This window comes from Athene noctua, chromosome 20 (genome assembly GCF_965140245.1).
Source record: "Athene noctua chromosome 20, bAthNoc1.hap1.1, whole genome shotgun sequence".
Classification (NCBI taxonomy): Eukaryota; Metazoa; Chordata; class Aves; order Strigiformes; family Strigidae; genus Athene; species Athene noctua.
The window spans coordinates 579,925-719,795 of record NC_134056.1 but is presented as its reverse complement, the minus strand read 5'-3'; the positions used below and the strand labels follow the sequence as shown (position 1 = coordinate 719,795).

The window sequence follows — 139,871 nt, the reverse complement described above, 5'->3', positions numbered from 1 at the left end:
TTTCATCTGTTGATTTTACGCTCTCAAGAGTGAGGCACCAGTTCCCTGCACACATGTAAGACGTGGGGTTTGATGCCGCCAGAAATAGCCAAGTTGTTTTCCCATGAAGGAACACAAGAAAACTAAAGGACTTATCACAGAAAAGAAAAAACTTTAACGTTGTTACCCAAATAGGGGCACGAGTTCCCCGGCATCCCTGTTAATGCAAATTCCCCCGCTGAAGTCTGTAAGTGTGGTTTGTGTGAGCAGTCTCACCTGAGCAGAGCCACTTCTCCGCTCGTGCAAAGCGGAGCCCGTGTCTGGCCAGAGCCAAAGGCTGGGACCATCCGCACCGGGGGACCGTCCCCCGGGGGCAGAGGCCCCGAATGCTCACCAAGGCTAGAGCGAACACATCGACATGCAGGATCATATCGAGGGGGTTGCAGTTTTCAGAAGACAAGGTGCAAAAGTTGATGTGAATGTCGGGGAGAGATGGGCAGGTTCAGAGCTTCAAACCCTCCCACCAGCATCCCCACACAATTCCCCCTCCACATCACTGTCCTCGCAAATCTCATTTATTGCCATCATTGTGAAAAACAAAATATTTTTGTAGTGTAAATGGAAGCAAATATTTGAAGTCACATGGTGCTTTCTTTGCATTAATTAGCAATTTACTGAACAAATATTGCTGTGTAAACCAACAATCAGTATCTTGTAATTAAAAGCCTGTTCATGTTTATCTGTAATCTTTCCCTGAAGATAAAACCCTCTGAAAACCAGTCTACAGATGTTTCCAAAATGGAAAAAAATGTCAATGTAAAGAAACGCATTGAAATAAGTAAAACATTGTCATCTACGTGACAGAATATCCTAAGCCCCTGCTCGCCGTTGCAGCCTTTGTCCGCGCGGGGATGCGGCGGGGGCAGGTCACGGCTCTCGGGCGGGTCCAAGGCCCAGGCGGGTCTGTGCTGGGTGACTATCGCAGCTCCTCGGCTGGGCGCGGGGCCAGCCCCCCCGGGAACCCCGGCCTGGAGGAGCCAGCCCTCGGCTCGCTCCCGCGGCCCCTGGGTCCCCCCACAGCCCGACGCGGACACGAGCTCTGCTCGTGCAGGAAAACCCCCAAACGTTCGCAGATACACCCGTGCCCGTCCACATAGACAGGCAGCTGCATCTGCCGTTTTCAAAGGGTTAACTTCAGGAGATACCTTCTACATTTCCACAATTTCTCCCCAGTGGAAAAAATTCCTGATCTTCATTAATATTTAAAAATGAAAGCACTGAGGATTCTCAGTAGAATACGAGACACAAGGACAAATTACTCTCTGGGGTAACCATTGAACTCCACCGAGCTACACCAAAGATACGATTCCCCAGTTCCTTCTGCTGATTAAAAGTGAGAGTAAAGACCAGGCTTACGGGCCCATCCCCAACATTTTCCTCCCGCAGACCCCGCAGTGAGGGGAGCCGTTTGCTCACAGGTACTGCCGCGGGGTTCGGACAGGACAGCCCCCGAGCTGCCCCGGCCTCTCGCCCGCGCCCGGACAGTCATGGGGGACTTGCTCTCCTGTTGGGAAGTCAAAGCCAGCCTTTAGCTGGAGGACCTGGGAACAGGCTCCTGCTCGTCCCCTTCCCGATACCCGTCTCTGCAGGCGGGGAACAGCCAGAGAAAGCCCCGCTGAGGGCTGCTGACAGGCACACGCGAATGAGAAACCCAGCACTTCTCAGTGTTGGTAACAAATGCTTCCTAAATATTTATAAATATAATCTATCCTTTTTATATACTAACACTTAAACACCTTACAGCTTTCCCATGAATTCAGGTGCCTGCACCATAGCCCTTAGAGGGGATTTCTCTGCCTTTCCCGGGGTACCAGCCGTGGGTTCACAGCAACCTCCACCCGCAGGGACAAAGGCTCCAGGGGCTCTGTCCCACCCGCAAGAAACATCAGGGGATTGTTCTCTCCAGCTCTTACGCACTAAAAGAGTGGCATAAAGATAGAAGTTGTCTGCCTTAACTTCTAAAACACTTTCCAAAGGCACAGTGTAACGGCGCAGTTATCTGGGTTCAGGAGTCACTTTGTTCCTGGGCAGAGGGAGCGTGCTCCGGCCCCTGCTTGTGCGATTAGAGAAATCCCTTCTGTAAAGTGGTTTCACGTTATTTCCAAACGTGGGATCTCCATCCCGGCACTCGGGTATCCATAACACGTTGCTTCCTCACAGGGTACTCAACGTTCTACCTGTTAACGTTTTGCAGAGTCAAACCATAAAATCCTCGTATTCTGTAGGAGTCGTACAACAATCAAAAATTGAGCCCAGGCCCATTTTGCGTTTGACCCATCGCCTGTTGCCAAAGCCTGCAGAGATCTTTAGCCTCTAGATTTCCCACGGTCAAACAAAATAAGGTCTGAGTGGCATTAAATATCACTTTCGCATTACACACATTTTTCGTTCATATAGAGTGTCATAAGTGGATAAAAAACCTGATCTTCTGGGTACCTAAAGCACAAAACAGCTTCTACTGAAGGGACCTTTAGGGATAAGAGGCTGGTGCGCTGTTAAAGATTAAAACCCAGCCGTCTGCTTTTATGTTTGAGAGTCCTTCGCAGCTCCCTGGTGACATCACGTTCATCTCACTGTATTTGAAAAATGCATTTAAATGTCAAAACTAAAGTACCCAAACAATGGCTCCTTAGCACACTAACTGTTAACACATTGCTGAGCCAAACGTCTTCCCCAAGACATATGGGACTGCCTCTGTCCATAAAACACACCACAAGTAACACAAAGTCCCAGAGGAAATAAATACTCTCTGCTGTACTCTGACCTGGTTTTTCCTCCCCAAACACACTTGAAGACGTGTTTCACTGCAGGAGTGGACATCGATTTCAAATGCCTCCCTGCAGCTCCGCGCCGTCTCGGGGCTGAGGGGATGCTCCCGGGTGCAGCTCCCGGGGTGCACTCGTGGAAGGGTCTGGGCTGATCCCACTGCTGAGCCCCGCAGCTTTTTAACTCAGATGAGGAAAACAAAGGTTTGTGATAGCCAAATCCTGCAGCCACCCACCCCGAGAGCGTTTCCAGACCAACTACAGAGCAGTGGTGCGTGCCCGCTCCTGCCTGGGTTTAAGCCACAACAGCTCGTTCTCCTCCCAGGCCTGGCTGGGCGCAGCATCCCCCCGCCTGGACAAAGCCCCGAGCAACCCCCTCCGCCCCCGTGGCTCAGAGGAGAGATCCCCAAAGCCCTTCCAACCCCAGCTAACCACAAGATCTCTCCCTACCACGCAGGTTGTTCTGGTGTCGGAGGGGTTAACCTGGTTCAGTTCCGTGCTCTGCTCTCAGCCGGGACACCAGGACCAGAGCCCCTTCCTGAGCTGGGGCGGTTGTTGCTGTCAGGCAAAGACTTTAGTATCGCCCAGAAGCGACACCCTGTTCCTGAACCACCCAACGCCACCACGTCTGACAGACAGAAGGGCTGTTCAGCCCCTTCCACCGGCAGCCCAGGAGCGAGCCCCTGAGCCGGGCTTGGCGGGCACGGCCCCGTGAGTGCCCCGGGTATACGGTTACTGCCAAGGCCGCACGCTGGGTGTGTTCCATCCCGATTGAAATAAAACTGTTCAGATCAATGAACTCAGTAATTTACTTCAGACCGACCTAATCAGAGCAAGGAAAAAGAGAGGCAACTTTGCAAAATGTAAATGAACCTGAAGCCAGAGATACCAGTAATGGGAATCCAATGGCAGCCTGTGTAAGAGCAGCACAGCCATTAGCTGCCCTTAATTCCAGCTGCTTGGAATAGGGGATGGGTGGGAGGTGAGAGAACGCCAGGCTCCCTCCTCTAGCCCTGCGGAGCTGTGAAAGCAGGATGCTCAGCCTGGGGGTTAAGCGCAGCTCTGCCCCGTCCCCAGGGGTTACCGGACACTGCACACCCCGCACACGGGGGACTGACCTGATGGGGTTTTTCTCCTCCCCGGATGCGTTCTAACACCTCAAAGCACAGAGCAAAACTGAGCAAGACCGTCCTCAACCCTCACCGGGAAAGAGAAGCTACCTGCCACAGGGGGTTATTAAACAGGAACCCACTTGCCCAGCAGATTTGGGCCGATTAAGCTTAGCCCTGAGTGGTGCAAACGCTATTTTTCTGGCAGAGCAGAGCCTTCCCCCGGAGCAGGGCTGACCCCCGGGCAGGTCCGCACAAAGGCCAAGAGGGCAGCAGCAGCCCGACACCAGGGAAAGCTCTCACATGGTGGGCAGACCCGGCCCCGCCGGAGCCCCAGGGCGGGCAGGGGGCTGCGAGAGCGGCAGCGGAAGGAACAGAAGCCCCATTTGCGCAGGGAAGCCCCGTTTTCCTTGGGCAATGGGGAAATGAAGGCAGGGTACGCTCGTGTCACAGCGCTGGGGCTGCTGAGGGAGCACTGGCTCTTTTTCAGAGAAGAGCAGTTAGGTCTTCATAATGGACTGCAAGTTTCTAGAATAATTTAATTTTTTCCTACTGTTACGATGCCAGAATTTCAATCAGACAAAACCGTATAATGGATTTCTTTTTCTGGGCATGTTACATAAATTGCATATTCAAGTACTATAAAATATTTGTAACAGACAGGTACTTTTCTAAATTGGGTCTGACAGTAAGCGATAGTGACTGGAATATTTATGTGACGGCACCTATGTAACGAGGCAAAATGCAGGGTGTGGGACTATGAACATGCCAACAGGAATCCCACACACTTCCAGCTTTTCTCCCCGCTGCACCGAGATCCCTGACCAAGGGAGGCCGTAACCTTTGTCACCAGGCAGCTGTGGCAAAGCCCAGAGCCCTACAGCAGAAATTTGGACCGATTCTCCCTTCTCCCTCCTCTCTGCTAAGTCTCATTAAAGCCTCGTTGAATCTTGGAGCTTCTGCATATGGAAACAACTTCCTCAAGACATTTTGGCAAAGCATAAAAAAACTGGCCACGACCAGGGAGGCAGGCCAGGGGCTGAGCTCTGCTCAAGGGCTGCTCTTGGGTGCGGTGGTTTTTTGGGTTTTTTTGGTTTTTTCTTGCCTTTAGGTGGCCTCACAGCAGGGATACCAGGGAATACCCCTTCCCTGCTCTGGGCATCCTCAGAGTTTGGAAACAGTCGCCAAGCACCCCAGCTCCACCAGACAACTTTGTACGGTGACAACAGCAGTTGGTCTGACTTGCTGCTCCCACCCATCACATCCCACAGCCCAGGCTGGTCCTGAACAACACAACCTCCACGTAAAGACCAGTTTTTCTCCTCCATGAGAAGGCGGACTCTGTCCTGAGTCCCTCAGTACCGGGGGGGCCGGCTCTGCCACGGTGGGTCGCTCCCCAGCTCGGGGTGGCTGGAAGGATGCTCCTCGTGCAGGGCAGCTGCCCCCAGGCCTTGCCCAAGGATTTGTGCCACTGCCAGAGCCTCCCCGAGACTAAACACTCATTTCAGTAACATTTTCTTGACAACCACAGTTGGTGGGTCTGTATTTAGCCTTTTTACAATTAAAATATTGTATTGATACAAATAGGCTCTGGCAGCCGCTTCAAGAGGTTTTTAATTGAATGATTATTGTATTAAATAACTGTTTTTAATGGAGCATGAACTTGCTTAAATGATGACTGTGGAGCTATTGAGGGCTCAGTTTCACAGGTATTTTCAGCTTTTCACAAATAAATATTTATGTCTTGCCAGCAGAAGGATTTTCTGGCTGGCCACTGCCAGGTGCAGGCAGACACTCCCAGGAACAGGGAGCACGGCCCTGGGCGAGCTCTGGAGCTGTGGCCGGTGGCTCCTCAGGCTGGTTTGGGACCCCCAGCCCTGCCCCAGAGGGTCCGAAGCCAAACCTGTCGCTTTGCTCCGGGTCTCGCCGACTCTCCACAGAGGCATCGCAGCAGGACTACAGCACACGCTCCTTGGCATAAAACCAGCTTTCAGAGGACAAATCCTTCCTCTGGGGAGTTCTTTTGCAGTGAAACCTGCCCACAAGACCAAGATGGTTACGGGTACAGAGGACCCTTTCCAGGGGAGGGCCACAACCTCTCCCACAGCAGGAGACGTGCCCGTCACTAAACCTCCTTGGTACTGACACCTCGTCTATCTATAGCTCACGTCAAGTCGTATTACGCATGAACAGCAGAAGCAAACATGCATATGAACCCTCTGGAAAAGGCTTGCGCAGTTCTTCAGCATGAGCAGGATTAATCACAGATAATAATTACCATACCAAGAGATAATACTTCCAGCAGATCAGCCTTGCCTCCCAGCTCCCGGGCAAATGGGAGCTACCGACACCAGGGGAAACCGCCACCGCGCTGCACCCTAGCATGACGCCCCCCTGTTTATTAAACCATCACTCACAATAAATCCAGATTTCGTGACTGGTCAGATCAGAGAAATGGCACCAGGCCAGCAAGCCCCCAGCCCTACACAACGCTCAGCGTCCCCTTAACCTTCTGCTCCCACTGACACCAGCACCTTTGCAGCTGCCTGTGCCCACCGAGGCCTCTGAGCAAGGGCCCATTTTGTCTGCGGAGCATTAAAACCCACAAAATGCAGCCAAATTCTCCTTGGGAGGCAGTAACGGGACCTGCAGGACGCCTTCAACCAGCAGTGCAGTATATCACACCAGCACGTTTTGGATGAGCCATGAAATTCCCGGCAGCAAATCTCACAGCAGCGCAGGGCGAGGGGCTCCATCACCCCGGGTTCACCAGAGACGGCCACCACCAGCCTCCTCTTTTGCATGCCAAGGGAGCCTTGCTTAATTACTCTCCCAGCTTATGCAGCCGCATGACAGCAACGTGCACTATTGGTTTATTGCCTCCATTAAGGCTCCAATAACTTAACAACAGATCAATAAGCCATTATCACCCTCAGCCTTGAAAATCCAGTCACCCCCAAATCCACCCAGCTCTGATAAGTTCACGGTTTCTCATCACTAAAGAGCCAAGGCAATTTGTTAAAAGAGCCTGTGCTGTCAAAACGCCCCTTCCTGCGGCAAGGGGGGAAGGGGCTCCCTCCCTCCCTCATCCTGCCCCCGCCAGCACCCCCCACCTCCCCACTGCCGCCGTCCTCGCCCATCACACCCCAGCCCTGTCCCCCACCCTCCCCTGACTGCTACAAGGTAAAAATCAATATTACTACTTTAGCTTTTAAACACCTGTACGGCTCGCCTTTTAAGAGAGAATTTGCAATTTGAAGTGCTAACAATTTACTTTGCTAAAAAATTAATTCAGCAATTTTCCATAAATTATATGCAGCTCAATAATAAAAATACCATTTCTACATTTGGATGCTTTCCATTACTGCTCCTGTTCATCTTCAGAATAAAATAGCTTTTCAGAAACAGTGCTATCTAAAAGTATTTTCTGAAAAGTGATATTGAATTGATACATTAGAGGAGAAAGTTGGGCTCCTTTTGTAAGTCATACATTTCATAACAGTCTTAAAGAAAGTTGTCTCTGAATGCGGTAATTTAGTCCTGAAAAAAGTGACAAACAAATAATTCCAACTAAACTAGAGAAAGAAAAGAAGTGACTTTTAATTATACAATCTTTTTTGATGAATTTATTTCTGACAGTTTTATAGGCTGACAAGAGAAAGTATTTTATATGCAAAAAACATTATTCACTCTCAGCTGTTAAAGCATAAAAATTGTCAAATGATTTTAATACAGTTTTAAGTTTAATGTTTATTGTCAGAAAAAAGTCCGCAGCAATTACCAGATCACATGGCCCTTATTTCTTTGTTTCTGACAGCAAAAACAATAAAATATGTTTTTGCCCAAACCTTTTACTGTACAGATTTATGAGGTTTAAAAGACAGCTGTTTTTCTCATTTTGCCTTTAAGGAACTAAACTTCCAGCCATTTTCCAGCAGGAGTGAATCGCCCCTCTCCATCTGAGCAAGTAATTATACACAGCTCCGCATCCACCGCGGGCCGGGGCTGGGGCTCCCGTACAATTAAGTAACTCCCCCCGGAGGTGTCCAGACTGGAGCAGTCACTTGGTGAAAGAACAGCAGTTTTACCTCCTGCAGGCAGCCCCACTTTTTTTTCCCCCCCAAAACCGTGTTCAATAGAATAAGACAATTTAATTCACAGCAATTTTCCTGTCCCGAGTCCGCTGGAAGTTCAGATCTTTTTTTCAAGGAGATCGAGGACAACATTAAAAGCTGTAACTTCTCTCATTTGCCGGCGGTGAGATTCTCTTGCATTTGACGGGCTTTGAAAGATGATCTCTGCGGCTTACTGCCTGTATCTCTGGGATTCAAATGAGAGGCAAACTCGCATACTCGTATGTGGGACTTGGGAAGCAGCTCCATTTGTCCTCATCCGGAGCACTGTCAGAGCGCCGGCAGGTCACAGCTCTGCCGGGACGGCCAGAGGTGCTGGCGAGAGGGACCCCGAGCCCAGGCACCGCCACACGCCCTCCCCGCGCCCCGCCAGTCCCCCGAGGCTCGCTTGAGCTTGCCTATAGGAAACCTCTGCCCAAAAGGGCATATTATGGTCTGTGAAGGCTGTGAAATGGTACATAACTAATGATTTTTAATATCAGAATAATGAAACCAAGCTGAGAAATATTAATCTTTTAAAAAATGTAAAGAACCAGGGCTCTGTTTCCATGGCAAACCACATCCTGCACATTATCTATCAAATGGGGATTACGGTGGCATGGTAAATAGAAGGGGTAAATACAGGAGAAAGGCATTGCTTTTCTGTCTGCAGAAATAAGCCGTGCTGCCAGTATAAAAGCACAACGGCATTTTCTAGAGCAGATAGAAGCCTCGAAGCAGCCAGGATTCTGTCCACCCATCCCTGCCCCTTGGCTGGCCAAGCAGAACCTCCCGCCCCGAGACCCGCGAACCCCCTGGTCAGTGCAGGGCCCAGCATCACTCCGCAACAGGGACGCTTTCTATCAGCGGCACAGGCACCCGCTTTACATCAGAGCTGCTCATGTCCTCATACCCTCACTAGCCAAGCAAAAAGCCCTCCAAACTTCCAGGAGTTTGCAAACCCCTGCTATAAATAGACCCCTAATAGGAGGCTGTAATAGGATACAATTTATTTCCAGATCTGATGGGCTGACCTTCATCATCACTCGAGGCTCTACTTGTCATGAATTATGGGCAATTCACTCACTAGTGGAAATAAATTGTATTACCAGCACTCAGTATTGTGTCCTCCGCACGAGGCACACAGATGGGCAGCAGCCCCTCGCTGGGGACCCGCTGCCCACCACACTGGTGTGAGACCTCCCTCGGGGAGCCTCTCACCTCCCTGGGCTGGGCAGAAACAGCCACTTTTGTAAGTAATTTCCGGACGTGCTGTGCGAGCGTCCCAAGCTGCAGCTGCCAGGGCAGGCGTCCATCTCGCCAGCCAAGGGCCAGCCCGAGGCATCGCTGCCCTGCACGCGGCCGGACACAGCATTCCAGCTTCGGAGGGAACTGCAGGAGACAGGGAGCAGGTGGAGCAATGCGAGTCCTTCTCCTGCTCATCCTCCCACCGAGCCCGGCTGCTACTAGAGCAGCGCCAGCCGCCCAGCCCCCTGCCTCGCTCCACCCCACCGCCAGCGCCCTCCACACAGGTAACGAGATCAGGAATCAGGAGAAGAGAGGTCCTAGTGTTAATCAAGTGCAATTAAGAGCAATGCAAACAAAAACACTCAATACCAAACAGAGCTATATCAGTGTTAAAAGCGGAGGCTGGCATGGGAAGCTCCACCGGCCCCAGGTGCCAGCACCCTCCTGCCAGCCTGTCCCTCCTAACCCCCGCCTTGCACCTCAGCATCTGCTTGTGTTGTCACACCCTGGTTCATGGAGGAAAAACAGAGGCACAGAGCACTCCTGAGAACCTGGACACTGTCACACCGTCTGTCCCAGGCCCTGCAGGGCTCCCTGACCCCCCTCCATCTGAAGGAGCTAACACAAGTTTGGCCCCTTGCACAGGCACAGTGGTGGCAGCGGTGTCAGGGAAGCCCAGAGGCATTCAGGCTTGCAGCTAAGCTCGAGTAAGTAAGCCTCTGCCACACTGCCCTGGGATGGGAGAGCCATCGTCACCCCCCCGGGTCCCAGAGCTGACGCCCCGGCGAGGGGCTGCCCGCGCGCGGTGTGGCACCCGGCCCCTCCGCGGGCTGTCAGGCAGGCCGGGAGTTATTGCCAAGTTCTGTATTTATAATGTGCTCGCCCATGCATACACAATAAAGGATTTCTCGAGCTGTGCAGTGATGAGCTCCTGTGTAGCTCAGATTAGAGATGAGCCCGTGGTTAGTATTACGCAAGGAACACACTCAAGCAGGAATTCATTATTTCATAGTAGAAAATGCATACCTGGAATTCTCCTTAAAAAATGAGAAGGCATCTCAGGCTTGCTAAAAAAACAGCAATTCCCCCCTTCCCTGTGAACATTCCCAGTCTCTTTTTCCCAGCACAGCCTCACCCCTGCCTGCAGGAGCTCCAATGGTCAGCCCGCACCACAAAAATTCATTAAAGGCAACAGCCTGTATCACAGTTTATCAACAATTCATCAAGGCCCAGTCCAACAAGTGGCCAAACACAAGATAAATTATAATCCACAGCATCGAAGAATAAGCCATCCACTAGCACCGGAGGCCCTGCCGGGGGCAGGGAGCCCAGCGGAGCTGCCCCCCGAGACCCTTCCTGCAGCAGCCCCTCTTCCACGGGCACAGGAGAGCATCCCATCTCCTGCAGCCTCCCAGCATTAAGAACATTTGAACTCTGAAGGCTTCAACAACCATGCCTCGGCTTCCCCATGCCAATTTGTTATTGAGCTGGCAGCTTTCGAACTGGCTGAGAGGAACGTGCAGTTGCGTTCCCCCTCAGACGCACACAGGTGAGCTCACAGGTGTCCCTGCCCTCCCCAGGCAGAGAATTTAATCGCTGCTACCCCAAGGCCAGTCCCTTTTCTGGGTCTGAAGTTACTGCTGGGAACAGAGACCCCGAGCAGCACCTCAGCACTCCCCAGCTACCCCAGTTTGCTCATGAATAATCAATTGACAGAAGCATCTTCTGCTTCTCCTGATACAGAGACAGACCGTCTTCGGGAGTCTGTGGTTCAGAGTTTCACCCTCCAGCCCCATCAGGGCTTCTCTGCTCCTTGAGTCAAGCCAGCTAGTGCTCAGATGACTGATGGGCTCCAGCTCCTAAAGCCTAGGTAGTAAATCAAGAATTAGCCTACCCAGAGTCTAAAAGGGAAAGGATTTATTAAAAGTCAAGCAGCAGGAAAAGCAAGTTTTGTTCTATAGCTTGGTCTCCACACACTGCAAGGGGTGGCAGGACTGTAGCAGTGAGACTGAACACTCCCTGCAAACAGACACAACAAGACTGAGTTCTCTTCTTTCAACACAAGTATTCCTTATTTCACCTGAGAGCTGCTCCAGACACAGAGCTCAAAAAACACCACCTACATTTGCCTTTTATACAGATTTTTTTTTCTACAGTCTAGTTCAAGCTTACATAGAAACCAAACTCTAGATTAACCAAGCTTTGTCAATTTTCAGGAAATTAGCTAAGCTTTTTCCACACAGCCCAGAGAGCAACAGTGAAAAAACATCACGTATAAACATGACACAGCTATTATAACCCCCCAAACCAAGACAGAGGTACAGCCCCAGCAGATGTTGCTGTTCTCCTGCATGCTGTACCAGCACGGAGCAGGCTCCAGCTCCTCCTGCCCCCAGGCACCCCAGGAAAAGCAAAGCCTTGGGAGCCCCTATTTAAGGGCAGGCTGGGCCCCTCCGCCCCCACCTGGGCTGGGCCCTCTGAGATAAGAGCCCCAGGACACACCGGGGATGCTGCTCAGTGTCTCTTGCCATCAGCTGGGGGCTCCTGCTTGGTGTGTGCGGCCCTGGAGGAAGGTAGGCTGGAAAGGAGATTTTTAAACGTTTTGGGTTCCTGTTGTGTTTTCTTAACTATGAAGTTTTCTGGGTGTGGAGGTGGCGCTATGAAGCAGGTACAGATGCTTCTGATGAATGGATGTTTAAACAGCAAATGACACTAAAGGCTCCATGCTTTTTCTGCCCAGCCGCTGTCTGATGTGTCGTTCGCCTTGTCCTGGGGCAGCGTAGCCGGGAACACCTCGTGTCTCCCCCCAGGTACAGCCTTGCAGAGTGTGCAGGTACCTGTGCAACAGGGGTACCTGGTGTACCCCACCAAGGGGGGTTCTGTGAGTCCCCAGCTCCCCTCTGGCCCCTGAGCCCTGCCCCAGGGGAGGTGTGGGGAGCCCTTCGTGGGGCTGGCTCTGCCCTCCCCTCAGGGGCATGGGGGTCTCTGATCTCCTTTTGCTGGAATGACCCCGGAGCTTTCTCTGCCAGCGGGTGACTGGCCTTGGGACATGCCAGTCGCTGTCTAGAACAAAAGGCCGCTCATGAGGGGTGGCCTGTGGGAGCCCGGTGGCAAAGCAAGAGGTTCTGAGAAACCCTCTGTGCCCGCCCCACAGTCAAGGGGGGGCACACGAGCGCTGCGGGCAGGTGCATTTTTTTTCTGTGTAGAAGGTGTTTTGTGTTTTCCTTGTAACTGGAGCTCCTCTGCAACTGCTGCCCCTGTTCCCACTCCATAGGTGTGTGCCTCAGGCCCTTCTTGCAAAGATCTCCCTTTGTCTGAAATAATTCAATTCTAAATGGAGTAAAAAGGGCTGTTTATTTTTAACGATAGATGATTATTGTTCATATGACAAAAATGTGTCACTCTTCTTAATTATTTTTGCAGAAAGCTTCTTACCCAGTATGTGTTTTCAAACAGTAAGATACTACAAGGGTATTTTTCCTGTTTTCCTAGCTGCAGATGCATAGCGAATCCTAATTAAAACCTTTAAGTCTTATTCCATTTACAAGAAGGAGTGTATCATTTTTCTTTTAGCTTTTTTTAATACAGGGTCTCAGTGCCCATTACAAAAATTCCAATGCATCTTTGAAGTTAGCAGCTAATTATATTTCTCCAAGTTATATATCTGGAGTTCTAGATGGGGGAAAGGCAATTACTTTTTTTCTCATTTAGCATAACAATCTCTGAAGCTTTATTGGAGCTCCAGTGAGTCATGCTATAGATCAGAGCCCAGGCTGGAAAGAGGAGGAATTTGGGGGGAAGGCAGGATGCTTGCTCAGCTCTTCCAGGCTCCATCCCTTGTTAGTATGCTGTCCCCACCAGGACACTCTCTAATTGTTTGTTGAATGACCGCAGTGCTTTTTGCCTCAATAACTTTGCTTGGTAGGTCATTCAACACATTCATTATGGGGCACCTGCTAGCACTGCTGTAGCGAAGGGTCTGTCAGCATTTTACAGGAGTTTATAACTTGGCTGTAAATGTTAGTGTGGAGCTGAAAATTGTTGCATGATTTCTCCCAGGCAGAAACCGGCTGGTTCAGCCCATTTGTTACGGTGTCACTTTGCCCAGGTGCTGTCGGTAGCACTGCAGAGAGCAGAGCTCCTCTGCAGCGTGGGGAGCCCTGTCCTGGTGCTGGCACCCCCCGAGCCCCTCTGCCCGCTGCGGGGGTGCCAGGCTGGGCCTTGCTCTGTGCTCTGCAGGGACAAAGTCACCCTGGGTGGCTGCGGCCCTTGGGCTGCTGGTGGGCAGCGGTGCCCTGTCCCGGCCCAGCAGAGCCAGGGAGGACGAGCTCGGGGAAACCGTGTGGCTGCAAAACCCCCTGCAGCGGCTCGCAGTGCTGGGGCGCGGGTCTGCGAACCCCCCAGGATGGGCAGTGGTGAGGGCTGGGGAGCCGCGTCCTGGTGAGCCCCTGGCCACACAAGCCTTGGCCTCTGTCAAGTCTGACCTTCATCAAACTTCAGTTTAACACTCCTCACATACATTTTTTTAAAAGATCTATTACACTTGGAGCATCTTGCCTCTTCCCCTTTCACAAAAGTGAGCCTAAACGTCGCCAGGAATGGGTCTGAAATTTGTGCGTCAGCCCAGAGACACTCATATTTGGGCAGGTTGTGGTACCCTGATGGTCATGGCGTGGTAAGTAGTTTTGTAGGTTTTCTTCTCATCAAGACTGCACTTGTGATAATGTGAAGAAAAAAAAAAGAAAATAAATTCTCTAGCACATGTTAGATCGGGGGGAGAGACTGAAGCCAGTTCCCAGCTGGTTTACAGCTCAGCCCCATATTTTTGCCCCTAGGACGAGTAACTAAGGAGACAGGTCCCTTTGCACTAACCCGCACCAGGAGACAGCACGCTTACCCTCTCTGCCAGCTGATTTATTCCTCTACTTCTGTGTGTGTTTTATTGTTGGGGCTGTCCCAGACCACTGACTGTTTTTCCAGGCTTGTCTGTGACACTGAGTGCCGCACGCTGACACCAGGGATGAGTTCCCAGAAGCGTTTTTTGGAAGCAAAGGGATGGAAGGAGCCCAGAATTGGTCCAGACAGCTCTGTTGGCATCGGGATCTCTTTATGGTTTGGCTCCCTGCGAACTGAAGAAATGCTGGTGGCTTCAGGAACAAGACCAGGGCCCCCAGCTCCCCGCTGCCCCCCGGTTGCTGCGTGGCTATGCTGGTGGCACCCATGGCACTTTAGCCCCCCCCTGCTGTGGGTGCAGGACTGGGCGGCTGCTGGGAGCTCCCTGCCCTGGGCTGCTGTGCCGTGGGGCTGGAAGTGCTCCTGGGGCCCCTCTCCTGCCTCGTGTGCTCAGCCCAGAGCGTGCGGGGATGGGCACCCATCACCCTCTGACACCCTGTGTCAGGCAGAGTCTCCTGTGATCACCGAGCTCCGCTCTAGAAAATGAGCCCAGGGCAGCCCCTTCCCCGCTGCCCCCCCGGCCCCGTGGGCGATGGAGCGGCTGCGGCCGCTGCGCCGGAGCTGTCAGCGCGTGCAGGGCCACGGCACGGAGACGCTTCGCTGCTGGGGAACCTGCGAGAAATTAAATTCTCCACTTGGCTGGTCCGGGTGACTTGGCTTTGCTCTGCCGACTTGTTCCTTCATTATTTTTTTGGCCGATAACTGACTGCAAGCTTGTCTTGTCTGTTTAATACCAGCACAGCGGCTCCAGGAGAGGCACAGCCTTGTCAGTCTCGGCGAGAGCGCGCTGTATTACTCTCCCCACTTCATTTACTTTGTGGACAGGAGGGGAAAAGCCTCAAGGCGCTGCCGCGCCTGGCAGTCGGGATGTTGGGTTTCTCTGCAGGTGGGGCCCAGCCCCCCCAGCGCGGCGTGCGGGCAGACCTGCGCACGGCTCCTGTCCAGGGCAGGCCCGAGCTTGGACGGGTCCAGGCAAGCTGAGGACAGTAATTATTAAGATTAATCTTCCACTCACACCTCTCGGAGCATGCCAAGGAGCTCTCCAGGCAGCCTCGCAGCCAGGTTTGTGATGGACTTGGCCGCTCCCGCTCTCCTGCGCGGCAGCACCTGCGGCTGTGGGTTGCCGGCGGGGGGTGGGCGCAGGGGCTGGCCGGTGCCGCGTCCCCCACCCCGCGGCGGGTGATGCGCCTGGGATGCTCGCTCGGCCCCCCCAGGGGCTGTGCCAGGGTGCCCACGCGATGGTTTGGTTTGCCAGCTGCGTCTTCAGCATCGCTCCCTGTGCCAGAGACACGGCTCTGCCCTCGGCGCAGCCTTGGACGGCGGCCAGGCGGGCTGCGCCGGGCTCGCTGGCAGGCTTGTCTGAAGCAGTTCTGTGGTGTCGGGGCCCAGCTGGCACCCGAAACCTTGCCACACTTGGCTTTGTTCTTCTGCAGCACGACTCCATTGCGTGGGCCAGCCTTGCCCTCGCAGCACCCCGACATGCTGCAGCCCCTCCTGCCCAGCGCTCGGGGGCACCGAGTTTAAGGACCCTGAGTAAACTGGGGGGGTCGGGGCAGCACCCCTGGCAGCAGCATTAATGACCCGGCGCTCTGTGCGGCTGCGGGTCCCCATCTTACGTGGGCCACTGCTGCTCTGTCACCCGGCGAGTGCTGCCCTTGGGGCTGTATGTTCTCTCCGGGCAGAAGCGATGTCATTTCTCGGGTACCACCTCCCTGTATGTGTCTGGTGTGTTTCGGAGACTGTGAGGGTCCAGAAGCTGATCTGCTGTGGGGTTGGGGCTGCAGACCTGGCAGCTCTTGTCCAGGTATTTTTGCAGCAGGGAGTGAAGGGGGGTCGGTTTGGGCTTTGCCTGGAAAACAGGCTGCCTGTACTCTGCCACAGAGCTGCTGCACTCGGGTCCTTGGAGCAAGCCTTAGCGAATATAGTAAGTTTTTGTTTAATTAAGAGCAAGCAGGGAATTTAAAGACTGGGTTTTCTCCATCCTGTGATAAATTAACCTCCTCCTCACTCTGGACGACAGGCAAATGCTCCAGATCAATGGTCTTGCTGATGCTTGGCCTCTCCTCCTTTGGTGGGAGAAAGGAACAAAGTGTGTCAGCCCCTGCCCCAGCTGCTGCCTCTGGGGCAGCGAGTGGAGAGACTGTGGGTAATGATGATGAATGGCATGATTAATGCTGAAACTTGGGCCTAAAGCTGGAATTTTAGACCCTGTTCACAGAACAGTCTGGCTCCTGCTGTACTATTTGGTGGCACTTAGCCAAAAGCACTGGGGTGCTCTGGGTGAACCCCCGAGGGACAGACACCCCGACACACGCTGGCATTCCAGGGGTCCGAGGGCTCTTGTTCCCACGTCCAGCCCGGTTCAGAGCTGCTCCCCCGGGGGGGCTGTGGCTGTGCTGAGGAGTGCCAGCATCCTGCAGGGGCACCCCTGGGTGGAATGTCCTGGAGCAGGGACCACTGGGTGGTGGCTTTGGTCCCTCTGGGGTTCCCGGGCAGCCTGCCCTCAGCGGCCAGCTCGCAGGGCCCTGGCCCGGGGGCTCATTAACCAGGGGACAGCGTGTGGTGCCTTTGTGTGATGCTGTTCAGGGCAGCTCCTGCTCCGCAGGGACGGCTTGTGGTGTTCCTGCTGGCCACGGGAGGGTCGCTCATTTTATTTTGCGCTAGCACTAATCATCAAGAGCAGTATTAGCTGAACCGCGCCCAGCAAAGCACTGCTTTGGAACGGTGTGTAGTAATGACAGTCGGAAAGCATTGATTTGAGCCTGGGGAGCTGGCACGGCTGTGCTGCTCCAGCGAGAGCCCACGGCCGGGCCAGCAGCACCGGGCTGGGTGTGGGATGCTCTCCTGCCCCCAGCCACACGCCCAGGACACCCCCAAGCCCAGTGAGCCCCAGGTTCTGCTCTCCGCTACAACCCAGATCCTCTGGGTGCATCAGGCTGTTTGAATGCGGTTGTGCTTCAGCAAAGTCTGCTCCTGGCAGGTGCCCTGACTCGCCAGCGGTAGCTTGAGACCTGAGTGTCCCTGGGAGGGGGCCTGGCCCGGGGCTCTGGGGGTGGCTCGGTCGCCCCTCGGGCACGAGCACCCGTGCTGGCCCGGGAGCCAGCAGCCTCAGAGGCCTCTCCCCGGGCTGCGGGGTCTCTGCCCTCCCGACCTGGCCAGGCAGGCTGCAGGGGTCTGTGTCTCTTTCAGGTGTAAAACCTGTTCTGAAGGTTGGTATCTGCTAAAACCCACTGTAACTCAGCGTGTACCGTCACACAGCGATTCCCCTCCGCGTCCCATCGCTCAGGAAAGAGGATAATGGAAAATAAGTCCCTGACTCTTAAATTTTTGAGCATTTAAAGCAAATTAGTAGATTTATAAATTTTTCAGAAATCACTAGATAGATGTAACACCCGCAGCTCTGCCTGAACAATGCTGGTCCTTATCTGTAGTTTTTGCTTTTCTAAACTCCTTTTTTAAATGTATTTTTATACAGCAGTGTTGACCTTTTCCACCAGCCCCTGTGGAGCGAGGTTGTATCTTGTGTAAAAGTCATATCAAATGGGCCACAAAAAATCACTCTTGCCTGATTAAAATGAATAGTCTAGACGACGTGTGCATTTTCCTTCTGTGTCGTTAGCTTTGTGTGAGAGCTTGCAGCAGTCAGGGCTTTTATGGGAGAAATACAGCTACAGGTACTGCTGGCTGCCTTAACAGATACTAATTACAATCCTTGTAAGGATTGATTTGCAAAGAAAATTTCTATTGCCTCAAGGACAAACGTTTGTGCAAATCATATTATTGTGTATGGAGAAATTGGTAACACTTTATGAAATAGTTCATTTATAAATACTTTACTATTTATTAAATTAAATGGTATTATAACAATCCTTTTGCTAAGTTAAAATATAGTAAGCGTTCCGGTTTTGCGTTATTTCTGTTCTATAAAGCAGGCTGTTGGAGCCTGCTTGCTGTCACCTGTTAAGACCGTTCTCGGTGTGTTTTTGTGACGTGCTGTGTCCTGGCCGCGCTGGGGGGTATCAGGGCAGCTCGCTTCAGCACCTCCTCTCCCCTTTCTTGATTCGGACCTAAAATTCTAGAATAGAATAATTTTGAAGTTGCCTGTTCTCTGGAGCGTGGCGTTTGGCGAATAACACCAGCCGTGTCCGTAACTCTGTTTGGCTTCTTTAAGCGAAGGTGGCACGTGCCCAGGCCCCGCCGGGAGCCGGGCCGAGCGCTGCGGGGACCCAGCGTGCCCAGGCTGACCAGCTCCATTCCTGCTCTGAGAAGTTGACCTTGCCTTCTAAAATTCTTATCCGCTCTGGCAAACAAGCGGACAAGACACCTTTACCGAGCTAGAAATTTCTCTTGAATGTACCCTCTGTAATTTATGTTCCCTCTCACTTCACTGCCTGCAGCAAAACCCATTAATGGTGGCAGTTTGTGACACAACTGAAGGCTTCTCTAATGGGCAGCTCTCCCGCAATTCCACCGCGCTCTGGCTTCAGAGGAATTTGCTGGCGTCGTGGTGCTCGGCTTCTCCCCCTCCGTTTCCCAGGCTCCAGAGACTAATCCTTCCTTCGGCTGGTTTTGCTGCTGCTATGGCAATATTTTCTCCCCCATCGTGGTAATCATGCAATGGTCTCTGAGAACAGCGGGAGAAGCGGTGCCTGTTAGATGCATAAAAGGTAAGATGAACTACATGTCATAAAACTTTTAAAAGTTCCTTTTTTGTGTTTGTGCGGGGGTTATTTTATATGGCTTTTGATATGAAGCTAAAATTGCACATCAAAAAGGATAATGCATCTTTAAGCTGTTACAATGACTTCTAAATTTTTCATTTAATGTCAGTGAGGAAAAAACCCCCTCAGTTGGCTGAGTTACGTTGGTGAGATGGCTGTTTCATTCCATAAAGTGTCTGCAGTGGATTTGAACAGTAGGAAATCCAAGGGTGATAAATAGCTATTTCTAAGTAAATTTCATGCAATTGCCCTTTGGTTAAAGTCTTTCCTCTCAGCACTTTCCTGTGCACATAGCCCAACTAATAATATTCAGGAGCAAGTGCTTTCCAGTGTGACAACTGATTGCACTTTGAAGCAGTAAATGGCTGATTTCATAATTGGTATAATTTTTCACAAGTACCTGAATGTCATATACAGAAAGAATAAGCAACCTGGACTTAATACGGGAGCTTTTTCAATTCTCCTAAAAATCAATAATGTATTAAACCCCTCTAACTGATTAAAATAATGTGAACCCTGAGTAGGTTTTGTGAGGAAGGCAGGTTTCTTCAAGGGTGGCAGATTTATGGCAAAAGGGTTAATACATGGGGAGAATGGGGATACGTTACAGATGGAGTCCGTTTTCCTAATTAAACTTTTATCAAGATTTTCCTGGTTTCAATTGTTTCACTTAGTGCGATGGAAAAGAGCATTTCCTTCAGTGTTCAGGGCGGCCCTTGCAGCGCGGTGCCGGGAGCGCTGTCCTCGCAGCAAAGATTGCGATTATAAGAAGGAATATGGTATCTGCTCCAAAAATCGCGACCTGGCTCCGGATCGCTCCGCCCTGCGGCGGGAGGAGGCGCGGGGCAGTTTCTGAGGCGAGTTTTGCGGGTGCCAGTGCACCCTCCAGATGGACGGAGCCCCAGCCTGAGGGTGCGGGACGGGCTCCGGGCTGGGGCGGGGGCTGCCCCAGGGGTTATCTGGGAGAGCAGGGGGCAACTTTTTGCCCAGGGGCCTCTTTGTAGAGAAAAGTTCAATTAGTGTGGCAGTGGCGTGAGTGGTGTTAATGGGGGTGCAAAAGAAAGAGCCTCTCTGCTGGGAGATAGGTGGATATTGTGGAAAAATGTTTGAAAAATCTATTGAGAAAATATTTGTGAAGGTGAAGCAGGAGCACAGCGGGGAGGAGCGTGCAGAGGGCGGGTGAGGGGTGCAGCACCCAAAGGTGCCACAGCACCCGCTGGCCCTCGCTGGCACCGCTGCCTGTGGCCGGTACCTGGGGGGTCGGAGCAGTGGGGTGCCCGTAAATGCCACAGAAGGGAAAATGGGGAAAAATAGATCGCTCTTGTTAAAGCCTGGGCAAGCTGCTAAATCCTAGGGTGCCGCATCAGCCCCTGGTGGTGGGGGCACAGGTGGCACCGTGTCCCCTCTCCCCGGGGGACCCGTGTCCCCACTTGTCCCCACGCCGGGCAGCCGGGTGGGAGCACAGGGCGCTGTCAGACCCGTCCCAGCGTCCCCGCTCCTCCCCGGGAGGGGCTCTCTCCTTCCGGGGGGCACACGCAGGCGAATTGAGGGAGCTGTTTAAACTTCACTCCTCAGGATCAAGATCAGACATCTTAAGCTCTGTATTATTCACGTTTGTCTATTGTTTCTAACTCATTTCCTATTTTCCAGCTGAGGGACTCTGCCAGAAGCACTCTTTGCCAGAGATTAAAACAATTTAGGAAGCAGACACCCAATTCCTTTCTTTGGATAGTAGGCAAATTGGGTATCTGTGAGACGCAAGCAAATTTTATTATCAACAGATAGTTTGCTACTTAACTACCCTTAAGAATCCCCCAGTATTTACAGGTTACTATTAGCTGTCCTGAGCCAAAAGGAAAACAAGGTGTGTGCCCCGCGGAGATCCTCTGGCTGCTGGCGGGACCCCCGGCAGGGTGGGGGGCGGGTATGTAACCGGAGCGAAGATGCTGGAGAACAACCAGAGCCGAGGCAGGAGGAAGAGCCCGAGGTGCTCCCATGTGTGGGTGCTGTGCTCCCCACGCTGGGGACCGGACCTGGGCAGCTCCAGCCCCGTGTCTGTGCCACGGGGGCCGGCGGGGCCGGTGTTTGTGTCAGGGCTTGGCCTCTGCCCCCGCGGGGATGGGGACGGGCAGACCCGGGGCCTTCGTGGCGGTGGCGTGGGCCGCTGCCGGTTTTAGGCTGCAGCCGGTGCTGCCGTTACCAGATACCAACTATTAAAACGCGGCCAGGACCGGGGAGAAAGCGGAGAGAAGTGAAATGGCGGAGGCGGCTGCGAGGCCTCCGTGGTAGCTCTGCCCGGCCCTGTCCCGCTCCGAGCCTGCGGCGTCGCGCTGCTGCTCCGCAGTTTGTGCTCTGCGCGTCCCCTCCGGTGTCTAATGAGGCCAAGGGACATGTGAAATAGCGTTTATGTCATTAGCCATGGCTCTCATTGATTTGTATCAAAATAGCTGTTTTAAATGTAATTACCACTAATTTGTGAAAATGCGCCATTAGGTATGTAAATTCATTGGCTAATGGATGCACGGGGTGGATCACAGGGAGTGGGGTGACGCGGGATAACGAAATCGGACCTGTTTCTCAGCTTGCTGAGCAGGGTCCCAGGGCTGGGCTTTGGCACCTGGACGTGCCGGGGGTCTCCCAGGTGCCTTTGCCCCGGCCCTTGACGCCGGGCGTGGGCCCGGGACACCCTGACCTTCTCCCCGCGCAGGTGCACGTCCCGTGTCTCCCAGCGTCAGGGGTGGTGTGGGAAGTTCTGCGGGAGTCCAGGAAGACAAAGGGGGATGGCTCTTAAAATTATAGATGGATCAAAAAAAAATCATGGAATCATTCATCAGGATTGCTGTAGTTCTTGACCACATAGTCAATGATTTATTTAATCTTAATATATTCCACAAAGAGTCCCCATATTTCCATAAATATGTCATATCTACCTAATACATAGTAATGAACCTGCTCCAAGGGTAAATAAATAAGATCTAAGCTCAGCAAGCCAATGTTTATCAAAGGGAGATATACAGATATTGAGTCCTTTAAAGTACCATTCTTCACAGCAATCACAACCGAGTTAGGCAATTTATAACGTGTCAAGTCAATTAGAAATCCCAGGGGGCTTGGAGCGCGGAGGGGGCGGCTCCGGCGAGGCGGGCGCTGGGTCTGGGGTCTGGGGGGGTGTTGGTGTGAGCACCGCGGGCGCTGCCGCTCCTCCAGCACGCGGAGCCGCGGGGGGACCCGCTCCGAGCGCGCCGGTGCTTTATAACGGGAACTTTTAAGTTTCATCCATCGGATTTCTTAATTTTGGCTTTGAGAATTGTTTTTCGAGGGGAAAAATTGAAGTGGCTTCAAACTGAAAATTTGACCTGGACTGTTTTAATTTTTATTCCATTATTTTGTGGAATACATGGAGCAGTGCCTAACATAATGTAATACACTAGTCTAAATATTTGTATACAAATACATTGAAAACACATAAAAATACAGTTGCAAGGGGAAATAACTATTTGTCATAGGTTGCACCTTTTTAATCTTATTTTCTAGAGCAAAGTATTTCCTGTCTGTTGTAATTAGTTTGACAAAGTCAATAATAATAGAATATTCTGATTATGTCAATATGACACGTAATATTATGCACTGCTCCTACTACTATGCATATTATGACATGACTTGACATGATATGACAGGTCACATTATGCGCTACTACTGATGTCATAAAATAATGTAAAAGTAATGAAAACAAATTTTGAAATGAAAAAATTTTAAATGAATTCATTACTTTTTCCTAAGAGAAATTCCTAGTCAAATCTTTTTCCTTTCTATTTTAAGAAAGTTTGTTTCATTTTTGCCCAGAAGGTGAATGGTGTCCGAAGAGTTAATGTTTCCCACGGGGATGGAGCTCTGGGGTTTGACCAGCTCACCCGTGGTCCCCGGGTGTCTCCGGGTGTCCGTGACCCTGGCACACGGCGGCACGTGTCCCACCTTGGCGTGCGATGCCCACGGGCGTGTGTGGGACAGCGGCTGCAGCGGCCGTTCTGAGCAGGAAAAGGTCGGTCCCGCTAGTCCCCACGCAGCACATGTGAAAAACACCCCGTGTGTTAAAAGCACAATGAAAGAAAACACAAACTTTTTTTGCTTTATAAATTAAAGCGTCTCCTTGTTTCCCTCACAGGGGCGTTGGAGAAGGGGGTGCGGGGTACCCGGCTCTTCGGGGACCTTTGCCCAGCACCTCCCGGCTCTGCTGCCGCCTGCTCCGGGCATTCACAGGGGTGGTGGGTGACTCCACTTTTTCCCCCAAGTGAAATATTTTATTCTTCATCCTCTGCTTTGCTGCCTGCTCGTTGCCTTGCTCACCCACAATACAGTCAGGTTGTGTGTTGGCTTTTCAGACTTCTCGGGAAGAGCATGTGGAGAGCACAGGGAGCCCTGGAGAGCAGGGACGTGTCCTGGCAGACGAGGCGGCGCGGGGGATGAGATGCTGGCTGACACCAGGCTGGCTCCTGTTTTACTTGTGAGCTTCTCACACAAAGCGTACAGCACACGGATCCCGGTTTATATTCATTTTTACAGGGATACAGTGACAATTCTCGCTTTCCAGAGACACAAAACAATCTGGAAAACAGGTTGCTGGTGAGCTGGATGCTTATAAACCTGAGTGTGTTGTGCTGGTGTCTGATGTGGCCGCAAAGGTGCGGATTCCCTGCTCAAATCATGAAGAAAAATGGCACTTGCTGGCAAGCAGGTAGGAGCTTCAGTGGCCGGGAGAGAAAAGTAAGAATCAAACATGGGCACCAGGGACCGTAGACTGTGCTCAATGTTCTCCTGCCTGTGAACCAGCCAGATAACACAACGGCTGGCATTCGGATTCATTTTTAATGAAATACTTTTTGCAACAATCCTACAGCAGCCCCAAATGGTGGCAGATAAGAGGACTGCCAGGTGGAAGATCTCCTCCTGCCTCGGCTGCTCCGTGAGCCCCTCGGCCAGCGGAGGCCCCGCTGACGGCGGCGCGGCGACGGGGCGGTGGGCAGGGAGCCTGGCAGGAGGGGGCCGGGGCTGGCGGCCGCGGGGGACCAGTGTCGGGGCTGGTGCAGTGTGAGGATAAGGGTGACAAAGGGAGGAAGGGGGGAGCCCCTGGCCCTGTGGGTGCCGGAGGGCAGGGAGGGGCCCTCGGCAGCCCCCACGCCCCTCACCCGCTGCGGTCCCGTGCCCAGGCTGGCACCCGCGGGGTTGGCGCGGAGGCTGGGAGGGTGCTTTTGCCAGGTTGCCTTAAAAACGAGAGCACCCCCGCCCCAGGTTTGGCTGCTGCCTGCCCCGGGGTGGCCAAGGGAGGTGTCCGTAGGGCTCTCCAGGCAGGGTGGGCCCTGTAGCCCACTGGCCACTTCTGTCCCGGCGTGGCCGTGCTCCAGTCTGGCACTGGCTCGTTCAGGCACTGGATGCTCCTGGCCCGGGCTGCAGTGCTGCCAGCTGTGCCGCGCTTCCCATCCTGCCTCTTCCTGGGGGCTGGCACCTCGGCCTCCCTCCTGGCCTCCCTCCTAGCCCCCCAAATCCCCCCCCTCCTCGTGTGGTGTGGAGGAGCCACAGCAGCCCCCTCCCCGTGGCGATGCCGCCCGTGCTTTGCCGGCCGAGGGCTCAGACCCAGGCCGGGGTCTCTCCCCCCGCCCTGGATTTCCAGCCCGCGTGGGACCTGCTGCCCAAAGCCTCCCTGCCAGGGCACGTGCCTGCGGGTGGCTGCCAGCCCCGGGGGGGCTCGTGGCCGGGCAGTTTGTCCTTGCAGCATCGCGCCTTGCTGGGGGCTCTGTCCCTCGCGTGTGGGACAGGCAGCGCCGTGACAGCTCCTCCCAGGCACCCGAGACCCTGGTGATGGAGAAAGGTCATTCAGGGACCTCCGCGTTGCCGTCTTCAAATGGAAATGTCATTTTTTATTATTTAGTGCTGATGGAGTGCCCTGAATAAAGGCAGCTGATGGCTGGGAGGGCTTCGGCTCAGCCCGCCCCAGCCTCTGCTCTCAGCCCTTTCCCGCGCACGCCGTGGCACGAGGCCCCTCCGAGCTGCCCTCTCGCCCCTCAGCGGCTGCGGGGCTGCTGCCCGCTCTCCTCCTGCCAGGGGCTGATGCTGGGGGGCTGCCTGCGCCTGCCCGTGGTCCCTGGGCCCCCCCAGGAGCCTGTGGCTGGGTGGACCCCCAAGAGCTGTTTGAGAGAGGCTCCTTGGAGCCCTTCAACCTCCCCCCGGGGGTCTGGGGGGACCCCACCGGCCTTGGGAGCACGGGGCTGGCTCTCAGCTGTATTCCCAGGGTGCCACCTGCCCCCCCAGCCCGCGCCAGCACCAGGCCCTGCGCCGGGCGTGGAGACGCAGCCCCAGAGTGGGAGTTATCTCGTGCTACGGCCTCGCGTTGGAGGGCTGCTTCCATCTCCATGAAAGCAAATGAAAGGGGTTTGATCCAAATTACATTTCCTCTCGTAGGCTGGAGTATGACGGCACATTAAAGCCTATAATATTCCACTGCTGCTCTTTTGCATGATTTTTTAATTAAAAAACTATGGAGTAAACAAACATTCTGCTCTGGAGTAGCCCTGCAGAGACCCATCGGTAGGCACATTTACATCCCTGCACTTTTTCAAGAAAGTTTATATCTTAACAAAAAAAAAATATTAATAATATCACCCACCCAAACAGTTAGTATTGGATAAAAGTTTGAAGTGAAAGGCAGCTGGCAACCTTCTCCAGCCCATGAAATGATATTAACATTTTATTATTCTAAGGTGAGCTTTTTGAAACGGAATTTTAAATGTTACCCTGCTGTTCCAGAACACAAAAACCTTTAATTTTATGCAAATGAACAGCGAGGAGCTGAGCGCTTAATGTAAACGAACACTTTCTTTGTAGGAGAGGTTGGAAGAGGAAAAAAAAAAAAATTCCCAGGGATTCTTTAATTGCTGTCTGAAATTATGTAAATCCCACCGCTAGGCAGAACGCAATTATCCCGTGCCCCTCTCTGCCAGCATTGCTAATGTCTAACAAAATATCGGTGGGTGACATTTAGTCGAGGTAATGCAAATGAGAATTAATTTTTTTCCAAGACAAAGGGCAGCTAAAAGATCACCTCATTCATAGGCAGCGGAGGGGGGGCAGAGCCAGAGGGCTCTGCCGGGGGGGCGGCGCCGGAGGGAGCCCAGGGCACGGCAAAGTTGGGCTTGCGGCACTCGGGGACAGCTGGGCCCAGGCCAGAGCCTATAAGTGCTGCTTTATCTTTTCATTTTGTAAAGGAACGCAGCCCGGGGAGGTGGGGGCAGGTTGTTTGTTTGTTTTTCTGTTTAATTCATGGTCATTCTGACATGGGAGCAGGGTGGGAAATGTGATTGAAACCCCGTAATGGCTCTGCCTGGTGTTGGGTAAAGGCGGCTTGTGATTTATCACCTACTTGTGCTGATAACTAGCAATAATTCTATTAAATATTCAGAGTGAGGATCTTGCAACACAATTATCAAACGGGATTTGTTAGTGCAGAAATGCTTCATGGGCACAAAAAGGTGCTGCAGGTGCAGGGAAGGGGCTGCTTTGCAAAGGGCTTCCCTTGCCCCTGCGCTGACAAAGGTTGGGGTTACCTCCACGCTTGGAGGGGGGGGGGGCGGTTCCCATTTTTGTAGAATAAATCAGGGAAGTCGTACAGAAATTTTTGTGGTTTTTTTCATTTTTATTGTTTTACTTTTGCTTCTCGCATTTCTCAGCAACCTTTGCTTCCAAGGCTGCGTCTAAGAGCTTGTGACTCTGCTTACCTTTTAAAAGAGAAAAGGAAACCCCAGTGGGAGCTGGTGCAAGGCAGGGGCAGGTCTGTGTGAAGAGTGATGAAGGATATGGATGCTCAGAATGCTCTGGATCAGGGTAAGAAGTGCTCGTGGAATTATCCTTTGAAATGTACACTCTGCAGGGAGGCCCGGGGGATCATCCTTGCTGGAGGAGATGGGCTGAGTTGCACCATCTGCTTGGGATTTAGGACAGGCAGAGCTGTGAAAATATGAATTAAAAATACAGAGTAGCAGGAAATAGTTTCCTCTTGCCCTGCCTTGTTGAAATTATACCAAACAAACCGGGATGGCGGGTGCCGCCTGCGTGCCGGGGCGTTCCCTGTGACCGCGCTGGGTCGCTGGTGGCCAGCGGGGACCCCCGGACCCCCAGACTGGCTCCAGCCCCACCTGAGCGCGGCTGCTCTGGCAAAGCTCAGACACGTCCCCATGCGTTGTGTTGGGGACTCACCGCATCAGCTGTCCCTCGTCTGCAGGACCCTGCTGCCGTACAGACAGAGGCTGTCCTTGTCCTCCTAAAATTTATAATCTTTATAATCTAAGATTTAGACTCTTCAAAGCTTTATGCCTGTCTTTAACCTGTAGCACATGCATAGTCTCAATGGGATTTCTCATCTGCTAAGAGTTAAGCACATACATAAATCTTTGCAGGCTGGGGGCCTGAGGCATTCCCCCGCGCACATGCACACGCATTCCTGCGCACACGCGTAATGGGATGGCGGCCGTGCCAGCGCGGGGAGGCACGCCGGGGCCTCGACGGTCGAGCCAACCTCCTGAGCATGGCTCGAGCGGTTTGGATGCCGGGGGGGGTGTTGAACTTCTGACACTACCTTTAGCAAATTCCCTCCCTGTGTCTGCGTCTCCGGGAGGCAGGAGGGGGCTGTCAGCAGCAGTGATCGTGCCGGGGTGAGCGGGAGCAGTCATGCACAGTCGCAGGCAGCATTTGGGTCAGAGTGGGAACAGAAAATAGCTCAGGAAAGCGCTGGCGTGGCAGGTACTTGGCACGAGACGGGAAGCGTGTCGAAGGCTGCCCGCGTGGTGAGTCTCGCCCCCCCCTCCCTCCCCCCGGCAGCGCACAGGACCCGGGGCCGCTCCGCGCCCGCGCTCCAGCCCGACTGGTCTCGTGCAGCCTCCGCGGCTCGGACGCCGCTGCGAAGGTTTGTTACCGGGTTCCACCGCATCACCTTCATTTTCACCAACGCATGGTCCGGCGTGATCCAGAGTCAAACTGACGTTAAGAAACCGGGGCAGATTTTTCACGGAATGGCAGAAGTGATAAAATGCCGTGCTGGCTGCAGCGCGTCCGTCCGACAGACGGTGTTTGTGGGGAGTTTCTCCAGCTGTTTGCATTTAGCAGCACAGGGTTTGCAGGGGTCTGGTCGATGAGATTTCACTGCATGAATCTCCAAGCTTTAATTTCCATGCAGTAGTTTCTGCCATCAAATGACAAAAAAAAAGAAAGAATGCACCTTTTAAATCATCCCTGTGAAACCCTTTTTTTAGCCCCCGTGTTGTTTTAAGTCCGGTGATAAGACCTTCCATGAAATTACTCTTCCCACTTCGTATCCAGTGTTCACAATGTGAAGGGATGAGGCCTCTTTAATTTGGGGTTAGAAAATCCAGGCGACGTCATCAGGTGAGAAGCAGCATTTCATAAATGTCTCGTGTCCTGCAGCGCTCGCTTTATTAAGGACGAAACTGCATTTGTTTCCCTAAAACACCACCTGCCCGCTGCCCGGAGTCGCGGCGGCAGGCAGCAGGCGCGCACGGGGCTGGGCCGGGCTCGCCGCTGCGCCCGCGGTGGCTCAGGTCAACTGCTATTTGTCAAAGGCAGCCGTGGCCGTGGCCCCGGGCAAAGTGCTGATCACAGCACAGCACCCTCTGAACTGACCCGGGCATTTAGCCTTTTCTGAGAAATATTTACAGAAAGGTCAGCAAATGCGTTGTGACAAGACGCTCGCACATCCCTAACCCGCTCCTTTCTCCCTCCCGACCTCGGCCCACGTGCCTGGTGCGGAGCAAACCGGGACTGGAGGTCCCTCACGCCAACGCTTCTTCCCTCCCGTGGCAGAGCCGTTGCTGCGAGCCCCTGCGCCCGGGCGGGGAGGTCTGTCCTGACCCCATCTGTTTCCAGAGGATGCTTTTGCATCAGCCCAAGGATTTTGCTCGTGCCCCCACGACGTCAGGGTTGTGCCGCGTGAAGCACGTGCTCTCCTTGTCCTGCCCGAAGCCATCCTCGTCCCCGCTCCACCACCACATCCCAGAGCCAAGATTTGGGACCTGTGGTTGAACAGGAGCGAAGGGGACCCTGTTACTGCACAACGCTGGCGAGGAGGAGGATGCTGCAGCGGGCTTAGGCGCGGGACGGCTCCGTGCGCTGCGCCGCGGCAGCACCAGCTGCCTGTTCCCGATGGCACCAGATCCCCGGCGCTCTGGAGCCGCCTGCGCTTCCCCATCCCCTCGGCCGTGATTTTTCTGCTGGGCTGCCCACGGCTGTGCCCAGGCAGCCTCAGGTCCTGGGCATTTGCTGACCCGTCTGCTGGCTGCGTCTCCCCTTCCCCATCCCACCGGCAGCAGCCAGTTACTGCCTGTGGTGAGGCAGACAGACAGACAGACAGACAGAGCAGCAGCAGCAGCAGCCACTCACTCCGAACAAATTCACCAGCTAAAAAGTTCCTTGCAAGAAAATAGAGCAGTGAGGGGCACATGGTCCTGTGGAAGAAACAGGCTTAGCATCCCTGAGCCCTCCGTGCCCTAGAATGGCCCGGGGTTTCTAAGCAGATCAGAGTAAAAACCTCCTGTAGCTGGGTAATTCTGCCTCCTTCCGATAAGCCGGTAACCCCATTAATAGAGAGTCTGGCATGGAGGGAGCTGTGCTGGGAACGCGCCGCACCTCAACATGCACAGCAGATTAAAAAGGACTTAATCACAGTGCAGCCACAAAGTGCACTACACGGCATTATTCCTCTGAAATAAAATTTTATATACAGCCTATCTGAGAGCAGCACAAAATAAATACTTTTAAAATCTATGATTACTGTAGGTTTGGTGTTTTTTTTTTTTAATTTTATATTGGTGGCTGAGTTCTGCTCTTGCTCCAAAGGATTAGAGGGATAATTCCATTACAATTTAGTAACAAGATTAAAAGAGCCAGTTATCCATTTATGGGGGTCTATGGAAACGAGCAGTGGCTTCTGGAGGTCTCAGGCTCTGGGTAGGTGTATCACTCACATCAGGCACATCCAAATCGGGTTAAGGCACAGGCAGGACATGCTCGAGGTGAAAAGGTCTCTGGGGCCACGGGGCCTGGCTTTACCGTGAGAAGCGCCGGGGGTTTGGAGGGTGACAGAGTGCACGTGGGGACATGGCGGGTGTGAGCGGTCACGGGCTGGAGGAGGAAGGGGCAGAAGGGGTGCTCCAGAAACAGAACCCCTCAAGCAGCTCCCCCAGGACTGGAGCACCAGTGCCACAAACGCCGGTGCCGAGGAACCGTCTCACAGCTCCACTGACACCAGGGTCGCCAGGGCAGGAGGAGCCCCGGCGCCCGCCCCGCGCGGGCCCCGAAGGGAGAAGGGAGCGCGGCACCGGGGTGGCTGTGGCCGAGGTTCACGATCAGCCGGAGCCCTGGGGAGTGCCGAGACTGGTACGCCAGGGTCTGGGCATCTCTCCTACCTGCGCAGCTGGAACGTGTGACAGTTTCCATGGCAAATTTAGTGTCCTCCTTTCTGGAAACAAATTCCTAAATTCTTGGGCAGGTTTTTTTTTCCAGGTTTTCCGTGATTTTCTGCATTAATAAAGCCTTGGCTGTTCAGGACAGGAAGGCTGTGGGTCGGCAGTGGGAACCCCTGATGAGTTGTGCAGGACACGCGGGTTGTTCTCTCCTTCCCCCCACCTCGCACAGGTAACCAGGACACAGCGTTATAATAACGCATCTGAGTGTCAGCTTCACACCGATGATCCGTTATGAGGATATCTGAGGTTAAAAATCACTTTTCAGGACCATTCCTAAATTTCACTTGCAAAGACAGTGGCTGAAAATGACCACAGCAGAAGATGCAAACACAGGTAATTTGGAGGAAGGGAGCCGTGAGCCGTTCTAATGAGTGCACGTGGGAGGGCGTTTGCAGCGCGGCCCCAGCGCTGCCCCCGACGCCCTCGCAGAAACCCGACGTGCCTGGCACGTACACGCCTGGAACCGGCACCAAACGCCCAGGGTTAGAAACCAGCCATCGCTGGCATTGTTCTGTGTTTCCTCTATGCTGATTAACTGATTAATTGATATTTAATTGATTGCACTGTCAGAGCAGGACTTTAGCATGTGCTGATTGTCTCGCTGCCTGTTACTAACAAGTCTGAAGAGCGTTTAGTGTAAATCCGCAGGAACCGTGTGTCCAAAAGGTGCCGAATCCGCTTTGGTGGCAACAAAGAGCTGCGCCGACGGAGCACGGTCAGTGAGCGATACCGTCACTCGCACGCAGAAAGGTCTCTCTCCTTGATTTTAAAATAATGTTTGGAGAAATTGAAATGCGGCTGGTTAGCTGGGGTAAGAGGCGCTCAGCCCGCCTGCCCCGCGGTGTGCTGCCCTCCGCTCGAGCGCCCCTTTGAAGCGTTTGAGCCATTTCTGCCCCGGCCGGGCCGGCTGGCGCGTTATCGAGCGCTGGCATCGCCGGGGGGCCGGTGCTGGCCCAGGGTCTGTCCCGGCGCCGTGCCCAGGCCGGGGCGGGCAGGGGCCTGCGGGGCGACCCCGGCCCTGGGGAAAGGCCCCGGGCGTGTGACGCTGCCAGCGGCCGCTCCAAAGGCCTCTCGCTCAGTTGCAGCCTGTAGCAATCTGTCCTTTTCTCCTCAAACCGACCCTTTACGGGCTTGTTCTTGTGAAATTTATGCGTTGTTGGGTGAAACGTTAGGAAACGCTACACCAGGAACGTGGGCTGCTTTCCCCGGCCTGAGCCGGGGCCCGTGCCGAGCGCTGGCTGCTGGGCCGCGGCTGCCGCTGGCCCTCCCTCCCCGCGGCCGGGCCGGGGCCGCTTCACCCCCTCCGGCCGGGGCCGCGGGACTCGCCTGTCGGGCCGGAGCTGGGCAGGTGCCGAGCACAGCGCCCGGTGCCTGCGGGGGAACCTCGCTGCGGGCCGCGGGGCGGCTCGGGCCGCCTGGGCCCCGGGCGCTCCGCGGGCAGTCGCGGCGCCGCCTCGCCGGGTTCGCTTAACGGCCGCTCGAGTCCCCGGCCCGGAGGTCTGAGGAAGGAGCAGCCGCAGGAACGGATGATTTTTCCCATGCGACGTGACAGGGGGGCTGCGGGGGCTCCCAAACGCCATTTCGCGTCCCTCGGGGCGATCCCTGGTGCCGCGGCCGGTCCCGCGGGAGGGGCCGGGCCTGGGCGCGTTTGCAGCCGCCGAGCGCCGAACCAATGCTACCCCCTGGTGACCGCAGCGCGCTGCTCCGCGCCGCTCCGCGCTGCTCCGCGCCCCCCCGCGCTGCTCCGCGCCCCCCCGCGCCCCCTCCCGCGCTCCCCCGCGCCCCCCCGTGCAGCGGCGGGTGAGTCGCCAGGACGCGCCGCCCGGTCGTCCCCCGGGCTCTCAGCGGTGGCCCCCGCGCTGCCCCCCGCAGCCGACCGGGGGGGACCGGGCTGGCACCCCCCGCCCCACCGGGCGGACAGGGGGTCGCCTCTGGGGTCCCCCGGGGTGCGGGGAGCCGGGGGGGGCACCCTGCAAACGTGGGGAGCGGAGGGGGGGTGCAGGCAAGGCCGGGCAGGGGCTACTCAGCCCGAGGGCGGGCAGGGGGGGTCCCAGGGGTGCCACGAGCCCCCCCCCCATCTCCCCCAGCCTGGGCACCCCCACAAACGTGCCTGGGAACTTCTGGCTGGAGTTAACGGGACTCGGAGGCGCCAATCCCGCACCCTGGTCCGGCATCCCCCTGTCTCCGCGTCAGGCTGCTCGCTCTCTGCATCTTGTTAATGAAAAGCATGGATGTAATTTCAATTAAAGATAATTACATATTTAAACTTAACATTAAATTCTGCACTAAAACAAAATTACACGGAATCTCAGTGTGCAGCCGTGCTGCCAGGCGCGGGAGGGGAGCGGAGGGCGCTGCTGTCGCGGGGCGAGCGGAGCCCCCGCACGCGGCTCCCGCCGCCTCCCCGGCCCTGCGGCAAGCGGGGTCTCGCCTCGCCCGAGGTGGTTCCTCTCGCTCGGTTTTGCCGGGCAGGGCCCCGCAGCCGCTCGGCCGTGACCGTCACTGGCGGCAGAATGACCCCCGGGAGCGAGGGGCTGCGTCCGCCCCGTCCCGAGCGGTCTGAGTCTCTCGGCCTCCTCCCCGAGAGACGCCGCAGGGGGATAAACTCTGCCGGGCACCCGGGCCCGGGGTCCCGAGTCGGGCTGGGGAAGTGTTTCTGCTTAGCGGTGAAAAACACAGTTCCTGGACTACTGAAATTTTTTGTGAAATCTGACAAATTTGTTGGCCTCGAAAGCAGTTTTCTGAAAAACGGAAACTTTTTTGATTATTCTTTACAATTCCCCTGCAAATCCCAAACACAACATTTCATTCTTCCAAAAGCAAATGCTTTTATTTTCTATCCCCAAACACACTGAAAATTACTGGTTTGAGATGGCATAAATTGCTTATTACTTTCCTCACTCCCAGCAAATTTTAAAAACCCAGTTATTTGCCCAAGTCAGTGCCTGGGTTCAAGCTCGGCGCAGGACTGGGCCTGGTTACACCCCAGGCGTGCGGTTTGTCCCCCCGCAGCCCGCGGGGCTTGGGAAGCGCAGCGAGACCTTCAGGGGGAGGGGACGATGCTCTCGTGCTGGTGGCTCAGCTTGGAGGCCATGCAGGGATTTTTTTTTTTTTCCCTAAATTTATATATTTCCTAAAAATAGATGGCCAGAGGCTGAGTGGGTTTGAGCCACATGAATTCAGACCCGCTTGCAGCCGTGCTGCTGAGGCCCGGGGGCAGAGCGCGGCCCGGCAGGTCTCTGCCTGGCTGAGGATGAGGTGTGGGTGACAGCCGGAGCGGGGACAACCCCCCCTTCCCGCCGAGAGCTTTCGCAGGGGGAAGCAGAGGGGAAGCAGAGGGCATCTGAGTCCCTGTCCCCCCGGCAGGTGTGTGCACGAGTTGGTCACCGTGCCCTGCTGTGGCAAACCAAAGTGTGGCACCATCAAACCTCTTCAGAGAGAGGCTTTTGTTTAATAAAACATGAAAATTACTCATTGTGTGGTTTAATTTGATAGGAAATTCACGCTGCTCCTGTAATAATTATTATCATTATTGATTATTGCAGTGTGGCTGAGCAGCTGCAGCCAAGGCCAGAGCCCCACAGTGCATGTCCTGCCAGGGGACAGACCTCGCCTCACGGACACGCTTCCTACACGTCTGAACCTCAGCTGGACACAAACGCAGCGTCGGAATCGCGGGTCTGTGCGGTGCAATGGTCAGGGCTGCCAGCAGACTTCATAACTGCGCCAGGCAGCGCAGTCTGAGGATGAGAAGATCAAGACATCAGCTGAGCAGACGGGGCACATGTGAAAGTGAGCTGTGTCACACTGGTGGTGCTGTCATTAAGCTTCAGTGTGAACATCACCTGCAGAGCCCTTTGCTCCTCTTCTTGGGCCGCAGCTGGTTTCCAGCCCGAGAAAGTGTCTGTGCCTCGGCGGGAAGGGCCGATTTGCCACTGGGAGGGAGGGAACTGCCAGGCCCTGCTTGTTCCCTGGGTGGACGTGGCGAGCAGCCGCGCGGAGGGGCAGCACCGTGGGCACCGCGCATGGCGCAGCCGCCGCACCCCAGCACCAGGGTTTCTCCTCCTCCGTTAAATGATCGCAGTTATCAAGCACTGACAAGTGGCATTAAAATTTATTAGCCAGCATAAAGTTTTATTTAAAGGATGGCTAGAGATTTAGTGGGCTCTGCGAGTCCTTACTCAGGCTGGCTGTGTCACCTTTAATAACTGCCTGTGGGGTGTGCAGGACGGGGGGGCAGCCCTGGCACCCCGGCTCCTGCTCCCCATCCCGGGTGGTTCCCCCCACTGCCCCCACGGCCCCACGTCCTGCCGCTGCCAGCCCGGCCGCGCGGACCCTGCCGGTGGCGTGCGCCCGGCGTTGGTGAGGGAGCTCCTCCGGCAACGCTTCCATTAATCACTTTGGCAATCGTGAAATACACTACATGCGTACTGGAGTTTAAATCCCAGACTCACTAATGGTTTACTACCCACTAAATCCCCCTTCATGTTATTTAACTTTTAAACCCAAGGAATATTCCAAATCAAAGAGGCTCTGTGTCACGCTTAGTCCATCTCAAAGAGCCTGGAATTAACATCCCTTCATGGCTCGACAGTGCCTGCCGCACGGAGCCACTGCTTGCTCCTTATTAATATTTATGATGAGGAGAGAAAGTTGCATAAATCTTGGTTGATACTTAATTAAACCCCACTTCTTTTGATTTCTTCTCTTTCAGCTTCACTTAGTGCGGACTGTACGGCCATTAGATGCTCATCCCGCGAGGAGCAGCCTGGCACAGCCGGTGGCACCCACAGGGCTCAGCGGGATTCAGCGTCTGCGGCCCCCCAGCTCGTACCCCGGCCCCCCCGCGCCACCGGCTGGCATTTGCTGCCCCGGCCGGGCCGCTGTGGCCGCAGCTCGGGGACCAGAGAGGCCCCACGGGCCAACAGGAGCCTCGGCTGGCAGCGCACACGGCAGCTCCAGCCCCTTTGCTCTGGTTTATCTGCGCCTCGTGTCTGATCTCGAGCGCGATTCATAAGAAAACAGTTAACGTGCGGCTGACATATCTTTGATACGACGATCATACCGAGGAAGCAGCTTGACCCCCGCAGGCTCCCGCGAACGGCGGGATTGACACTTCACATTGACTTTGCTTCAGGCTTATCAACAAATCTCAGCCAATTTTATTAAAGAGCCGCGTGTGGTGTGTGGGACGCGCCAGGCTCAGACAACTTCATCGAGCAGCGGCTCAGAAACCAGGCGAGGGCTTGGCTCGTTCGCTTCTCGACCGTGGTTTCATTTTGCTGGAGGATTTAACTTTGCAGAAGCTCCTCGCGGGTCCCAGTGAGGGCTGGAAAGCAGGAAACACCCGCAGAGTTCCTGGGCCCTTTGATGGAGAGAAGGGGGCGCGCAGGCGGGGGCTGGCCGGGGTAGGGGGTGCAGGGGGTGAGGGGTGGCTGCTGCAGCCGCCGCGCTCCCCCCGGCAGCACCCGGCCGGGAAATCACCGCGGAGGCAACTGCTCCCACGACCGCCAACGGGCCCAGGAGCCGTGGGGCCAGCAAACCCTGCGCCCAGGGCCAGCGGCGAGCGCTGGCAGCGGGCAGGGACGCCCCGGCGGCCCCGAGGGCCACGGCCCCGCACCCCCGGGCTGCCGGACAAGGGGCTCTGGCCTGCGCGGAGCCGTGACGCCCGTCCTGAGTGAGAACCCCGGGAAACGCCGGGTTCTAAAATTCCACCAAAACCCAAAACCCAGCTGGACCCGCCTGGGCGGGTCATGTGGGCAGCACCGACTTTTCTAAGCTGGTTTACTTGTTTCAGGCTCTGTTTTTTAGCTAAGTTTAATGTGTGTGTCATATTTTTAGCACCAAAAGAGGGCTGGGGCAGGGTCCCACAGGACGAGAATCAGGGCAGCCAGCAGGCAGCAGGATCCACAGCTCTGAGGCATCATTTGGTAATTATGTCTCTTTTTACTCATGCAAATTTTATCAATATTATTTATATATTCAAAGCCATTTATAAATAATATATACATTTATGCTAAGGTAATTGCCTCAACTAGATTATTTGTCCCAGTTTTTATTGTCTATCCAGATGTTGAATATTAAAAGTATGTTTTCTTGTGCGCATTAGTAGTTCCGAGCGGGCTGTCTCGTCACGGGAGCAGCACTCCCGCAGCGACAGGTTTGGTGGGAGGGGGAGAAGGTGGAGGATGGTTTTGGCCAGGGCAGGGAGAGAGGAAGGACGGGGAGCAGGGAGGGGGCTGGCGGCGAGGCCGCTTCGCCCCGGGGCTGCAGCTGCCCCCAGCCCCCTCTGCAGGGCAGCAGCCCCTGTGTGAGTCCCACTGGCAGGGACCGGGCTTTGGGAGGGACTCGGGGAACCGGTCCCAGTATCACCCGCATCCCATCCCACCTCCCACCTCTTCACTTACCAAAACTTGACATCGCAATGAAAAAAGATTAGGAGCATTGACAGGCCTGCAAAGGTGACAGCTACAAAGAAATATGGAGCAATCACGTTGTCAGAGTGCCTATTAGGAACCTAAAAAACCTCAGCTCTCCTGCACAAGCAAAACTGATTTATTGCGCAGTACAGTTCATGAACTCATCAGTGGTTTTGCATGGAGAAGAGATGGATTTTCTTTCAGATGTTTATGGTGTGAGTAGACTGTCCTGAAAGTTATTGTTTGATTTTATAAATCAGTAGTGCTTGCTAGGGCGAGCTATGAACAGAGCTGGCTCTCCAGCCAGAACACCGCCCAAACGCACCCCGAGGCCTCAGGAAGCGCATTTTTAGGGTCCCGTTTCTCGGGCACTCCCAGCACGGCCCAGCTGAGCGGAGGAGAGCTCGCACGTGGCCGGGCTGTGTCCGGCGACGGTGCCAGCAGCCCGTCGGGGACAGGGTCCTGCTCCTGCCTCCCAGCCAGCCAGAGCCTGCGGCCCTTCCCGAGCGGCTTCCAGGCCACGGCGCAGGCTCCCCCCGCACTCCCGGGGCACGGGGCCGCCTCTCCCGGCCGGCACTGGCACCGCGAGCGGCGGCTCTGGAGGCCACGGCACGCAGCTGCCTGGTCCTGGGTGCTGGGTGCTGGGTGCTGTGGGCTCCTGACCGCGCTGGTGCAAGACAGGGTTTAAAGCATTCCCGACAGCCCTGTGCTTGTGTTGAACATGTAAATGTTTCCTCTCCTGCACAGGATTACGCCTCGGATGCCCTGGGAACAGCTGTGGTTTATGTAGATTTTAAAGGTGAACTTTCATGCTCAGTGAAATTTTAAAAGCAGCTGATTTACACACGAATCCATTTCTCCGCCGGTGTCTATGTAGCTGTTTCTCTTCCTTAATGGTTTGTGACTGAAGAGCCGGGCTGTAAACAAATGTGCGGAGCAGCGCTGCCTGCGCAGCCGAGACCACCCTGTGGGCAGAGCCTGTGGGCAGAGCGGGCAGAGAGTGCGGGCAGAGCGGGCAGAGCCCGCGGGCAGAGTGGGGATCGGGCTGGGGCCAGCTGCCGGCCGTAGGGCACAGCCACGCAGGGAGCGGGCCGGCGTTGGGGCACGCTGGCAGAGGTGGGGGCCACTGGGCCATCGGCACCGTCCCAGCAGGGAGGAGCGTTTCTTCCTCATCCTCGGTGGCCGGCACAGGGCTGCAGGCGCTGGGACATCCCGCTCTCCCGCCGGCCGGGGGGACACCCCGGTACCCCGCCTGCACCACCCCGTGACTCGCCCATCCGCACAGCCGCTGGCCTAGGGGATCCACGGGCCGGCGCTGCCGTTTAATGCTCTTTATAGCAAACGGTCTGTTAGAATCCACGTCTGCCCCGAGCTGCTCCGCTCCCTCAAGGCCTCCTTCTCCCAGGGCACTGGCCTCGGGCGCGGCGGGAGGTGACCTCGGGCACACGTGCCCTCACCGGGACCCGGCCACGTGCCCTGCGAGAGCCCTGCCTCGAGCCCAGCACGCCGAAGCGTGGGCAGGAGCGGGCACCCACGTGCCCTGCGTGGAAACCGCTGCCCGCTCCTGCCCCGCTCCTGCCTCACTCCCCAGCCCTGGGCCCTGGCACTGGCCCACGGGGCTCCCACGAGCCCCCGCCAGAGCTGCGGCTGCGGGCGAGCGGTGCCCGGAGAGCCCCGGCCCCGCGGGAGCCCCCAGGCCCCGTGCCAGCACCCGCTGGGGCAGCGCCGCCGGCTCAGCCCGTCCACCGGCCCCGGCAACCCCCGTTTAAAGCTGAGCACAGCGCACACGTCCCCACGCCCTCTCCAGCCCTGACCCTTTAAAGACACTCTCCCTTTTTCCTTTAAAAACACAAACTTTAAATGGCTCTGAATAAAATAAAAGAGAATAACTGAACTGTGAAGGGTGATGATTGTATTTCTTTCACTTGTAAGAGAGACCTTTATAACTCTCTTGGGAGGAAAAAAACAATAATGGTCCTTCATGGATGAAGTGCTCTAAATATGGTGTATATTTTTTAAAATACCAGTTCTACAGTTATTGAAACAAATTATTGTTAAATGCATTTACAGCATAATAACTGTGCTAATTTGCTGATAAAAAGCATCCAGCGTTAAACCCCCCATACATTATTTTGTCATTAGCATTTGTTAGCTCCTCGTAGGTATTTTCAGACAGAAGGCTTTGTTCTGTATTTAGCACACGGGCCCGCGCTCCTCGCTCTCCCCTCCCGGTGGGAATTGCTTGTGCGCAGAACTGCGGCTTTTTTTTAAAACTTCATGTTTAAAAACGGAAAATTTATTTCATTTCATTAATGGGCGAGGGAGGAAGGGAGGGAAGGAGGGAGGAGGGTGCGTGATTTAGCGAGCGTGTGTCACGTGCGGTGTCAGACCAGCCAGGCCCAGGGGCGAGCGCGGCCCCGAGGCGGCCCCCAGGGGCGCGGGCGATGCTGAGCCCCCCCGTGGGAGTGGGCCACGGACCCACCGGGACTGCCTGGCCCGTGGCCTGCTGCGAGCCACACGCGGGAGCATCGTGCCAGGGTGGGGCTGGGGGGGGCCCGGGCAGCTCCCACCCGCCAAGGCCAAGGCCACCAGGGCTGCTACGGGCACTGCAGGCCCCTGGGCACCTGCCAGTGGCGACGGTGGGGTGGGTGACGGCACAGCCTGGACCCGCTGGGGATGGGACGGGGCTCTGGGCACGGCTGTGGCCAGCGGAGAGCTCGGGGCGGGGACGGGCAGGGGCGGGCAGGGCTGCCGGTCCCTGAGCAGCCCAGCCGCAGCCCCAGACCACAGTGGGGGGCTCTGTCCCACGGCCCGGTGCCCCCCATCCCCGGGGGGTGAGCGGGGCCCGCACTGGTGGGTGTGGGCCGGAGGGGTGGGCAGGGGATGGGGCGGCGGGCACGAGATGGGGGGTGCACAGGGGATGGGGCGGTGGGAGCAGCTTGGGGCGGTGGGAGGGGGGGGCGTGGGCAGGGGGGTGCTGGCAGGGGAGGGTGGGTGGGCAGGGGGTCGGTGGGCACATCCCGGCCTGGGAGCGCGGGCAGCCGCCGCCAGCGGTCGGGGGTTTCTAGAGCCACCGTTGCCATAGCAACCCCGCTCCGATCATATCATCACCAGGAAAAAAGCAGCTTTATTATCAACACAGATCTTCCCAAATTAACCCTCGCGCGCCCGCTTGGCTCCAGCCTGGCGCTCGCCCAGGCGAGCACCGCCGGCCAGCTCGTGCCCTGCTCCACTCGCCGAGGCCGGCAGCGGGGCAGAGCGACGCGGTTCCACCTTCTCCTGCCGCCCCGGGAGAGCAGGAGCGTCCCGAGGGTCCTTTCCAATCCTAAATGTTTATTGTTGTCCACGCGAGCATCAAAACTTTATGTCACCCGTTGAGCCAGCGTCGACCAAAGCCCCGGCGGTGTGAGCGCGGTGCTGGGGGAGCCGCCGGGGTGACGCGTGGACCGGGTGGAGGGAGGGTCGGGGAGCTCGGGCTCCTGACTCCGTTTAAAACAGGAGATATATATTTCCCCCCTGAAATATTACTGCTAATTCTCCATACGGATGTTCCCTGACCCTTCCTGCGGCCTGCAGATGCAGCCGTAACAGATAAATAACGCTAATGAGCAGCGAGGGGGGAGCCGGGCCGGGGCAGGGACGCGGAGGAGCCCACGGAGGCGTTTGGAAGGGACCGGGGACGGGGCCCTCCCGGCACCCGCCCCACGTGCCCTGGGGGGGACACCCCGCTCCCGCCTCAGACACGGCCCCGGCCCTCCCAGATAACGGATGGGCTGCGGATTGAAGGCCTTGGACAAATCAATTAAGATAGCTACTGTATATTGATTAATACCCGTAGCTATAAAAATATAATTGATTATCTGAAGAAGAGCAGAGGTAATGCACAGAACAGACAGAAAACCTGTCCGAAGAGTGATCAATACTTACATTCAGGAAACTCACCCAGGAGTATAATTGGACAAAGCAGAGTTTGGGCCAAACGGAGCATGGGGAAAATAATTTTGCTAACAACAAGCCATTAGGAAGCTCGCAGGACTGGCCGCCATCTATCCCGGGGTGAGTTTACAGCCGCACTAGCTGCGGTAACATTTTTTTTATTTTCATTCCTTATGCTGAAGGATGCAAAATGTTGTTTTCTCTGACCAAACCAAACGGTCCGGCTGGACCGAGCCCCCTCCCACTCGGGACAGCCCCAGGACTCCCCCAAGGACACACCAGCCCTGGGACGTTTCCCAGCTGTGTCTGAGTCTTGCCAACGTTTCGCTTCCCAGGGATGCTCTGACCCGGCCCGGCCCGGCCGGGCGGTTTGTTCCTCTCTCCTCATCCACAGGGAAGCACACACAGACCCGGCCCTCCGGCCCCGTGCCCGGGCCAGGCGCTGCCCTCTGGGCTGAGCTGGGGAGTCTGTGCACGGGGGCAGCTGGGGACACCCCCTGCGCCGGCCCGAGCCCCGCAGCCAAAGTCGGGTCCCACGGCCGCAGTGCTGGCAAACCTGCTGAATTCCCATTCCCGGGGAGAAGGGGAGCACGTTCGCGGGGTGTTTGCTGCCCACACCGGGGGCCAGGCCCGCTCCTGCCGCACGGAGAGCAGGGCGATTAGCAAGACACGCAGCGAGATTACAAAATGCAATGAAATACTTAAAATCTGCCCTCCAGACTAAAGTAAATCAGACATGACTTTGACAAGGTGAAACCAAAGTGATGAAACCAATCCATTGTGCTTGGGGAATCGATCTCCCCGGCAGGGAGTAGAGAGGCCATCGATTCACAGCCTCAGCAGTCAGGAATGTCAAGCTGCCTGATCTAAATTTCTATATGCATCACTCCAGATTAAATGATGGAGGAGCACGCCGTGTGCAGGCATCCACCTGCCCGGCCTCGCCGGGAGGCACAAACCCGCCGGCTGCAGGACACCTCCGGGGGGGACGCGATGCCGGCGCCATTCCCGGCGCCCGCTCGGCTCTTCGAGGAGCTCCCCGGCGCAGACCCCAAACACCACACGGCGAGGGGCGGGGGGCTGCGGGCGGGGGGTGCCGCGGTGGGGGGGGGTGGCTGCAGGGACCCCGACCGTCAGCACCTGCCCGAGCACGGGGGAGGGCACCTGCGTTACAGTCTTGCTGCGAAACCCGGTGTAGTAATTAAGATTTCATTCTTTAATATTAAATATTTATCTGGAAACACGATCTCCAGCTGTGAGGAGCCTGGGCCTGCGTCAGCACGAGGGGAACTCGGGCAGAGACCCGTCCCCAGACCGGGACGGGGGTCCAGCCCCTCCACGCGTGACACTGCACTGGGGGGGCCAACGCCATCGGCTGCTTTGTCACCGTTGGACTCGTCAAGGCCATTAGTTTTGTCAGTGTGAGAATAAAGAGCTGTCTCTGGGGAGAGATGGAAAAACTCGATCCGGCTCCCAGCAGCCCTGAGGGGGTTGTGTTTTACCATTTCTTTATGACTTACCAGCTGGAACACGAGCAGGCTTAGCCGTCGCGAGTGGCAGGAGCATTTTCTGCTTCCAGCTCCCACGGGGAGCCTGTGACAGAACATCAGGGACCGGCGCAGGAAGCTGAGAAGCCGGGGAACAGATTGAGGGAGGGAGGGAAGGTGGCGGTGTTCTGTCCTGACAAATCAAAACACTTCTGGGGGTGCCTGGCCCATGCCACCCCCTCCCACCCTCCGGGCAGGGGCTGCGCCAGGCCCCGGCACGCTGGGACGGGCACCACAGAAAAGGACAATTTCTTGAGAAAGGCCCATCTGCTCGCTGCCACGGCCGTGCTCAGCAGGGTTAACCAGTCCCGGGTACGGGCTGCTGAACTGGTCTTGGACCATCCCAGTAAGGGGTGGCAAACTGGTCCCAGTGCCCAGTTGGGATGGCTGCTTTCATGTAAGAGATGCAAACCTGTATGCAGATAAATCCCCATCTCTGGACTTATACAAACCCCAGAACTCATCAGAATAAATATGGTTTCCCTCAACTTTTTTTCATCCACTGAAGGTGTAAATTGCTCTTTTTCAAGTTATGTCTCATGACGTATTTAACCATTTCAGAATAATAACTCAGCAGTAATAGAGACGATGAGCTAATACACACTAGTAATTAAAAGGGGCTGTGACCTCTGTCCCTGCTGATAACAGAGCTGCAGCCATCGCCAGACTTCCTCCAAGTCCCCAAACAACCTTTTCTTTATTTCTGTCAGTTTTGCTGCTTTAACACACAGACATGACCCATCTCTGAAAACATCTGTACGTGAAGAGTCGCCCAGCCCCGACCAGTCGCCGTGTCCCGGGATGGTGCCGTCGCGGTTCAGGGACTTTCCCCCGGGCTGAGTGGGGGGAGCCAGCCCGTCCCGGGGGCTCTGTGGGAGTGACTGGAGAATTTTGTGCCCAGGGAACTCCCTTTTTGGGCCCTTTCCCTGCGAAAAGCCAGGGTGAAATGGGATGGTCAGGAGCCTGCAGCTGCCTGAAAGGGGCTGGAAAGCCGCTCACGGAGTCTGCAGCCCTTGGAGGGGAAACTGCATGTGATGGACGGGGAAAGCAGGCTGGTATCAGTCAAATAATCCCTCTCATTAGTCTTCTGTAAAGCAGGAGATAAGGCAGTGAAAGGGACAGCTGCTCCCTGGCTGTGCGGTGGGTGGGGGTTCCCTGCAGCAGATCTGTCAGTGCCAGAGGACTTTCCCACGGGAGGGGACCCCGCGACAGGCACAGGTAGGGCTCCGTGGCCCTGCCCGCGCCCTGGGGTGCTGCCCCAGCTGCCCCGACAAGCACCGAGAGCCCAGGGACACCGACAGGCCCCTCTGCCCCGGGACACCGGGGAGCCCTGCTCGCCCCACGGAGAGGCTGGGGGTACCCGGAGGGAGCTTGGGGTCCGGCCCCACGCCCAGCACCGGCCCTGGCTCCTGCTCCTGAGCTCACGACGTCCAGCGGCTCCTCCACTGACAGGCGGGAGGGTCCATGTCAGCCCCGCGCCAGCGCCCGGCACCACCCGGCGAGCCCTGCCGAGCCCACGGGCCACCCCGGCCACCACCGGGCGAGAGGGAACAGAAGCCACAGGTCGCGCTTCTGTCAAGCAGGTGTTTTGTGCGTTGTTTCCAGTCTGGAATGTGTGAAGATCTTGCTTAAAAGCGCTTTTAAAGAGACACCGTGACGCCAGGGTCGGCGCTTGCAGCATGGAGACATGGCTCCCGCGGCACCGCACACACGGCGCGTCCTGGCGAGGCCTCCGGCCTCCGGCCGCCCTCAAAATGGCAGCGGGAGGACGTTCCCCGCTCGTCTGCAGCCGCCTGCAGAAGTCGCGCGCAGCAGCGTCTGCCAGCAGAGCACAAAGGGAAGTCACGAGCACGGCGTGAGAACCCAGGCGAACAGCGTTAGTACAGCTCCGGAAAAAAACGTCAGGCTTTATAGTTAGAGAGTTACCAGTTTGATAAGAGCTTCCTAATTATTTGCTTCTTTTTCACCTCACAAAATCCACTTGCAGTAATTTATAGCGGTTCTGAATGAAACCTACACCGGCAAACACACCTGAAAAAAGGGAATAATCTCGGTATGTGGTAACTGTTCGTGCAAAATAATCCGTCACTGCCGATGTTTGGCATTCGTGTACATCTTTGTCAACAGTATTTTAGTAATGTTCTGTCTTCTGTACATATTATTATGTTTGCAATCATGAGATGCAAACACCACCCAGCACCCACACCAACTTCAGCTTCCTACTCTCTCACATCACAAGATTTTTGTACTACATGAAAGCTAGTTTCAAAATTTCATGTTTGTAGTTACAGATTAAATAATATTAAACAGTATTACACTTGAAAGATTTGTTTCCAAGTAGCGAATAGATTCCCCATATTATTCTTTACTGTAAGTAGTTGTTGTTATATCTTATTCATCTGGAAAATAATTTCAAACAGCCATGAAAATAGCGGATTTCTCTCTGTTAAAATGATAGTCAGAGCCTGGGCCGCTGACATATAGTAACATGATTCACTTGGACAGTTACTGACTGCACATCCAATTCATTTCTTCTCTAGAGCACCAAGTTATTATCTGAAATGCACAAGGTGTCTGGGGGTAACATATGATCAGCCAGGGACGCTTTTGACGGCTTGAAGAGCAATCAATAAAAATTGTCTCCAGCAGTTTTGTAGAGTATGGAAGTTGGTGGTGAAATGAAGTGATGGAGATTAACTAGTGGAAGTCAATGCCCTGGTGCTGTGAACCCTGTTTTTTAATTAAAGATCCAAAGCTGCTTTTCACTTGAATGGGGTTTCCCCCCCGACCCCCCATACGGAATCGGGTGCCGGTGGTGACTCCCCCCGCCCCGCCTGTGCCCCAGGTAGGAGCCGCCGCCGCCCCGGGCGCCCGTGCCCTGGCTCCTGCGGAGCGTTGGCACCGCCCGCGGGGCTCAGCCCTGCGCGGCCCCGACCCCGCCGCGGGCAGCCACAGCCCCTCGCTCTTTGGGAACGCGTCTGAGGGACAATCTCAGCGGTCGTATTGACCAAATTAGCATTCTGGCTCCCAGCTCCACAACCCAGCACTGACAGCTGTTAGTTCACCCACGACAAAAAGCACCTGCAAGCTACTAGTTTATATGACAATCATTTACTTTAGGTCTCGGTGTTTCTGAGTCTGGGGGTACTCTCGCTGAGGTTAACGCAAGCTTTTCAATTAACGTTAATAGTGTGGGACTGGGCTCTGCTCTCCTCGCAAGGAATGACGTCGGGTCTGTGAGCGAGCATGTTGTGCGAAGGCTGCTGGTTCTTTATTGCTTCTCTGCACGGCAAGGGGGGGTTGTGCCGCTGAAGCGGGCGGTGGCCACGTCAGCAGGGGCACCTGTCTGCTCCCGGCGAGCCAGGGCCAGCCCCACGCTGCCAGCCCTCCGGGAATCCATTTGCCACTTTAGCATTTCTTAGTGGACTGCTTTTTAAAACACTCTCTTAATTTTCTTCCATTAAACACAGTACAAAGCTATGTGAGTTTGATGGTGACACAGTAATAAACACTTAAGGACTTGTTTACAAAGAAATAGTTATTGTTTGCTAAATAGTTTTAATGGAAAACAGCAAAGCTCCCTGCTGGGGTTTCGTACAGGGCTGCCACGGATGCAGGGTGGGCAGGCCCGAAGCCGCATGCTCTTTGCGTCTCATGTACCAATTACTTAAGTGCAGGAAAGGTTTTTGTAACAGCTCCAGCGCCCAAACATCAGATGATTGCCTGCTTTAAAGCAAATCTTTCCTCCCATCTATTCTAGTGTCTTTCCTACCAGTGCCACGTTTGATATCTGGGGTTCTGTGGATGGCATCTTCCACGCTCGCCTGGTGAGGCCGTGCTGCATCTGCACGTGGCTCCTGCAAGACGCTGCTTTAACCGATCCCTCCCCAGCGGGGCGAGGACGAGATCGTCTCCGGGAGAGGCCCCGAGCTCGGGCCCCCCCAGCCGTGCCTGGCCCGGCTCCGGCAGCAGGCGCCAGCCCGGCAGCTGCCCGTCCTCAGCAGAGCCACGGGCCAGCCGGTCCCTGCTGCCCGATTCGGGGGCAAAATAAAGCAGGGGATGGGCTCCTGGTCCCCAGGGCCGGGGTGGGGGTGACCCCCAGCCTGAGCTGCTGCCGGCTGTGCCCGGCGCTGGGCTGCCTGCTCCTGGTGCCTGCCCACCTGTCAGCACAGTGCCACGGCGTATTATCCCCGGATAATTGCTGGGGATTTGGGCCACTGCAGAGTCCAGCCCTTCGGGTCCAGGGGTTGGTCCAGCAGAGACGTTTACAGACCCTGGGAAAAGCAGATGGCAGAAGAGAAAAGGTAAATTGTGGAGGCAAACCAGGCAGACCGGGTCGGTGTGCCACTCCTCTCACACCAAAACCCTAACGGGGATGAAAAAGTCATCGAGAACCGGGCTGAAGGAAAACTCCATGGTCCCAGTGACAAGGGAACGGCAGCATGGGCTGCCCCTGAGCACCGTGAAACTCGTGGGACCGTTCTTCACCACTGAGCCTGTCCCCTGAGTGCACTGCCCTGCACACTGCCCCGGGGCCAGAGCACCCTCAGCTTCAGGCCGGAGAGACCAGGGGCATCAGCAGCCAAACACCCTCCGTCCCGAGCGCAGCGTCCCGGCTCGCGGCTTCCCCGGAGCCCCGCTCGAAGGCCGGGGCTCGCCCTGCGCCGGGGCTGCCCAGCCCTGGCTTCCCCTCTCCAGCAGCCTCGGAGGAAAGGTGGAAAAGGCATAAAATCGCAATTACAAGAAACAGTTTTAGCCATCAGGCCGGTGTAAACACGCCGAGGGCCACGCGCAGCCAGCAGCAGCCCCCGCACCGGCCGGATCCCAGCTGCGAGTGCCCGGGCGGGAGGGAGGGAGAGCGGGAGCTGCGGGCCTGGGCCGCCGGCTGCTGGCCCTGCCCGAGGATTTGAGGCCCCGGAGCCGCGGCCAGCCCGGGAAGGGCCGGCGGGTGGCGAGGGGACGCGCAGCCCCTGGGTGCCGCAGCCCAGCCCCGGTCCCAGCACCCGGCAGCGTGAAGCCCCCGCTCACGTGCTCGCTGCGATCCTCCAGTACGGGCTGGCGCCACGGCGTGAACTATACCGCTTGGTTTAATAAGAAATGTATAAAAATAATAAAAATGGAAACTCATGGATATTATTTGTCAAGTGTGTGCCTAGCAACTCCCTGTTATTTCACATATCGTTCTAGTGGGAACATAAGTAAAACACATTAGCAGTAATTTAAAGTTGCTATGTGCATTGATTATTTATACCCTTACATAAAACCCCAGTCTCTCTGTGCAGCACACCAGCCTTGATAAACTGTGTATGTTAAATCACAATCTCCGTATATGTGGACAGAATCTCCAGGCGAATATTGTAGGTTTTTTTAATATATATAGAGAGAGATAGATCCACTCTTTGGTAGTGACTTGTTTGGTTCAAGTGCGTCTCTAAATCACACTATACATATAAATAATAAATAAGGGAGGCTCATATCCTTAATATTATTCTCATGTCTTATTAAACTAATATTTCAAAAAACTTTTATTTTTCCTTTAGTTGCAGGTCACTGCTAAAGTTAAAAAAAAAAAATTACAATCCAGCTCTGATGCTTCACAGGAAGAATGCAAGAGTCCCTGGTAAAGCACAGGCATGAATGATTATTCTAATTGCCTGGAGATGCCTTCTGAGAGATGGAATAATTAAGCGGTGAGATGATTGAGACCTTCAGCACCTTTGTCTGTGTTCCCCCTCAGGCCCCCCCTCCCAGGCACTGAGAAGAAAAGGACCATTTTCTGAAAGCATGTTTTATTTTTCACTTCATCACTATGAACATTTTATTTGATTTCTTGCCATGAAAATCTTTCACCGCATCTGGGCGATTTCTTACGGCCCTTTGTGCGTCGCTTTGCTTCCGGAGGAGGAGGAGGAGGAGGAAGAGGAGGAGGAGGAGGAGGAGGAGGAGGAGGAGGAGGAGGAGGAGGAGAGCAGCGCCGCTGGTGAGGCTTCGGAATGCGGGCAGAGCCGGGATGACTAACGGGCAGGCGAGCGTTCTGCTGGCGCCTCTGGGAAAGAGCCGGCCTGCACGGCCGCACACGCCTGTTCACACGTGTGCATCGCGGTGTGGGACTGGGCTGCCCGCCCGCACGCGCAGACCCCTGCCCCGCGCAGACCCTGCCCTCACTCCCACAAACCCTGAGCACCGGCGGCGCCCCGGGGCCGGCGGCTGGCGGCGTGGCAGCACACGACGGCGTTCCCGGGCTGCGGGCACCGCGCCGTGGCCTTTCGGCACCCAACCGCGGGTTCTCGCTCGCTGAGCGGCGCAGCCCCGCGCTGTGTGTGTGCGCGGCACCACGGCCTGGCCACGATGGCAACGCTGGGGAGAGCCGACGGCGTCCCGAGGAGAAGGGAACAGCAAATCTCCAGGCCGCCGTTTTCAAAGAGCCCGCGGGGCCGCACGTGTGCACGGGGCCGTCGCCGTGCCGGGGAACCGCTGGAAGCGCCTCGGGCCGTCGGGCAGGGCACAGCGCGCCAGGAGGAGCGGAAGCACCTGCAGCGCTCCGACGGGGATTTCTTGGCTCCGCGAGGCAGCAGCTGTGCTCAGCTGCGGGGCCGAGCTGGTGGCGGCCACGGTGGTTGTTTGGGAGGTGACGCCTGAGCCTGCCCGCGGGGATGGGCACGGCTCCGCCAGTCAAACCAGGAGTAAACATAATGCATCAAAATTTACTGGGAATTAACATCCCAAACATCTGCGGGAGCAGGGGCTGGTTTGGCAGGTGACTGTCACCGGGGGATCCCGCGGCGGGGGAGCCTGGCGTGGCCGTGGGCGAGTCGGGTCTGGGGCTTGGCAGGTCCTGCGCCGGCCACAAACCCCAGCGCCCACAGGGTGCTGGCTTCCATCTGTTTGCGCCTGTGGCCCGGCCAGGTCTGCAGGGAACGGTGAAACCCGCTGTTAAGCCAAGTGAATATATTTAGACAAAATCTCACAGCGTTGGGGCTCCAGAGCAGGCGCGGACAGTGTCATTCTCTCTGCAGGCGCCTGCTGATGCTTCAGCACGTCCCGTCCGGGAGAGCCACCACTGATGGGGATGAGACGGGCACTGGGTGACACCTCGGCCCCGTGGTGTGAGGGGCGAGGGGCGAGGGTGGCTCCCAGCACTCATCCCGCCACCGAGTGCTGGGGGCCCCTGGCTGGGCCGCTGCCGTCGGTAACTGCCAGCTGGGCAGAAGCAAGATGTTTCGTAGGAACGTGTTGCCTTTGACAAAAATTTGTTTCGGAAGGAAAATTGGGGATTTTTTTTTCCTGATAAGGTCAAAACATTCAGCCTCAACCTTTTCAGAGCAGAACATTTCAATTCAGCCTGATGTTTCGTTTCAATTTTCAAATTTAAAATTCAATTTAAAAATGTAAACAAAAGAAATATTTTTAATTAAATGTTTACATTTTCCTGAAGCAAGTAATTTCTGTTGACCTGAAATTAGACTTTCCACAGAACTTTGTTCCATGGAAGATTCCGGAATGGTTTCACCTCTTCCTGCGCAGGACCCGGCTCCTCGCCCAGCCCAGCTTTAGCTGCTCTCTCGGCCAGCGAGCTCTGCCTTTCCCTTTGGCTCTGGTTTATTGCCGGGTGAAAGGGACTCCTCTTTCCCATGGGGGTTGCTATTTTTACTGTAATGTAAGTAACAAAATTTCTGATAACCTTGTTGAGGGACGTATGAGCCCCCGTGAGAATGGCACTCGAGTGCCAGGAGCAGAGGCAGGCGCAGCCCTGGACGGTGCCCGTGGGCATTAGCACAACCTTTCCAAGGGAGGTTTGGTTGCTCCCGTGCCCCTGCTGTCGCTGCTTTCCCTAGAGCCGGGCACGGTGACGGCTCCGCCGCGGGAAGCAGCGGCGCAGCTCGGCGCAGGGACCCGGGGCCAGGAGCCGTCGCCGTGAGGGGGGAGGACGCTCGGCGGGGCTGCCACGTCGCGTCCGCGCAGGCGCTGGGCTGCTCACGGGGCCCGTTCTGCAGCGACGGGCGGTGCTGTTGTCTGGTAACACCTGGAATCGCTGGGCTCGGCGCTATACGGTGCCTCTGGGGACTCATCCCGGCGCTGGGTGGGCATGGCCGGGGCGCGGGTCTGTGTCCCCAGGCAGAGGCGCGTGCGGCCGCCCCGCTCCTCGCCGCCCCAGGCTGCCTGCGCTGCTCACCACCATTCCATGTGAAAATCTCTATCCGATACGGAACCTTCAGAACTCTCCATTAAATCTGGAAGTTTCTATACTTAGCAGACAGAGCCGATACTGATGTTCCAAACGTGAAAAGCATTAACCCCGTCAGTGCTGCTGTGCTGCAGCTGGACTGTGGAGCCGCGGGCCCGGCCAGCTCGGCTCCTCCTTGTCCCGCACAGCGCCGTGGTCCCAATTCACCAAAAAACGCTCCTGTCGGGGCCGGACCAGCACCCTTCAGGCTGGCGAGGAGAAGGAGCCCGAGGACACGGCTCGAATGCCTCTGACACAAGTCAAGAGCAGCGAGGGTGGGGGGGGGGACCGGGGTGTGATCCCCAGGCGGTGCCGGGACCCCCAGCTCGGCCTGCAGCCTCAGCGCAGAGCCTGCCGCAACGTCACCGGTTTACGTATGGGAAGCATCTTATAATTTTGTTCTAGATAATAACAAGTTGCTTCCCTGGTTGGGATCCCCAAGGTTGTAGGAGTCACCTCTGTGAGTCTTCTGCGGGGTTTCACACCCCCAACTCTGGGCGGACGCTGCCCAGAGCCCCTCTCTGGGGAGCGAGGTGCGAGCGGGGGGCTCGGGGCTCCAGCGGGCTCAGTCCTGAGCTCGGGCTCACCCGTCCCAGCACAGGCGCCTCCTCCCAGGGTCGTCGCTGGCTCGAGCGGGAGGGGAATCGCAGGTTTGAAGCGTCCGGCGCTGCCGCTGCTCTGGCTGCGGGTGCCGGGCTCCCCGGGTGTTGTCCCCCTCCCTCAGCTGGCGCGGCTGTCGGCGCCGTGACACGAGAACAATACTTTATGTAAATAACTTCCAAGCGGAGTTACTCATTATTAATGCAGACAGTTCTGAAGGCGAACGCAAACAGCATTTGGCAGCAAGAACTTTTAATGAGAATGTCATTAAGGAATTCAGATGGCGAACCACAAAGTGATTCCTGGTGCACCCGGCTGACTTCTCTGCCTTCCCGTTTCTTTCCTGTCCACTAAACATAAAAATGTCATTTGTTTTTATAACCCCAGAATCCAGGCTTTCTCTCTCTCCTTTTATTAACCAATTTATTAGCAGGACAAGAGCAGCCAGCTGGAGTTGGAGGGCAGTGCCCTGTGAACCCTTTTTTTGCAATCTCCCTAATTATTTATTGCTATCAGACATCAGCATTTCTATAAATTAAACCTTCTCTTCCCAAAGCTGCCCCGTGGGTTTAAATCAATACCGCGCATCTCACATAATACACGATTATTAATAAGCGACGGTTTGAGATCATTCTGCATAGCATTACTCCTTGGTCTGGCGTGTCCTAAAACGAGGGGGAGTGGGAGGAGGCAGAGCAAGCCCCAGCGGGGGGGGACGTGCGGCTGCCCACGGCCTAAAACCGAAGGAAAACCCGGGATTTGAAATGGTCAGGGAAGAGCAGTTCTGGTCTATGGAACGTACCGGCACTTTGAAATGCATTTTCCTCTCAAATTGGAACAAAACTCGAATATTCACCACAGAATAGGAAAAAAAAAAACATCCCCAAAACTTAATTTAGAAGCATCTCGGCTGCCTTCTTGATAATATCGGATTGTTTCATTATGTATCAAAATATATTATGAAATACACCATGCTATATATTATAATGCTAAATATTTAATGTTATATGCAATTTTAAGCAAAAGTAATTTAAGTAAGAACAGTGAATGTATTTATTTTTAATATTTTACCTTATCAAATCAAACTTTTCAACCAAATATAAAAAGGAAAAAAAAAAATGTTTAATCTTTCTCCCATCAAAGGTGTCATCAAAACTGACATCCCCGCCAGTATTTCCATTTCAATGAAAACGCTTTCCTTGATGGAAAACTGCTCTCCTTCGCAAACCAGACCAGAACGGTGCGAGGTTGGTGCTCTGCGCGCGGCGGCGCGGCGGTGCCCGCGGGCCCAGGCCAGGCTGGGGACGGGGCAGGGTGTTTCACCAGAACTGCCCCGCGTTCCTGCCCCGGGGCAGAGCAGCCTCTGCCCGCCGGGACCCGCGGGCGGGCGGGATGGGGGATCCCGGGGCCGCAGGGACCCGCGCGTCCTCCTGCTTCGCTGCTTTTCCATTTCATCCTTCACACATAAACACGAAGATCACCCTGGGCTGGCTCCCACCAGGCCGTGGCTCGACGCTGGCCACGAGGGGGGTTTCTCCTGCGCAGGGGTGACCCGAACGCGCACGGCTCGTGTCACCGTTGCCATTTGCTGCCGGTTGAGGCTTTCCCGGGCGCAGGGGCCCCGGCTCCCCCCGCCCCGCCGTGAACCCCTCAGGGTTTTGCGTTGTCGGTCCCCTCGTTACCCGAGACCCAGACCCGAGGGGTTTCAGCACCTCGTGCGGACGAGCTCTGGGAAACGGGAACCCCCCCCAAGGGGCCGTGGCTGCGGGCGGCCCCCCCGCATCTCCCCGAAACTACGGACACGTCGCCGGGCGGGTTTTCACCGGGCCGGCCGCGGGGTGCGGTGAACTCTCCCCGGTCCGGAGGAGCCCGACCCTCTGCCCCGCGTCTCCCCGCGCGGGGGGTTCCCTCCCCGCGGGCTAACGGGGGTCCCCATCGCTCCAGCCCGTTCGTTTGCCCGAACTCGGAGGTTTCTGCTCAGGGCGGGGCCTGGGGGTCCCGGGGGGGCCGGGGGGGCCGGGGGGTCCCGGGGATCGGACCCCGCAGCACCGGCCCCGCGGCGGCCCCCGACAGCGCCACCTGGTGGACGGTGCCCGCCACGCGCGGCGCGGGGACACGCGGGACACGGGGGGTCATGGGGGACACGCGGGACACGGGGGGACACGGGGGATATGGAGGACATGGGGGACATGGGGGGACACGAGGGGACACGGGGGGTCCTGGGGGACACGGGGGACACGGGGGGACACGGGGGATATGGAGGACATGGGGGGACACAGGACACACATCCCCAGCAGCACAGCACATGGGGGGCACGGAGGGACACGGGGGGTCACGGGGGGACACACGGGGGACATGGGCTGTGTATCGCCAGCAGCACAGGGCACACGGGGCCTGGGCCGTGCGTGGGACACTGGCCCCACGGACACGCTGCGCAGCAGCAATTCTGGATTTTCCTCCTTCTCCCACCTTCCGCCTCCCCCCGCGCCCCCCCGCTCTGCTCGGGCACGTCAGCGGGTCCTTCCAGCGGGGAGCTGAAGGTGCTGCCCACCCATCACTCCAGCTCCTGCCAGCGCTTCGCTGCGACCCCCCCGCAAATCCCACCCGCCGCGGGATGAGAACGGGCAGAAAAACGCCGGCTTGGACCAGGCGGAGGTTCTGGCCCTGGGAGGGTTCACGGCTTGAGGACATCTGCGGGGCTGGCACAAACACGGCGCGCGGAGAGGAAAGGAGCCTCCGCGGCTCTGCCACCAGAGTTGTTCTCTCCGCACGACGCGCGGCACGATCACTGTTTGGGAACAGCCCTGCATTCAGAGAGCAGTCAGAAAAAAACAACTTTTTCTTGTTAAAAATAATTATATCTTGTCAAGCATGGTGGCATCTGCAAAATATCTGTTAATCTAAATTATATGATACTTAAAGAGCAGAACAGGAAGCTGCACTGATGGTATTTCTTTTTTCCTCACGCTTTTAGAAATGGAGTGAATGTGTTCATACAGTCTGTGCGCTGCTCAGGAAGGAGCTGCAGGAGCTAGGGGGGCTGTGGGGGCTGTGGGGGCTGTGGGGGCTATGGGAGCCAAACTGACCTGGAGGGGGGTACCAGCCCCCCTCCCCCTGTGACACCTCTCCAAGCTCAAAGCATCGCCCTAAAAAAGCCGCCTCTGTCCCAAGAGCTCTGGGGGCTGAGCCCCCGCTGCCAGCTTGGGGGGTGCAGGGGGAACCCCAACAGGTACCGCAGGGAAGTGCCCGGCCCCGCCGCCCGCAACCCCCCGGGCCTGCGGAGCTGCCCGGGCTGGCGGGGCTGCGCTTGGTCGTCCCGACTCAGGACTCTGGGTGTGGATCTCTTGATTTTCGCAGACCAGGTAAGTTGGGCAGCGGCAAAGCGTACCCAACCTCCTTTCTGCCGCGCAGCAAACGCTGTTCCCTGCCTGGGACGTCTGGGCACGGCGTCTGCTGGCGAGTGTCTAAATGTCAGCGAGGGCTCCAGACGCGGGGGGAATCCTTCGGGCAGCCGGAGCTCTCTGCCCTTCTGCTCCTGCGGGCTGGGGAGAGCCCCTGTCCCCGGGACGTCGGGGTGCCCGGCGCATAAAGGCTCCGGGGACAGCAGGAATGGGTGAAAATTCATGAGTCCTGAGGAGCCTGCGCACCCGTGCCAGGGAAGCAGGAGCTGGGAAGGGCTGAACAGAGGAATGTGGTGACAAGCAGATTAAAAACACAAAGGTGCCCAAGCCACGTGCGAGGAGCATCCCGCAGCCCGTCACCAGCCATGCGGCAGCACGAGGAGCCCTGGCACGTCCACCTGCCTCCTGGTACCTCCGCTCGCTGGCCCCAGGGGAAGAGCCAGCCCCGCCGGTGAGCAGCGCCCGCAGCCACCGCCCTCCCAGGGCTGGTTTCACACGCCACGGTGCTCAAAAGCCTCCCCCGGTCCGAGGGACGCGCGAGCATTCCCCAAAGTGTTGTGCCTGGATGTGGCCGATCCTGACACACGAGTGGGCTGAGGCGCCTGGGCTGGAGTCGGAGAGCGGCGTGGGCAGGGGGAGCGGGGCTTTGCCTCTGGCACGATGCTCATTATCAAAACCTGCGAGACATTTGTTGGCTCGTTAGGGCTGGCGCGAGGCGTGGGGCTGCGGTGCTCCGCGTGCGGCGGCACCGAGCTGGGGGCACTGGTCCGCTCCCGGTGCTCCCAGTGCAGCAGCCCGGAGGTGAGCTTGCTCTCCCCCTTTGCACCCACCAAGGAGCAGAAAGCAGAGCCAGCTGCTCCCTCCTTCTCGCCGGAGAGGTCTGAGGGCGGGCGGGAGCCGGGGCCATCCTTGAGGTCGCGCTCCAGGAGCGTGAGGCACTGCAGAGCCCGCGGAGAGCCCTCCCCTCAAAGACCTCGCTCTCACCAGTTCTCCGCCGTCCTCTTCAGGGTCTGTGTGCAGCCGTGGGGCGGCCGCTCCCGCAGCGTGGGCCGAGGTGCGGCCACGCCAAGGGGCGCAGCAGCCAAACCCGAGGCTCGGTGCAGCTGCCCGGGATAAAGGCGCCCGTGGCCGGGGAGTCCCGGAGCACCTGCAGATTCCTCAGCGGCGCTCGGCTGTCACAGAGCAATGTCAGCGGGCGCCAGGAGCCTCCCCTCGTGCCGGGGAGGGCCGGGTCTCTGCCGTGGCACCGGCAGCCGGGTGAAGCCCGTTGGACCGTCCAGGCAGGACGTGGGAAGGGCCCGACGTTGGCAGCACAGGGAGGGGGGTCCGTGGGACGGACACAAGGCCCCAGCCCCATCAAACACCCCCGAGGGCGTTAGTGCCGCCCGCGTGCGGCTGCCCGAGGTGGGAAAAAACAGGTCCCCAAGGGACCGGCACCGACGTTTCGGCTTCGCCCGTGGCCAGGCCGTGCCGGTGGCAGCGTGGGGCCGGGCTGAGCTCCGCGAGGAGCCGCCGGCAGCGCTGGCTGAGCCCGGCCACGACCGGCGGGACGGCGCTGAGTGACAGCAAACACCGGCGCCGCACCGCGAGGCAGCGCGGGCTGTGACAAACACTCACTAGAAAATAATAAAGTGGCAAAATAATTCTGCATCGGACACACTTACCAGAGCATAAAGAGTCTGAAAAGGAGACAACATCTTGTATCATCTATCTTCCTTAAATACCCAAGCTGTGACAAAGTGGAAAGCAAAATTATGATGAATGATCGGACATATTTAGTCTGTACCTGTGCTCTTTAACTAGGCCTGGTGAAATGGGTGCTAATGAAAAGCAGAACACCTACCAAAAAGAGGAGATTTCATTGAAAACAAGTCTTTATTACAAATTGGCACTTCGTTTTCATAAAGTGCATAATGAAGGTGCATATTGTGACATAAATTAAAACAGGCAAGTGATGGGTCAGCACTGCAAAACATTACACAAAGACAAATCACCAGTGAGCCCTCGACAATGGCTGTATCTCATTTACAATTTTTCGAGTACATTTTCAGATTGTGAGGGAACACGGCTAGGTTTTGTTCATAAACGGCATGCCATCATTTATTTTACTGCCTCATTTGAATATGATGAATACTGTAGCCCTTTATTTGTTCACAACAACCAAATAATTGTAGATCCGTGGGTTTCTGGGCAATTAATCACATTTTTTTCCTCCAACAATCCACTATAAACATGACATTGAACAATAAAGTACATTAACCTCTGCTTTGCACAAAAACTTTGCTTATTTAAACACCACAAGGGTATCGGCTCCCGTTCCCCTTCCGGATGGATCCCGATGTGCCGCCGCGCTCTCCTGGGCCGCAGCGGAGGGGTGAGCATCCCCGTCCCCGTGCCACAGCCCTGACGTGCCGCCTCCTGCCATCCCCGAGCGATGCTGGAAACCCAACAGCCCCCCCGGCTCGGCGGGGCTGGCGCAGAGCCGGGCACCACGGCGGCTCCCGACGATGCTCCAGGCACCGGCTGGTTTCTGAACGGCGTCCCACGGGATCCCACGGTCACCGGCCAGCAGCCGATGGCTCCCAGCGGCGTGGTGGCCGAGCTGCCGCGTCCTCCCGGCAGTGGCGAACCCGACCCGGGTGCCCGGTCCCGGGTGACGCCCGTGTGCTCCCGCGGGAGCGGCTCTGGCAGCGCCTCTGGGGCGCGGGGATCGTGCGGGGATCGCGCGGGGCCCTGCGGCGGCTGTGAGGGAGGCGCCTCCCTCGGGTCGTGCGCTGGTTGCGGGCAGGATCATTTCAGCGAATTTCCCGACTCCAAAGAAGTTGGCAAAAAGGTCTGTCAGTGATTCAGACATCCTCTTTTAAAAAAAAAAAAAGATCCCCGATTTTCCTGAACTGAGGAAATGAGGCTTTTCATCCCACAGCCCTGGCTCAGCTGGCTCAGGGGCGAGCCCGGGTCGCCCTACCCCGTGGCCAGTGAGTCCCACCCGCGGATGGTCCAGTGGGGCCACTTCCACCGCGACTGCTGCCGGGTGGGGGGTCCCACGGCCGTGTCCGTACGTCCAGGTGTCCGCCCCGTCCTGCTGGACTTCAGCGGCCCCCCAGCAGTGGCGCGAGGGGCTCAGGGCGAGGGGGGCTGCCTGGCACCCACTCACCCCACCGTGCTAAACTGGAACATATTTTTCTTCTATGTTGCCGTTATTTTTAACATTTTGAAAAATCCTTTTTGTGGTTTGTGGTTTTTTTAATCTACCACTTGGGGTAGAGCCTGTCTGGAAAAAAATGGGAGTGCAGCCACTGTTAAGCCATGAAAAGCAGCGACTGGACCGTTATCTAACACTGTTGTAAGGTTACTATTTATCTAGAGCAACTGAAGTTGGCACTCACATCTGGCGCCTGGTACTTAGTGCAATTATTTATGATTTCCACCAAGATTTAAAAGCTCATCGCCGGCCTTGTAATGCAGTAACTGATTGCACTGCTAATGTAATTAAGAAAAGATTATGATGTCCACGTGGCACACCAGATGGTGGCATTCATAGCAATCGGCACACACAACTGGCAGACAACTGCACAAGGGCAGCGAGGCACAGGCAGCTGGAGCCTCGGTTCGCACCCCCGCTCGCCGGCGAGGGAAGGGCTCACTCCGCTGCGCACACGGCCGGCGGCCGCCCCCCCCGGGTGTGGGTGTGGGTGCAGACGCCCTGCGGGGCGTTTTCAGGGGTGAACGGGGCAGCCCAAGGGCAAGGGGGGGTTCTCTCTGGGTGGGCGCGTGCGGCCCCCGCTGATGTGTGCCCCCCCTTGCACCAGCCCCCCCTCCTTACACCCCGAGGTTGGGTCGGAGCAGTCTCCAGTTTGAGGCTCATCGTCGCTTCCATCAAAGGTGTCTCCCGGGAAATGGCGACTCAGGTCCCCGTGGGGCTGGGGGGGGGTGACCCCCACCTTTGCTGGAGCGAGTGTGGGCAGCGTCGTGATGCCGCCGCTGGCCAGGGACCAGCGTGCACCAGGCCGTGGAGGCCCATCCCTGCCCTGGCCGTGCCGCGGAGCCCTTAAAGAGAATTAAAATTAAATCTCCACGGGGTCAGCGCTGGGCGCAGTTCTGCCTGCAGGAGGAGGAACTTTGGTCCCGTGACCCCAGCGCTAACTCCTGCGCTAACTGGGACTGGCCCAGCTCCCCGCTGCTGCCGCAGGTCCGGGATGGACCCAGAGTTTCTCCGGCCCCAACACCCAGGCGGCAGGAAGGGCGGCTGCAGCCCGGGCTCTACGAGTTTGAAACCTGCTCACCCGTTTTGTCGGGGGTTTAGGGAAAATTGTGCTTCTACCTAAACGGGAGGTTTCTGGCTGCTGGTGGGAGTCAGGTCGCTGAGGGAGATGCACGCCTACGTGTTCTGGGGGTGAAGGTCCACCCCGGGAAGCCCCCGCCCGCGGAGCCGGAGGCCGGGAGGCCGGGAGGTGATGCGGGTGCTCCTCAGGACAGGCAGAGGGCTGGGGCCCGGCACCCCGGGGACAGAGGCTCCTCTCCCACCGTCGAGCCGAATTTAACCCCTGCAGAAGGACGGTCGTGCTGCTCCGGGAGCCGGCCCTGGGCAGGGGCACCTCCCTTGCCCGGGTTTGGCATTCCCCGGGAGCGGGAGAGGCTGGTCCTGACCCTGCTGGAGCCATTATTCAGGATTAATGCCCCTTTGCTTGTTGCACCTTCTGTTGCGGAAATAATGCTGCAGCTCTGACTTGCTTCCAGCAGGGCGATGGAGAGAGCAGAGTTAACGTTGTGTCGGAGCAGAGAGGAGAGAGGAGCGTTTTTTCTTGGAAGCAGTAATGTATGCAAGGAGCTTGTGTCACCTACAGCCCATCCAACATCGTGCGTCGCCTTCCTTGCTATTGCGTGTGAATTTAATAAAGTGGCTGTGACTCACTCGCTCTCGGTAGTGGAGCTGACATAAGTAAATACGCAGGCTGTAACCTTGCTGGAGATTTTATACCATCTGTATTTACAACATGAATATTTCAGCAAATTTGACATTTCAGAGACTTCTGTCTTCCAGGTTTAGTGACGACCAGTATGTGGGTCAGGAGTGCTGCAGGTTCACAAGCAGCATCCTGTCAATAATTTAATGCTCGGAGTGCTAAGCAGCGCTAGCAGGACGCAGCCGGCACTGCAGGGTTTGTTGGCTCATTGAGCCGACACAGCTCTGAAGCAACATAAAAACAGTTTTTGATCTCTCGCTGCTGGCCTCTGCCTGAAAAGCATAAAGCAGGAGGCAACCCTGTGGCAGCCATTCTGCTAATGTCACTGTAATATGGATGCTGTTTTACTGTCACTTCCAAGATGAAAATGGCAATAAGACGGGGCAGGGTAGGACGAGGCGATTCTCAGCCCTTTCCCTGCTGCCCAGGTACGCAGCGGCCGGGGGGGGCGGCTCGCCCGGCGCCGGGACGTGCTGCGTGGGGGCTGTGGCCACGCGAGCGCTGTGCCCGGGCACCCCGGGGGCTTCCCGAGGTTTTGTCTCCTGTTAATCTGAGCGGGTTTTCCAGACGGAGGGTCGGAGCCTCCGGTCACTGGGGAGGGCAGGCAGGGTGCCCTGAGCACGGCTGTAATTGGGGTGGAGTGGGCTGTCAGGGCAGCACCCCACGGCCTCTGGCTGAGAACGGGCACAGCTCATCACACCCGTGAGGAGGGAGATGTCTGCACTTCTGGGAAGCTCCAGCCAGAGCCTGGGCACTAATTGCCCAAAGGGGCCTGCCCAGCCCCACCTGGGCCCCCCACGGCCCTGTCCATGGGCCCAGGAGCCCATTTAAGCCCATTTAAGCCCATTTAAGCCCGGATTCCCGCCCCGGCTCTGGGCTGCGGGTCGGCTCCCGGCTTGGCCTCAGACCCGTCCCACCCCGCGGAGCTGCCGGGTGGCCAGGACGGGGGGTGACTGTGACCGTGGCCATCGCCAGCCCTGCTCACCCCGCTCCGCTGCCTCGAGGGGCTCCCGGGGGGGTCCCAGCCCCACCACACGCGTGTGCACCCGCTCGCCCGAGCGCTGCCGCAGCCGGGGCTCTGCCGCTGCCCCGGCGCCGAGGGACCCGCTCCCCGCCCGGCCGAGCCCTGGGCTGGCCCGCGGCTGAGGCTGGTGCCCCCACTCCTGCTCTTGGAGGGCGGGGTACAGCTGCCGCAGAAATGGAACCGCCAGGAGATTAAATACGAGACAAGTTGCTGTAGTAAATCCCCCAGTTACCCAGGACACGGCTGGATCTTGTCCTGCAACAAGATCTTTGGCAGGAAAAGAAGAAACTCTGAACAGGCCTTCCTGTTAAACTCAGGTGAGATTTTTTGGTTGTTTTTTTTTTTTCTCTCTCTTATAAAACGCTGTTCTTAAAATATTTACATTGAAAAAATGCACCACTTTCCATATGAAAGCTACTCTTGGCACAAGCATCCTCTCAGCTAGAAAGGAGCTGGAAGAGCCCTTCTCTTTCTAATGTCAGCTCGTTATCGCGTTGTTGAGGTTTATTGTACACCCTGAAAGCAAAGCCCCTCTGGCTCTGCCTTGAGCCTCCCTTTGCTCAGTGAGAAATGGATGATTTTGGCGGGGGGGGGGGGGGGCGCATCCCACGTCAGAAGTGTCTGCGCTCTCTCCCCGGGACGCGCTTTGAGGGAACCGCAGGCCTGTAGTTGTGGAACAAAAAACCCTTCAAACTTACGTACGAGTAAACTCAAAGCTGGAAAGAAAATAAAATGAAATGTCAAATTATGTATTCAAAGAATGGCTTCTCATTAGGGATGCTGGGTGATCTCTAGATTCCCCCATCACACCGTACCCATCCTCTTGTACTTCCCAGCGACGCAGAAATCTTTCTGAGGGAACTGGTTGATGCGCTTCGTTTTGGTTTTATCTCCCTCCTTGTAAGGATTGTTACGTGTGTTTTCCTGGCGGGATCCTACAGACGTGATGTTTCGAGTCTGGGTAGCGCTGGGAGGACACGAAGCAGGCGCTGAGCGCGCAGCCCCTTCCCTGCCATCGCTGCTCTGCCCGCGGTCGCGCCACGGTGGGACTCGGAGCCGCTCGGCAGAGCCGCAGCTTCTGCCTCAACCTCTGGCCGTGGCAGGTTTTGGTTTTTCGATGGAGACCCCATTTCTGAGCTTGTACCCCCACTTCTGCTCCCAGGCCGCGGCCGCATCACTCACCTGGCCGGATCCTGCCCTCCGCCCAGGGTGCCGGGGCGCCCTTGGGGCGGTGACCTTGTGTTTGGGGACACCCAGGCCACGCTGGGGAGGGTCTTGCTGTTCCCGCCGGCTCTTCATTAAGGATATTTGGATTGCAATTTTTCTGGTCTCCCGGCGATACTGTAATTGTCCAGTTACGACCGACTTTGGCATCGTTATCCGCACTGAGTCCTGTCAGACGGATGAGAAACTCGCCGGGGTGCTAATATGCACAAGCTGCAGTAGCCAAGGAGCCAAGCGGCAGCGTCTAATGCTGCCAGCTGGCCTGGGAATTGCGACGGGGGGAGCCAACGTGCTCTTGCAAGAGGGGACGGGGCCCTCGGCGTTCCCCTGTGCCCCCGCGCTCCTGCACGCACGGCAGTGGGGGGGCGGCTTGGGGCCGGGACAGGGATGTTATTTCTCTGGCTGCAGAGCTTAGCCAGTACGTGAATTATTTCTTTTGGTTTTAGAGGCACGAAGGGTGCCGGCTGTGGCCCTGCTTTGGGGGGTTTGAAGACCAGAGCTGTGCTTTGGGGGTCCCACATGGCTGAACGGAGAAGGGGCTGCACCGAAGGAGAAGTCTGCAGAGCAGCTGAACCATGCGTGACCTCCCAGCGCTGCCAAACGGTCCCCTCTTACCCCCCCCGCTGGCCCCCCTCCGCACCGCCCGGTCACCTGAACGCCCCGTGGAACCAGCGTGTTCCCGGGCAGCAGCTTCGCAGCCTGAGCGTGGGTTGTCCCCGCACGTACCCGCAGGAGCCTCCTGCTCGGTCGGGCTCCCCGCAGGCACCGGGGTGTGGGCCCGGGCAGCGCTGGGGGGACGGGGCCCACCCGTGCGAGACAGCAAGGCAAGCACTAGTGTTTCATCAGAGGAGGTCTGCAAAGAAAACATTATTTCCTCAAATGTGTTCATCCTTCAAAATTATTCAAGCAAAGGTTTCCATCTCACTGTGGCTATTATTCATAATCTGAGAGTCTGGATGTGCGGCTCTCCTTGGTAATTAAGCCACATGGAGGTTTTCCTGCCCTCCGTTTGGGTGGAACAGCAGCGGCACCTCGGTCCTGGGGTGTCTCTGCGGAACAAACCGGGCTGGCCCCGGCTGCAGGGCCCCGAAACGGGGCTCGTGAGCCCAGGGCTCGTGAGCCCGGGGCTCAGCCTTGTGCCGTTAAGGGGTGCCAGCGCCCCGCACACCTCGGGCCAGCGGCTCCCCGTGACCCAGGGGTGCTTTGGGCCCTGGTTCCCTGGTTGTGGCCGGGGGCTGGTGCAGGTCCCTCCTGCTGGGCCATCTCCTCTGCTGAGCAATGCTGGAACCTCTTTGGGGGGGGTTGGATGCCCGCCCCGGCCAGAGCAGTCGCCGTCGGCACAAGCGGCAGTGGTGCGAGGAGCTGTTCTGTGCCTCACAACCGAAATGGGGGCGGTGGTGCAGGTGTGAGCGTTTGCCTGCACAGCACCAGGGCTGTCTGGTGACTGAGACAGGAAAGTAAACAGGAGATAAATCAAGAAATGGTGTCTTTGCCAGAGGGGATCCCTGAAACAATGGTTCGGAGCAATTTTCTGCCAAGGCTGTGTCAGTAACGTTCCAGGCATTGCTGACCGGCCCCTGTGAGTGCGACGCTCCTGGCAGTGACCACACTCGCCAGCAGAGACTTTCCTAAACGTGTGTGTGGTGGGACGGAGCGGGTCGGCCGCCGGCCCGCGCTGGATCCCCTGCGAGGTCCTGGAAACGCGCTGGCAGGCGCCAGCAGGACGCTGGCCTGTGCATGGGGGTTGAGCGCCTCCCCTGCCCCGCAGAAAATGTGCTTTGGGGTGCCCGATGACCACCCCCATTCAGGAGAGGAGTCGGAGCGGTGCCTGGTGCCCACCAGGCCCTGAGCCCGCTGCGGGGAGGGCACAGCCGCGTGTGCCCCGCGGGGACTCGCCACTGCCTGGCCACCACGAGCCACCACGCAGGTCGGTCCTTGGGGGCTGCCATCGAGCCACCCACCCCGCAGCCACTCCTCTGCTTCGGGACCTGGTTACACGTGCTTCCGAGCAAACGCTGGGTTTTGGTGCTTTGCTGACCTGGGGCTAAGCAGGAGCGGACGGCACCCAATACAGCATTTTCCTTCAGAACGTGGGCTCCTGCGTGAGCCGTGGCATCTCCTCGGGGCTCGGCGATGGCTGTGGCAGGAGGTGCAGCACAAACATGAGGGACTGAGGACAGGAGCCAGCTGCCCCCCCGCCCCATTTCTGTTCTGCTGGAGGCCCAAGGTGATGCTCCTGCCCCCAGGGCACCTTGTTGGCAGGGTAGGACAGGAGGCAGAACAGAGACGGGGCTGAGGACACCCCGGCCAGGCAGCAGGGCTCTTCACTCTGCGGGCTGATATCCCGGCTGGACGAGGCCTCTCTGGAGCGGGCCGGCTCCCATCCCTGCCCCGGGCAATCCCAGCTCCCCCGGTCCCCCAGCCTGGGCTCCTCACCCCGGGGTGCAGCCAGCACCAGCCCTCGGCAGGAGGGGGACGGGCGGGCAGGGACCGGCCTGTGGGGGGGCTCTGGGAGCGGTGCGGGGGCCTCTGCGTGGGGTTTGCCGCTGCTGGGAAATTTATGAACGATTCATAAACGTGTTTTACAGACAGCTGTTAGTATGTGCTGAGCAATACTCATTCTGTCAAGGAAAACTAGTTACAGGGTTATAACCAGGCCACTTAAATATTATGATCCATAATATATAAATAGTGGGCCAAGTGCTGCTGCGTTGTGCCACGCAGGGCCCTGAGCACGCTGCAGTCCTGCGCCGGCTGAAGGTGTCGGCGGGCCCTGTGCTCACACAGAGACCTGACGCTTCTAAAAGCCTCGTTCTGCCCGTCGCGGGGTCACGCAGCACATGGGCTAACGAACCTGCCGGCCGGGCCGGTGCCGCGGCTGCGGTGGGAGGGGGGTGAGGCGTGGGGTGGGCAGCAGACGGGCAGCTGTGCTGCCACTTGAGACTGGCACGTGTCGCCCCACGGCCCCGGTGAGGCCGTGTGCCAGCCCACTCCTCAGCTTAACGTCCGAAACCGTGTCTTTTAATCTTGGCTCAAGTCACACACGTCTCCGTGGTGCCATGGCCAGACCAGACTGGAAGGGGCAGAAGAAGGTGTTGGTGCTGCCGTGGCACAGAACCCGAGCACAGCCCGGAGGCGAGCGAGGGCCGTTGGGCTTTCAGCAAAGTGTGTGCCCGTCCGCGGCGTGCCCGGCCCAGCCGGCGCGGGGCTGCGCTTGGGCTGCCGGGGGTAGTGCACACCGAGGTGCCTGAGACAGCCTGCCAAAAACAGGGCTGCAGGAGTAAAATAGTGAGCTGCTTTCCCTGCAGGAAATACCACACAGCCTTGTTGAACAAGAACAAAAGATTAAACTCGAAAGTGAAATGAAATGCAGAAATGCTGTGAAACCTGGTGGGTGGTCTGGGGGTTTCTGACTACACCGAGCTCCTGAAATATGCCCTCATCTCTTCTCGGGATCATGTCACTACCTGCAGTGCTTTGGGATCTCTTCATTAAAAAGCAACCCCCACGCATCCGGGTAGAAAGCAGGTGTCTACTGCAGAGCTTGACAGTCTTAAAAAACCTTCGAGTGGCTCCTTCGCTTTAGTGAAGACCTTGCCACTATTGTAAAGGTGGAGGTTTAGCTCCATCTTCTGCTGGGGCAGGGCCCTGCCACACCTTTCCCACTTACAGAGGTGCCTGAATCACGGAGCTCTGTGGAGCCTCTCGTTCCTTTTAGAATAATGAAGATTTAATACAGAAATATAGGAGGGAAGTTGGGGCTGCAAAGAGACATTTTGGTGCGTTATGTTACAGGCAGCAGGTTAGACCTACCTCCAAGAAACCTTAAAACCAGGCAGCAGCTCAGCCTTGACCTGCAGCAGTTCCAGCACAAAATTAAACTCTGGGCTGATTTTTCTCTAAAGGCAGGCATGGAGAAAATGGTACGTGCAGCAGTATTTCACTGCTACACTAAATGTGGCTGGAGAGAGATGAATTCCTGCCGCATAAAGGATTTTAAGCAAACCAGGGCTTGAGTTTATAGTCAGGATGAGGATGCAGGATGCTTTACAGTTTGTCATAGTGTTTCCCTCTGCAAACTGGGATCATTTTTGGTGGTGAAGCCTGACCAGCGCTTGCCCGGAGTTCCTGCTGCCCTCGGGAGCAGCGTGTGACGCAGAGCTGGGCCCGTGCCCCCACCAGTAACGCGCAGCGCTGCCGTCCCCATCCTGGCACCACTCAGCACCCACCGCCGACGGCGCTGCGGTCAGCACAGGTTTTGCTTATAATAAATGAGGACTCTCTGTATTTTGCCTGTTCTCTGCTGGAAGCGTAGAAACCTGTGCCGGGCTGCTCTTCTGCGGCGTTGTTGGGGAATGGGCAGATTTTACCGTTACAATATGCTCGAAATGTAGAGGGTGGTGGGGCTTGACTGCAATCCCTTATCTCGGTCCAGCCTCTCACCTCGGAGCAGATTTCGCTGCTCCCCCGAGGTGCTCCGGGGCTGCAGACACCACGACGTGGGCTCTGCCCCCCTGCGTGGGCACCCACAGCCCGTCCCTGCCGGCGGGGCCCGCGGGGAGCGCGGCCGGCGAGAAGGGGTGAGCTCGCAGGCCGCAGCACTGGCCTCCCCCGACGGCGGCCGCGGGAGCAGCTCCCCGGGCCCTTCGGCACCGCGGCGGAGGCGGCTGCGAGGTGCGAAGCTTTGTGTCCCCGGCGTCGGGCGCCAGCCGTCGCCGCCCTCCCAGCAAAGCCGCGCTGCTGCGGCCGGGCGGAGGGAGCGCGGGGGGAGCGGGTCCTGCCCCGCTCACGCACCTGGCGCACGTTTGCTGGCAACAGCGTCCCGGGGATGCCAGGTCTGGCGTCCGTCCTCTCAAGGATGAGCGTGCCGGGTTTGTTCAGCCGGGGCTCCAGCGCCGCAGCCCAGGCTGCCTGAAATTCCTCCTGTTCAGCGTCCTGCAAACAAGACACTGGTGCGAACTGGGCAGCGGGTACATGACTGCAGAACTCGTGAGAACAGACACGCTCTGAATAAACAGGAGTAGATAAACGCATTTTAAAAAAAGATTTATGTAAAATATTCAGAGGAAAACATTATACTTGCAAATACTTATGCTTTTGAGTAACTTTACACTGGTAGATTAACCAACTCCAGTATTGTTATTCACGTACCTAATACCAAGCGTTCAAGCATTTGCTGATTCAGAGCCTGTGCTCAGGCCGGTGAAGGAGCACAGCGGTGCCTCTCCCGACGCGGGCCCGGGGCTTCACGGCCCCCCCGAGCTCGCCCCGCGCTGCGCCCCGCTGCCGCAGCGCCGCGCTCCTCCGAGGGCAACACCGAGGCAGCAGCTAAACCCCGCTGGAAAGTGGCTGTCTCTCTGGAAAAAACGTTATTGCAGATCATGCCACAGACATGTTGGGATATATGTTTGCAGTGAATCTTAGAATATTTTGTGGATGCTAAGCAGCAATTAGAGTCTTCCTTTGGAATCAATTCATTTCCTACTGCCGCGGTAGCAGGGAGGATCTTATTGAAACTCTAGGATTTTTAATATTATTACACTAAAGACTCTCTCAGTATCAGCATCTCCATGGGGGAGCATTAGCACACTGTAATGTGTAACAACTTCTCCAGTTCAGGAAATCTTGTTGTATTTGTAATAGGGCATTTGGGGCATATATTATGTATGGGACATATATTTCTCATTTCCACCAGGCATCATCTTTCCTTCTCTCTAAATTACCCTCCAAATAAAAAAAAAAAAAATGCATTGTATTCCTTATCGCTCAAAATATATATATTTTTTTAATCTTTGGACCCAGAAGCCACTACCAGCCACCAGGGCTGTGCGCAGCAGAAGCCACAAAGCCTTGGTCCGACAGTGAGGGAGCAGAGCCGTGGTTAAGAATACCCAGTTATTACTGTGGTTCAGCAAGCACCAGCCCAAAATGTGTTACTGGAAAGAAGCACTGGCCAGGACGGGAGGAGGTTTGGTCCCAGGCCAGGGCTGCGTCCAGGAGGAAGCGGGACACCAGGATTCTGCTGTCGCAGAACATGTTGTTTGCTTTACAGACAGGAAGACAAAAACGCTAATGTGTATGTTGCTTTCCAGACAAGCCTCTCAAACACTACCCAAGGAAAGCTCATAGTGTTTCTCTTGGTGATAAGTCTGAGCACACCGGGACGAAGAGCAAGGACCTGGAACAACCCTGAGGATCGAGCCTGAGAACTCCGCTGGTCCCCGGCTGCACCCAGCTCCGCAGGCACCGCAGCAACTACAGCCCAGGCGCAGCTGGGGGAAACTCTGGGCCAGCTGAGCTCCTGCCTGCCTCAGCGAGAGCCAGAGGGGTGCAAAAATAGCCTGGAGACACCCAGGGAAGGAAAGAGAAGGGCTGTTTGCTCAACCACTCCTGCTCAGTTCAGCCCGGCTAAAGGCATGTACGTAAACAGGGGCCGAATAGGATGGAAGAAGCAAAGTTATCTAGGTGGGAAAGGAACAGGCTGAACAGAGCTCCTCAAAAGATGACCCAATCTGAGAAAAAGAAAATGAGAGAAGGGAAAAAACCTGGAAATAGGGGTGTAGTTCAAGGCAGACTATCAGACAAGAGATCACCCTGTAACAACGGAGAGGGAGCCTCCAACCCTTCCGATGGTACCTCACTTTGTCAGGGCAAAAGAGGACAAGTGGGGGAAATCTGGGTGCTATTGTCTGCATAAGATCTTTCTCGTAAGTCACAGAGGCCACAATTCCAGCACAAAGGAAACTGTGGCTCTGAGCAGGCAGCACATCATGGAAAGTACTTAGAGGAAACCAGCTCTGGAAAGGGCCCGGGGGATCCTGCCTGTCCCTGCCCCGAGGGAGCGACCGAGTCATGTCTGATAAGCGCTTTCAGGAGGGCTTTCCACTTGACCAGTGATAAGAACTCTGCAGGCTGTGTCTCACTCCTTGCTATTGTTAAGTTTTTCACAGTCCCCTTGCAGAGTCTCTCGCTGCACTCCACACCCATCACTTCTCTCACAGAGGGTGGGAGAACAGGTTACTGCCCTCCTCTATAACTCACCTACAAATTAACATGTTTTCCTCCCTCCTTTATTTCATTCTTCACCGTGGGGTTTTTTCGTTTTCTGTAGATGAGCAGCTCTGACCCTTTCAGTCTGGCAGCCGCTGATGTTAGCCCCTACCCCGGGCTTGCCGCTCCCTGGAGGATCGCGCCCGCCTTCCTTGAGGTGAGGAGCTCGAAACCAAACGCAGGACAGCTGCAGGGTTTGTCCGTGTGATTATGCTACGGGCCCTGCTGCTGTTCCTGGTTAATGCTGTGATTTGCATCACCTGCTGATTTAGTAAGTGTGGTCTCGGTTCTGTCGCTGGCACTTTGGGCAGAACCAGGCCTCGGCCCAGGGGGTCTCCCCTGCTGCCAGCGGGGCTCTGAGGGCGCCGGTGACCCCGCCAGCCTGGCAAACCCCGGTACCCGCCGGGTCTGGTTCCCGGGCCGTGACAAGAGAGCGTCAGACACCTGACTGAGGTCAGGGCAGCTCCCAGAGCTGCTCATCCCCGAGCCCAGGCGCTGGCTCTCGAGAAGAAGAGCCCAAGCTTGGTTTGCGGCCGTTTGCCCGTCGTCAGGCCGCGGCAGCTGCTGCCTCTGCGGGACGCGGTGCGTTCCAGCCGGGCTGTGCTTACGTTGCCCAAATCGCATTTTTCGGCCCTTTTTGCGCCTCCCGAGGGCTCCCGGACCGCAGAGCTCGGGGCTGGGGCAGACCCCAGCCGTGGCGGTGGTCAGCAGAAGAACCGCGGGGTTTTTCTCTCCAAAGTTTAAATTTCCGTGGCGTGGGGCGGGTTGGCCTCCGCGCCCCGAGGCCGGGACCGGCGGGGGGGGGGGGGGGGGGGGGGGTATCGGCGGGGCCGCTCCCGGCGATGCGGGGCCGGGGGGTCGCGGCGCCCCGGGGCGCGCCCGCCCTGGGTGGGCCGGGGCCGGGACAAGGGCCGGGGCGGCGCCGGGCCCCGCGGCGGGAGGCAGCGCTGGGTGAGCGTCCCGGGGGCCGGGGCGCGGTGCGGGGGCCGGGGCGGGCTCTGGGCCCTGCGCGGGTGGGCGCGGAGCGGCGGCGGCGGGAGGAGCCCGGGCTGCGCCGAGCTGCGCCGCTGCGGCCCCCGGCCCCGCCGCTCCCCCGGGGCCGGCTCAGCGCGCCCCGGCCGGGCCAGGCTCCGGGCCGCGGCCTGCCCGCCGCCCCGCGCCGCTCCCCGCCCCGCTCCGCTCCGCCCGAGCCCGCAGGCCGCTCCCCCGCTCCTCCCGCCGGGCCGCGCCGCGCCGGGCGATGAGGAGCTGCTTCTGCCTGCGACGGGGGAGCCGCGACTCGCCGCCCGCCTCACGGGCAACAGTTAAGTGTCCCCGGACCCGCCGCGGGCCCCGGGCCCGGCCCTCGGGGCTCGCACGGCCGGGGCGCCGCGGGCAGGCCGGGACCCCCCCCCCCCCCCCTCCGCCGCAGCTCGGAGCGGCCCCGGGGAGCGGCCCCGGCCCCCCGCCCCCGCCGGGACAGAGCCCTCCCGGGGCCGGAGCGCGGGGCTGGCGGCGGCGGCGCGGCCGGGGGTCGGGCCGGGGCTGCCGGGGCCGCGCGTCGTGGGGAGGCCGCGGCTCCGCAGCGCGGCCGGGTCCGGAGCGCCGGGCCGGGTCCCCAGGGCCGGGTCCCCAGGGCCGGGCCCCGAGCTCGCTCGGTCGCGTTCCCCGCTCCGGCCGGTCGCCAGCTCCCCCCTGGCCTCCCAGTCTGACCAGTGGGCTCAGCTGGGGCTGGCGGTCGGTCCCGGACCAGCTCCTGCGCCCAGCGGCGGGGGAAAGCCCTGGTGACCTTGACCTGTGCTGGACTTTACTGCAGCCTGTGTTAGTGACTGGTTAGAGGGCAATAACAAAAAGACCGGTGCTCCGCCTGGCCTCGGTCGCAGGTGTTTACCGCCGGCGTTCGCCTGCTGCCCGTTTTTCTCGGCCCTCCTCGGGTTTCTGCCTCTCTGGAGGTGACAGCGCGGGCTCTCCCTGCGGGACTGGCTGGAGCGGTGGTACTGAGCTGCCTGTGTTTTGTGCGCTCGCCTCTTGTGTTACCGAGCCTTGTGGGCTTCCTCTGGGCTTTCTGGAGAGGTTCTCAAAGATCCACCGAACTTCGGTGTTTTCTGAGCTGGGGCACTCACAGCTGGGTCACGGTAACACAAGCGGAGTCCCTCAGCTGAGAGGAGACAGCCTGGGCTTTGGCTGCTCACCGGGTCGGGTTAAGATACTTGGGTTTCTCCATCTTGAGTTTTTTGTTAACCGAGTGAGAACGTGCCGGCGTACGCCTTAGCGTGTGGCAGGTTGGCAGAGTCATCCCTGGCATTTTTACCTGAGGTAGCCTTACCCACTGGATTTTCTCAGCATACTGGGACAAAGGCTTTGCTTGAGCTTCCAGAGGTGTGAAATAAAACACACGCTTCAGTCCTGTAGCCCATGCTGCTCTGACAAAGTGAATCCCAGGCTCAAGGGTTCTTGTAGCCCACAGGAATTTGTTCATACATGTGCCAAGATAGAAATAGCTGAATTGAATGTCATTTTAATTTTGCTTCCCCGGTGCAAGGTCATCTGTGTATGGAAACCTATTTTGGTTTGAAATCGGATCCTCTTGACAAACGTGTGTCCATAGTTAGAAGTGCTGTGAAGCACTATGAGATCTCGGTTTTGCTCATTCTGTGACTTAAGTTCCTGTTTCCATCCAGTTCAGTCACAAACTGCAGAGATTTTGCAGCTGGTACGGGGCAGCTGTCTCGAAGGCAGGAGCCTGGTGCAGGGGCGATTCCAGACGTGCCTTCGTTTAGGGCGAAATGTGAAACTGAAATTCAGTCTGCACGCAATGGAGGCCCCCAGGGCCCTGACCCCATGTCCTGCCACGGTCTCCTGTTTTTCTCAGTGAAACTATGTCCTATTCCATGAACAGAAATAGAAAATTGGCCGGGGCTGCGTCCTGTTCCCGGATGCGGTGGGAGGACGGGGCGTGCGGAGGAGTATGTCAGTGCAGCTTCCAAGCCCCCGTTGTGCCAGTGGTACCCACTGCCCTTTCAGAACGATGGAGCGATGACCCGACCGTGCGAGCAAGGGCTTTAGCACCACGTCTGATTTGGTTTGTTGGGATTATTTCACGGAGGATGCAGAAATTCAGTGAGGTAGCTAATAATTTTTTTCTAGTTTTGCCTCAGCTCATACTTTTCTGCCTGTGGGAAAGAGCCAAGTCAGTGTCAAAGTGCAGGGCTTGTAGTTGAGGTTGAAACAATAAGACCATTCTCTCTCCACGTCCCTTGCTGTTTAACTTCCAAACTTCACCTGCTTTTCTGGCAGTGTGATGCTTCTGTAGCAAACACATCGTCAGGCCTGAGCTGATCATGTAACCGCCAGCTCTTGAGCAGGCCTAACTTGTTAAAAAGGAAGACCAAGAATGCCCTAGAAACTCACAGTAATATATTCATGTCTGAAAACATACTCCTCTGCTGTCACCTCGGAATATTCGAAACGGACGGTGAAGCCAGTGGGAAAGCAGGCCTGGGATGAGCTCACATAAGCAGAGATGAGCTGGTGAGAAAATGGGGGAGAGTGAAAAGGATGTGCAAAGAGAATCTTGGAGGTGCTGGGAGGCGTGCGTGCCTGCGGGCATGGGCTGCAAGGCAGGAGGAGAGGAGGAGGATGAAGCAGGGCCCTGGCTGCGGCAGAGCCCCTGAAGGCCTCCCCGGCGGCTGGGCGCTGGCACCCCGCCCTGCCAGCTGTGCCAGAGCCCACGCTGCATCTCGTCCTGCAGCTGCCGGGGGGCTGCCGGGGGCCGGTGCCGGCAGCATGCTCGGTGACTTTCCCCGGTGGAGGCACATCCTCTCCCCGCTGGCTTTGTCCGAGCCACTCCTGGTGTTTTGAAGCTTCTTCCTGCCCCAGCGCTCGCATCTGGCTTCCCGCGCTGCTGGGGGCTGGCTGCGGCCCTGCGTTGAGAACGCCCTCCGGGGAGCATGCTCCCAACAGGGGGAAAAATGTTCTTCTAATTGTTTTGGGCTGTTCCCGGAATAGCCCTGGAGTGGCGGAGGCCCTGGCAGAGCTCGGCCAACGCAGCTTAGCGCTGGAAGGTGGAAGGTTTGAGTTCTCGGCCGCCATGGTGTTAGGCCGGTGTATAGGTCAGAACTTGTGTTGTTTAAAGCGAACTTCATTAAAATAGCAAGCTGTCTAATAGGAGTACTCACAGAATCCTGCTCCTTAATTTAATCTGTTCTTCCACTGTTTGTTTTTTAGTTTTAAGTTCAAAGGTGTGACAGAAACCAAACTTTGCAGGCGCCCTGGGGGAGAAGTGCCACGTAACTAATCGTCTGTATGATGGCCCAGCCAGAGACTCCCCTCTGACCTGGGCAGAGTTCACAAAAACATTTGTCCAAGCATGCAGCCCAGTTGCTGCCGCTCCGCGCCGCTTCCAGGCGCGTCCTCGATGCCACGGGCGCCGCGGGAAGCTGCCGTGCGCGGCAGAGCCTGGCTGTGCCGCGGTGGCCGTGCGCGAGCCCAGCGCCTTCGGGCAGACCCGGAGGGTCGGTTCCTGGGCTGAGGCTTTGCCCGCCGGGCGCGGGGTGCCAGAGTCTCTGGGCGCGGGGAGCTCGGCCCGGCCCTCGCGTGTTCGGGTGCCTCTGCGGGCCCTGCGCTGGTGCCGCCTCGCGTCGCTGCGGCTTCCGCCTCCCGCCCTCTCCAGGCGGAAGCCCTGCTCTCTGCTCAGCCGCCGCCATAGAGGGGCTTTGTGTCAGCCGGCACAAAGTGAGGATTGATGCCGCTTCCCCTCCCCCTGCCGTGCCGAGCGGGACCGCAGACGGCTCCGACAAAGGTCCCCTTCTCCCTCCCGCCGGGGACGGGGTGCTGCCCCGCTGAGGGTTCTCCCCGGAGGCACCGCGCACGGGCAGAGGCACCCGCCCCCCTCCTGCAGTGGCACTGGGGACCCCCAGGGCCCCGTCCTCAGCCTCTCCCAGGCCACCCTGCTGCTGCTCGGGGTCCTGCCGGGGCAGCTGGGCCTCCCCGCAGCGTGGTGAGCCGGGGCTGGGGCAGCCTTCAGCAGCAGGTCCCGGCCCTGCCGTTGCCGCTGCGAAGAGTGCCGGGGGCTCCCTGCCCGCCTGGGCTCTCCCAGGGCCTGAGGGGGGGCACAGCCCCTCCGCTCCCCCCTCAACGTGAGGTGTCGGTGCCATCCCAGCTGCCCCTGCTCCCCTCTGCCAATGTGGAGCAAGTGGAGCTTTGTCGGGGCGGGTTTGGTGGAGGCCGGGATGCGGTGGGGGAGCAGATCTGCCATGCTGGAACCTGCCGTGCGGTGTTCTTAGCGTGCCGAGGAATCCTGTCACTTGCCTGGATTTCAGTTCGGAATGGCCTAAGAGGAGCTCATATCAGCATTCATTATCTATCTCCCAGCCCCTCCCGATGCGTAATAACAAGTCATCACGTTATTGAGAGTGACTTGGAAAAGTTTCAGAAAACGTGCCTCTGTATGAAGAGCAGATTGTGAGTTCTTTGTTGAATTCAGGCTAGGTTTGCTCGGCACGGCGCGTTCTCGGCAGCGGGTTCTGCATTATTTGCGAGGCATCTGGATGAGCCGGCGGAGCCGCGCAGGCAGCGGCGCGGGGTTTGTCTGGGCTGCGCCTCGCAGCAGGGACCTCGGCTCCTCGGCCGCCCTGAGCACGGGGAGCCCGTCGGGAGGGGAGGGTGAGCCCCCACGGCTCGGGGTGCGCCTGTCGCCGTGCTCGGGGGATGAAACTGTGTGGGGAGCAAAGCAGCTCCGCTCCGCTCTGCGTGTGCTGGGTCTCGTGCGGGGCCGGAGCGGAGTGCTCTCCTGGGTGTGGTTCCTCAGCGATAGTGTTTTCACCATTCCTGGTCTCTCGCTCCTGTCGTGTTGGACTCCCCAGGTGGTCTGGCTGTTCGTGTGACATTATTATTATTTACATAGGGCCCAGACTTGCTCTTTTTTATTGCCCGCAGCACGATGTTTGTTCAGACTGGGCATTGTGAAGTGTAAACCCAGGTCCCACTTGGCACCAGCACTCACCTCTGCCTTTTCTAGAAGCAGTAAGTAACCAGCTGTCTACACTGGCCTAGAAATGCTGGGGTTTAATTGCTCTGAGGAGGGAACTCAATTAGGTAGCTCTGGTTCACGGCTTGTCTGGCTGCGCAGCAGTGACGCTTGTTTACACAAAGCACTGCCCTTTTATCTCGGGGTGCGTGGGGGGTGGTTTCCTGGGGCATTCCTGCCTGAAAGCCAGAGAAGACTTGCCCTGACTGGCAGCCTCTGCAGGAGACCACATGCTGAGGCAGTGGCACCTTTCCCCCTCCTCCTCCTCCTCAGCGAGTTGTTTCAGCAGCTCGCTTGTCTTCTCCTGCTTCCTGCAACAGCATCTCTCCAAAACTGGTTGGTCTTACCCGCTTCTGTCCCACTTAGCGTATCTCCCTCCCCTGAACTACTCGGTGATGTCTCCTCTTTCTCTTGGAAGATGCTCGGGCCTCCTCAAGGCCTCTGTCTGCTTTGCATCAGACCATCCCGTGCCGCTTCCTCTGTGTTCCCTGGTGTTGAGGCGCTCTGCAGCAAGCGTGGTTTTGCATACAACGCCAGATACATCTGTGCTGCTACATGAAAATGGTCTGGCTCAGGAGGGTGCCAGGGGGCTGAGGACTCGCGGGGGAACCCCCGGCGTGTCTGACACCTGTAGTGGAGGGGGAACCTCCCACTGAAGCCATTAAGCAGCAAGAAATCTGCTTCTAAAATGGCAGAGCAGCTTCAGCCTGCCTGGCTCGGGGTGAAATTTGCTCTCTGTTTGGGAGGGAAGGGAACGAGCTTTGGTTTTCCCATCGTTGCTAGAGGGAGACCAGCCCATGCTAACTATCCTGGAAACAACAAAATTAATCTCAGAAGAGACTTCTGGCCCAAATTCCAAACCTATTGGGCATTGCGCAAACGTACCCTCTTATCAAAAGCAAATGAAAGTGCAGAAGGTGTGTCTGGCCTATTCCCGTGTTTAACTTGGCAGTCTGTGGTGTGTCAGCACAGGCTCTGTGGCATGCATGCAGGCTCTGGGTGTTCTGTCTCCTGCCGGGGTGTGCTGCCCTGCAGCCCTTTAATTCTGCTCCTTCCTTTCAGGATCAGTCCATCATGCCTGAGGTGCGAGACCTCTCCGATGCCCTGCCCGACCTGCCGATGGATCCCATCACGGGCGTTGGTGTGGTCGCGTCCCGGAACCGAGCACCCACTGGTTATGATGTTGTAAGTAGAGCTGTTTCAGCCACCGTTGCTAACGCTTTAGTTCTGCACTAATGAGCCTTTACTTTGCTGGGAACAGCATCTTTTTCAGAGAGGGCTCGCCTTCAGATGTGTGCCTTAAGAAGTAATTTGATATCCAGCTGCCCACCTCTCAGCCCACAGCACTTAGCGCTTTCCCTCAGTGGAGGTTTGGGGGTGCAGTCGTGCTCCTTCATCTGTGCCACTCCAGAGGAGCATAATTACCTGGAGGAGGGGTTTTCAGAACAGCTGGCCACTGTGGCATGCAAATTTAATAATCCTCGTAACATTCATCCTGAAGGAGTCCTAAGTATTGCACAAATTATATCTCTGCATAAATGGATCCCGCATCAGCTGTTTAATCCCACATATCGGCACTGCACAATGATGATGAGAAGCGCCAGAATGGGAAGCGAGGAGTTTTGCATCCAGCTGAAATTGCAGTCAGGATTCTGATGGACGGAATGCAGACCTCTAACCTGAGCTTTGGCAGGAGGCTGGGCAGCAGGAGCAGGCAGCTGGGTACAGCAGAGATGAGAATGTGAATGGTTAAAGGGAGGTCACTGCTTAACAGCTGCTTGTTCCTTGCATTAGTTGCTGCGTGACCTTTTTCTCTCCATAGATTAGTGTCCCAAATGCTGAAATATCATAAAATACTGACCTTGCAGAGCTCTGTGTGGAAAGATTGGGCCCCTAGTCCGTCTGCTCACCCCTGTGTCCTGCTCCAGCTGTGCTACATCACACCTTGGGTTTCCAGTCACACAGCTTGAGTGGTTGGGAGTGGAAACCAGTCGGCCTGGGGCTTTGCTCACACCTTTTCAGCTCTGGATCGTTGCGTACCCTGTCCGGTGTGAGAAGGAAGAAGATGGATCGGGCTGAAGTAAGGGCACGAGGGAGGGAGCTGTGAAAAGGCTCCTTGAAGGCCTGGAAGGTTTTTGCATTTGTTGCGTTTTTCTGAGTGCTCATTACCTGTGTGAGCCAGGCTGTGTAATTAGCTGCTTGCCCTGATAAAGGAGCACGGGACAATGTGAGAGTTGTGATAACAGAATTGCATTCTGCCTAAATGACTGGGCAGAGAGAGCGCTCACCCCAGATAGCCTGGCTGTGGTTTAATAGGGAGCTCTGGCGCTAACACAGTTTAAACTAAAGAAGATAAAAGAGTCTTCCTGTGGCTTAATCCAATTACGGGGGTGTTGTAATAATGCTTGTGAATGTGGGTCGCTCTCTCCTGGGGGGCACAGAGAGGAGGCTGCCTTTCCTCTGGTTCTTCTGCCTTCCTCTCCGTTCCCGAGGAGCTCTCCTCTGACCCGGGCCCTGGGGAAGCACCTGCTGTCGCCTGACCCCGAGCGCGGCTTCCCCACGCTCCTCCTCCTGGACGGCAGGCCAGCGGGCTGGCTCTGCGCCGGGACGCTGCGAGCCGCGGCCGCCGCCCTCCCCTCGGCACGTCCTGGTGCCCGAGCCCGCGGCACGTGGCGCCCAGGGCCGTGGTTTCCGTGCCCGGGGAAGCGGCTCCTCGGCGCCAGCCGGGGCTCTGGAGCAGCGAGTGCTGCGGGGTCGTCGCTTCCCACCACCCCTCTGGAGCCCAGCCCGTCCCCGACAGCACGAAGCCGAGCGTGCGGCGGGAGCTGCTCGGCGCCGCGGGGAGCGTCGTGTCCCGAGGCGGGGGCAGGCGCGGGCTGGGCCCCCTCGCGCGGGGCCTCTGCAGACACGCGGCTCCCTGACGAGACGCCGACGCTCGGGTGTCGCTTCCGGGCGCGCGGCCTCGGTGAAGGCAGCTGTGAGCTCCGTCCTAGGAGCTGTGCCCTAAAGCCCTAGTAGAGGTGCAGGATGCACCTGGGAAACAGGAACCCCTCTCGTCCTCTGGGAAGCGTTAGCGCCGGTTTATCTCGGATTGTTGTTGTAGTCCCCTTAGGTGCCTGATCACTTCGCCTTTTGCTACAGCCCTGCAGCATTCAGTTCCACAGGTGGATTCAGAGTTGCGCGGGAAAGTATTTCCTCTTACTAGTGGTGAATTTGACATCAGGTAGTTTCACTGGGTTTGGGTTTTGTGATGCAGTACCCAGTTCTCTCTTTGAGACAGCTGTGTTAGTTATAGGCTTTACCCAGTTTCCCTTTCGTTCATTCTCCAGTAAACAACCATCACCGTGTTTGTCTTTTTCCCTTTGCTCCTCTTTAAAAGAAGCAAAGGCAGGGCTGCTTCCAGCCCGGGAGGCAGTGAAATGCCCAGGGGATGTCCCGGGATGGCTCCCAGGCTCATGTGGAGCCCTGGGGTTCAGTGTGCTGCCCGGCTGGAGGTGATGCTGTGGCTGAGCCCAGGGTCCCAGACCTGGGGGAGTCTCAGCAAATGGGTCAGAGATCTTTTTCTCTCTTTTTTTTTTTAATTACTCAGAAATCTCATTGCCTTTGTGTCTGCTTGAAAACCAGCTCCTGACGCTTGTGATGACTAGCCAGGTCTTTTAACAGCTGAAACACCAAAGACTTGATTTTGCCAAAATGAACAGTGTGTCTGAATTTAGATTCCTGAAAATCTGCCCAAACTGGCAGGACTGAGTGCATGGGTGGGGAGGGCAGGGAGGAGAGGTGGGAGGCAGGGCGCCCGGGGCAGGAGAGGTGTGGCTCCTGGGTTCCTTGCTGCAGGCTGAGCGCCAGCTCCGAGGTGGGGTTTGCTCTGGGCCAGAGCCCCAGCATGCTGCTCGCCCCGGGCCAGCCCTGCAGGGCAGGCGGCGGGGGGGCCCCTTGCCAGAGGGGCAGGGGGTAGGTCACCCTGTGCTCGGAGGGGTGGGCTGGGGGCACCGTCCTTACCGGGTGTCACTGTGCCAGGTCCATCTGTTCGCAGCACGTGCCTGAGGAGTGCCTTGCACCGGCTCCACCAGGAGCTGGGCCGTTCCCTGTGCCCGGGGGTGGACTAGATGATCTTCAAGGTCTTTTCCAGCCCGGATGGTTGTGTGGGTGCCCGATGCTGGGAGCCGTGTCCTCGGTGCCGCGCGCTCCTCGCCCCTGAGCCAGGCGGGGGGCTGGGTGAGCTGGGCCTCGGCCCCTTCCCGTGCTGCCGCGCCGAGGGCACGCTGCCGGGGCTCTGCTCCCAGCGGGGCTGGGGACCCTCCTGGGGACCCTCCTCCTCTGCGGCAGCCCAACCCCTGAGGCAAGAAGTTTCCTGTTTGTGTTGCTCTGTTTTCTTTCCCCGTGAGTTTTCTGACAAGTTGATGCACGCTTACCTTCTCCAGGCTTGGAAAAAGTCTTCCAGCAGGGTGCGCGGAGGCAGAGCGCTCAGGGCGAATCGCTGGGGATGTCACCTGCGACTGTTGTGTTTCAGCTGAAACAGGAAAATGGTTTTGACGGCGTTTCCAGGGGGCCCCAGGGCCGGCGAGTTCTTACCCCCAGCTGCTTTCGGCTCCACTGCTCGTGTCCTCCTGCGAGGCTCCACAGGTGGCTTCGTGCTGGTGCTGCCAGGGTGGGAGCGTCGGAGGGGCCCGAGCGGCTGCTCGGCGGGGGCCCTGTCCCCGAGGGCCGGGCTGGGCGCTGCTGGCTCCGGGGAGCCGAGGAGTCGGGTGCTGCCACGCGCCGCCCGGGCCAGGCCGTCGGGAAGGGGAGCGCGGGGCCAGCCTGGGGTGCTGTGCCTGCCCGCGGAACCAGCTGGTCCCCCAGCTAGATACTGGGTGGGTTAGAGTGGCAGGGTGCTCCCTGAAAGGGGGGTGGTGCGGGTTGGAGGTTTTGGGGGTTTTTCATTAGGCCAGAGGATAACAGTGCCGGGCCCCCTTGCTCCGGGGGGGTGCAGTGCCAGCACGGGGGCCCCTGGGATGTCTCGGCCAGCTGTGATGTAGCGGTGCCCTGGGCAGTGCGTCGTACAGGAGGTGGTACCAGCTGAAGCCACGTGCTTTCACCTCCAGAGTTATTTGGTATTGTCATAAATAACGTAAAATTCCTGAAGTGTTCAGAGGTTGGGTAAAAAGTGTGTTTGACAGCAACTCATGTAGCACCAGTTTTACAATTGCAGACTGGGTCTGTTGCTGCCTGGTGAGTTTTCAGGATCTTTAGTGTGGGAACAAGGGAAAAAAAAACAAGAAAAACTGAAATACAGATCTCGAACCATATTTATTAACAAAGTGGTTAAATGGGGTTGTAGTCCCTCAAACTGTTTCTAACAAGGGCTGGAGTTCAGGCCAAGTGTCTCTACATGCCAACGGCTTTTCTAAGCAGTTTGTTTTCTGAGTATCTTTTCACCAGGACTGACTCGCAGGGGAGGGATGCAGGTGGATTTTTATATATTCCTAAACCAGCACTTTAGGGAAGAGTTGAATTTGAGGAATAATAAAGGAACAAAAAATCCCACCGAAATCCCGTTTTAAAATTTTAAAATGATGCGTGTTCCTTTGCAGAAGCCTGACTGCAAAAGCTGCGTGTGTCGTACGAGGCCTCGAGCTGAGCAGGGGCTGCTGAGAGCAGGCAGGGCACTTCGCTCCCTTCGCGGATCAGACGATGAACTCGCGTTTCCCTGTGCGCTTTGGGTAACCGGAGGGTCCTGCCAACTCATCTCTTCTCCCTGTGCCCTGCTCGCTCTGCTCGGCAGAGCCGGGGTGCGAGCACTGACAGTGAATGTCGGCTCTTTGTGATCAGGCTGCTCTGGGCCGGGGTCTTGCTCAGTTCCCTAAGATCAGACTTGGAGGAGCTGCGGTGTTTGTCCCCGCCCGAGGCGCCGGGCGGAAGCTCAACTCTGCTTCTGCGTAGTGCAGCCCGCGCTGGAGTCTCCTGTTGGGAGCCGGCGGGCGGGCGCGGGCCTGGTGGGGTGGTCTCCTTCGCGCCGGCCTTCTCCTCGTGCCTCCCCTCTCGGTCGATGACGGAGCCTTTGGGAGCAGGGCGTGCGGCTGCCTCGTGCCCACTCCTCGAATCAGCTCGGCGCTGAGGCCTTCTCCTGCCGTGCTGTCCTGGTTTCGGCTGGGATGGAGTAATTTTTTCTTCTCGGTAGCTAGAGGAGTTCAAACCAGGCCTCTTCCTTCTCCCGCAGGCCTGTGTCCCGCCGGCGGAGGGCCCGGCTCTGCTCCGTGCCCGGTGGGCGCTGCCGAGGGGCTGGGTGGGGGTCACGCTGGGGAGGGACGTCCGCGGGGCGTCCTCGCAGGCAGCACCGCTCCAAAGGCCACGAGGGGCTGGGGCTTCCCCGCCTGCTGGACGCAGCTTTTTGGCCTGGGAGCTGGAATTCCTTGACGGCTTTTCTGTAAAAATAATACTGCGGTTGGGCAGTTTGGGGTTTGTTTACACGGAGCCCTCCTCACGGCCTGCCCTTGCGTGGAGGCTGGTAATGAGACGCGATGTGCTGACTTTTCCAAACTGTTGTTTGGAGACTGTAACCGAAGTTGCTGTTTCCTCATTAGAATGGCCTTTGTCAGAGCATCTTTAATCAACAGGCCCCCTAGAGACGGCATTTTTAGAACTCCTTTTTATACCTCCTCTTGGAAGTTCTCTGCACTGCACCTCGTGAAGAAACTAATGAGATGCTGTGAGAGTTCGGGCTACTGTTAATTAGAAGAGGTCTGAGGAAGAAGTACTGCACATACATTAACTTTATCTTGGCTCACATGTCTCCGCTCTCCCTCTGTCTCTTCTTTCCAGGTTGCACAAACAGCAGATGGCTTGGACGCTGACCTCTGGAAAGATGGCTTATTTAAATCCAAGGTCACACGATACCTGTGCTTCACGAGAGCCTTTTCAAAAGAAAATGTAAGTCCATTTGCTGAGTGTCTGCATGATTTGCATCTGTACCTGATATGCTCTCACCCATAAGATGATTCATTTTATAGAGCCAATTATAATTCAGGCAGGCATTTCACTGAGTTTGTGTGAGTCAGGAGGCAAATTGCAGCAACTGGATATTTGCATTTTGTCTGTGTTCTTCATGAAAAGAAAGCACCGGCAAAATTTGCAAGAAAAGCAGCAGAAAAAGGAATGCTTGCGTTTCAGCAACCCCTTCACGCCAGCTGTAGCAATGGGTGCTGCATGGTCGTGATCCTGACGAATTTCTGTCTCTAATTACCCAGAGAAGCAAATGCTGCAGGCAGTGCTGGTGAAGGCAGTGTTGGTTTCTGGATCCCAGGGCATCACAGATACTTTCTTGCTGGATTAGCATTTCATTCTTGGATGTTTTTGGTGCTGATTTTTGAAAATTTGCCCACACGGTGCATGTACTACTATATTCTCCTAATATTCTAGCGTGGCTATGAAGCATAAGTTAATCTCTGATTAATGGCGGTTGTCTGCCCACACCTTCCGTGGAGGAGGGCGGACCACGTGCAGTGAGAGCCTGGTGCCTTCTCCTGTGGTTTTGGTTGAGGCTAGTGTGAAAACTTCCTCCTTTCTGGAGGAACTATTTAATTCTACAATGAATGCACTCCATCTAGTGGGTAATCCTGCTTTTGGTCGTGTTTTGGATATTCGCAGTGTCTCGGTTGTCAGGGTATGGAGATACCATTTTGTACTCGTGCTTTCACCAACGACGGGAACAGAAAAGCGGCTGCGACTTCCGAGCCTGATCGTGGGTCCTGACAGGAAGGCCGGGGGCTGCCAATTCCCAGCATTTGACCTTTATGCCATCCGCTTCCCTGCCTGCCTCTAGATTAAAATAAAGCTCCAGAGCTAGGGGAAATATTGCTTCCTGGGATGGATGGGCAGTAATTGTGCTTTTCATCCTGCAGTACCTGCAGTAGCAGGAATAATAGCCCCAGAATAGGCAGGGAGGGTATTTAACAGAAAGATCTGTGACGATTTGAGTACTAAGTTTATCTGTGGCTACCTTAAATGTGAGGTTGTCAGAAATAACTACAGGATAGCAGCAACTGCTGGCTACCAGAGACAGGGTAAATACCCTCAGTCAGTGCCTTTGGGCTTTTGGCAGGAATCCTCTGCTCGTGTGGTTTGGGGGCACGTTCCTCGTGTCGATGGGGAGCGAATGACAGGGAGCGTGGGGGCGCCGCCGGTCCCGGCCGCACGGGGCTGGGCCAGGCGCTGCGGGGCGAGTCGCTGCCGGTTGCCTCGAGCCCCGTGTCGGCGCCGTGAGACCCGGGGTGGTTCTGGGGAGCTCCTGGGCAGCCCCCAGCAGCGCTGCCGACGTTTGGGCGCTGGCGGGGGGCTGGTGCCGCTGTGGCTCGTGGCCCAGCAGGACCTTTCCCTCCCCAGCCGTGCCGGGCCGATGTGCTGCCCAGTGGGGACCTCGAGGGTGAAAAGGCCTTGGCCCTGCCCGGTGGCAGTGACCTAGAGCTCTGCTCTGGGACCAGGAGGCTCCTCTCACCTCGACCTTGATCTGTTCCTCTGCTTTGGGTTGGAAGTTTTACTGCTCAGGGCTTTTTTTAACAAAACACTGAAGAACGTGTTGTAGTTAGCAGAGTCGATGCCCCTCGGATACCTGGTTTATAACGGAGGCAGTCTGTAGTGTCTCTTTAGCAGAATCGTCATTCTCAACAGCTCACAGCGTTTGACAGGTTGTGAGGACACGGCTGGCGTTTGAGTGTTGCGGTGAGGAGCCCCCGCGTGGTGCATCTCACGGACGGGGGGCGTTGTGCCCTTTTCTCCGCTGTACGTGGCAGAGCATCAGTGCTGTCCCCGCGTTCAGCAGGTGACGAACTTACGGGGGCATCTCTCCCCCTTGCCTGCTGCCGATGGAGGAACGATCGTTGGTCCAGCTGAAAGCTGCGCACTGATGTAACACAGCCAGACAGTTTGGATAAATAAAACATGAAAGGTGAATCAGCAGTGACCACTGCACCTACCATTTCCCGTGCCAGGAGCACGTTGACTGATACGCTGGGGCTCCGCAGCATCCAGCGTGGCTCGCTCTGAGACGCCCTGGCCCAAGCGGGGACGGGGCGGGGGGGCTGCGGGGGGGAAGGACGTGTGCGGTGGGGCAGGCCTGAGGCGCGGCGGCCCTCCTGCCCGGGCGCTGGGGAAACACACAACCTCCCCAAAATGAGCTCAGACCTGATCTCCCCTCATTTCAGAGGCTGCAGATTTAAATATGTTTTTAAATAGTTCAGGGTAGTAATCAGGGAGTAGAGGTTTTCCTGAAATACTCTGCCAGATAAAAACTAAAGGAGGTACTTAGCAACCAGTAACAGTAAAACACACTGACATGGTTTGATGGCTTAGGATGAAATTTTAATTGTTCTGTATTGCATTTCTGTTTATAAGGCTGTGCAGTAACTAAAATGTGCTTTTCTTCCATACGTGAATCCAGATTATTGGCAGCAATGCTGGCTTTAACGAGAACTGCAAAGAAAATCTGGTCTCTAAACAATTGTGGAGGCTGTCATTCTGAATTGTGTTTTGAGCTCTTCAAGCCTTGATTAATAGGACGAGGCATCAGTTCAGAATTCGTATGGACTCCAAGTGAAGTTCTTCGTTCCAAATGGCCTGCTCTTCTGGAGCGTGCCTACGTTTGGAGCTAGAACCGTGTCTATTCAGTACTAATTAGCTAATGCATGTAATAACTTTGGCTGTGTCTGCAGGAACCATCTTCCCATAATGCTTTCTGCTGTTACTGGCATGGAAATGTCGTGCTGCTGTTGTAGAGTGTCTGAGAACTAGGTGACCTGCTTAGTCGATGAGTTAGGAGAGGTAACATTTTGAACTGCTATTTCCAGAGGGAAGAGTTTGGTTGTGCTTTGGAGGATCCAGAAGTACAGCAGCGGGTGAGCTGTGAGAATCTGTAATGCTGAAAGTTGTCCAGTATCTCCTAGACAATCATTATGTAGCTCCTGTGGAGGGGACAGTTGTGAGCGTTGGCTTGGTATCTCCTTTCTGTTTTTTGAAGTTGGTGGTCAGATGCAGTGACAAGGCATCTTGGGGTGCAGCAGGTGAGGAGAGCTGGGTTTGAATCTGGTGACACCGTCGTAGCCAACTGTTTCTTTTCTCTCTCCAAAGAGTCATTTAGGCAACGTCTTGGTGGATATGAAGCTCATTGACATCAAGGACACTTTACCTGTGGGCTTCATCCCCATCCAGGAGACCATCGACACACGTGAGTTGGGGGCTGAGCCTCAGCCCCAGCCTTGGCTGTGGTGCCTGGGGGGGGGGGGGAGCCCCGGCCCGAGGGGCACACTGAGCCCCGCGGCTCTCGGGGTTACCTGTGCACACTGGGGGCAGCTCCTGCAGTGAAGCGGCCCTCGGTTTTCCTGTACTCTTCAGGGTTTTTGATCAGCTGCCTGACAGTCACCAGCTCACCTGCTGGAGCGGCACCGCGCCGGGCCAGGAATAGTTTATCCCTTCATCTTGCAGGGGTGGACTAGGCGGAGGGGAGCAGAGCTGCTGTGCTGAGGGCTGTTCCCAAAGGGCGGCTGCGGAAGGGCCCGTGCTCGTGGCGCTGGGCTCGCACACGCCCGGTTCTCGCCTCCCGCCATGAACGGGCCCCGGCCGCGTGCGGCGGGCGGTGCTGGGTGGGGGTGCGCTGGCCCGTGCTGGGAGAAGGCACGAGGGGATGCCCGGGGAAGGCACCATCCTGGTTTCCACAAGGCAGAAATAGCTTTGCTGCAGCGCTGAAGCCAGCAGGTCCCACGTGGTGTGTTGGCGTCCCACGAGACTCGTGGCGGCGGCAGCTGGGGCCGCGTCGGGGCGCAGCAGGCGGCTCCGCCTGGGGCGGGGGAACGCGCCGTCACTCGGCGGTGGTGGGATCCAGCCTCGCCGGGAGGGAAGGGACCTCCGTGAGCCTGCTCTGCAGGGAATCCCTCCGCTGGGCCTGCAGCAGGTGGGGATGGCTTTTCAGTTGCTACCGACCTGGTTCTGATTTGAACCCGTGACTGAGAAGCGAAGGGCTCTGCAGCCCGTTTCCCTTCCCCTGGGTCACCCCCGTTCCCTGGACAGTCCCAGGGCACGTGCGGCCCCTGGGAGCACTGGGCACTGGCCCCGTGCTGCTGCCATTTTTGTGAAAGTCCTGGTGAACAGGAGTCCGTAACTAATGTAAAATGCTTTGTATTGCAACCCATACAGTCTTTAAAGCAGAGGCACTGTCTGTATTAATGAAGTGGTGCATGTCCCTGCCTCCGGTAGCATGAATGAACACATTTCGATTGACTGTTTATAATCTGTTTACTTAAAATTAACTCTGGTTAAGCATGTGCCGTTAATGAATCCAGCTCCTAAACCAAGCTTGCTACAGACTGCAGACTCTGGCCAAGTGTGGAAGAGACCAAAGGCAAACAGTCAGCTTCGTGCTTACTGTGAAAGTCAGCTAAGAGGCACTGATTTTGCTCAGAGTTAAACGTGTGGTCACGCATGTTGCTGTGCTCTAAGTGGCAGCTGATGTGCAGTAAATATAATGAAATATAGTGCTCCTTACTGGTTCTGAGAAAATGTTCAGATGTGGAAGCCTTAAACCCTGGGCTCCTAAAATCAGTTTTAGGCACTTCAAATAAAAGCCCTGGTTTGCTAAACAGAAGACTAGACTTCAGGGATACAGGTATTTAGCATCCTGCGAAGCAGCGCTGCAGCTGCACAGATGCTGTCTTGTGACACACCTCGCACTCTCTGCGCGTTTATTGGCGCTGGTGCGACAGCAGATTCCAGCGGCCGGGATGGATTGCTTTCTCCAAGGTGCGCATTACGGAACAGGAGGAGCCTGTAGAGACAGGGCTGCTTGCCATCTGTTGAAGCCAGAGCATATTTTTAAGCTGGAGGATATTTATTCATGTTAAACTGAAGCTTTTTTATTTTGCAGGCACTTGTCTGTAGTTTTTCCCCAGCTTTTCATTCAGGGTCCTCACTTTAGATTTTCAGTTTATCGGTAGATCTGTCACAGCTTTCAAGCGCCCACGTTCACAACCAGAGAGCTCACCTTGGCGACCCCGAGGCTCCCGCGGGCCCCTGGGGGTGAGGAGAGCGGGGTGCTGAGCGCTGTGGAGGGGTGGGTCGTGGGGCCGGGCTGTGTGCGCGTCCGTGGGCTCGTTGCACCCCTGGGCCGTAGCTCCGGGAGGCGCCGCGGGTAACGTGGAAGGAGCACAACTGCTGTGACACAGCAGGAAGGGGCCAGCAGCAGGTTCCTCCGCCCGCTGAACACACGTCGGTGCGTAACAGTTGCCCCGTAGGAGGTCCCAGCAATTACTGCTTTATAAATCTGGTTTATCCCCACGAAGATACCGGGGCAAACGCGGTGGGAGTATCGTTTCGGTGTTCCCTCACTGAGTCAGGAGAGGTCCCGAGCGCTGGGGATGCCTGAGGCTTGGGCAGAGGCTCTTGCTGCCAGCCCCCGTGCGTGACAATCTGCTTTTCTGCCGCTCCTCCGCGCGCTTTGGTTGGCTCTTTGGAAGCACTTGGCAGAATAAATTGACGGGTTGTGTCAGCAGCTTCCAGGCATGTTCCTGGAGGCGATGCTTGTGGGAGGAATGTTTAGATGTGACCGGCCGGCCGGCGAGGCAAACGTTACCTTGGAAGGAGAAAGCCAAGGTGAGAAGTACGCAGCAGTGGGAGAATCCCCTGCCGCTTGCTGTGGTGCAGAGCTCTGTGGCACACGTGGTGCCTTATCCTCTCTGCAGAGGGGAGGGGGTGTTGGTTTATCAGGGTGCCTAACAACAGCTCTCAGGCAGCGTACAGAGAGCTCCTAGAGTCACTGAATGGCACGGCACTGTCTGGTTTGCTGACATATATCTGTTCTTTGGCTCCAGTTCCTGCCATAATTATCTGCCTAATATCTGGAGAGACAATAAATAACATTTATACCTTAATCTTGCATAAAAACCACCCTGTGTTCTGGTTCTGGGTTGTTTCTGCAGAAGAAGTAGCTTTCAGAAAGAAGAGGCTGTGCATTAAATTCATCCCTCGCGATTCCACGGAGGCAGCGATCTGCGATATCCGAATCCTGGGCAGATCTAAACAGGCCCCTCCTCAGTACACGTTCATAGGGTGAGTACCCCTGGCTCCGGGACCTGTCCTCAGAAACCCACTCGGGCCGAGGCCAAGCACCCTCTTTTCCTGTAATTACTAAGTAGTAATTTGTAAGAGCTGAAGCTTGTCCTTAGAAGAGCCTACCTAAGAACAGGCCTTACTGAGCTTGATGTAGGAATTAGCTAACCCTCTTTTTTTCCCATTAGACTGGTTCTCACTCACTGAGGTGTTTGTGAAACCCTGATCCTTGCGCACCTGCGCAGCATTTGCTTGTGGCTTTAATGTCTCTGTGTCCTCACGCAGGGAGCTGAACAGCATGGGCATTTGGTACCGCATGGGCAGAGTTCCACGCAACCACGAACCTTCCCAGCCTGCGACTCCTCCTTCCCAAGTACCATCCTCCACACCAGCTCCTAACCTGCCAAGGTACGTTTTCTGCTTTCCAGCCCCTCCTGCTGGATGCTGCCTTGCAAACCTTCCCTGGCAGAATCAAGACCAGGGTGTCACATCGGTGAGAGCGTTACGTGGCACGATGCGATAACGAGGGAATGGGTTATATCTGCCTACTGGAAATTCAAAAAGTCAGAAGAAAGAAAAAGCCCCCAGAGGAAGGGAAACTGCAAACTACAACTTATCTTTGCTTTAAACTGTGCGGGACGTTTAGTTTCAAACAAGTACAGGTGTGTCACCCCTGGGCCGTGGGCCAGAAGTGTAGCCAGGCTGATGGGCCTCCTCGACCCAGGGGAGGCAGAAGCATTCATACAGATTTCAGTGCACAGGGAGGCAAGTTCTGCTCCTTCCCCAGAATCGGTCTGCTCGTGGTTTGAGGTACTGCCCCCGTTTTTTCTCTTCTTGGACCCGAGCGCTGTGCTCCGGTGCTGGTGCAGGCCGAGCAGCCCGAGCGGTGCCCCCGGGCAGGCGCCTGCTCGGGGCCTGTGCGGGTCGTTTTCCCGGCGGTAGAGACAGTATTTGTGTGTGTGTGTGTGTGTGTGGATGCACGTGCTTGCGTGTATCTAACAGGAGTCCTGTGTTGACAGCTGGCTTGCTGGATTTCTCTGGACGAAGCAGAGTGTTGTTAAGCAACAAGGCAGCGCAGACAGAGGTTAAACTGCGCTTGGCGCCGCCGGCGCTGGCTCGCCGGGGACGCAGCGTGAGGTGGGCTCATCCCCGGAGCTCCAGGGCGGGCCGGTGCCAGGGGACAGCACGTCCTCTGCGGGTCCCTTTGGGCTTTGGCTTCATGGAGCGAACGTGTATTTCTGCAGGAGGCACTTGGCGCTGCAGATACGTTTACGGTGTTACAGTAACGTCGGGAGCTGGATTTCGAAGGAGGCAGCAGGAGCCAGCTCCAGGGGGGTGGGTTTGTGTGCAGAGGTCGTGCTGTCCTGTGGGTGCACAATACTCCTGTCCTCCGAGTCTTGGTTTACAGGTCATTTCAGAGAGTGACGCTCTTGAACGGCTGTAAACCTCCCGAAAAATCTGTCAGGTGTCTTTTGAAGGCAGGTGTGCACCTCTGAGCCTTCGCCCGTGACCCAGACTTAAATCTCCTGTCTTGCAGTGGCTCTTGGAGCTCCCCAAAGCATGTGGGCGTTTCTTTCGCTGAGTCCTGCTCGGTCTCCTGCCACGCTGTGGCACGCTGCTGGCGGGCCCGTGCTGTCAGGTGTGCTGCAGGCAGACATGCTGTCTTGCTTCTCAAGCAGAGATGGAGGCAAGAGAGATGAAAAGCCAGCAGCCTGCTGGAGGTTTCAGCCTGCCCCCCCGGGAGCTGGTACGTTGTTTTGAAGCTCCGCTGGACATCGGCTACATGCTAGCACAGGCCGTGCGAGATCAGAGGAAAAGATGTCTTGATTTTAGAGCACAGATCTTCATTTTCTGTCCGCAAGAAATTCCTGCCTAGGCAGATTTCCACAATAAAGAGAAAAAATTATCATAGCAAGAGAATGTCAATGGCGGTCCTTAATCACTAAGTGTGGAAGGGTCACTTTATGGCCGAGCAGGGAAGGCTGCAGAGCAGCGTCAGAGCTATTGGGAACGGGGCCAAAATTAGAGCTCAGAGCATCAGCGACAGTCTGAAAAGAAGTGTTTACAAGGCTTATATATTTTATAACCTCTTGTTGTACAGTTTATGGTTTACAATGGCTGCAAGGAAATTGGATCAGTTTTGTTTTACTTGCCAAATAAAGCAAATGTCAAAATAGTCAATATAAAATGTATTCTAATTTGGCTGAGTTAAAACAGCCAGTATGCAGTGGAATAATTGAATGTTACATTAATGCCTCCTAGTAAAAACCACCTGTCTGTAGCCAGCTCCACTCTCATGCCCTGTGCGTGATTTACAGGTAACTTTTACACCACCAGCCTGATCATTCAAAGCATCTTTCATGTCTGTTTTTTTACTCTGATTATTTATTATCCAATATATTTGTTAAGAAATAGAAATGTATATAAAGGTGCATCCTGCAAATATTTCATTATTATGGGGAACACATACTACTTGAAAGCCTTTCCTAATACTTTATCAGCAATGTGGTAAGTTACTCAACACTTAATGTTTGTGGAAGATTGTAGTCACAAGTAACCTCTTATTTTTACACCGCCATAGAGAGATGAGGTTGCACTGTAGCCAGTTTGCTGGTTTATTCCGTGTAGATATAACCCTGGCAGGAACAGCAGCGAGTTGTTGATGCTGCTGTGAGTGCTGAGAGAAAATGGGTGAGCAGTGCTGAACAGGGCGTGTGTGGAGGTTCTGCCGTGGGGCTGGTCGGGTGTTTCGGCTGTTCTCTTCAGCTGCTGTCGAGAATTATAAAATAATTCTAAGTCAAGGGGGCGTGCCGGGGTGCTTCAGAGCAATTGCTAACACTGGACATAAACTAGAGCACTGAAACACACCAGTGAGCTTCTGCACAGCAAAACCTTCCTGAGTGGAAGGGCTTTTGCTGGGGGAGACGCTTGTTTCTGCACCGGCCATGTTTCCTGCTCTGATCTGTGATACAAAGTTCCCGGTGGCAGCGGAGGGCGGCACATCAGAGCTTTGTCATCTGTTGGGGGTTTGACCTCCCCGGCTTGCTGCGCGTCAGCGGTGCTGCTGCCACCGCTTGTGTCGCGGGGTTACGGCTCGCGGTCGGAGCTGCACAAGGGGAGCCTTTGTTTGATATTCCTGCTGGACTGCACACGTTATTTTTCAGCCATTTCTCCTCCTTGGTGTTCCCTGCTGCAGGCATCTGGCTTAATGGGCTCTATCGGCAGCCCGGGCGCACCCCAGCGAGGGGGGCGTGCTGTGCCGCGGAGCACAGCCCTGCCATTGTGCAAGGCATCAAGCTGCTTTACTGTCTTTTCTCTCCAAATTCTGCGACAGCTTCTTGGCACTAATGGCAGCCTGGAGAAATGCACTTGCAGTTTCCCATCCTAGAAGGCTGCTGCTGAAGAACTGCTTTTGTTGACTTGAGTCACCAGTGGGAGGTTAACGTGACTTTCCTCAGCAGCTCTGCGCTCGGGGCCCGCGCTCTCCGGTGCCGCGTGGTGACGCCGCTTTGGGGAGCAAGAAGGTGATCCTCCCCCAAAGGAGGCGTGAGCATCGGGTAACTCGCCCGGCCCTTTGCCCACTTCTGCCTCGCCCCGCCTGGGGATCGGCGACTGCCAGGGCGTGGGCTGGGACCCGGCACGAGCGTTCGAGCAGCGTCTCGGGGCTCAGCCCCCCGCCATGCCCCGAGCTCTGTCGGAGCAGGCTAGAGCAGGGTTTGAGTGTGACATTCTCCTCTTCAGGTCCAGTTCCAGCCTTCTGGGGGCCACTCCCCGACTTCTGTGAGTGCTCACAGAGCCAGCCTTGAGCCCTTTTGCCTTGTGGCTGCCTACGCGATGGCTCCCGTCAGCCGCAGAGCGTCGTGAGCCTGCGTGGCTTCTGCGGGTCGGGAGCGCGTTCCACATCCCTTCCCGAGGTGCGGCGGGAGTCTCTACCACCGTCACTCAAACAGCCCTCTCACAATTTGTCAGCTGCGAGCAAGATGTCAGTCAGTGCTGCTGAAGTGTGTTTTACAGTGACAGACATAATTGCACTTAACTTTTTGCGTGGATGTTATCAATCTGTGACGGATACTTTGGGAAATGGAGCACTCTGATTGCAGATGATGTGTCACAGGCGTTTAATCTTCCTCTCGCAGAGACCAGGATTCAGTCACAACTTTTACTTGTTGATGTCAGGTTTTGAAAATGTAGATTCGTGCTGACCCTGGGAATCGTTCAGTCATTTAGTTTGCAAGGCTGTCATCTGAAAGGTTAATGGCTTACCAGGGAGAAGGAGGATCTTGCTGCAATCCACTTGTATTCGTACCGTGCGTTAGCGTGGCTGGGCGCTCGCCGCTGGGCTTCAGAAGGGCAGAAAACTCCTCCTGCGCTGCCGCTGGCGCGTCTCCCCGGCCCCTCGCAGTGAGAAGCCCCGTGCTGGGGCGGGGGAGAGGGCAGGCCGGGTCTGGGGCAGGGGTGAGCCCGAGCTGCAGGGCTTGGTGGGGCTCACGGTGCTCACAGGGTCACGGACTGGTCAGCGGCTCGAGCCACAGGCGAGCGGAGCCGTGTCGGCCCCGAGGGCCGCGCCTGCCCCGGCCGGGAGAGCCCAGCGGCGCGGGAGGGACTTGCCGTGCTGGCGGGGCGGTGGGTGGCAGCCCCGAGCATGCCCCCCGCAGCCGGCACCAGTTTGCGGGGCCAGTGGGGAGAGGGTCTGGAGAGGGACACGCAGCCCTGCCTGCCGAAGCCGGCACGGGGTAGCCGGGTGGAAAGGGCCCAGGGTTTTCTCCCGGTTGGCAAGGCGGAGCGGCTGGGCCGGCCCCAGCGGCAGCGAGCGTGGGGTGAGCCGGGGCCAGGCGAAGCCTCCGCGGGCACAGGGGTCTGGGGGTGCGGGGGTCCGCGCCTCTCCCTGCTGCAGGCCTCCTCCCCGGGGGTCCCGGCGCTGCCGGCGCGGGGCCGTGTGCCAGGCCAGCCCCGGGGCCCCCGCACACGTCTGCGGTGGCTGAGTCCTGCCCGAGCCACGGGGCTGATAAACTCGCGGAAGGGCTCGTTGGTGCTGCGGGGCTGGCGGCCGCCCCGTGCCACCGCCCGCCCCTGCCACCGCGCGCTCGGGCCTTGATCTGGCAGCGCGTCGCACCAGGGAAGCGCTGCTCTGGTTTTGATAAGAAGATAACAATTGCCCTACTTAAACCCCTGAAATAAGAGCAGGATGTGTAGTTTTTCCTCCCGTGCTCCCAATTACCTTTTAAATAGTTAAACTACCCCTCCTTAGGAAAGGGAAATGATTTGCTCCTGTTCCTCTGCTCCCAGTGGAGCTTCATGTTAAGGAATGTAAGAATTTCCTTTCTAGGCAGAGAAGTCTGATTTTTCAAATTGATTTATTAATGGTGTTTGAACTTTGTCGTGTAAGCTTGGAAAATGATCAGTGTGTGGCTTTCTGCTGGAGGCTGATGATGTGCAATAGGTGGCAGGTAATAAAGCAGCCCCCGCCAGCCGGTGCGGCACGGGGCTGGCGCTGCCGCCGCGCGTCTTCCCGCGGCCGTGGATTAATTGAAGGGAAGTGGGAAGCCTTTTGCCTCCCCTGTTTCTTAAGTAGCTACAATATTATTTAGAAATAACTTAACTTTTTCTTTAAGACGTTTAAAATAAATTTTCTGGAGGGCCTGTAGAGGAAAGGTTCCAGGGTTTCAGTGCTTACTCTGCTCTGGCGTGGAACCAAGCCAAGACTTCAGAAAGCTGCCGTGGGCCCGGGGGCAGACGACACTGGCAGCCCGATGGCCAGGGCGCTTCACAGAGCCGGGGGGGCTGCCTTAGAGTCCCTCATCGGACCCAAATGCTACCAAATAAGGAGTACTTTGGGATGGATGTTTCTGGTTTGACTGGAAAGCGCTCTGAGAAACGTTGCCAGTGGGATCTCCAACAGCCCGATCCTCTCTGCAAACTGCTTCCCTCTTGGTGGAGTTGCATTTTCTAATCTGCTTCATCAAAAGAGCTCTAAAGTGCAACTACCTTCTGATTTACAACTAATAAAACATATTCTTTGGCTCGAATGCTCAACTCGCGTGTATCGTGAAATACAGCACAGTATTCCTAGGTTTAGAACTACGTACCCTGCAAGAGGCCAAGAGCGGTGCAAGGGCTGGGTTTCACATCACAGTAGCTGTGGATAAAAAACCCGCAATGAGACTGAAACAATAAGCTGGAGCTTGGAGGAAGCGTTTCCACAGACCCTTTCCGGTGGGTATGGTTAGAAGCAAAACTGAAGGCTGAAATGTCCGTGATGAGTGTACCCTGTGCAAACCCGAACGTGATTGTCTGAGCAGGTAAGGGGTGCTGGCGTGGTTATCCGGAGTCTGCTCCCCATAAGGAATTTGTTACGAGGCTGCCCTGACCGCGTGGCTCAGATCCAGCTCAGCTGGATGAAGACGTGCAAAAACTGGTCAGAGTCCAGTATGTTTTAGTGGTAGAAAACGATGATTAGGAAAAAGTGTTTGAACAATACGCGTGGTTTCCAGGCACAAGGGTCCCCTGCAGCAGCTGAGAGACAGACATTAGCTGTAGTTAGAAGAAGCCTGATTGATTTAGCCGATTTTGAGGATGCATTGAAAAATTTGGGGAGTGCTCTGAGTGAAGAGGCTTCGATCTCCTTAGAGTCATTTTTCTTTATAGAGCCCTGCTCCTGCTATAGTCATATTCCTGGAGGCATGTTTTCTTCAGGGTATAGCGGAGGGTCATTAAGTACAAACTGAAGGTATTCATTCAAAGACGCTCTGTACTCACTTGTTAAATAAGCCCTGCGGGGGAATCGAGCGTTTTTTCCCTAAAACTTGTGTTGTCTGCTATTTAATATGATCTCTGCCACTGTTGATTTGTAATCTGTGCTTTCACCCTGAAGTGCATGTGGTTGCGTTCAGATATTTCCTTCTTTAAATCAATCACTTTCACCATTTTCCAAAACACTTCTTGAGTTTATTGCTTTTAGTAAAGTGTTTGGACTGTCATTATTTATTACTGGCAAAGTGCTGACAACGTGCTCTTCCCAAATGAGTCTTTATGTGGAATATTTGTTTAGCGGGTTGTGCGGGGCCGGCGTCGCTGCTCCCCCGGGGCTGGGCTGTGCCTGCAGCCCCCCGGGGCTGGGGGCTCGGCCGGCCGCAGCCCCCTCTGCCTCCGAGAGATGCTCCTCAGCCGACGCCTGAGCCCCGGCTTTGTTGTGCTGATTAATTTGACAGAATTTAAAATCCTAACCGCGGAAGCTTACACCGTGTGTAATTTATCTTTTTGGAGTATTTCTGCTGTTTGGCAATTTTTCCCTACTGCTTCATTATCTGAAAACTCCTGACTCTGGAGAGCAGCTAGTGAAGGATGTGGAAAGCTGCGCTCTTCCCGCTGCAGCCTCCAGAGACGCCGCGCTGCTCATCTAAGACAACCACTTCATAAGCACTTCATGCTTACAGTACGAGGTCTCCGTTCTTTGATGCAGTCCTCTGCCTATAACAATTTAATGGGCTACAGCTCAGACTTCCAAGCAGCGTAAATTAAACTTGTTGGGTTTTTTTCTATTGTTTGGCAGCTGTTCTACCCTGGTTACTTAAGTCCTCTGATCTAAATTAATCCCTGTACAGAGGGAGCTGCGGGAGCTTCATTCTGCATCAAGCCTTACACTTTGGGTCGCTGGTCTGCGGTAGATCACGCTCCCTTGTTAGCGTCATCGGGGTTTGTTCCCTTCAGCTGGGGATTGCTCCGGCTTTGACAGGACAGCACAGCATCCTTTCCCCCTCTCCTCGAGGCGTGGCCGTGCCGGGGGGCTGCGCGCAGGCAGGCCGGGTGTGCGGCTGGGTGCGCCTGCAGCAGACGGGCCTTCTCCCCTCTCTGCAGCTGGCAAAATGAAACGGGTAGATCTAAAAGTGGAAAGAATCGTTCACTCCCTTTTTCATTCTCCCATGCGCTTGGGCTTTTATAAAACCTGAATCTGGCACCACCAGCCCTCATTGATTTTTGGGAAACAGGATATTTTAGTAGCTTGGAATGAGATGAAATGCTTGCAAAGCCCATATGTTGCTTGTTTTAGGGAAAGGGTCAGGAAGGTTTTAGAAAGTATTTAAATATTTGGTTTACACGATGAGAATAGATTGTCTGGAATGAAGTCCATTACCCGAGGTGATTCTTGCCTCACAGTTTTGTTTTTCATTGCAGTTCTTTGGAGTATGAGGTAGGTGTTCTGGCATCGCAATGCCTGAGCACAGTAAAAGTTAAGGACTGTGAATAAATGCTGTAGATGGGGTTCTGGACACGGCCAGAGCCGACGATATCTGCCGTGGTGTTGTCTGTGAGCTGCAGTTTGGAAAATGCATTCTGCTGGGTGAGCGGTGGCTGCGACGTCCTCTGCTGTCTGTCAGCTCCTTGCTTAGAAATGGGCCTTTTCCTCCCTCCGCAGGCAAAGCTTTCAAGGTGGTTTATGTTTCTTGAGAGCTCCAGCCTGGTATTAACCTCTTGTAGGTGTGTTTTCAGCTTTCTACAGCTTGGAGTTTAATTGTTCTGTCCTCAGTTTTTCATGAGGCGTGATCTTTGCGTAGTCCATTGATTATGGAGGATAGAATCGTTTTTATTTGAAGGGTTCCTATGAGACTGCCGTTTCTGCGGCACCGTTCTTAACTTGGTTTAAAGCAAATTGCAGTCGTGCAGTCGTGATGGTGGACCAGGACAACTCCAGGCTGCAGCGTGCAGGGTGGTTTCTAATATATTTGGTAACGTGGGGCGGTTCTTAGAACTTTTGCCTGATTTCTCCACCACGGTCATCCAATCCAGCTGGAAAGTGAGAATTTCGCATTGCTCTTCTGCTGTGCATTGTTGATATTTTTATATGAATTACGAAGCACCCTTTGATATCTGGCGTTTCCCCTTATGATCCTCTGTTACCTTTTATGAGTACTTTCCCCCTGACTTCAAAAGCAGTTCATCACCTTCCTGCAGACAGTTATTAATAACTGATTTGGAACCGTCGGGCATTCCTGGGCCTGTTTTATGCGAGTTTCTCTCCAAAAACATTCAAAAAGTGACCATAATGTGCACAGACCTCAAAGCGCCTTTGCGGGCACGTGAAGGGTCTCTCATCACGTGCTGCTTCCCTTGCTGCTGTTTGTATTGTTCCATGGATTTAGTGACTGAAAGAAAAGCTGAAGTTAAGAGAGTAATTAAATCTGCCCTGCCCTGAACTGTGCTGTTGCAGTAGTTTCATCCTGGAAATTATTGTATGCTGGGGAGAGATATTTTTCCTATTTAACCCGTGCTGGAGCAGCGTGGTTTTGACTTTGGCGTTGGAGAGCGTGGCTGGAGCCCGGCCGGGGCAGGCGTCTGTCTGTCCTTCCCGGCAGCGCCAGAGCCGCCTCGGCGCCTCCCTCGCCGCGGAGGGAGAAAACGGCTTTTTGTGATGGTTCAGAAGGAAAATAATTGGCATGGGGATAGTTAATGGGAGTTGCCATTCCTTAACATTAGAGATTCCACTAAAGTACTAATAATTACTGTTAATATCTTTCAGTGGAAACTTTCAGAGTAAACGAGCGCTGGTTGAGGCAGTATTTAACGGCGTGCTGCTGGCATGATAAGAATGCAAATAAGCGTTATTAGCCTAATGATTTTGCTGTCACCATGGCTGTGCAGCAGTAGTGTTGTGAATATGTCATGCAGTACCCGTGAATTTGGAAAGTGTGTCAAAACACAACTTCAATTAGTTTGCTCTAATTATGGCTCTAGAGAGTTCATAACTATATCACTCCTCATTAAAAGAGATTCTCTTATATGGATTAATACGGCACATGAAGGGGTGTTTGAGCGATCGGAGGCAGAGCTGTGCGGAGGGAGGGTGCCCGCGGCCTGGCGGGAGGTGCGGTGGGTCCGGGGCAGCGCCGGGCTCCGGCCCCGTCCCGCGGGTGCAGGGCAGGGGCTGGGACCCCCCCACGCGGGGTGGGCAGCAGCTGCTGTGCCCCTCGGCACAGGGACCCGATGGGGGAGGCTGGGCAGATCTGCAGTGTGAAAAAAAAAATAAAATCAAACAAACCCAAACCAAACCCAGCAAAACACAAAAGCCCTAGACAGAGATGTGGCCCGAAAGCTCTGCTGGGCTGAGGGCGGAGGAGCGCGGGCAGCAGCCCGTGCCCGGGCGGGTCTCCCGCCCCCCCGCCGGCCGTTGTCTCTCTTCAGTCCTTTTCCCGTCGCCCAGCGCGTTCTTGCTCCGTGCAGCGGGGAAGAGGTTCTTGTGCTCGCAGGTGAGCAGTTGGTGAAGGGTTAAAGTAGTAATTGTTTAAATCTTTTAGGCTTTCCTCCCAGTTCTGTGATAATTTGATGAAGAACTTCACCCTAATTAAATATTCAAATTAGGAATAAGTGTCAATATGGCTTCCCATTGCCTGGAATGATGATTAATTGTATTCAAAACTCTAGTGGCCACTGTAATCTAAACCAAACCGTTGTTCTTGATTATTTCTGCAACACATTTACCATGTTTTTGTTTTAAAATTTAAACTAGTAATTGATTTGCCATATGCCGCAGAGCTGCACATACTTTCACGATATGTGTTTAGGAACTTGGGGACTTTGTAATTGGGATTTTCTTGCTTTTCAATGGCAGACTTTTTTTTTTTTTTTTGTCTTCTACAATGCAAAATGATTTGGCTTTCAGAACGCATAAGGAAAATGCATTATGCAATCAACTTAGTAGGTATAAGTTATATTGATCCTGGCCAAAGTTTGCATTAATTTAAAATAAATTAGACTTTGTTTCCCATTTTTCCCTGCAATGTCATACTTGTAAAAAAGGGAAGGGGGAAGGGGGGAGCTGATCTTCTCGCAGTTACTGCCATCCGTCTGGTGGTCTTGCAGCAGAACAGTCTCCTTGGAGAGAGCTGCTGTCCTCGGCGCGGCCGGCTGGGAGCGATGAAATGCCCCGTGTGCCCGAAAGCGGCCGTGGCGGGGGGCCACGGGCCGTCGTTTCCACGTGCCCTGGGACACCGGCCGAACGGGCGCTCCCGGCTCCCGAGTCGCTCAGCCCCACGCGCAGCGGGGGAACATCTTGGTGGTTCCGGAGCGGGGAGCGGGGGGACCCCCCGCGGAGCGGGGCAGCGGGGTCTGGGTACGGCGCTCCTGGGCGCGTGGTCAGGCCCTGGGCCGCCGAGCGATTCGTTTTAATTACCCGCGTGGAGCCTGCGCTCTGCTTCAGCATATGGCGCTCGGAAGCCTGGTGCCCGCCCGAGCTGCCAGGCACGCCGGGAGCGACTGGGGACTCGGTTCAGAGTCTCTCTGCAAACTGAGGCTCGGAGCTCTGCGGGGAGCCCGCGGCTGCTCCATGGCGCGTGCGCGGTGCCGCTGCCCTGCGCCGGCTGCGGGAAAGGGCTGTCCGGAGGGAAGGAGGGTCGGCCTCTCCTGCACCAGAAGCTGGTCGAAACTTTTGAAATCCTCTGCTCAGAAAGGGGCCTTTTAAGTAGATCCGCTTTGTTTACTTGCAAAGCTATTCCTGCTGTTTTGTTTGGGGTGAAAAAAGCAGCCCCCTGTACGAGCCAGAGAAATTCAAAAGTCTGTCTGTTCACTCTTTTGGTGCCTCAGAAAGTATTTTTGGATACTGCTATTAAAAAACAAATGAGAAGCGTGTAATGCCTACAGGCAGCAGTCTTCTGTTTTAAAGTGTGTTCATGACAAACCTGCCTCTGCTCACAAAGAGTCTCATATGGATTGTGTTTTAAATAGCAAACTGTTAGCCAAATTTGAAAATATTTTCACACCATCTTTTTTTGGTTAGAAATAGCTTTGGGAAGCACAAGCACACTCAAACCGATGTTTGCTTTTTCTTATTTTATCCGTGCTGTTCACCATCAGCTGCATCAAGGGCTAAAAATACATAGGCCTTCACAAAATGTGTGCGGTTTTTAAAGGCAGATAATTTCCAGATGATCTGCTCGGTAGATAAAACCTGCTAGCTGAGAACGTGGATTTGATGCTCTGCTGGAAGGTGCCCAGGGCCCTTTCACGCAGCTCGGGCGTCCATGAGGGGACACAAAGGGTGCCTTGTTCTGGCAGGGGGGCGATGCCGAGGCTCTTGCCGTGCCCAGAAACTCTCGGTCGCTGCTGCCTCTGCCTCCTGCTGCGCCTCTCTGGGAGGAGGGTGCGTCCTCGTTACGTGTGGCAACGTGGTCCAGAAGATTAATGATAACGTTTGATAAAAATTCACACAGACCTGGGATCAGTATTAGAAAAATACAGATTTGAATTAAAAGGGAAAAGCCGAAATCTCTCATCAAAGCTTAGAAATCTGTGGGCCATCAGTGACGGCCACTAGCAGGACCTGGCAGCAGGCTTGGCCAGTGGCCTCGCTCGAGGCCTGGGCCACCAGGTGCATCCTCGGTGCCGTGGCTGGCGTGGAGCAGCTCCCGGCTCCGGCGGCTCGTGAGCAGCCCCGGGCCGAGCCCGACGGGAGCGGGGCCTGTCGGGTGCCGCGTCCACCCTCCCTCTCCGCCTGTTCCTGGGGAGTCACCCACCTCCTCTTCTAGCCTGTGCCCAGGATTTTCCTTTTAGTAAGCTCTGAGCCACCAAAAATAGTTTCAACTTCACTTCCACAAGCTCTGCTTTTTCCTCTTTATAGGGAGGTTTAATGGAAGTGTAAAAATATCTCCGCGCTGCGGGGGCACGGGGCAGACGCTGCTGGGAAGGGGCCGTCCCGCGGCTGGAGAGGGGCCGGGGGAGGTTTGGCTCCGCTTGTCCCCGGGGCTGGCGCAGGGGCACTGGGCCTGTGCCTCTGCCCCGGAGGGCGCGGGGACCTGCGCCTGCTCCGGGGAGGCTGGGGGCAGCCCTCGGTCACCAGGAGACGTTCAAAGATCTTATTTATGAAGCTTCTTCAAGTTTTTGGTACGGATGAATGTGAAGCGCTTGCCGTTAGCGTGTTCTGCCTTGAAGGAGACGCAGTTGAGTCCCGCGGGGTGTTGGGGGATGCTCCTGATGTTGAGACTTGTGTTTGCAGAGGGGGTCCCCTGCTCGCAGGCTGGCCCAGGCTGGCGGCTGGCGAGGAGCTGCCGTGTCCTGCCAGGGCGGGGGGTGGCCGCCTCTGTAGCGCATCGGCTGTTCGCCGAGTCTGTCGGTCAGCAGGGTGGGGGCATCACACCAGGGTGTAGATGGGCTCACAGCTGGGCTGAGGAGACGGTGAAGCAGCTGAACCACCCTCGGTCTCCTCCTGGGAGTAGGGGCCTGCTCTGGCTTTTACAAGCAGTGTTAAAATTAATGTTTACTGCTTAAATCGTCAGGCAAGAGCGACCTGACGGCAGCAGAAACCTTCCGCTCTGTGGTAACGTCACCTCCGTTTCCCATCTCTCGTCCTCAGGCATATCTCACTGACGCTCCCCGCCAGCTTCCGAGGGAAAAGTCACAGCACTCGCCTGGACTTGGAGCACCAGCACTCGAATCTGTACGCCATCTCAGGTGAGCTGGCGCTCGCAAAGCTTTCCGTGTAGTCGGACGTGTAACCAAGCAGAGCTTGCGCACGCAGCCAGCCATGTGGCACCTGTGCGGGAAACCTCCGTCTGGCTTTTCCTCGGTGCCGTTTAAGTGTCGAGAGCAGAGGGGGTGCAGAGAGACCCCCAGACGTGCCCAGGCACACGTGCACTGGCAGCAGACGTCACCGCTCGCTGGGGGGGTGCTGCTGCCCGCGGAGGGGCCGGGTGGGAGCTCTGATGGAAGCCAACACTGACACAAATTTTGCGCCTCGTCTTTCTCATGGTCTTCGCAGGTGAGTCATGAGAGATGACACCTCTGCCCGTTTCATGGGAAGCTTTGTCTTGCATTAGGGCTTATTTGAAATAAGATGTTTGGATACGGGGAGTTGTGTGTTACTCGTAAGAAGCGTGTGCTTGCGCAGGCACGCTCGGTCGCCCCAGCTGCAGCTTTCTCTCTGTTCACTGTTCCAGCCTGGTATACAAGTGCTAGAGCCAGTGATAGTTTCCAGATGTCACTATGGAAAAAACCTGCCAATGAATAATTTAGCTGGCTTTTATTTTTAACTAGTACTAGTTGGCGGGGAAAATGTGTATTTAAAGAGAGGATCAAGCCCATCCTGCACCCGTGCAGGCCCGGGTAGTTGTTCTGTGCTCCGGGACCCCGCGGTGGGTTGGGTTTGGAGCTGGGGTCCCCTGGGGCAGGCCTGGCCTCCTGCCTTCCCTGGAGGGAGCTGAGAAGGAAGGGGCCCAGGAAGAGACGCCTCTGGGAGCCAGGGGCAGGGCTGCTCCAGAGCTCTGCCTCATGGGGTCTGTCGCTCCTGGACGTGCCGAGAGCTCCGAGGCCTGGAGCGGTTCACGAACCGCAGCAAAAAAGGACTTTTGGTTCTGCAAGCTAAAGAAAACGGTCGGGCACAGCTGTGACACAACAGTGCGTTTCACCTGCCTCTTCTCTTGTGGGGCTGGCTCAGGTTCTGCACTTCAGCTGAGCAGTGCAAGAGCACTGTTTTCCTTAGAATTATTTTTTTGGGTGTAGTATTACACCTGAACAAATATTGTGATAGGCACGGTAGAATCACACTTAGCCACAGGTTGCTCTTTGTTTGTCATTTTTTGCCAGAAGAGAAAAATACTGGCTTTAAACCTGACTCTGTCAAAAGGTACTGGAGGTGCAGTCCCTGCCTCTGGCTGAAGGAGATTTTTCAGGACAGTTTGGAAACGCAGAAGGAGCAGCGGTGGGTTCAGTGGGCTGTACGACAGGTAGTGCTTGTGCATAATCAGGAAGAGAAGATGGCAAAAATGTGCCATTCGCAGGTTCCTGCTATTAATAGTGAGTGACAATTCTAACATGGGAACATGGCATTAATTCATGTACCATAATCAAAGGGCTATTTGAAAGGTAATCTCTGGCTGAAACTGCAGCTTCAGGTTCCTAAATAGATGGAATATAACAATTGCATAATTCTTGTCAGTACTCATTTTTCTTGTTACTCTCCTGCCCTAATAGATTTAGAAATGTAAGGGGAGGCGTGTTCTTGTGCTCACACGAGAGTCCCCCGTGGAGGACAGAAAGCTGTGCTTCCTCTCCTGAGAGAGCGTCGAACGCACAAATCGCGCGGCAGCAGCTCCGCCTGAGTGTCACTGAGCACAGCCCTGCTCTGGGGCTGCCTCTGCGGGCGCTGCAGCCTGGAAGTTGACCCGTTCTGCAAAAACCTGAATGCTCTACTGGATAATCACAGCAAAGCACAAAGGGCCTGCAAAGCGCCATGGCGTCGGTCCTCTGCATTTGCACGAGCGCGCTTCAGTCAAAGTAGATAACCCCCCCCTCGCCCCCCCCGCGTGCACGTTCTCGTCCAGACACGTTACACGAGTTGTTGCGCGTCCACGTGCTGTAATGGCTATTGCAGCTGCGAATCATTTCTGAAGAGAGGGTCTTGTCATATGAAACGTCCTGTGCGTTGGCAGGGCTCTTCACGCGTAACTCCTGACCGCTGCTGCCTTTTCAGCAGCCGTGATGAGGTGCTGTGACAATTCCCTCTGCGTGCGTAACCATTGCCGAGGCAGATCGGCCCCCGGGCGCGCTGTGGAAACCATTCCGAAGTTTCCTGTTCCGTCGGGGTCGTTGCAGCCAGTCCGTTTTATCTGCGTGGCGATGCGAGCGCTCGCTGCAGTGCCATGGCAACGGGAAATTTATTAACGCGCTTCCAGTGCCGTCCCTAATTGCTCTGCCGGGGCGCGGTTTGCCGCGGGGGGGTCCTGGCGGTGGCGTGGCAGCGGCGGGGTGACCCGGGGCGGCCGAACCTGCGGGCTCCCTCCCTTGGCTCTCGGCAAAATGGGAGGTTTCCTGGTGCTGGCGCAGGGAGACAAAAGCCGTTAGGAACAGCCTCTTTTCTTCCGATTTTGGTATCGCCTCAGTCTGAATTCTCGTGGTGGGGGCAGGATGGGGCACTGAGGAAAGGGGGGACTGCAGAGTTGCAGCGTGGTCGCGCTTCTCTGTAGACACCCGAGATTTTCTCAGCAGTCAGTGAAAAGAACGGTTCCAGCTGGGGTTCAGCCTGTTTGTGGAAGGTGAGAAGAATTTTGGCTGTCGAGCCTGCTGGTATCTCAGAATATCTTTTGGCAGAAATGGCCGTACCCCCGCTGGAACCGTCCTGTCACTCCTCGGGGTGTGCGCTGCCGTTACTGTCACAAAGCTGGAGTCAAGGAAAACGTGGTCCTGGAAGCAGTAATTACAGTTCCTAACCAGCCTCTTGTCATTTCTCCCTTGGCGATGAAACACTGGGTGGGTGACCACAAAGCTGGGGACTCCTGGTTGCACAGTAGAGGAATCGGCCCTCTGCCCGCCCCGGCCCTGGGCCCAGCACCGCTGGCACCGTCCCGCCGCACCCGGGGCAGGATCCCTTCTGGGTCCGTCTGCGGAAGGTCTCTGGGTGCTGCGGGGAGCGCGGTGCCGGGGAGCTGACAGGTTTAATGCGCCTGTTGGAAGGGGCAGCTGCTGGAAGAAGAATGCCTCGCTCCAGACAGACCTGTCGACAGACACTGCTCAGTATTTCACAGCGTAGTCTTTCTTCATGGCCTTCAGCTTAATTAAGATGTTGTTGTGACTACATACTGCCTTCATTTCAGACTTCAGCATCTTCTGGCTGCATATTGCTTTGGCTTATCAGAGCCACAAGGACAGCGAGGGAGAGAGGGAGCCCTCTCAGGCAGCCACAGATAATAACGTACAGGGAAAATTCCTGAATGAAGTGAAAAATTATTTATAATAATGGTACTCAAATAGAAGGGAAATAAGTCACTCTAAGGGTATATAAATTTTTATGATAGTGTATAAACAGCCATAGCTTGCCTTGTCTCCCATCTATCCCTGCAGAGAATGAGGGCAACATCTAGCATAAAGAAAAATATAATAAGAAAACGAAGAAATGAATGGGAAGAGCTGGAGGATTGATCACTCGGTGTATTTGTATATCCTGATGTAAAAGGTGCTGCTGACAGGTGGCCAGGTTTCTTCTGTATAAAACCATGTGTGTGCTGTCAGGGCGGTGTGAGCAGCCTTGTTTCGATTGATGAATTGCCTGCTTTCTTGATTAAACCTTCCGTCACTTAAGAAACAAAAAGCCTGTGTTTGGATGGCAGAGTGGGACATGTCAAAAAAATCTGTCTGCTTTACCTTTGTGCAGATGTTGGGCACAGACTGTAACATGTATTATTAAAATGAATGTGGCATTTACTGTGCATTATTTCTTTCCTGGGAGAAAGGACCTGTAAATTATATGCTAATAATAAGCTTTAACCCTTTCAGAAACCAAGAGATTTAGGAGTGCGGGTATTCCTGCAGGCCTCACTAATTGGACGGGCTCTGTCACCGCTGCGGCGCTCTGGAGTTAATAACCAGTGTCTCAGGCCAGCGTGCTGGTGCCTCTTGGGGATCTCACCTCCCGGAAGTTTTCTGCTGTGTAAGTGCCACTGAAACGTAAACCTCTCGAATTACAAAATCCTCCGCTGAAAGGCCCCTTCAGATTCTGATTGCAGGCGAAAGCTCTCTCCTGCCTGGGGACGAGGTTGCCCAGCCAGCCATGCAGGACCCTCCGCGGGGGGCACGGCCGCCGGAGCGGCCAGGGCCTCCCCCACCAGCTCTAACCTTTGATTTCACTTTCAGAATCGCTTCAACCTGCCAGTTTGAGACGTACTCAACCGACTCGTCTCAGGAAAAGGATTAGGGATGGAAAAAAGGCTTAACACACCTTGCAGAGCACATGGCAGGATCCTGCCTTGGAAACTAGTGACTGAGTTTGCAAGAGGGAGATTTTCAGGCCCTCAGCTGGGGTTTCTGGGAGCTCACGAGCTGGCCCAAGCGCTCTGCTTCCCCACGCTGAGGGTTTTCTCTGCTGAAGTCAGGTGGACAAGGCCGTGGCTGGCTTTGGGGTGTAACCCCGCACGCCGCTGAGCAGCGTTGTCTCTTTTTGCCCTGAAATTTTGCAGTAGCCATCTTGGGTGTCATGCTGCAGGTAGACGGGTTTGTTGGCTGTCGGGTACAAATTTATGTGATATGAATACAGGACTGTCAGTACTTGTGCTTCCTCTTGACCCCTTCTCAGACTCGGGACAGAAATGGCACTGCACGGTCTGTCAGGTACCGCACAGCCCCATCACAGTGTGTGCACAAAGGAATTCCATCCACTTTGTACCAGATCTGTGCATGAAGCAAGTGTATGAACTTCTGGATAGTGCTGCAGTCGTCATCTCGTAGGCAGAAACCGAACTGCAGCTGCATAAACCTGTCTCTTTTCTTCTAGCAGAAACCTGGAGATGAGGTGATCAGAGTTACCCTTGGATGGGACTGAGTTTCATTTTTTGAACACTTAAATATGGAAACTGTGCTGAAAAAGCAACAGAACAAAAGCCGAACATACTTTGATGTATGTTTGTTGATAATATTTCCCAATAATGCTTGCCAGCTGTCAGCCCGAGACAATGAAAGCATTGGTGCAAGTCCTTGAAGCAGTAGCTGGTGTTCCCTCGGCACCGGCGGCAGAGGCGCGTGGCCCCGTGCAGCTCCGCCGCCCCGACACCGGGTCTCGCCTCCCCAGAGCCGGCCCTGGCGGCCGGAGCCTCGGCAGCGCGGCGGCTTTCCCAAAAGCGCCAACGCCGGGGCTCCCCAGCGGTGCTGGTGCCAACTGAACGGGGAGGTTTTGGGTTTCTTTCAGAAGAAAAGTGCCGTGTCCTCTGGGCTGGAGCTCAGTGTCCCATCCCGCAAGGTCCCAGGCGTCACCCGCTGCTGAGGCCACACCCTGGGGCGCAGGAGGCCGAACGCTGGCCGTTTATTCGCTTGGGAGCAGTTACTTGATGCAGTGCTGTTGCTTCTATTTACTGTAAAAGTGCTATTTTGTGATTGGGTTCCACCACATTATCGGGACAGTTCCTGCGTGAAGCGTTTTTCCCGGAGGCAGGGCTGAGCACCCAGGAGGGGCGCCGGGCCGGGCGCTGGCGGGTGCCTTGCTGCTCGCTGTCACAGAGGGGCGCTGTGGGCAGCCCTGGCGGGTGGCACTTCACCTCTCCGATTTGTGCATTTTGGAATTGCACACCGGTGTTTGTTACCTTCATATTTCCCTTGAAGCTGTAAATACTTACTTATATAATTGTTACTCTCTCATAAATATTTCTTTATTTAAATATTTATTTACCTCTCTAAGACACTGCGTGGAAAGGTGGGAAGGAACTCGGTGCTCTGAGGGGGTGGCAGCGGGTTTTCCTGCCGGACCTGTCGGGGTGTCAGTAGCGCCTTCGGGCGGGCGAGGGGCCGAAGCAGCCGCTGCCGCGCGCTGGGACGATTGGGCCGCGGCTCTAGAGGGGAACGTTCACAGCGTCCGACCCCGGGGGTGACCCCGCGCCAGGCCAGTCCGAGGTGGCAGGAGGAGCCCCCGCGGCCAGGTCGCGCCGGGAGGGGGTGGGTGGGCTCGGTGTGGCTGTGGGGCCAGGGGCTGCTCCCGCAGGAAACACGGTGAGATTGGGCGTTTGTTCCACGCTGGTTTATAATCCAGATCTCCGGAGGCAGCAGAGAGAGTGGAAACTGATGTTAATGATCTGGAAAAACATCAAAGCCGGTGGATTCCCGAAAAGGAAACCAAGTTGCTTTTCTGTATTGGATAATGCAGATCTTGGCAGGGGGGCGTTGTAATTTGTCTGGGTAGTTTGTTGGAAGCCTTTAGTTCACACGCTGCTCTTCTGGCAGCACTTTGCTTCCAGATTCCTCCTCCCTTTCGGTGGGTCGCTGCGTGTCCGGCGTGGCCGCGAGTTCTGCCCCGGCGGGCGGGGGGGTGGGCGCAGGTGGAGCGGCGGCAGCGCTGTGTCCCCTGCTCAGCCGTGGGCTCGCAAGGCCTCCTGGCGTGTGCCCCTTTCTTTTTTTTAATGACAAATCTCTCAGAGGCCTTCCTAGATAAGAAACGGAGATAAAAACCGAAGATTTTGTTACATTTCAGTGCCCATACGTCAACTTCCCTTGTTGCAAAATGTCAGGTTATCTGTGCCACAACTGCCGCTTCCTCCTCGTCCGTGTTCGTTCTCTTTTAAAAGATGCTGTATCTTTCATCTGTACCTAATGAGGACAGACGTTTTAATCAGGGGTTAGTCATTTATTTTTGCAAACTATTGTTTTGCTTCATCATTTTTGCAGATAATTAAATGGTTCGCTTGGCACAGTGTGTCTGCTTTATTAAAACAGGTAATTTTGAAAAAAAGGAAGATGCTATTTTTTGGATCACTGCACAAGAATTGCCTTTATCTTCATCTTCCAGTGTAGTTTCTGTTGGGTTTGAGATACCCTCCTATGTTCGAGTGGTTTAGTACGCCCTGCTCTCGAAGGGGGGAGGCCCCGTGCTACATTTCACTGTCGATCCCGATTCCCACGTGTACATACTTGGCGTTTTTTAAGAACAGAAGCGGAACTAAATTTATTTTTTGCGACACTGAATTTTAATTAGGATGGTCCAAAAAACAGACAAGTTGTGACACAAGCTTTATTCTGCATTGAAGCCTCTTTGCTGAGGCTGAGATTAAAGTCAGCCTGTTCTCTGCCCTATTGCAATTTCCAGTCTTTGGGCTGAGACCTGGATAATCTTCAAAATACAAAAGGCTCTATTAATATCCAGCAGTTCTGGGAGACTGAAGTCTCATGTAAAATGCTGCAGCTGCGTATTTCAGGAAGGAAAATGTAAGTGTTACTTAATACTATATTTAATGAGATTCAGAAACCTGTATTTCTCATTAAATGAGCTCATCCGTGGTACACATACTGTGGCGCTCGCTGCCGCAGCGTTCCGCCCCGCGCTATCAGCGCTGCGCTCAGGCAGGCTTGGCCCAACCGGTGAAAGATGAAGCCACGAGTTCTCCCGCCTGTATAATTTTTCAGACATGTGATTTTCTGATTAACCTGCTGTCGTCCAAAGTGGCATTCTTTATCTTCATCACCTCACTTGGGCGTACTCGTAGGAGAGCGCGACAGCTCTGGCTGTGGTGCTGCGCTTCCTCCCGCCTTAGTCGCGGCCGTCCCGCGGAGCTGCGGGGGCCGGGGCAGCCTCGTCGCCTCCCGTAAGCGCCAGACGGACGGACTTCGCCCGTGTGCCCGAGGTCACGCGCCACCTTCCCGGGAAGCTGCTTGTTGATCTCTGCCCGGAGGATCGGCTGGCTGCTGCCCCCGAGCCTTGAATTCTGCGCGAGCCGGGAGCGCCGGTGGCGGGACGAGGGCGTCGAGCCGTCGGGGCTGTGTGGGGAGGGAGGGGACGCTGGAGGGGACCCGGCGCGGCGCGGGGGCCGCCCTGGCCCAGCCCCGCCCGGCGCAGGGGGGCGGCTGCCGGGGGAGGGTGGGCTGGCGGGACCCGCACCGGTTGCTCGAGGACACAACCTTTGAGGCGGGCCGCGCGGTGTTTGTTTTGCTTTCCTGAGTGCCATAGTTTAATTTTTTTAAATAGGAAGCCGCTCTGTGGTTTGGATATTTAAACAGTTATTAACCGAATGACAATTAACAGATTGCACAGACAGATTTTCTTTTCAAAACCTCTGAAATTGAGTACAGTTTGCAAAACTATCACGGCATAGTAATGACAATGAATTCTGATTTCCCGGAACTGATATTAGACTCCTTATTAAACTATGTGCATCTGCTTTTAATTTACTCCAAATAATTGGAAAATGCAATGAAGCTTTCCAATTAAAGCACGGCTTTATGCTGTTTAATAATACCCCCATAATATTATAGCTTATGAAGTGACAGGTGAGTTGGTGTATGAATAAAACATAAAGGCAGCAATAAGGGACAGAAAACCGGAGACAGTTGTTGGGGATTTTAAATGCTGGATGTAATTTGCATATATTAATCTCTTCTTTTCAGCCTTATCAGGCGTTCTTCAGTATTTGAAGTTAAAATAGCGTTGACAGGCGGGAGTACGCTTAGTTTTTTCAAGGATTTATTACTTGTATAATTTCTGATCTTTAATAAGCAGATATGACTGATCCTCATAGTTCTATAGAAATCGGTTAATTGTTCCAGATGGCGTGTACTGATTATGCAAAATTACTTTTCACACCATTTTTTTTTTCTGATGGAGTTTGGAGTAAAATTAAATTTTTTATAGCCTTCTTATCATGCTGTTTTACAGTGGTTTTTGCACAGAAGTTGAATTTAATCTACTATATTACATTGACCAGCAGAGTTATTCTAATGTAGCATTCTGTGATTTGACAAAGAATAATAGAACACATTGCTCATTGTTCGTTACTGTGCTGCTAATAAAAAGGAGTTCTAGTGCAGAAAACCAGGCTGTTATTTATGAAGAATGCTTAATTTGCACAGTTAAAAATGCAGAATTGTTACGATGAGATGTTCTCTCTTTTGGATAGAAGACTTGGGCAGAACAAATGAAAATAGTCTTGTTGCTACAGATTTCATCTCATAAGGATTTTTTTAACTGCCTGGTGTGGCTAGGCTGTATTTTACTGGGAGGAGCAGTCATCCAGGCAGCACGCTCTGACTCCTATCAAGAGGTGTCACTGGTGTTTTCCCTGATTATCGTCATCCGGATATCTCAATGGTGTAATTTCCTAATTGAAAACATTTATAAAGGTTGTTGGGCTTCATTTATCTAATGAAAAGCTGTTTATACAAAACAACCCACACATAAAGCCCTCTCGCTAATAAGGTCATTGCGATCCGTTTGGGCGGTGACTCGGTTGGCGGCGGCGGTGTCCGGTGGGTGCCCGTGCTGTGGCCGTGGCCGGGGGTGCCTGGCGGTGGGTGCTGGACGGTGGGTGCCCGTGCCGTGGCCGGGGGTGTCACGGTCCTGCCCGAGCAGGTGGGATGCTGCGATGGGCGCTCGTGTCCCGCCGCGGGTTTGCCTGGGAGTGACGCTGGGCCCTGGCTAGTCCTGGGGCTGTGTCCTGTCCCGTGTCGTGCCGCCTTCCTCCCGATGGACACTTCCTGAAATGGCTCCGTTTTCCTCCCCCGGGCCTGCCCAGGTTGTGGCGCCTTCGCCGATGAGCAGCGGTCAGCCCCGCGCCCCCGGGCCCCGCTTGTCCCTCGGGCCGGGCTTCAGCCACCGAGACCACGGTGAGGGGCTGAGGGGGCGGTCAGGCCAGAGGCCAGGGCACCTTACCGATCTTTCCAAAGCAAAACAGCAGACTTTTAACAAATGGCCTTGTGGTTAATGGAATTAAAAATCTCCCAACTAAATTAGAAAAGTGGGGATACAGTAAATGGACTTTTTATAAAGAGTGCTTATTTTTAATGCCACAGACAAAAAGACAAGTAATTAACTCAGCCATTAGAAAGCTCAAAATTTCTCCCGTCTCCTGTGGAACTAGAAAATTGTTTTGTGTATACTCTTATATATATATTCAAATAATATATATGGAGACAACTAATGGCATAAATCAGAAATTATTAGAAAATATTTGTTCTAATGAAGTAATAATTTGGTAGTAATGTTTTTCATCAGTGTATCTTAAGGCTACATTAAGTGGACAGACTTTATATGGATTCTCTAATTTTAATCTTCAAAACGCTATCTAATGTCTCATTAAGACTCGCATATAATGTATCTTAAGTACAGTCATTAAATATAGTTTAGGGAGATTTATGTTCAGATATTGCTTAAAGATGTTTTAATAGGCCCATTTACTCTGATGATATTAATGAGCTCTTAACACATATTAAGCTTTTAAAGCTAGTGGTGTTCCTCTTGCAGTGAGCAAAACAACTTAGGAATTGTAAATGAATTGGATGCTCCAACAAGGCCGTTTTTCAACCGAGTCTCCAGACGCCCCCTCCAAGCCTTCGGCCCCGGGCGTACGGGGGCTCGGCGGGGGCTGGTGGCACCAGGGGTTGGGGAGCGACCGCAGGCCGAGAGAGGGCCGGGCCTGGGCCAGTGTCTGACGTGTCACACCGCTTGGGTTGTGTGTATGCTGAAACGAGCGGGACACGGTGAGGAAAGAGCCAAATACAGACACACTTCGGGATAAATTCAGCTTTTTGATCATCTAAAGTTAAGATGCAAGAATGGTAATTATGATAATAAAAACTGTTCATTCCCCTATTGTCACTTTAGTTCCAACTCAGAAAGTTATTGCGAACAAAATTCTCTAGTTTCATCACTCAGCTCTTCTTTAAAAATCCTTCTGAGTTCAGAGACTTTTATAATTACTAAATTGGTTTGTTAGAAGGAGATAATAGCAAATTTCTTCTTTTCATAATTGGACATTTCTTCCCTGTAGGCTAATGTATGCACGGCACTTGCATACACAATAAGCTGTGCTTTTGAAAAGCCATAACTAGCTAATAAGTGCTGTGGTGTCATCGGAGAGTAATGGTTTGCTGATTAGCATAATTAATGACAAATGGTGGTGCGGAGCGGGCGGATTGGTTTAGCAGATGATGGATGCGCTGCAGCCGAGGCCGAGCGCTGCCGGGCTGCCTGGCGGCGGTCCCGGGCGGGCGGGGTTGGCCTCGGCGGCCTCGCTGGCCTCGGCGGCCTGGCCTTCGCGCCCTGGCACGAGCCACACGTGGCCGCGGCTCCTCGCCACGCTCGGGCAGGGCCTGGGGCCGCGGCGCCGGCGCAGAGGAGCTGGGCCCGGCCCCGTGTCCCCTGGGCAGCCAGTGGCCCCCGGCCACCGAGGGCGGGGGGAGGCTCCCTGCGGCCGTCCCAGACGGGGGCATTTATCTGTGACTTGATTAATCAGGGCTAATTTGCATTCGCAAATGAGACTGATAAAAATGGAGTTACCTTTTCACCTTTGGGGGGAGGAGGGATTATTTCTAGGTTGTCTCTTTTTTAAGTGATAAGCAACTCTTTTACCAATAAGGATGAAAATACTTAATTTGCATTAGCAAAAGAAGCTAATTATTATATAGTTAATTAGCATCTGGAAATGAGGATTATCTTAATTACAAAGCACAATTTCCTTAATCGCTACAAAAGTGTAAGTTTGATCTGTGTGGAGATTGGTGACTATTATTATGTAATTAGTGATCATATTAATGGTGTGGTGTATTTAGATATAATTTGCATATGCAAATGAAATTTACCTGATAGAAATACGTGGTGCCACTAATGACTCTGAGCACTTAAAAATTAAATTACATTAGCTGTGGATCCTGAGTGGCTGTGCAGCGGCAGGGCGGCTCTCCTCTGCAGAAGGGCTTTAGGCCCTGCGGGGCCGTGGCTCCGTGGGCCAGCCCCTGGGAGGACGAGGAGCCCCCCCTCACTCCGGCCCCCCAGAGCTCGGCCTTGGGAACGGCCAGCGCCCCCCAGAAGTGTCACACCCCTGGGTGGTGGCAGCCCGTGTCCCGGGCCGCAGGCGGGAGCCCCTCGCCCTCTGTAGTCGCGCTGGGGGTGAGTTGCTGCTTCCCCTTCACCTTTAGGGTGTCTGGGGTACGGGGAGCACAGGGTCTTCTTTCCCCTCCTCTTACTGAAAGCAGAAACCTGCCTGTGTGTTTGACAAAGCTGCAGTGCTGTAAGGCAGAGCCAGGGCGCCGCCAGCGTGGCGGCGCGGGGAGCCCTGTGGGCCCGGCGCTGGGTGCGGGGCGCGGGGCTGGTCGGGGTGCCCCCGCAGCGACACCCTGCCCACGCCGCCGCGCCAGGTCACGCCTCCGCAGGCGTCCCAGCGAGGGAGAATCGAAGCTTCCAGGGCCAGGTATTGTGATCAAACGCAGTGTGTTCCTTCAATGCACCCTGCTCCCAACCTGCAGGACTGAAATGACCGAAGTGCAACAAATCCCGGCGCCGGAGGAAGCGGCTCTTTCCTGACAGGATGTTTCTCTCATCAGGCGGGAGAAATTTCCAGCCGCGGGCCGGGGAACACTGCAGCTATTGTGGGTGCTTCCCCGGCCGCCTCGCTCCAGCCCGGTGCCGCCTGCCTGCGCCTCCCCGCCTCTCCGCGGCAGACAGACATTACATGTTTAACGACTTCCAAGGAGTCTGTCTGTCATTACAGCCAGAGCTGAAAGTAATTGAAAAGCGTCTGTGTTTCTCTTCAGCGCGCGGCCGGTGCGCGGCGGCCGGAGGAGCCTCCGCTTCGCCTCCCTGTCCTCGAGCGGGACCTGCCCCGGCCCTGCCGCAGCCCCGCACCGGTGCCCTGGTTTGTATCTGCTCCGGTCTAATTAATTAAGGGTTGTTGCTTGGAAGTAGCACATGCTTAGGTGTGATCTTTGAAGTTTAGTGTGGTGCGGAGACTTCAAAGGGGACATTTTATTAAAAAATAATAAAATCAAGAGCTCCTAAACACTTGCAATTTGAGAGGTTGTTTGAAGTCTCTCCATGTTCTCTGGTGCTGATACAGCCGCAGCGCTGAGGTACTACTTAGCCGTCACCATGCAGTACTTAACCTTCACTTTATTTAAAAAAGAAAATAATCAAAACCAGGAGTATTTTCTCAAGTGTTTTCGTGGCTTGATCTAGCAGTAAAGAACTAATTGTGCCGTGTTGTGAGCTATGCAGGAAACAGAGAAAATCAAGGCTGACAATCAAATTAGCAAAAATGAAAATTTAGTCCAGGTCTGGTTTTTTAATCAAAGTCGTTTCAAGACGAACGGGAAAGCTGTAAACCTTTCCCAGCGCGGAGGTTTCCTTCCCCAGCCTGGGAGGCCCCTGCGCTCCCGCTCGCTGCCCCCAGCGCCGCGCGGGTCGGTGCCGCCGTCCCCCTGCCAGGCCTGGACCCCGCCGCCAGCGCCGGGACCAGCCGTGGCCTCGTGCCTGGGGCCGGCGGGGCTGAGCCCGGGGCCATCCCGGCCACCCCGCTCTCCTCCTGCCAGCTCCTTGGGCTACCGAAGGGCCGCGGGGGGCCGGCGGAGCCAGGGTCAGTGTCCTGATACGCGGGCGCTTTTCTTCAGGACATGAGGGTGTGCGTGGTGGGGGCGGCGTCTGCAGCCTGGGGCGGTCGCGGCACTCCCGCTCGCAGCCGCCTTGGCAGGAGCTCGCGGGAGGGTTTGCTCTTGTTTTCCCCCGGAGGTTTTGCTATCATTAGTGATTGGGAAATGCCGCGCGGTGCTGTTCCAGCTGGGACTCGCGCACGGTAGCACGGAGAGCGCACACACATGTTTACTATTCAGGCCACCCTTTAAATTGCTGTGTATAGAAATACAGGAGTAGGAGGCTTAGCTGCGCGTTACGGAGCGCGCGGTTTATTTTGGAAAGCTTGCATCCTTCTCCTGATGCGTTGCAGACTGTTGTAAAACATTTTTTTCTGTACTTTTGTGTGCCTTCCCCCTGCACGGATCCCCTGGCGTGCCCGGGCCGGTGCAGGTGTCCTGGGTGCGCAGGGGGAGGCTCGGGAGCTCGCGCCGGGAAGCGGAAGGAGGGTGGGAGAGGGCACGAAGGGGGCACGGCCGGGTCCCCCCCACCAGGCTCCCACCGCCTCAGCCCACACCGGGCCCTGCTTCGATGGCAAGAGCCGTGGGACGGGGCTGCGTGTTGTGGCTTGAGTGGAAATGGCACTCGAAGGGCTGTCCCTTGAGGGGGGCCGGCTGCGTGCCGGGGGGCAGCGAGCTCTTCTGGTGGCGCCCTCGGGGTCCACGTGGGATGGGGGCTGGCGCGACCCCTGCTCCAACCGGGGCTTCCCTCGGCAGGCACGTGCGGCCGCCCGGCCCGACGCTCCCTGCCAGCCCCCGGCCCTCGCCCGCTGCCAAGTTCCTCCGGTGTCATTTAGCTGAAAACGAAGTTTCCTCTAAAGAGGGGAGCTCTGCTGGTTTTACGGTGTTGCTGCAGGCTGGTTTATGAGATACTCATCTCGGTGCAACATAAACACTCGGCTAGCGTTTCGGGTCTGGGGAAAATCTGAAGACTTCTGCAGTGTTACAGAAAGGTCTGTCTGAAATTTGAGGTCATTTAAATTTTAACGGTGGCAGTGGTGCATCCAGCATTGGGGTTTTCTTGGTTTGGATTAGCAACGCTTAGTTTTCAAAGTCATGCAGGAAAGTGTTTTGCAAGGGATTTATTTATTTAAATACATTTAATAACAGCAGTTGAAAATTCAAGCGTAAGAGGCCATGAAAAAATAGCAATGAAGAAATCCAGAGCTATGAAAGCTTATGGTGAGAATTGAAATGCAGAAGCAGCTGTTATTTCCTTGGGAGTCGAGGTGTATAAACTCCTCCATGGCTGTGTATCCCCACAATAGTGGTGTGAAGAATTAGCGCTCACTGCAGTGTGCAAACTGAACCCGCCAAGCACTGAGGCAGCTATTCATCTATACCCAGGAGCTAAAGATGACAATGTTAGCATTTTTCATTTCCCTGACGTTACCATTAATAAAGCAATGATCCAAAAGAAGCTTTGCTGAGTCTGTTCTTTATGCTTCCATCACTCACGACTAGATAATTTCACACAGGATCGTTTTTAAATTAAATGACGATAAAAGCGCTCTGCTGTCCTGTGTTCACTAGTTCATAGAAGTCTATCAAGTCATTAATGTGTCATGACAAACTGCTAGTTGGATACAAGAGTAATTAATTATTTGCATAAATAACAGGTTGAACTTCGTGCTTTGAACCGCAGTGACACACGCGTCGCTTCACGGACACCTCGGAGCCTCTCGCGGAGGGTTCGCGGGAGGGCGAGCGCTGAGCAGGGCCCGTGTGCCCCCGCGGCCGCGCGCCCCGGGGTCGGAGCTTGGCTCGAGTCCTGGTGCTTTTTGTGTTCCCAAGTTCTTCATTAACGGCTGCTTCAAGAAAGCATCTGATCGTTGGAGATTTCAATGGACAATTATACAGATTTTCATAATCACCATTAATCACCACATATTTTTCAAGATAATTACAGCAATTATTATTTAGATTCTTCTTTTATGTTCACATTGTAGAAAAGAACAAGTGCTTATTACGCCGGGTAGTGTAGAGAACTACAGTCTGAAGTTCTTTGTCATCCAGAAAGTCATTATGTTAGCTGATGCTGCCTGTGAAAGTTCGTCAGTGTGTTTAAATTAGGGTAGCATTGGCAGGTCTGATTATTTAAATCTAGTAGCTTTGCTAAAAATATAGTTATTCAGGAAAGATGAATTACTAATTTGACAACTGAGATTTAGTTGGAGTCTACAGCACAGAAGGCAGCATCTATCGTGTGCTTGGAGGAGGGTGACAGTACTTTTTCAGATTAAAGAGAGAATCTCGAAGCGAGCTAACAAGTTGTATTTATAAAGCACGGGTTTGTGGCGTGCGCTTCAAATGCTGAGAGTAAGTTAGTAAAGTATAACGGAGAAGTGGCCGCTGGTTAGAGGTTGGTCCTGCGCAGATGAAGGGGGCGGCTCCGGTGCCCTCCGGGTGTCCCTCACCGAGGGCTCCGGCCTCTGCCGTCGGGACTCGGGGGACGCGTCCCGTTGGGAGCAGTTCTGGCCACCGGCTCCTTTCAGCTCTTCCCATGGCCGTGACCGAGCTGGTTGGATGGGGATGGGACCCTCGGGGAGGGGCTGCTCCTGGGAGGCAGCAAACAGCCGTTGAAAACATTTTTCTTGCTGAAATCCCTTTTTATTTTGTTCTCTTCCGAGGGAGAAGAGCGCAGGCGCCTCCCTCACCTGTCGCGGGTGCTGCGGGAGGTCAGGCGGGGAGAACCCGCTGCCCCCGGCGTGGCGCAGGCCGCGGTGGTTGGTGCTGCTGCTGGCCCCGGGCAGGGCAGGAGCAGCTTTGCCTGTGCGAGGAGGCTTGAAGTGAAATGTGCGAGGTGCAGACGTTTTACAGGTCTTTAAAAATATTTTAAAGTCACAACCGCTTAAAGGCCCGTGGGTCAGCCCGTGAGCTTGTGCCCGCTGCGGTGCTGTGGGTAGCGGTACCGGGGTAACGCTGCGAAAACGGGCCCTTGCCCACCCGTTTTGTGGTGGGTCAGCACGTGGCGCCCCTGGAGAGCGCTGTGCTTCCCCTCCCCGCCGCCGCTCCTCTTACCCCTTTGTGGTACCGGCTGCTGCTCCGGAACGTGGCGCAAAACGACATGGAGGAGCGTGGAGCAGCTCCTGGCCAGGCTGAACCGCGAGCTGCAGCCCCAGGCCGCGGCCCGGCTGCTGAGTCCCGGCTCTGCCCAGGAAGCGGGGACACGGGCAGCGCCCGGCGCTGCGCTCCGCAGGGGCTGCCGGAGCGCTTTGAAAGCCACAGGGGGAAAAGGGGAAGAATGGGAAGCTGCTGCTGATGTTTATTTACAGCACAACATCAGAACAAGGGACGTGGAATTAAAAGCCTCCTACAGTTCTGGTTTGATTTAATTTTATTATGAAATTAACTGGCTGCTGTAAGCGGCGGCTGCGTACTGTCTGGCGGTGCTGGGAGGGGGCGGTGGCACCCGGCCCCGGTGCTGGAGGCCCTGGCAATGGCAGCTCCTCCAGCTCCTCCAGCTCCTCCCGCCTGTCGCTGGAGGTGCCTGGCCCTGGAGCTGGCCGCCTGCACTCCCCCCAAGCTCTCCAGCAGCCCGGGCGAGCTGCTCCGCGGCGGGGAGTGCTTCAGAGGGCTGGGCCTGCGCCAGCTGGGAGCGTGAGCCCCCGCACAGCGGCCGCGCTGCCCCCGGAGTCGCGGGCAGAGGGCTCTGCCAGGCCGGGGCTCACGGAGCCGGGGCCGTGTTGGAAGCCGCGTGTGCCCGGGACCCTCGTGAAGCACGGGCTGCACCTCGCGCGGCGCTGGTCTGTCCCCGGGACGGAAGAGCTGACGTTAACGTGGGGTGGTTGCGCCGGGCTCGTTCGTTAACCTTCCTGGCTCTGGATTTGGGCTCTAAGGAAGCCGGGGGCCTCGTGAACACAAACACCCCTCCTTGGGCGCCGGGCGCTCTGAACCTCTCCTCCCGCGGCCGGCGCTGCGCGGCGTCAGGCAGCGCCTCCGAGGGCAGGGTGGGGGACGCGGGGGGGCCTTGCTCCGATCGAAGCGTTTGCTGTGCCGCGGGCTCCGAGCGAGGCCGAGCCGTGAGGCGTCGGGGCCAAGCGCCGGGGAGGCGGCAGCCTGGTGCTTCATTTCCGTGAAGTTGCCTGACTTGGTGGGTATTGGGATCCTCGTGTCTCCTAGTGCCTGGCTGTGGAAGGAGCTGTTGAGTGAGCGTCTTGTTTTCCGATTTCTGTCTTTAATGTATTTTACCAGCAGCCCAGTGACAGGCCTGACACGCCGGCTCCTGTGCACGCTCCTGCACTTCGGGAGTGCAGCATTAATAACACACTTCCATGCATCATGCCATTTTTAAGCATGATCGTTATGATAAAGGGCATATACTTAATTACAGGCCTGCTTAATTACAGCTCTGTTGAAGCTCGTTTGTTTAGGAGAGTGCTAATTGCGCTGCTGAGCCTTTGGCACACCCTGCTTTCATCTGCTGCTTTGCTCGGCAGTTTGGAGCTCGGGGAGGGCTGGAGCGCGAGGACGGGGGACGGAGGGAGGCAGCCCGGTGGGGGCTGCTGGGGAGCGGGCGCGCTGCGCGCGGCTTATTCTTTAAATTACTTTACAAAAGCCGGCGTGTGACTGATCAAAGCAGGGTTCTGTCGAGATAACAAATGCAGATGGTCTTTCAGGTTCAAAACTTCCTGGATTTGGTGATGCTGCTTTTCATCTGTTTCCTTTTGTTTCATGTAGCGCCCTGGCTGCCACATAGCACCTTTGATAATGAAATTACTGCAGTGGAGGGGGGTTTTTTAAGTCAAAAATATACAAAGCAAATTTAAAATGCTAAGTATTCTTAAAGAAGCCTTGTTCAATCACTAACGTAACTGACCGGCGGTGATGAGAGTCACAGACAGCAAGCAGAGAAACGCCGGGTTCGTGGGTGCAGATGCTTTGTGAAAGAAAACCCTATCTGAGGATTACTTGAGGGCATTTCAGGGCTTAAATTTGCTCTAGTTTGAAGTTTTTATTTCTTTCAGAGCTGAAATTTAAAGACTTAAAGTGTTAAAGGTGTAACTGAAATAAAGCAGGTGTATTTGGGGCTGCACTCTGCCTTAGAAATGTGCCCTTTTCAGTCTTGTGTGGAAATTGCCGAGTCACATGTTTTAAAAATAAGTGTCTCCCTTGTACTGACACATCTGGCGTGACGGTTCTGAGAAGTTTCTGAGGTGGTGATGGCCAGACAGAAACACCGAACACCATTGCACGTAGCAGAGTGCGCCGGGAAGGATGAAGGCAAACAATCCTCTCGGTGTCGTTGCGGCTGCGCTAAGGCGCGCGCTTGGCCCGGTGACGCGAGGCTGCGCCGCCACGGCCGCCTCTGCCCTGGGGCCCCGCCGCTGCCCGTCCTCCAGCCGCCGTGGCAGGCGGCTGAGCTCCCTGCGGAGTTTCCGTGGCAGAGCCGGGCCAGGCAGGACGCTCGGCCCCGCGGCCTGGTTCCGTGGTGCCCGGGCAGCGGCGCTTACGGCTGTGGGGAGGTGCAGCTCGCTCCAGCCAGGGACGTGCCTCACCCTCTCGCTCAGACACTGCCGAGGTCGCTCAGGTGTTGGTGTGGCGGTGGGAAGTGGATGTGTCCTCTTAAACCAGGCCTATTTGTTTTGTGTTTCAAACACTGTCCTGTTTTAGCAGCTAAACCAAACTGGAACACTCAAAATTGAGACGATGAAATTGTATATGGACAGAGCAAGGAGTGTTCACTGAATTCCTGGTTCGGTGGGGACTAACCCTGCCGTGTCTTGCGCAGAGAGAAACCACTGGCAGGTTAGAGGGAGGAAAAGGCTGGCAGTAACTTCTGTGAGCTATCAGTCATGTGTCAGTGCCTTGAGCACTTGATCTGTCGCTGGGAATGTGTGAAGTTGCGTGTCAGAAGTCAGCTGGAAACGTGACGCCTCTGCTCCTTTTGTCCTTTCAGCGATGGATGGAGTGCCTTTTATGATTTCGGAGAAGTTTGCCTGCGCTCCTGAAGGGGTGAGTTGCCTTTGTTGTTCTCCCTGTGTCTGAAATCCCTTTTCTTCGCAGAGCACGATCACAAAGCATCAATACAAATTACCTGCTTCTGGGAGCTTTTATTTTGTGGGGCCTAATATATACCCAGTGCTTGAGATGACCCGGGGTTGCGTTTCACAACGCTTTCCCATGGGGCGCGAGCGGCTTTTGCCTGAAGCACATTGTCCTGGGAGGTGAAGGTTTGTCGCCGTCAGGAGCGGAACGGCAGCAGGACTCTGGTGCCTGAAGTGTCTTTGGTTCCTTAGCACAGATTGCAAAGCGAGCGGCAGACGTACAGGTCTCCTGGCTCTAACCTGCTGCGGACACGGCGTGGTGCCGTCGGCTTTACCCCTTGCCTTCTGCACCCAGAAGTTCAAGGCGACGGCACCCCCACGCTGGCCACTGCCACAGGCTCCTGCGGCTCCGCGTCCTGCGCGGGCAGAGCTGGGCAGCGGCGTCTGGGTCAGGATCTCCCGGAGCTGCTCAGCCGCGGCGGGGGGCGCGGGATTGCCCCGGCGGCACCGGCCGAAGCCCTGTGCAGTGGGGAGGCTGCGCCCCCGTGTTGGCCAGTTCCAGCTTGGAAAGGTGGAGGTGGCTGCGTCCTAATGCCGCCACAGCCGGACCTCGACTGGGTTCCAGGGAGCAGGAGCGGGGATGGAAAAATTATTTTAGGATTCCCATTGCCCTCTGGTGATTCTAAACCAGTATCTCTTTAAAAATCAATTTACAGGCAGCTGTTAAGGCAAACACCAAGCCATCAGCTGTACCTGATTTTTCAGATTTTTCATGTCGTGCTCCTGCTTTGTGCTTTCTTTTTCCTGCTGACACAACCTGCGTGTGCAGCCGGACATGGTTTTTCACAGCCGTTGCTTTCTGAAGGGATTGTTTATGGGCCGTTATTCCCAGAAAGCCGGAGTCCCTGCTGCGAGGACAAACGCAGAGAGATGAGGTCGTGCTGATCCTCCCCTCGGATCCTTTAGACACCATTGCCACCGTATGGTCAGTTTGGTCGGGGCTTCCCGCAGCCGGTGCCGCTCGCGCCGACGCGCCGCGGCGGGAGGAGATCCCCGGGGAGCTGCGGCGCGGAGCCACCGTCCGGTACCGGCGGTACCTGTGCGGGGCGCGGGCAGCGTCAGCCGTCCCCGCGCGGGAGACGGGCCCTGGGGCTGCTGCCCCCGACCGCTTCCGCCTCTTCGCTCCACAGGGGGACTCAGAAACAGCTCTATGCGTGTGTTCACAGATGGTGCCTCTGACCCTCTGGTGGTGGAGTATTTGCTGACTTTAAAACAAAACCAAATCAAACAACACTAATATTTCTGTTTCTTTTGTTTTGTTTTGTTTTGTTTTTTTCCCTTGCCAGATGCAGCCGGTTGATCTCTTGGGCATCACAATCAAAACCCTTGCAGAAATCGAAAAGGAGGTAGGTAGCCAGCCAGGCACTGAGCACAAGCACTGTCGGAGCTGTGTTCCCTTCGTTCTAAGATCCTTCCCTCGTGGGGAAGCGTGCTGGCACGTGTTGGCTGGGGCTGCGCGGTGCCGAGGAGCCGCCTGCCCTGCCGGGGCTGCCTCTGCCGGCGCCTCAGACCAGGAGGAGAATCGTCTCGGCAGCACGTGCTGCTTCGGGCACCGTCGGTCACCAGCACCTCTGATGCTGACCAGCTGGGTTAAAGGCGATGGCACGTAGAGCGCCCAGACTCCTCCTGGGCTTCTCCACGTTCTGATTCCAGTTGTGAGCCCAGTTTCCTAAATCCATCCTCTTCTGCCTGGAAGTTTGGTCTGAGTACAAAAAGGTGATCAGTTGCCAGGGCTTTAGCAGGCACCCGGCAGCCCGGGGAGCGGCCGGCGGCTCCGAAGGTGCAGCCCGATGGGGGTGACCGCTGGCGGAAGGACCCGCTGCCTGGGCACGGCCCCAGGGCCTGCCCTGCTCCTGTCGGACTGTCGCGACAGCCCCGCGCGCTGCCAGCCGGGGGGGCCCAGGGCTGGTGGCCCTGCCTGCCTCCTTGCCCCCGCGCTCGCCGGGAGGCCGAGTGGTGCTGGGTTTGGCTCTGCAGCCCTGGGCCTGTGGGCTGGCGCTGGCGGCTCGGGGCGCTGCTGGGGGGTGGCCGCGCAGCCCTGCCCCGAGCGGGGACAGCAGCGCCGTCCCGGTGGCCGGGGTGGGGGGGGGATACCTGCCGGCTCTCCCCACACCCTCCTGTTCCGTGACAGGCTGTGTGCGTTTCAGAGTAATGAAAAGTATAATTATGCAGCCCATATTCCTTGATGAAGCATCTTGTCTGCACATAGATAGCTGCGCATATAAATATTGTGAATTTCTGCGTGGCTTTATTTCCCTTGCAAGCAATAGCACCATTACAGCAAATCTTCTGGATTTCCAAAGCAGCGAGAACATTTTCCCTGGAGCTAGATGCCTTGCAAAAAAATATTCCCAAAGAATTCCAAGAGTTATTGTTCTCTGTCACCACATCAGCAGATGTATGTGCCCATTCTCCACGCCGCGAGGCGAGCTGAGAGAACGGTCTCCACCCTTTCAGGAAAACCGGTGAAAACAGCCCCAAATCCTGCCCTGCACGTTGCAGCCGCGCCTGGGCTCAGCGTCAGGACGGGGCCGGGCCCGGAGGAGCGCGAGGAGGCGGCGTGTGGCGTACAGAGAGGTGTGCGGTGTAGGAGAGGCGGTGTAGGAAGAGGTGGTGTAGAGGTGGTGTCCGAGGAGGCGGCGTAGGAAGGGTGGTGTGTGGTGCGGGAAGAGGCGGTGTGTGTGTACAAGGAGGTGCAGCACAAGGAGGTGGTGCACGAGGAAGCAGCGTAGGAGGAGGCCGCGTAGGCTGTAGGAAGCGCGGTGTATGGCGGCAGGACAGTTGATGGCGGTGGGGCGGTGAGGCCCAGCGGGTGAAGGCAGGTTTAAGCAGGTTTAGGCAGGTTTAAGCAGGTTTAGGCAGGTTTAAGCCGCCTGCAGCCGTTGCGGTGGGCACAGGGCACTGCTGGCCCTCGCTGCGGGGCCAGGGGGGTTCAACCCGGGCAGGGGGACGTCACGGAGCGTCTTGGTGGCCCCGGCGCGGTGCGAGCAGCCGTGGGGGAGCGGGCCTGGCGGTGGTGGGTGTTGCCGCGCCGCCTGGCCACTGCCGGCAGCCGTCGGGCTACCGCGGGCCTCCGCGGGCGCCGGCAGAGCGCGGCCCGGCTTTGTTTTCGCTTGGCGTGGAGCGGGAAGTCCGGAGGGAGAGCGGGAGGGAGGGAGCCCTGATGTTAATCGTTCCGTTACAACTGACGGCTCGGCCGTTCGTTTAACCACTTCACTGCTCCAGGTTTTCAGGGCCGGCTCTTCACAAATATATTTAATGAAGAAGTCGTAAATCTAGAAGAGCTTAAAATTTTAATTTTATACCGAAATCTTTTTCCCTTGTTCTCGTGTTTGTAGTCAATTCTCTGGAGTGCAGTCACATGAAATGTTCTTTAAATGAACATATTTGCTAACTGGCATGATTTCAGTTTTTAAAACATTGGTTCCAGCAATTAGGCGTTTGGGTTTTTTTTTTCAGTTCCCAAATGACTATAGAGAAATTCGTCTTGATTATAATTGCTCCTAGCCACGCATATCTAATTTGTGTCTTTTTAAGTGTTAATTAGTAAACACTTGGAGCTGACATCTTTATGTGTTCGCGCCTTGAAAAACGAGGCCGCTTGCCGCGGTAGCGGGGGCCGGGGCTGGCGCCGCGGCCGCGGGACGAACCGCGCGGAGTTTGCGCGGGCTCAGGTTTGGCCTCGGGCGGGGTCACGCGGGGTCACGCGGGGGTTACGCGGGGGTTACGCGGGGCGCGCGCGCTGCCCGCGGCGGGAGCGTTTCCCGCGCTCGCGGTGCCCGTGCGCCCCCTGCCGGCCGCGCGCCTCCCCGCCGCCCCCCCCCCGGCCGGGGGGTCCCCGCGGTCCCTGCGCGGGGAACCGGGACGGGGCTTGGCCGGGGCCCGGCGCCGCTCCCGCCCCGCGCCCCGCCCCGCTCCGGCCGCACCTCCCGGACGGGAGAGGAGCCGCTGCCCCGGCCCCTCCTGGGGGGGCCCCGGCACGGCCGGAGCGCCGCCGCACCGCCCGGGGGGGCCCCGGGGCCGTCGGGGCGCGGCCCGCGGCGTCCACGAGGTGGCACTGCGACAGCACGCGGCAGCGCCGCCCGGCCCTCGGCCGCAGCCCGGCCTCGGGCTGGAGCCCTGCGAGGCCCCGGGCACGGCCCGGGAACCGGAGCGATGTCCCGGGCCCGGGATCCCCGTGGGCGGCAGGGACACGTAGGGGCGCTCCCTCCCTCCCTCCCTCCCACCGCGGGAGCGTTGCTGAGGCGGGTACCCGCCGGCGCGAGGCCGCAAAGGGGGGACGCGTCCGACCTGCGGCTTCATGGGCAGGTCGGGCCCACGGGCGCTCACGCCGGGCTGTAGGGGGGGGGTGGCAGTGCCCGGCCTGGCCCTGCCCGGGCGGCGTCACCCCTCGGGGCGCTGCCAGGCTCGTCTTCCCGCCCGGCAGGGCCGCAGCGTGGCCGCGGGCCGGTGCCGGCAGCGCCCCAGGGTCCCTCTCTCTCGCTTTGCCCCCGCAGTACGACTACAGCTTCCGGACGGAGCAGAGCGCGGCCGCCCGCCTGCCGCCCAGCCCCACCAGGTGCCCGCCGACCCCCCAGTCCTGAGAGGGGCCGCCGGCGCCGGAGCGGGCCCGTGCGTCCATACTACTGAGCGGGACGCGGCGCCGGGGCCGTGCCGGCAGATCTCCTCCCTCCGCCCGCCCGGCCGCCGCCGCCCGCCCCGCGCCGCCCCCCTCCTGCTGCACTCGCCGTTCCGCGCCTTGGCACCGCGCGGCCCTTCGGCAGCCACCCCCCACCCTCCCTCGCTGCTGCGGACACTTCTCTGTGGGAGCACGTCACCGTCACCGGGAGCCTGAGGCCGCCCCGCAGGCGGCCCCGCCTCGTCACCCCCGCCACGGGACGGTCACAGAGCCCGGAGCTGTAAGGAACCGCCGCCGACAGCCAGCCTGAGCCCGCAGGCCCTCGGGAAGCGCTCGGCAGCGAGGCCTAGACAGAAGGAAGAGTAAACGATACGGCTGGTTAATCCGCAAGCCCCCAGGCACCCCACCCGCGCTGAGACGGAGCCGAGGGGCTCTCGACGCCTCGCGGCGCTCGGCCCAGCGGGCAGCACCGAGCCACGGCAGACGCCCCATCCGCCTCCGCCGGGGTCCGGGCACGCAGCCGCTCCGCCGCGGCCGGGATCGACCCCCGCCTGGCGTCCCCCGGGTTTGCGGTGGGCTGGCAGAGCCGGTGTCGCTCCCGCCCGGGCGCTGGAGGGGCGCAGAGAGCACCGGCCGCGCTGCAGCTCCCCCTCCGCTCGGCACAGGGCGTCCGGCAGGACCTGGAGCGACAGACGCCCTGGGTGTGTGTCCGGGCCGGGCGCAGGCAGCGCCCCGCTGAGCCCCGCTGACAGCGTGGGCACGGTCGCCTGCCCCTCGCCTCGGACGCTTCCCCGACATCCGCCCCGCTGGCTGCAGAAACAGAGATGTGCCTGTTCCTTGCTCCTGGTGGCTCCCGGGGCAGCACCGGAGTCTGGCGTGGCGCCGGGCGCGCGGGCTGCGTTAAACCCCGACCTCAGCCGCCTCCTCGTCGCTGACCTTCGCTCGCTCCCGGGCCAAGCGCACGTCTTGGAGAAGTCTGTTGCTGTAATAAGTTATTTAGAAGTGCCCGTCTGACTCCGTGCTGCTTCTTAAAGTCTCTGCTGTAGAACAAAGCTACGTCATGGCAGCAAAATGGCAATTTTTAAGTAAGTGTTAAAACGTACAAGTTTTTATAATGTAAAATACTGATTACCTAACCCCATTGAAATGCGATTACCATAGTAACAAATAACAGTGTTGCGCTCTCAGCCTGGGTCGCCCGTTCGCCCTGACCTGCTTTGCACTGCTTGTGATTGATCTTGCGTTTTCTGGTTGGACGGAACGGTGACTAACAGTAGGTTTTGTACTGTCAGCTTGTATTTTTTATTTGTACATATGTAAAATATTTCTTGTCCAAAGATTCATTTCTGGTTTCGAGGCACCAAACCGCGTTGCTGGGATAATGAGCACAAAATACCGTAACGTTCAGGACAGACCGATTCCAAGTCTTTGCTTCAACTTCTTCCAATCAGGTAAATCCTTTTCTAAAACTGCCTCTGAAAGCAAGGCTGCGCCATGGGAAAGCAGAGGCCCGTTTTGGTTGCAGGTGTGTCCTGTTCGGGCAGAATTGAAGCTGTGCTGTTTGCACCAGCTGGGGAGGTTTGGGCAACCCCCTGGACCTGCTCGTTTACTTGGAGGCTGCAGCACCAGTTTTAGTTCTTATTTATCCTGCAGGAAGGCAAAGCCAGACCTCGCTGCCAAGCTCCACAAAGGCTAGATTGATGACGCCGACACCGACAAATGAACATACCATGGCAGCCTGGCCATTCGGCTCAGGTTCACTTGAAGTTCAAATCCACTCCATGCTGTAGTACTATGCCCATCTCATCCATCTTTTATCTTTCTATTTTTCTGCTTGTAGTTTGTTGTGCAGCTTTCCGAGGCATCCACGTCTAGTTTCTCCCGCGGTGTGGTGGACGCTGCAGCGGGGTGTCCCCCACGTCGGGGCGTGGAGCTGCAGAGCGCTGCCCCCCCTCTCTTACTGGGGGTGCTAGAGCGAGGGCAGCCAGCGCAGAGCTGCCACCGGGAGGGGGGGGCAGCTGCCAGGAGCCCCCCCGGGAGCGCCGTCCCGAGGGCAGGGCTGGCTGCGCGGCGGCGGGAGCGGCTCCGGGGAGCTGCCGAGCCCCGTGTCCCGTGGGCGCTCCCCGGGCACGTCTCGGAGAAACGGGCGCGTAGCTTCAAGTCCCTGTGAGGCTGAGCTTAGAAAGCGTCAGTAGATAAAATCAGTGCTCTGGTATTTACGGCAACAGCGAGGGTTGCTCAGCCTCCTTAGAGGTGGTGAGCTCAGCTTTCTCCTCGGTGGCCTACAAGAAACACTGGACGGCTCAGAATGCTGACGGGACGCGCTGCTGCAGCAAGCATCTGAGAAAGCTCCAGGATTTATTTGTACAGTTGGTCCTCGCTCCTCCTTCATACACCGGGTCAGCAAAGCTGCTTCAAGGTGCATCTGCAGAGAAACACGAGGGATTCGTTTGAGCATCGCGGTGTGTCCGTGCCGTGGCACTGCGGGGTGCCCCGTGCTCAGAGCACCGGTGGTACAACCGCGGCTCCCGTGGTGCGAAGGCAATAGAGGTGTCGGAGCGAAGAGCTGTGGCGGGTGAGAGCCAGCCGAGCTCTGGGACCTGCTAAACCGAGGCTGGAAAACGGCGTTTCCAAAGGGGAGAGGGCTCGGAGCCGGTGCTTGGAAGCACAGCGAGACACACAGTGCGGGGTGGCTGCCTGCGGGTCGTCTTCTCAGCCCGCCCGTGATGGGAAGATTTTCTGTTGCACCTCTGAGATCTCGGGCGTCAGCTCAGCGTTTCCACAGGTGGTTTCATTTGCTGTTCTGTAACTTTTGTACTCACAGCAAGGCATTGCAAGGCTGGTCCTTGCATCCTCGCCGCAAGTCCTCCCCCTCGACACGTGCCGGAGCCAGCACCAGCATCTCTCTGCATCTTCCTCCCTGTCCGAAAGGCGACTGTGGTGCGGCTGGGCCGGGCAGTGACCATGCGGGGAGCCCGCGGTTGGTGTCTGGCTGCACAGAGGCCTCCTGGAGTGTAAGGGGAGGGGCTGAGCTAATGGAAAGCACCAGAAGCAGATTTGCAGAGCTTTGCCAGATGTGCTTGGCTACCTTGCCTCTGTTCCTAGAACAAAACTAGTCTCTAGGTAGCTTAATCTTGTGGCTGATGGAGAAATCAGTTTGCCAAATTGTCATATGTCTGCAACAGAGACAGAGAAGCAGCAGTGAGGGGTTTGCTTACTGTAAAATACCTTCTGATGTGAATTAGTAGCGACACGCTGCCTCCTGGATTTCTCACGGCAAGGAGCAGGTAGTGTGCCGAGAGGACGCGTGGACCGGCCAGGCCGGGCTGTGCTGTCTGATGTGTTAATGGAGAGGCAAGAAATTAGTCCAGAAAGTAATGTAGAGTGTGACCTTTGTGATAAAATTCAAGTGTGGACAGTCGTAGCAGGTGTCTTCCCTGTGGGAGCATCTCATAGCAGTAGTTATGTAGGAATAAACTTTGTCAAACTTCTTTGGCGGTGGCTGAGTTTGCCGGCGGTGTGTGTAGAGGGTCCCGCAGGCCCTGTGTAGTCAGAGGTTGTTGGTAGTCTGTAGCTTTGGGCTTGTTTGGTTTCACCCCGCCCCTGCCCCACTGGTTTCCCCAGCCCTCTGGACGGACCCCGCGGAGCCCGGAGCCAGCCCCGACGTGAGCACGGCGCCGGCGGGGGGATGCTGGTGGCGGGGACCTGCGCCCGCAGGCCTGGGACCCTAAACCCCCCCTTGGGCGCCTTTGGGGTTGGCCTTCGTCCCCTCTGCCCGCGGGCTCTGTCTCCCGGCTCTGCCCCCCAGATCTGCCCTCCCGCAGCGGGGCCGGGGTGGCGGCGGCGCGGGGGCAGCTCCCCGCTGCCTTCAAACAGTTACCTCAGCCCCCGGGCCCCGGCGGGAGCCTCTCGCGGCCGCGGGGCAGCCGGGCGGCAGCGGCCTCGGTTCTCCTGAGCCCCAGAACTCTGACGGCCGGGCGGGAGCGCGGGTGCTCCCCTGCTCCTGAAAAAGCTCAGTCAGGTGCTGCTCAATCCGTTCAATACAGGGAAACCAAACAGTTTGGATATTCTGGTCGTTTATTGTGAAATTGTTTCCTAACAGCAACAGTTCTAAATGTCATCATGCAAATGGAAGAGAGAAACCTTTTATGCAGTTGCAAAGTGTTTTTCTAAGATGCTATGCATTTTGTTGGGTTATTGAAAGTGAATTTACTGTGCATTAATCTTATGAATGTTACTACGTTTTATATTTATTTTAGATGACCCTCCTGTATTTTACAAAGGGAAGTTTCATTGTGTGATAACTTAGTCTGTATTCTTAATATAATTTGTTAAATAAAACTCGTTTTAATCAGTTTATTCTCTGTGCTTTGTGTTGTACATTCGGGGTTTCGGAAGCTCAGATCGCCGCAGCTCTGGCTTGCGGGGCCGTCTGGTGGGACCGGCCGCTCTCCCCTCTGCACCCTCTTTGCGGCGGCTTCTGCAGATCCCAAACCTGAACCCGGGAGTGGTTAAAACCGCCGGGAGGAATGAGCCAGGAGCGGGTGCTCGCTGTGAGCGGGGTGCCCGTGCGGCGGCTGGACCCGCGTGGGTTTGGGGTGACGGGTGACGTGTCCCGCGCTGGGCCGGGACGGCCGCGGGCACCGGGCGCCGGTGGAGGAGTGAGTGGGGCGCAGGGTCGGCCCTGCACAGAGCCGGGGGGTGGCCTGGGCCTGTCGTGTCCCCCCCACCAGCTCCTGTCCGCCTCTGGAGGAAAATGTCAGATCCTCTGGCGTCAGTCCCTGGCCTGGAGGGTCTGGGTGGAGATCGGGGGTTGCGGGTTTAATGCGAGAGACTCGCTCCCAAGGTGCTTTTCCCCTGCCACGGCGACCCGCCTGCCGTCTGCTGGGGGCTGCCGGGCCTTGCTGAGCAGTTTTGGTGGGGTGTGAGGGCCGGGACGCCTCTCCCTCTGCTCTCGAGCTGCCCGGGGAGGCGAAGGACGCTGCGGAAGGTGGCACCTGACTTCAGGCAGAGGAGGAATAAAGACGTGGGAGCAAGAGCATCGCCGGAGTCGGGCCAGGGGCCGCGAAGCCTCCGAGGAGGAGCTGGCCAGCAGCGGTGCCGGCCTCTGCCCGCCCGGAGCAGCGACAGTCTGCGCGTGGATCTGAAGGGTCAGCTCCGGAGGTGGCAGCGCGGTCCCTGTGGGTAATCTGCTTTTGTTTGTGGTTTTTTATCCTTGGAAATTAAACTTAAAAAGCCCTGGATAATCTGTCCAAAATGTCCCTCCGAAGGTCTGCTGCAAAGGCAAAACACCAAAGTCAAAGCAGCTCAGCTTAAGATCTCTGGAGCGTAAGGGACCACACGTGAGATCTGCGCTGCCACGCCGGCCGTGTCCCCAATACACGTGGCGACAAGTGTGTCACTGACCAGCGTGTCACTGCAGGAAGCCACGGCAATGTCAGCGAAGCAGCTTGTTTACAAGGATTAACAACTCCAGTCACTCATTATTACCAACTGCAAAATGTGTGTTGTGTGTCATTACGAGGAGTGAGTTGGAGTCACGGAGTCGGCCTCGGGGCTCGGAAGCGCCAGCGCGGCCTTGGCCGCTCAGCGCAGGTTTAGTTCGAGCTGCTGGTTTTTACCGTGCGGCCGGTCCTTGCCCCGGCCCTTGTGCCCCCGAGGGTGGTGCTGGCTCTTGCCGGGAGCTCCGGGCGATGCAGCCCCTGGCCCCGGGCCCCATCAGTGCCGCGGCACCGCACGGTGCCCCAGCCGCGGGCAGGGTTTGTGCCAGCTGCCGATCCCCAGAGCAGCGTTTGGCTCGGAGCCGATGTGCCGGGGACAGAGGCCACGCCTGAGCCAGGCGGGAGCGTTTCTGCAGGCTGAGAGCGGCCCTGCCCAGCTCCGCCGTCTCATTTTTCACAACTATAAGCGGGGATTGTGCAGAACTAACCAGGGTTTTATAACCAGCGCTGAAATAGGGCCGTGTTTGAGAGGCGGGTAGGGGTGGCAGCACGAGTCGCAGGAGACATGCTGTGGTGCCACCATGGATGGTCTGTCCTGCGTGGTCCTGCTCTGCTCCGCCTGGACAGGCACCGCAGGGACACCGCCGGGACGGGGTGCCCGGTGTTGGTGCGGTGCCAGAGGGTGAAGTCCCTTTGCCACCTCCCGGCAGCGGGGAGATGCCTCATTGCTGGGCAGAACGAGGTGAAACCTGGGAAAAGAAGAAACAACCATGCACAGGGACCGTGGGAGTGGCAGCGCGGGCAGCGCTGGGCTCGGGGCAGAGCCCTCCCATGGCTGCCGGGCCGGCGTCGTGGCGGGCAGGTCCCTGCGTGGCCAGTGGCAGCGAGCTGCTGCGGGGAAACAGGCTTCCTGGCTCGCGAGAGGCTAATACCACTCCACTAAAACTGAAAATTGTTATTCTTTGTGCTAAATTATTCTTCTGAACTTGCCCCAAGCTGGTGGTGCACAATACGACCTCCGGCATCTTCTCTCGCCCCAGCCAATATTTCTGTCTCACTTATTTTGAGTCGTCTTTGAATTAAAGGAGATTAATACCCAGTTTCCCGACATTCTCTTCAGGCATGTGTTTTTATAACCTCCTATTGCACGTGAGTACCACTTGTTCCACCAAAAACTAAGAAACTGCATCTTGGAGCTGCCGTGGGAGCCGTCACGGGCACCCGATTGACTATCCCAGGCGGGGAGGGGGCGGCGCGGGGGGGACATGAAGCAGAGCGGGCCCATCCCGCAGCCGACTGCCCCTTCCCGCGTCGGCGTGCGCCCGGCCGGCACGAGAGCGGCCTCGGAGCCATCGCCGAGCGGGTGATGCCTGCGAACATCAAAGCGCTTCTGCCTGATGAGCTGTTGCCCTGGACACGGGCTCTGGTCTGTGGTGCGGGGCCGCGCATCTGCTGCCCCGAGCTCCCAGGCTCCCGGGCCGGGGAGGAGCGTCCCCCACCCCATGGCTGTGGTTGTGGTTGGAGCCAGGACCGCGCTCGGGCACCCGAGCTGCCCTTCCTCCCGCTGCTGTGGATGCGCTCCTCCCCCCCCCGAGGCCTCTGGGGTCGCTCTGCTGTTGAAATACTCCAGGTTCTACCAAACCCCGGGATTTCTGCCCAGCCCCTGATCTTTGCATTTCCTCGTTCAGCTGCTCAGAATTTTGGGGTAATTATTAAACGTTAAAATTAATTTTTCACCAAATCTCTCTGCTGTTTCTGCAGCGTTTCTTCTGAAGCAGCCATAATCTAAGGAGTTGCTGTTACAGGTGGGGATGAGGTGGAAGGGGGTCACCGTCGTTAGGAGCAGCGATGCTCAGAGCCCGGGGAAGCGAAGGCATCCTCCTCCCTCTTCCCTGCCTGCTTCGCCATCCCTGTCTGCCCCGCTAGACGTCGTGTCGCACTTCGGCCGGAGGTGTTTTACCCCCCCAACCAAAGCTGGCGTGTGGACACAAAGCCACAAATTGGCAAAGGTGATAAAACAAAGAAAACCCGGAGGTTCACCTGCCGTGTCCCTCGGTGCCACCAGAGGCCAAGCCAGTGCCTGAGCAGCATTTCCTTTTGTTATGAAAACATCAGTCTCCATCAATCCCCAGCCATCCCTTCCCCCTCAGCTAGAACAATATCTCTGATATTTCGGTTCCTTCTCCTGCCTTTGTCCCTTGTTGGACAAACTAAATTTAAATTTGTCTGCGAAGGGTGTTTCGATGCCAGGCGGAGAGCTCGGGGCCGTGGCCACGCGCTCTGCGCGGGGTCTCAGCCGGCGCCGGGGCGCAGGTGAGTGCCAGCACCGTCCCGCGGGGCCATCGGCTCGTCCGGGTGCTGGGTGTTGGCTCCTGCGGCCCTCCGGCCTCGTGCCAAAGGTCCCAGGTGTTGAGGGGCTGCCAAGACCGACCCCCCTGCCCGCAGCGTCCCCGGGTGGGCGCGTGGGGCGAGGCCGGAGCGGGTTTACATTGGCCATCATTCACGGAATTTGTCTTCTAAGGAAAATTTCTAATTTCTTCTGCTCTGCTTAGCGCTGCCGGCACCGGGAGCGGCCGTTTGTCTCCAGCAAGGTGTCTGCTGCCCGCTCCTGCCCCGGGAAATCCTCCCTGTGACAAAGGGGGAGCAGCAGGCGCGAGGGCTGGCAGGAGCCAGGCGCGGTCCCGGCGGTGTTAGACCATCGTGTCAGGCTTTGTGTGCCTGTGGCTTTGGTGGTGCTGTTTGTTTTCTTTTCTCTTCTCCCTCCTACAGCTTTAAAAATTAACTTGCCTGGGGAGTTTCTCAAAATCTTTCCCTTTCTCTGAAATGATGGATAAGCCATGTAACTGATTGTCATGGCCCCGGAGAGGATAAACATCTTCTGCAGTTTAAAATAAAACCTCCTCACTTCTTGGTTAATAAGTGTTGAAAGAAGCATAAATAGAAATAACACAGGATTTCCATGACTAACAAGATGACCACATCAGTGAATGTTGTTTGGGGTTAAAAATGACTCAGCTTTTGCTTCCCCAGGGTAAGATGTTTTATCCCAGCGCAGGAAAGGCTGCCAACAGTACTTTGAAGGTCTGGCAAACTCGGCGTAGCCTGGATTGTGAACTGGGAAGTGTTTGAATGCAGAGTTTAAAAAAAAAAGTCCTAAACTCCACTCCATGTGTGCAGATTTCTCGAAGATAAAGGAGCCCACAGCTTTATCCAGCTTGTGCTGACTCTTTTCTTTTCAAAAGCCTTTTCAGATGTTTTCACTTTTCTGCTTGCTTTGTTGAAAGATGTAAAAATTTAAGACAACCACAAAGTAAACATTTCAAAACTTTCTATTCTGAAAATTAGTGACATTTTCAAAATCCCTCGAATTCCGTGTCTGCACTATCAGAAATGAAGATGTTTGGTTTTTTTTTTTCTGGTAGACAGGCAGTTTTAGTTTATTGATAACCCTTCTTTTATTTTTCAAAGAAAATAGATTTATTATTCAGTAGAAACACTAGATAAGTAGATGTCTTGTCAAAATAAAGCAGGTTTTCTTTATTAGAGTGAAATAGTAATGAACTCATCTGCTTCCAATATTTATAAAGAGTAGGGAAGGCCATTAATTCTACTGCTTGTGAATAAAACCATCTGTGATTTCTTTCCATTTGATGTGTTTTGGTTTTAATATACATTTTTCACAAATAAGTGCAGGGATTTTTTGTGAAAATGTCACATTCAGAATCTCATAAAGAAGGAACGCAAAGAGGGGGAAACGAAATGTTTTGTTAGCTAAGTAATTTCTCACCTTGCACAGAGAATAAAATTCATGCCAACTTTAACACATTAGGCGACAGAATTACATGTTCAGCTCTAATGCAATCCATGACATGTAACAAGGCAAATAGAGTATGTTTGGAAGTTTGTTTTCCTTTGGGAATCACACAGTACATTTAACCTAATCTGTCCTGACACTTGAATTATAACATTATGAGCTTCTTCAGGGAAGCAAAACGGTAGATGCCTCTTTTTAAAGCAAAGCAGAAGTTAATAAAACGGGCGACGTGTCAAGGAGAGAAAGCCCGATCAAACCGTAGTGTAATTCTCCGGAGGAAGTGGGTTCTAGGCTGTTTGTTTGGTTTTTGGTTGGTTTTTTTTTTTTTTCCACCAGAAACGCTGGAAGTCTCATGACATGCTTCTGCTGAGGGGGAAATTTGACCTCCAGAATTTTGCTCGATTAAACCAAAAACTGCGAGAATACCCCAAGTGGGACCACTTTGTAGTTTGACTTGTGAGTGTTGGATCTTAAATTAAACTGAGTATTCATCCAGCTGCTCTGCCAGTTTTTCTTTTACAGTCCTCCCACCAGCTCCTGCGATGGAGATGGTGCTGCCTGGCAGCTTTCCAGAAGTACCTGCGCAGGGAGCGCTCTGCCCCTCGCCAGCCCAGGCTGCTGCTGGGAACAGCCCAACCCAACGCCCAGGGGCTCCCCCGGCGGGCCGGGCCTTTCCGTGCTCTGTGCTGAGTGCGTCGAGAACCGTCAGCCGGCGTTATTTGGTTTAAGACCCCGATTTAACATCCACCGTTCAGCAGGACGGGAGCAGACCCTCGGGGGTTCCTCTGAGATGAACACAAGGGGTGAAGAATCCTGACCTCTAATAACATGTGTCCTCCTCCAAAGTCCAGAACTCCTGGTGCTTTGGAGCGGGGCGGGCGCTACCCCGGGGAGGGGGGCCCGATGCCGGGCGGTTTCCCACGCAGGCGGAGCAGAGACCCGCCAGGCACGCTGCACCCCCAGCGTGCCGGGGCTCCGAGCCGCGTGGCAGCGGGGACGGCGGCGGGAGGCCCTTGTGCCCGTTAGCGCCCGGCTCTGACAGCGTGAGCCCCCGTAGGCAGGAGGAGGATTGGTTCTGGCGAGCACGATGCGAAGCCCTGGGCGGGTGGTTCACATCGTGATTGTAAACTGGCCTGTGAACAAAGTGCTGCGGTGAAGGCCCGGGTGTTCCCTCTGTCCTCGGGTAACGGTGGCCACATGTTGGGGAAAAAAACGCGGCGTCCTTCATTTGTTTCTTTTTGTGCGGTTATAGCTAAAACCTTGCTTTTCATCAGCAGCAAAAGGCCTTTCCAGGAAGGCTCAGCCCCAGTCAGAGCTGCTGGCAGTGCCCGGAGATCAGCTCCTGCGCTGCCCTGGCAGCTCCTCGCAGAAACCCTGAGCAGCCCCCACGGGGAAGCCCCCGCGCCCCATGGCCCATGCCGCAACATTTTTCTCCTGAATTTTTTGTTTAGAGGATGTTAAAAAAAAAAAAAGTGAGCAAAAATTCACTGCCAGTTATCACAAAAAATGAGCAAACTGGTCGTTTTCTCCAGCCACTTGGAAAATGGAAGAGGGAGGGAGGGAGGGAGGGAGGGGAGCGTGCCCAGGTCCCGGTGCGCTGTGAGGCGGTGGCAGAGCTCCGCAGCCGCGGGTGGGAGGAGGCTGTGCCCTCACCTGAGAGCTCTCACCCCCGGCAGACCGGGGACCTGCCCACTGGTTTGCTTGTAGTTTGTAGTTTTATAATTTAAACCAATCTGGCATGGAATGATAAAGATACTGATTGTCCAGAACAGGTTTTTTGACCTAATTGAACTGCGCTGTCAGCTGGGCCAAGAAACAAAATCCCATTTTCAACTTTTAAAAGTTTTACCCGATAATTTCCAAGAGCAGGGTTGTGTCTAGATGAGGCCAATTTGGGTGTTTTTTGGCAGGTTTGGCGCTGATGGCCCCGGGGGCCCCCGGCCATGGGGGGGTGCAGCCAGCAGAGCGGGGGCACCAGCAGAAGAGGCCGGGGAGGGACGCGCTTCCTCGGTGACAGACATCCCCCCCCGAGGGTCTCCTCCCCTCTGACAGCACCAGAAGTGCCAGGTTTAAGTGATAACAAGAAAATCCGTACAGGATATCAAGAGAACTTCCCAAAGGGGAAACAGGTGAGGCCCGGGCGGGACCTGTGGTCGCCGTCGTTGTCTTTGCTAAACACTTGTTGGGACCGGGGGAGGTGACACCCGACGCTGTGTCCCCCCGACGCTGCCCTTCCTCTGGCAGCACGCACTGGGAGCACTGGTGGGCTGTTCCCACGGTCATGGCCAGGGTCTGGGACTGGGGATGTTGGGGTTCTGGAGGCGGGGGAAGGTGCCTACGGAGTGACTGAAGTGTCAGGAGAACAGGGAGCCCCAGAAGCTGACGTGCTGTAAGGTCATCTCAGGTCGTTTCCCTCCCAGTAGGAGCGTCTGGAGTCGCTCCTCAAAACCGGGCAAGAAGCCCCTTATTGCTCCTCCCGGGCGCGTGTCCCGCAGGAGCAGCCGAGGGCCTGGTCGGGATGCAGCAGGCAAAAAACTGAGGGGATGAGGTGGACAGGGGGACAGGGGCTGCAGCCGGGCCGGCGGGTGCTGCGGCGATGCCCAAGGACCTCCCGACCACGCCAGGACTCGCTGCCAAACCAGGCTCCTGCTCCAGCGACGCTTCTCTTACCTCTAGAAAAGGTCCGTGAACTGGGCCGCGCTGTGGGCAAAAAACAAGAAGCGCAAACTTCAGGGATACGTAGGGATCGGTTTGTTTCACGAGCACTGGAGGTGATGGGGGTGGTTTCCTGTGACTGACTTTTAGCTGAATTACACAAACATTTCCTGCGCTTCCCACCTACACCTAAAATTTTTCCCACAGCCTCCCGGCAGTGACCTGTCGCAGTCAGCAGAAGCCAGCCGATAGACTCAAAGCCCTTAATGCAAACTTTTTGCCTGTTCTAACTCTAAATTCCTTTTTCTGCCCAAATGCCTATTTATATGAAACTTTTAGGAACTTAATTATCTTTGAGACTTCTACCTCTCTGTGAAATCTGGTTTAAATCAGGAAAGAAAAGAGTTCAAAGTTATTGGGCAGGACAGGCAGACAGACAAGCATACAGGGATCACAGGAACCTTGTTTTCATAGGAAACGAGATTAAAAAAATCCCACAGCAGTCACCAGCCCTTTCGGTGGCACCCCCCCTGGGCCTGGCGCGGGCGGCGCTCGCGGCGGGGGCCGTGCCCGTCGGGTTTGTGCTCCTGGTGACAGGGGAGGGAGACGGGAGCAAACCCGCCTGCGCTGGCCGGGCTGTGCTCGGGCCGTGGCTGTGTGGCAGCAGCGATTCTGCAGCCTGTCTGCTTTTCCCAGCTGGATGCAGATTCATGACATCCCTGCTTTCTTTGGCATGCAAACCTGTACCTAATTTCTTCTGAAAAGGGCCCTGAGGAAGTCAGCAGATGTTATTATCAAAGCATTGAGTATCAGCAGCTCCTGAGATATTGTCAGTCCGTTAATGAGCTGATCAAACCGGGGAGAGCAAGGGCTTTCCCAACTTCTTATTAAGGAAAATAAGACCTCCAAGGTTAAAAGACTTCTTTTAAACTGCACCAGGTTTATAGGTTGCAAAATGTTCTTTAATCAGTTTATTCTTAGAGGGCCCTAACTGTCCAGGCACAGGAGTGGGCATTATCTTAAAAGGTCCCCATAAGCAAACAGCAGCTCCAGCTTGGTAGCCTTTGCTGGCATTTTTCCTCACTAAGTAGTCGCCTTAACAAGCCAGTTCTGTGCAGTTTCTGTAATTCTTTTGTGAATACTTTGTGCACCACTGCCAGCGGCTCTATCCCAAGACTTCTGCTGATTTGTGAATTATTATGTTTTGAAAGTTAAACTGATTTTCCTATCAGTGTATTTTTGTATTCTCAGTTTGGCAAACCTTAAATCTCAGCTATTTCCCAAGGCTGCAGGGGACACAAGATGCACAAATGAGCAAGAAATGACCCTGAATCAAAAGTCTCCCTGTCCCTCTCCTGCACACTACCTCACTCTGAGCCTGTTTCTGCACCCGGGGATTCACTACATACTATTCTTCTAAAAGCAATGGCTAACGCAGAGCCCATTTTGTTGGGGTTTTTTTCTTTTTTTTTCTTAATCCCCTACTATCTGGAAATTTCCCTGGGCTTTTTCAGCTGCAGGGATGTTTAGAATTTGGACAACAGTGCTAATGAGATTAGAGTAAATTGGTAACAGCTAAAAGTTTAGGAAAACCATTTATTATTCCTATAGTTCAGCTGAGGAGCATGACATGCCTTAACCGTGCCTTAGCACTAACATCACAGGAGGGACATCCCAGACCTGACTAGGATAAGCTGAGACAAACCCTTGTCTTGGGGAGCTTCATTGTACCCAAAGTGCAATGAGGTAAACACCTGCAGAGGAATGATCAGAAAAAGAAAATACAGAGAAGGCTCCTTTTAATCCTCTCCATCTGCTCCCCGGTTAAGTATGAGAGAAAACAAAAAGACCAGCCTGCACCCAAGGGCCCTGTGCCCAGCACCCCGCCTGCCCCGTGCCCGCAGGAGGGACCCCGCCGGCCACACGCTCATCAGCAACTTCCTTCTCGCTATGGGTCACCGAGCTCCACATCCGTGTCTTGATTTATTTCAGCACAGACATATTTATACCATCTGATAAGCAGTGACTGCTATAAATATGTCTGTGCAGTCCCTTTTGCTATGCACCAGTGAGGAAGGGGCATGTCATGATAAATTGACCCTGAAATATAGCGTTATGTACATGACTTTAAAGACGGAAAGCATCGGGTCAGTTTGGTGTCTCTCTGCTGTGGTTCAATTAGTGATTTTTAAAGGTGTCTGCTGAACTGCGGCTCCCGGGGAACATTTCTGACATTACCTGTATTTGTAATGCTCACGTGTGTCACTTGGCCAGACTTTACGGACGCTAATAAACAATCAGGCCCTGAACTGTGCCGCGGCATGAAAGCAGCACTGCTCCTTCCCGGCTTCCCAGCCCCCTGCCCCTTGCCCGGCGCCGCTGGCGGAGGCAGGAGGCCCCGGGGGAGCCCGTGCCCCCGCGCCGGCTGCCAGGCCCGAGAGCAGCGCCCGTGGCTGTGGCCAGCAAGTGCTTTGCCCCGTCCTGGGCCGTTGTTGATGGCTTCGAAT

At 56.0% G+C, this 139,871-nt stretch overlaps 1 protein-coding gene across 4 annotated transcripts; it reads left to right on the top strand.

Moving 5' to 3' along the window:
- Window positions 1–70,005: 70,005 nt before the first annotated feature.
- On the top strand, window positions 70,006–129,813 carry MVB12B (multivesicular body subunit 12B). Of its 4 annotated transcripts, none has more exons than XM_074924068.1 (11): window positions 70,030–70,164; window positions 74,778–74,864; window positions 75,931–76,053; window positions 81,673–81,780; window positions 84,973–85,069; window positions 87,813–87,942; window positions 88,228–88,350; window positions 101,282–101,379; window positions 120,689–120,744; window positions 122,123–122,182; window positions 125,333–129,813. In XM_074924068.1, exons 3-11 carry the CDS (start codon window positions 75,943–75,945, stop codon window positions 125,417–125,419), a joined length of 870 nt encoding a protein of 289 aa, XP_074780169.1. In that variant the 5' UTR covers window positions 70,030–70,164; window positions 74,778–74,864; window positions 75,931–75,942; the 3' UTR covers window positions 125,420–129,813. The 4 variants fall into 4 exon arrangements, with proteins under 4 accessions (XP_074780167.1, XP_074780169.1, XP_074780170.1 ...); XM_074924069.1 differs by having other exon boundaries at window positions 70,098–70,164; window positions 74,746–74,864; XM_074924066.1 differs by lacking the exon at window positions 74,778–74,864 and having other exon boundaries at window positions 70,006–70,164.
- Window positions 129,814–139,871: the final 10,058 nt, after the last annotated feature.

What these genes read in the sequence shown, in the direction of transcription:
- MVB12B (XM_074924066.1), top strand. Translation starts at nt 70,102, where the DNA reads ATGAGGAGCTGCTTCTGCCTGCGACGGGGGAGCCGCGACTCGCCGCCC. An exon ending in GAGCCTTTTCAAAAGAAAAT is followed by an intron (nt 81,781 to 84,972) that starts GTAAGTCCATTT and finishes CTCTCTCCAAAG; the next exon opens with AGTCATTTAGGCAACGTCTT. An exon ending in CCAGCTCCTAACCTGCCAAG is followed by an intron (nt 88,351 to 101,281) that starts GTACGTTTTCTG and finishes TCTCGTCCTCAG; the next exon opens with GCATATCTCACTGACGCTCC.